Raw genomic sequence first — 105,926 nt, 5'->3', positions numbered from 1 at the left:
GCAAAGGTTAATTTAGTCAATTAAAAAAAAAAGGATCGACATTTGGGTCCACTCAAAGTTCAGAAATGAGATTTACTAAAGGGTAGTCATACTCGTATGATGGTCTTATTAGGGGGACTCTAAAGCAGAAGACATACCCCCACTATGATCGGTGTGGGAAAAGATATCCTAGGGACTACTCTGTCATACCTAGACGATGCTATATTTATCGAGGAAAGCACAGATGGAAGAACTGCCCTTATATAGGTCAGCGTTATTATTATTATGGAGGAGAAGGTCATTTTAGAAGAAATTGCCCTAGAAGAATCGAGTTTGCACAGAGCCAAAGACAGTAAATTAGAAGCCAATAACAATCTTTCATTGTTGATAAACCAGTGAGAAAGGCACAATCAAGGGTTAGTGGTACAAAAATCATCTTGGAGTGTCAGGTGACATGACTCAGGGTAGGGTATTCTATATAATATAAAAGGATGTTAGGGCTGATCCGGATGTTGTGATATGTACCCTACATTTAGATTCTTAGCAAGTTTTTGCTTTACTTGATCCTAATGCCACATTTTTTTTGTGGCAAAGATCTGAAAGTAAATTAAGTGTAAAACAGTTAAGGTAAAACCAATGTTTGTTATTAGTATGTCTCTAGGGAAAGCAGTAGGTGTTGAATATATGTATAAAAAGGTTAATGTTATGGTGGGGGGAGGGGGGGCTTTAGTTATGGAGGTAGATTTACTACCCTTAAAACTCTATGACTTAGATTTAATTTTAGGAATAGATTGGCTGGGTAGGTCTAAAGCCTAAATGAATTGCTTTGCGAAAATAATGACCCTCAAAAAGTATGAGGGTAAGATAATGGTGTTTAAAGAGGATAGAAATTTATACCAAATAGTATTATTTCGGTTATGACGACTAGAAGATGATGAAAAAGGGATGTAAAACTTATATTGCTTATGTCTTAAAGACAGAAAAGGGAAAAGCTCAATTGTTAAACCTCCTGATAGTGAGAGAATTTCTGAATGTATTTTTGAAAGATTATCAGGATTGTCCCCAAGAAGGGAAGTGGAGGTTTTCATTGACTTATTACCCGAAACTTCTCATATAGCTCAGTCACTTTATAGGATGACGCTAGTTGAATTAGTTGAGTTGAAGATTCAACTGCAATAATTATTGGACAAAGGGTTCACATGTTAAAGTAACTCATATTGGGGAGCTCTAGTGTTATTTGTAAAAAAGAATGATGGGACTCTGAGAATTTATATTGATTATAGGCAACTAACCAAAGTAACGATGAAAAATAAGTATCCGTTGCTACAGATAGAAGATTTATTTAACCAGTTAGAAGGGGTAAGGGTTTTCTCGAAGATAGACCTTAGGTCTGTATACTATCAATTACCAATCAAGGAACAAGATGTGCCAAAAATTACATTCAGAACCCGTTATTGACATTGCAAACTCTTAGTAATACCTTTTGAACTGACAAATGCTCTCACAGTGCTTATGGATTTGATGAAACAGGTGTTTTGATCTTATTTGGATAAATTTGTTGTAGTGTTTATAAATGATATTTTGGTTTATTCAAGATCATACCTAAAGCACGAACAACATTTAAGATAAGTATTAAAGATCTTGAGGGATCATCGATTGCATGCCAAGCTGAATAAATGTGAGTTTTAGCTAAATAAAATGATTTTTTAGTTTATGTCGTATCTGCTGAAGAGGTTTTGGTGGATCCCAAGAAGGTAAAGGCAATGCTAAAGTGGGAAAGACTCCCACATGTGATTGAAATTCAAAGTTTTCTTGGGTTAGCGTGATACTACAGAAGATTCATTAAGAGATTCTCTACTATAGTTGTTTCGATGACCCTATTAACTTGAATTAGGACAAAATGGGAATGGACTAAAGACTATGAAAAGAGCTTCCAAAAGTTAAAAAAGAGGCCTACCACCACTCTAGTGTTAATATTACCTTCAAGAACATAATAGTTTGTAGTTTACGGTAATGCTTTAAGGAAAGGTCTGGGTTGTGTAATAAGGCAACACGTAAAATGATTGTTTATGCCTCAAAACAGTTGAAGCCTCATGAGGTTACCTACTCTATACATGATTTAGAATTGGTTGTAGTGATATTTGCATTACGGGTTTTAAGGCACTATTTGTATAGGTCCCGTGTTCAGATTTCACGGACCATAAAAGTTTGAGAAATTTAATGTCCTAAAAAGACTTAAATATTCTACAAAGAAGATGGGTGAAGCTCATTAAAGACTGTGATTATGAAATTGAGTATCACTCGGGAAGGGTAAATGTAGTAGTTAATGCCCTTAGTTGCAAGTACAAAACAGTCAAATGATCGAAAGTTTGGGATAAGAAAGAGATACTTGAATTGAGAAAGATTGACACTAAGATAGAAGTCAGGCCTGAAGATTCCTTAATTGCTTAATTAAGAGTGCAATCCACATTCTGAGATAAAGTATTAGAAGCTCAACAAGAGGATGATGAGGCAACTAAAATAAGAAATACGGTGGAATTAAGAGTTGAGACTCATTTTCAAATACTAGATGATGGAATGATCATCACAGGTGAATATATTTTCCAAAAGACAAGATATTTAAGAATAAAGTGTTAAAAGAGGTATATGAGTCTAGATTTGCAGCACATTTAGGAAGTACTAAGATGTATAAGGACTTAAAAGATTACTATTGATGGCCAAGTATGAAGAAGAAAATGGCAAAATATGTGTCTAAGTGTTGTGTCTGTTAGGTAATAAAAATAAACCATCAGAAGTCAGTAGGGCTTTTGTAACCACTTTTAATACCAAAATGGAAGTGAGAGGATATCACAACAAACTTTGTATCTAATCTTCCAAAAGGAAAAAAAGAAGAATAATGCCATATAGGTTATTGTAGATCAACTAACAAAATCCATTATCTTCTTACCTATGAAAATGACAAACCTAGTTGACAAGTTAGTTAGGTTATATGTAAAAGAAGTGATGAGATTACATGAAGTGCCAAAGTTGATTGTCTTAAATTGAGATCCCATATTTACTTCCTGTTTATAGCCAAATATCCAACGTGCTCTAGGAACAAAGCTAAATCTCAGTACTACTTTTCACCTCCAAACTGATGGAGAATTTGAAAGAATAATCCAAACCTTAGAAGACCTATTTAGAGCATGTATACTAGAGCTTGAGGTAACTGGGAGGATCACTTGCCACTAGTCAAATTTACTTATAATAACAACTATCAATTTACAATTAGGATGACTCCTTATAAGGCCTTATACGATAAAAAAATATCGAGCCCTTGTGTGCTAGGAAGAGGTTGGAGATAGGAAATTAATTGGGTTTGAATTGTTGTAACTTACCTTAGAAAAAATAAGAATCATAAATGATAGAATAAAAACAATATAAGATAGGTAGAAAAGTTATGCATATCAAATGAAACGACCTCTTGAATTCGAAGTGGGGGATAAAGTGTATTTAAAGGTTGTTATGTGGAAACATATATTGCGAGTTGAGATAAAAGGGATGTTGACATCAAGATATATTAGACCCTATGAAAATAAGAGAGTTGGGCCCATAACATACAGTTGATTTTGCCCTCCCAGTTGGCCAAAATTCATGATGTGTTTCATATTTCATTACTATAAAAAAATAAGATAGATTCTTCCTGAGTATTACCACCAATTCCATTAGAAATCAAGGAAGATTTGACGTTGAAATTAAAGCAAAAAATGATATCAGATCGAAGTGAAAAGGTCCTCAGAAACAAGAAGATCCTCATGATAAAAGTATTGTGAAAGAACTCACAAGTCAAGGAACAGACCTGGGAAAAAGAGATAGAAATGAAAAGAAAATATCCTGAATAGTTTGTAAATTTTAGTAACAAATTTAAATTTTGAGGATGAAATTTTCTATAAGAAGGGGAGAATATAAGAACCCCGGTTAAATTTGTTTTTACATGATTTAGTAATAAAAAAATAAGGAATTTATATAGAAACTTATTTATGTAGAAACTTTACCCTGGGAATAAGAAAGGTTAAGAAAATTAATGTAGAAACTTTTAATGGATTAAAAGAATTAAATAAATGATAAGAGGATGTTAAGCATTTATAAGAGGGGTAAACTAGGAATAAAAAAGAAAGAAAAGAAAAACTCATTCTTCCTCTCCATTGGTGGTCGGCTACTGCTAGGGGGAGAAAGGGAGAGAATTTCAAAATTTCTTCATTTTTTTCTCTTGAAATTAATTGAGTTTCATCATAAATCAAAGGGGAAAGCTTGACAAGTTTATTAATCAAGTTGTCAACGTCACTAGACAAGAATTGAAAGGAGAAATTTGAGGTTTTAGAGAGGGAATCAACTGGTTAACATTTAAAGTTCACTTTCAAACTTGGTAAGAAGTTTTAAACCCAATGATGTGAGATTTATGGAATAAACTTTAGTTTTATACATGAAATTGAATTTCTCTGGTTAGGGTTCTTAAAGAGTAATTCGGGGAAAATATTATATTGTTATAAACTATTGCAATTGGGGTGAATTATGTTACAAATAATGCCTTCTACAAGATAATTGAAGAAAATATCATGGGTATTAGAGGGGATTAGTGCCAGCCATAAAAAAAAAAAAGGAAAAGCTTGGGGAAAATTGATTTATTGCTTGCGAGGTGTTATGAATGTGTTTGAAATGAATTATTGAATTGAATTAATTGATATGTGATTTATTTTACCGGTAAGGATTATCAAAATGAATTATTGAATTGAATTAATTGATCTGTTGATTTATTTTATCGGTAAATAATATTGGAGTAATAAATTATAAGTGTATGATTTCATAATAATATAATGTATATGTTGGTACAGGTGAGGCCACAGGCGCTCTTCAACAGCAGGGGATCGCTAGTTGAGTATAAAATCCAGGAAGGTTGTAGGGACCCTACATTGGTTTGATTGTTTTATTATTAGAATTCAAAACCATTTATTATTAATTCTTTTGAATTGTGAATTTTGTAATTTGATATCAAATGTGAGCTAATTGTCCTAGTTTAGGAACTAACACTCGGTTTTGGGCCATGTAAGCTAGATGTGATGGTGTAAGGACTAGTGCCCGGTTTTGGGAAATGTGAGTTAGTTGTCCTGGTGTAGGGACTAGCACCTAATTTGGGGCAATGTGAGCTAGTTATCCTGGTGTAGGAACTAACACCTTGTTTTTAGGCAGTGTGAATTAGTAGTCGTAGTTAAGGATCAATGTTGTTTTGGGTTATGTAATTTATTACCCTAGTTGAGGGTTCGGTCCTAGTTATGGGATAAATGTCTAGTTCGAGGCGGTAGACTAAATATGAAAATTAGAAATATAATTTTTGGTGTAAGGTGTAACCTTGAATTAAATAAAGTTATGTTTTGTTATAAAAAATAGGGGGACCAAAAAATTACATGAGATTATATTTTATTATGTTTTGTAGTAAACAAATTTTTAGGTTCGTCTCAACAGCAGCAAGAAGGATGTTAGTTAACTTTAGGACATCTTTTGTTTATGACATAATTTTTGTTGGTATGTGTAAATTTTTAGGAAATTACCTTTGGTTGTAATTAAAAACTTAGAAACTAAGGTATCGTGATTTAGCTTAGAAACGCTTATGTAGTCTATTATATGGTCTAACCTGTTTTATTCTTTAAATTGTAATGTAAGTATTTAATTAACTCATTGAATCTGTATGTATATGTGTACACACACACACACACACACACATACACACACACAAGCACGTAATTAATTGTTTGTGTGAATATGGAGAATATTGATGAGATCTTTGAAATGTGAAAATAAATTTGAAATCTTGAATTATTGAATAGAATAAGAGTTTGAAATGATTGTTTCCAGGATGATTGGACAATGATTTTGTGTTGGATGTCGATAACTTGGTACTAAAATATAAGGGGAAACTCTAACAAAATTTTGGTAGAAAATATAAAACAATCCACCCTAATCTTAAATTGAATTGTGATATCTTTATTTTTAAGTTTAAGTATAAATATTGGAGGTTGTTACATTTATGATTAAACCCAAACCTCTTTTTTACCATTTCTCATGAGTTAGATCTATCATTCGACGTTGTCACGTCACGACATGTATGATGTTAAAACTAGTAGAAATGAACATGATGTTAATGTTGATTCAATGGTGGTAGATGATATGTAGATGATTTGGGTTCTCAATTTAATAAACATTTAGAGGAAGATGATATGGAGAGAAAAAATAAGGTTAAGATGTATTTAGGTGATGGTTGTGAGGATCTTAATGATTTTAAATTAGATATTTTGGACTGGTGAAGGTGTAATGTTATAAAATACAAGATTCTTTCTGAGGTGACACAACATGTGTTAGATATTTTGGTATACATAGTTGTTTTTGAAGTAGCCTTTAGCATTAACATTCGTATATTAAATTTACTTCAAAACTTTTTATCTCCATCAATATTATAAACGCTTGTTTGTTAGCAAAATTGTTTTCGTGTTTAGCACCAATTTCAATCAACATTAGAGCCTTCATGGATTATATTGGAAATTCTAATATGATTGAGTTAGCTAATTTATCTTACAAATTTAAAATTACTTATTTTATATTATCATTTTTTTACATGTGTTTAATCTAACATGTTTAATATATGATTTTGTAGAATTTAGTGAAAGTTTAAAAGTCTTTACTAATTGTAAATAGTATTGGTGATCTTGGTGAGATGTTAGAATATAATTGTTTTGGGTAAATGTCTTACTTTAACTTGTTAATTTCCTTTTAATTTTGTATTGTTAATTCTCTTACTTGTTGAACTCTAATAAATTGCTAATTCGTTAATGTTTCTTTATAGCATTAATCTTGTAGGATCTTTTAGCTTTTGTTTTTGTTGTTGTTGACTTTTTTTTCTTGAAACTGTGTTGGATGTTTTGTTTATTTTTCTCTAATCTAGATTTGTTCGTATTAGATTTGCTAACTTGTTGCTAATGTATTCACTTACTTATAATGTGAACACCTCTTTTAATTTAAGGTATTTTTTTTAATGTGTTTCTAATGTGTTGTTTTGGTATGGTCTTTTTTATTGAACCAAAAATTTATTTTTGTGTACACCTATTAAGAAAAAATAGAATCATAGTAAAGCAAATTTAACCATGCATATTGCATAGTACAACGATCTTGTTAGGTAAGGATAAAAAAAGCAAATGTCTAAATGGGTTCCTGATAAATTTATTTTTCAATTTAGTAATGGAGTTGAGTTGGCTTTGTTAAAAAGCCTAATAAAAGAAGTTTGCTTAAATCTACAAGAACATAAATTCAAAAAGAAATTGTTAGATCTCAATTTAATATAGACTCATTTAAAAGACAAATAAAAAGCTCATTTAACAGGTATTAGGTTTTCTAGTTTTTAATGCCAAAAAACCAACCTTGATCGAACCAAACTGGTTTGGTTTGAATTGGTTTTTAGTTTGATCTGGGTTATATTCTCAAAAATAACATCTCTCGATTCAATTTGATTTTCATGTATATGCATATATAATTGGTTACAAGTAGTTTAAAGAAACTAAAATAGATAATGTTCATATACATCTCACAACAAAAATGATAATATTATAAATATAAAAAACCATGCATATAAATGGACGTGGAGGCTAAACGGGCCTTGCACTTGCCTCCACGAGTAAAAACCTTTTTCTATATTTTTTTTATTAATATAGGTGTTCAGGTCAGCTTGCGCGCACCTTGACTAATCATACGAACCATGAAGTTAACGACCATGTAAGCCTCCAATGACCCTGAGGTTTGTGGAACTCGAACTGGTGATTCTAGAAAACAAATTCAGGACTTGACCAATTAAGCTACACCCCTCAGGGTTTTCTATACTTGTCTCTATTGATGGTATATGTATAGAACTCTATTTTTTCCTCTAAAGTTAATAATCCGTCCATTTTTTAATAAATATAAATTATCCCAACATTTTTAATTTCAATGGGATTTTTCCTTGAAAGAATTGAGATATTTTTGTTAATTTAAAAGTGGATGAAATTAATATTATATCCACTTTTAAATTAATAAAAAATAGCATCCACCATTAATGTAACATCTACTAAAATTTAGTCATATGAATTAATTTATAGAATAAATTTTAATTGTTTAGTCAGAGAAAAAGTTTCCATAATTTTTTTTTTATTATAAAAAGGTTCAAGAGTTTATTAATATCATTTTATAATCCAACTTAGATAAGAGACTTCATAGTCATATTAGAGATAAAGGGTAAAAATTATAATAAATGAGAAATGAGGCTAACAATTTATGGAGTGGAAATAACATCACTTATAAAAACAAAAAATAAAGAACATGATATTTATTTGCTATACATTTGAGCTGCTTTTTTTCTTTTAAGTTTTTTTTTAACCTATCCAGTTGACAAGATTATAATTAGAACAACTCTCATATGATTTAATTTAAAATATAAGTTAAACTTAAACAAAAAGTCAGGTAATTTTTTTTAAAATTTAATATGTTATACCAAATTTAATAACAATCTTAAAATATTACATGTGGACTAGATATCATTCTTCTATGTTAAAAAAAAATTGGTCAGAGCCCCAGCATAATATGAGAAATAACCTAGTATTAAAAAAAAACTAAAATAGGAGTTTTTATTATACCCTTCCTCACAAAGCACTATTCATTAGAATAGTGGTTTTTTTTTCTTTTTTGATTTTTTTTCATTGATTTTTTTTAATTTCATCATTTAGTATTAGATTTGTTTTTTTTTTTATTGGGTTATCCCACTCTCATGACATGAATCAAGAGTTTGATAGGTTAAACCAATTGACTTGAGTTTTTTTTAATTATTTCTTTTTTTAATTTTATCCTTTAATATTAGGTTAATTAACAAAAAAAAAAAAAACTAAAGGATGACATGTTTTTACCTCCTAACATGACATTATTCACTAGAATAATGTTTTTTTCCTTTTTTTTAATTTTAATTTAATCCTTCAATATTAGATTTACTGAAAATTAAATTTTATAATTTATTTAATTTATCTTTTATAAGGTTATTTTAAAATCATGATCCAAACTGCAGGTTTAACTTATTAACTTTATTGACTTAAGGTTTTTCCCCTTTTCTTAGTTGGAATTTTTTTTTCAATTAAATCCTTCAACATTGAGTTGATTGGGAAATAGGCTTCATGATTTGTTTCGATATGCTTTTTATGAGGTTATCCATATCTTATGACATGAGTCTCGGGTTTGGCGGGTTAACCATGGTTGAGTCACGATGTTTTTTGTATCCATTTTATATTTCAACACTGAGTTGAGTGAGAATTAAGTTTCAAAATTTGTTTCGATTTGACTTTTAATGAATTACCATGGTGTCATGATTCGAAGCGCGGGTTTGACAGGTTTACCCGAGTTAAATCAGGTTTTTTTTAATTATTTTATTTTCAGTTTCATCATTCAACATCAGGTTTAATGGAAATTGAGCTTCTTAATTTATTTTGATTTAATTTTTATAGAGTTATCATGATCTCATGAATTGGTATGCAAATTGACAAGTTAACGTAAATTGACCCGAATCGATCCAGTATATTGTCATCTCAGTGTTTATTAAAAACACTTCATCTTAAATATTTATTTGACTCAAATTATATTTTATTAGTCATTCAAGTTATCTTTAAACTTGTAAAAACAATTGAGTTATATTAAATCAACTTCCATACAGTTTAAGTTTTTTTCTATTAGAAAAAACATGAGCAATGCTCAAATAATTTTTTATATTAAAAAATTAATTCTCAGTGTAACATGAGTCAATAATATGAAACAAATTCACGCGGCAGCTCCAAATTGATTTGACTCGATCTGAATGAACAAGAGTGGGTTGGGTTTTATTCATTTTTAGAGATCTTGATCCCACATCAAACCGCCGGAATCCATTGAGAATATTTATAAGCCGGACTGACAAGACCTTGTCACTTAAAAAAACCAACCATTCTGTTCTGGGAAACATCCTTGCATGCGCATAATGAGGGAGACTCAGAGTAGGAGGATCTTTTTACACACTCTATTTCTCCTTTTCTGCTTCTGCCAATGCAAAAGCCAATCGAGCGAGCGACATTCAGGCCCCCTCTCCTCCCCTTGTCAGTAACATTGTAAATGCTCGCGGATGAAGTTTACGAGTGAAAAGGACAAAGATGAACAGAGAGAATGAGACGCCCCATGTCAGTTTTTAAATCCTCATTGTTTGGACCACCATTAAAAAGGGGCTTAAGAAGCTGGTGAAGAATCAATAGACTTTATTATTCGCTTGTACGAGATAGGTACGGATTCACTATGACGTGCTAAGCACGAGGCTGAAACCTTATCCGCCCAGACCTGCCATGGGAGAATAAGCTGTTCGAATTTACAGAGTTTTAACTCAAAAATATCACTGCAACAATTAGTTGCTTTTCAGCCATTAAAGTACCAAAGCGCAATAACCTCTACCTTGACTGGACAAAATAAATAAAGACGAGGACTCCAATAAGGATTGAACGCATACTAAATGGAGCAGGACTCCATGTTGGAAATGCATTCTAGAATTGTGATGCATGCAAGGATGTTTCCCAGAACAGAGGGGGGGGCAAGCAGCTCATGTTCCAAATGCTTATCTTGATTACTATAACTAGGTTACATATTTTCTTTCATCCTATATGCCAATCACAAGAAGAGCACGATATTGGATCTTCTAATGGGAATGAGGTTTTCAAGTACTAAAAAATAAGGAAAAAGAAGAATGAAAAAGGAATTCCGATATGACCAGGAACAACCTGCAAAACCAAAACCAAGAATAAACGATATTCTCCTCAACATGACACCGAATACAGCATAAATGTGAAATAAAGAATCAGTACAAGCCAATAGGAACTGAAACGTGCTGTGAATCTAACAAAATTGACAGGAAAACCACCAAAATGAGATGCCTCAAATTGGTCAAAGATTAAAGGCCATACTGGATCTCTTGGGATCTTGAGAATGATTCTGACAGGCAGTGAGGACTACAATATCGACCAAACAAACAACACCAAGCCAATTCCCTTCACTCAAATCAAAAACGACTTCAAGACCACCATAAACAAAAACCTGCAATCCTTGGCATATTTCTCAGTGAAATATGAGATAAAAGATTATGAAACACCAATATCCATAATATAGAAACACGGTTCGCCATTCTAAGTCTCTAAAAACTTTAAGTACGATGCAAACATCTACCTCAGTCATTGTGAATAGTGCCACATGATGTGCAGCACAAATCTCAAAACCCAAAAATCGAGAAGGAAAAATATCATGATAATTTCCATAACAGATCCACAAGCTAAACACATTATGAAAGCATACAAAATCAATATCCAAATGCCATTCATGACCGTACAGAATATTGACAAATTTGAAATGAATGAATAGCAATTATCAAAAGGAGCCAATTCTCATAATCAAAACACAGTGTACATGGCATAAGGAAATGCTGATATTGAAAGATGATAGATAATACAAATGGTAAGCATAGGACCCCACGTGGGGAAGTGTCAGAAATACAAACCTAGATAATAAAATACCCTTGTGCAAAAATCTCCATCAGGTTATTAAAATGAAATAAATTGACAATGGAATACAACATTCAATCAGAGCAACTAAAACCATGTACCAAAACTTGAGAAGCTTGAGTACCAAAATTTACTAACCATTCTGCTTCTTTATATACGAGTGAAAGAAATTAAGACAAGATAACAGAAAAACACATAGAAAAGGCCTCTGATTGAAGCAGTTCATTAATCCAACCTCCATTCATTCTCAGAATGGTTGGAAAAGGTTGATTTTGTGTCCAACAGTATAAATTGTTGATGCACCAAACAACATTAGGGGCACCATTTTTGATTGTATGGGCAACAAGACAGTCACAAAGTGTCTGCTTTCCATCAGTTAAAATATCTACATGGGGAAAAGTGAACTGCAGCCACCCAGTACAAATTCAAGAGATGACTGCTTGAAGACCCTGGATGGATTCCTAAGTTGCAATTGGTACAGCGAAAGGGTGGGGGTCGGAGACTGAACAACATCAAATAAATCACTTACCACCCATTCTTGAGAGCACAAGTTGGATGATGTCTCTTGGAATTAGCTAGCACCCCATCCAAAAGATCTGAAATCAAAAAACATTTTAGAATGTATTTAAAGACCTCTGCTTAAGCAAAGCATTTAGTATATCTCTTGCTGTAAAGAATGTAATTGTAGTTTTTTTCCCAAAAAAAAAGGAAAACAGCAAAAGGACATGTAGACTCGTAAGCCTCAAGGTGGACAAAATGAGAGAAACATACAGATATTAAAAACATGATAGAAACTTACAGGTGGATCAGGATTATTCATCATTACTGCCATGAGGATTACTTGTAACCTTCCCAACCACCCTCCGGCTCTTTTCTCTTCAAGAGACTTCCAGTAGCCAAATGATACATCCTTGATTGCTCCTCTGTAAGGGCCTGTGAACTGGCAACAGAAAGTTGCCTTGATACAAGAGAAGATGTCTCATCTCTCCCTTCTGCATCTGGGCCTAGAGGCCCTGCATTGAGGTCTAGACCCTGCCTTCCCCATTTCCTACTGCTCTCAGCTCCACCATTACTGTTACCATCTGGGAAGTTAACAACATAGGAAGGTCTTGGATAATGCGAATGGATTGCGGTTGTAGGTCCTAATACTTGAGAGGGTGTTGCAGGAAAGCAAAGCCTCCCTCCAGAAGATGAATCCATGTATGCTGTTGAACCACCTGAAAATGTGGCTGGGGATAAAGGAAAATTTGTTCCAAAAGGAAAGACAGGATACTGAAAAGGCATAGATGGAAGCGACATTGCTGGGGAAGATGACAACACTGGCCCTCTATAGATATCAGAACTAAATGAGCTGCTGCCAGTAGGCGGAGCCAACATCCTCTGAGGCCCACCAGGTGCAACTATTGAAAAGGGCTGCTCTCCTCTATCAGGTAAGATTGACTGAATTGTGACAGCTGGATAAGGATTCCCTAGAGGAAACCAAGAGGGGAAGTTTCCCGTTTCTGTACTGTTTATCCGAATACCAGAAACAGATGGTTGGGATGGCACACTGCTCCTGGTGAGCTGGCTAAATGGTGATGGTTCAGCACACATCTCTTCAGCTACAGGCCCATCATTTAAATCGAAGTCTCTGCAAGCATTCACATCTCCATTAAGAACACCAGATGATGGTTTGACATGATGAAATTGAGCTTCCAGCCTACAGTCCATGCTTGTTAAGTGATTACCCATATCATTAGGCTCATCCACTCTATTCAAATCAAGGTCAAGTCCCCCAGAGCTACGAACTGATGCTGAAGCCATCGGTGCATCCTGCACTCGATCATGATTACTCACAAGATCAGCTACAGAAACAGCACCCTGAGAAGAACTTCGAGAAGCCAAATCCTCAAGAATTCTTTCATCAGCCACATTTAAGTCAATATCCAAAGGCAGGCGACTGGGCTTGGAAGTAGTTGCATCAGTGAGAAAAATACTAGCTGTACCTAATGAAATCTCCAAAGCTTTTCTAGGTTCAGCTGGCCGAAATGCACTTGTGGCTGCTGATCCCTTCCAACCAAGCTCCCCTCTATTCTTTAGTAAATCCTCTGGTGGAACAAAGGACCCTTTTGCGGCAGAAGCCACAGTAATTGAAGCAGGAAGACCATTGGACACAGAAGAAACTGCCAAAGGCAAGGGGTTAATTGGTTGAACAGGAGCAGAGCATCCAGGTGCTCTCAAGTTATTCAGCTCCTCATATTTCCCATCATCAGCATTGAAGCCTTCATTCAGATCAAATACAACTTTTGTTTCCTGATCCAACCCCCCAGTAGCAGATAAAGAAGAAGCATCAGCAGATGTACATTCCTCTGTTTCATCACCTTCAGTGCCAGTCAACTTGGATCCCCTTGATCTCACTTCTTGTTCTGGTTTTTGACTGATTGTGGGTGAGGACTCGTGAAGCGCTGAACCATCACCATGTTTCTCATTAACCTGCTTATCTTCTTGCCTGTCATCCACGCACTCACCTTTGTTATTGGTAGCATCTGAGCCTTTACATTCATGTTCACTATTTCTTTTTTCAGTAGCTTCACCAGCTCTTTCAGCCTTAACCTCATCCATGTTTTCAGAGACCATATCCTTGCTGGATCCATAAGGCTGGAGCACTTCCCCATCAGATCCTTTTGTCAACTCAGGATGCATTTTGGTAGGTGGTTTCTCCTCATCATTTTCATTCATATTTTTATTGTTCTCACCATTAAGCTTGATGGACGGGTATGATGAAGATCTGTTATTAACTTCAGTCCCAACTTCCATTCTGGAAATATTGACCTTATCTTCTGTTGTGATAGAGCTGTGCAACTTTTCTTTAGCTGCAGATACACCATCTGCATTCGATCTGCCAATCCCCTTATCCTCCTGTGGTTCTTTCCCTCCATCAAATGATGCTTTCTCTACAGTGCTTGGAGAGGGCACAGCCACTGAAACGGAGACTAACACTTCCTCTGATTTCAAATTGCTTTCTGGACATTCAGAAGTTTGCTGCACATCCATATTAGAAGAATTGAAGTGTCCATTGAGCTGCCCTTTGAGTTTTTCTTGTGAAATCAAAATGGTTTTACCATCGAAGTTCTTAGCAGCTAGTGAAGTACCAAGAACAATTGCCCGCTTCTCATGTTCATCATTAACAACATCAACAAACTGCCCTCTGTCTTGAGCAGGGTCCTCACCTGGTGACGACTTTGGTCTCGCATCACTGCCAGCACAAGAGCTCTCAACAGCAGGGGTATTTCTCCGTGGAGAATCAGTTGGCGAAACCGTATCAGACTTGGACATCTCCCCAGCAGCTACACTAGCAAGCAGGTTCATGCCAATATCATCCCCAACAGACATCGATGCATTAGCTTCAGAGTATTTTGCACAGCTTTCAATCAAAGCATTCATGGAGCTGAAAGATGCATCATGCAATTTCACCATTTTTTCTTCATTTGCAGATGATGAGGAAGTAGCTTTTGAGGCTTCAGCTAATTTTCTAGAATCATCACCAGTCCGACAGTGCTCTTCATCAGGAACAGTAGTAGGGGACCCATCTCCCTCATCAGAACCAGTCAACACCTCTTTGAAATCATTGCTTTGCCACGATTCAGTATTAACATCAGAAGTAATATTAGCTCGATAAGCATCATTCTTCTCCTTCAGGTTAGGATCAAAATGGTCATGCTTCTCTGAAAGCACGGGAGAAGAAGCTCTGCTATTCATGACAGAAGGGTCTTCCAGTGACCCTCCACTGGCACTCTGTGCAGGACTGCGACCTCTGTTGGGGATCTTAACAATAAATTTATGACCATTCCCCTCAGCAACGGGAACATCCAGTGCCTTCTCACATGTCAAACTGGACTGTGACAATTTTTCTGAACCTAAGTTTTTGTGCAAAGAAGAATTCCTGCTTGACCCAGTTTCTTTTTGGACACCAGACATAGCTGGTCCTGGAAAGCCATTGCCTGATTTACGATGCCGCAGAGAACCACCAACCATCTTATTCACCATCATTGAACCTGCAGTTGAGCTCCTTGCATCCTCCTTTCCAGAAACCCCCCCGTTTTTGGCATGGTCACTAGAACAGGATTGACTATTGTTGTGGGACTGGCTAGAACTGCTGCTTTTCTCATCCCTTGCTACCACTACAGATGGATCGGAGGCACCACTGGCACCAGTGTTTCGGGGATGTGCTTCTTTTGAATTATTACCTGCTGATCCAGGTGATGCTGTTGATCTTATAGGTCCTGGGGATGTTGATGCAGACCTGGCAACAGTTTCCCCCTGTACAACCTTGACTGAAACAGTTTTCGAAGCAGAGAGTTGCACAACTGTGCTCTTCATTGCAACCTCAGAGGATACACCAAATTGCCTGTTCCCACCATGTGAAATTTCAGGAAGACGTGATCTGGCAGTCCAGGAGACACCTTGGTTAGAGCCAGACTTTGCGTTAGCATCCATTTCAGCCTCAACACGTTTCTTCCATGTGTCAACCAAGCTCCTTGCTTTCTTCTGTATTTCCAAGTTCTTATGTGTGCGCAGATTATTCACAGATTTGCCAATATTACACATTTGCAGAGCATGGAGATTTACTGGGAGCTTATCAAGTGCCCGAAGCAAAACTAACAGAAATTCCTCAGCAGATTTATCGCCATCCCTGGGGCTACTGCCATCACCATTCTTCCCTTTATGGACCTCCTGCAGCCATTCATCAAACACGGGCAAGCCCCTAAGCTGCACAAACCGGTTTAGACAATCAAACTTATCTGTGGCTGCTACCACACCAGCAAGAATTGACCGGCCAACCAAGTCTATTTTTTTATCATTTCTCTCTGGCATCATTAGATGCACCAATTTCTCAACACCTTCAGAATCCACTAGTCCCCCTCTGTCTGTAAATTTAGAAATCTCAGATTTCCACATGCTTTCTGGTCTACTGTGACCAGAATCACCATCATCCATTTTTGTAAAACGCTCTCGTTTCACAGGCTCGGAGCCCTGATCTATTCTCTCTCTTTTCTTTCCTTTACCTTGAGAAGGAAAGGATGAAACACTATTCTGCACACTATCTGAACCAGGTTTTAACTGGGATGTCGATGTTGGGCCATTCACTGGCTTTGGAGAGCGTCCACCAGGCTGCACTGTTGCATGCATTTCTAAACGTGTTTTATTCAATAGGTGATCTACTTCTTCTTGACGTTCCTGTGAAAAAAAAAAGGAATTAACAATCAAACAGCACTAACAATTCAAAGCAAAGTTCAAGAAGTGCATCTATAACTCACATTAATATAATCCTGATCAGTTAGCCACCATAAACACTTGTTTGTAATGTCATAAACTCGCCGGCACACAAATGAGCAAATTCCTGATGGAAGTTCAACACCTTTGGGAAGGAAGGCAACTTTACACGGATGGAGTAGTGATGCAGCAGGAATTTCATCCTTATGAAAGGAATAGAATATTTCGTTTGGCGCAGCTTCCAATAGGATGGCTTTGCCAAGTTTTACTTCAGAACGTCGATAGAGCCAATTCACACCTAACTTTAACTTGTTCTCTTTACTGGTAGTCAGCCAACGAATTATTCCAATGAACGGTGGAGAGTCCTGGGGTGGTTTGAACAAAGCACAGTCTCCAACACTGATCTTGCGTCCATCCTGTTAAAGGGGGAATAAGTGAACAATTAGACAGTCTATATTGTAAAAAAGAAGTAATCAAAATTGCATCAACATTTCAATAAGAATAAAAAAAACATCCCACAAATACAGGGATGCCAAACAAGTTTTGAAAACAGACCTTCTGCAAAACAACAGAAAAGAATATCATGACTTTGGTTATGCTTAGCATGCCTGTCTTATTATTCTACCATCATGATCATCAATATTTAGAATTTTGTGGATTCAAGCCTAAATTAACAAACCATTCTCTCTCATTTTCAATAATTAAGCATAAGAAAATGAATCAATACGGCTAACTAAATCATCGTTCAGAGAAAATTCTTATACAAAAGCCTGAAAGAAACTATCAAGGTTGATAAACATTTAATTGAACACTAGTTTCAGCTAGTATAGATTTATGAATGAATGAATGAAGAAAAATGAAAAAATAAATAACATTTCAAATGAAGAAAACTGAAATTTTGTTCCAAGTAATGGTGGGCAGTTAAAATGAGCAAAAGTGTGTCTATCAACTTCAAGTAAAGATATATGGAAATTATTGCATAACATCACAATTTTGGGAAAAACTAATTATTTGTCCAGATATATTCCAAACAACCTTACACATCTCTAGCCCAATCAGATGTCATATACTATGATATTTGCTTCCAAGAAAGATGCTTCTACAAGAGCCACAACCCCTTCCTAAACTATTTAGTTAATAAACTGGCCCCAAGGAAGCAATAGCATGATAGCATCCTGTGATTAAAAACTTAACTATTAATAGACACACAAGTAAAGACCCCATATCAAGAACTCCAAGCCAAATCTTTCGTGATCAAACTTTTCTTTCAAGTACACACATAAACTTAATGCCAAACCAAACCTTTAGCTAACCCATAATAAAAATTGCATAGCACCTGCATACACTATGAACTCATGTGACCAGCTACATATCCATATTTAATTAAGCTATCATACATGAATTGAGGTAAAACTCGTTTCAGACATTGGTACATCTTTTCACAGTACATAAGAGCAGTGAGACCGAAATTAGAGCACAAAACGAGGGCATGCTCTCCTCTAATGGACATATTGGGGTATGGTTAAGCAATTTAATCAGTGAAAACATGAAATGTAAAAAATATTTGGCCCTTCAACCCCCAAAAAATCTACAAATGCTGTTTATAAATTGATGCATATTGGCCATATCATGAACTCATTAAAGAAATGTAACACCAATCCATGCTTATAGGAGCTATTCACTCTTTACACTCAGTACCAATACCATTTTGAAGATGAAGCTAAATAGTTCAACAAATGCCAGCACACGCATCACCTTTTTCACTATAAACCAAATAAAAACCTGACCCTTTTTATAATTCATAAATCCAGGTAAAAAATTTGCCACCAACCCAATTTTGCCCAGAGTTGAAGAGAAGTCCTAAAAACACATAACATCAGAAAAATCCTTCAATTTGTGCAGACCAATTTGTGCCCATACTTTCCAAAAACCCAACAATAACTCATCACCTCCCAAAATGCCACACAATCAGTGCCTAAGAATTGTAGCATCAGCAACAACAAACCCAATAAAAACCAGACGCATATCTCGCCAGAGCACGGTCATAAAAATCTCAATTCCAACACCAATAAAAAAACATCATCGAAGGAATCGAAATCAAGCCCCTCTCTCAAAAGCTCCTATATTAAACACACAACTTTCCTAATCCAGTCGCTTATCCTAAATATCTATCAATTCAATCCAGATAACACATAATTACAACAAAATTTGATAAAACAATCCTCTCAATAACCTAAATATACAAAAAGCGAATAAACCCTCTTATCCTGACCCACTAAACAAATCAAAACCCAAAATATTTACAAAAGAAAAAAAGACCCCGAAAATTAAAACATAAAAAAGAAAGAACTACCTTGAAAAAAGAATCAGAAACAACATCGTCACCAGCTACAACCGAATTACCACGCGAGGGACCTGTCCACATGTGCCGATGATCCCTTTTCCTCTCCTCACCTTCCCTTCCATGCAGCATAGCCTTGCATTTTCCCCTTCGAGTACCATCAATCCACCACTCTCCTTTCAAGAACACCCCAAAACTCAGACTTTTTTCTTCACCCAATCATCCGATTCTGTATAGATCCGATAAGCTAAACCCTAGCTTCTTCGATTCACCATTTGCCAATCGAAACCCTAATTATTTTCCACGATCGAAAATAACAGCTATTTCTTCTATTAATCGATCCAATTATATCTCCGGATCCGTTAAATTAAGAGAGAAACTCGAGATTCCGTTTCGATGTAGAGAGAGAAAAAATCGAGGATGTAGAGAGAGAATATCGAGGAGAAAAATACCCAAAAATAAAAATAAAGAGAGAAAGACGGCCAAAGGACTAGGTACTTGGTAGAGCAGGGACGGGCAGATTGGGCAGGGTTACGGGCAGATTAATAATGTGATAATGCTACCTAACCGGGAGAGAACTTGAATTTTAGATGGAGTGCCAGCGGTCTTATTTATTATTATTATTATTAATTAATTAAATAAAAACTGACTGTTATTGTTGACTGGATTTAAAGGATGTGATGGTGTTGGTTTGTAACTTTATTTTTCTTCTTATTGTTTTTAATTTTTTTTATTACTAAATCTGCCTGTACGGTCAGAGATTTGTATGGCATGGCAGGCTAATTGCTAATTTAATATTTAATTTCTGGGGCTTAGGTGGGGCGTGATAGGGTTACACGAGGGGTATGCAGGTGGTATAGACAACTGGATGAAGGGTAAAAGTGGAAGTTTGAATGGTAGGGAGGTGAGAGTCACATGTGGGGGTACGATGGAGCAGTTAAGGTTGTCTTGAGTTGTTCCAACACAAAATGGTAAGGAGGGGAAGGATGACGTAAATGTTCTGTTTCTGTCAAGAAAATGATTTTTCAGGTTTCCTTGCTTGCTTTTATAGTAAAGCCTGAACCGTTTTCCTTCCTCTTTTTCTTTTGTCAGTGAGTACAAGTCCAGACTGTTGGATTTTATAGTTTTTTGGAGTGCATTGGACTGTTCCCAATCTTTTCCTCCTTTTATTTTATTGGGTAATTATAAAAAAAAAAAAAAAACTTTAAAAAACTAATAGCGTTTTCAATTATTGTGTTTCAAGAAGTTAAATTTTAAATACTGAACTTTTTATATATACCCAGTCACTTATTCTAAAAAAAATTAAAAAAAAAATCTGACTATTTACAGAATTGTTATTGTTTGTTATTTAATGAGCATTTATAATATTAATATTATAACTTTGCTAAAAAAAATTAAAAAAAAACTAAAACTTAGTAGTTAGTATTCCATCTCATTTAGACTTCTTATCAAATACTTTATTTGTATATTCCAAAACATTTTCTATTGATGAGTGAAAGGGACAAACCACCACATTCTCTTGCTATGATTCTCGTAAGTTAAGAAATATTTAATGAATATAAAGACTATTATCTCCTATTTATCAAACAATCAATCTTTATAATTTTATTTTTTATTTTAGACCGTAAATTTCTTCAAAATGAGTTGTGAAAACTACCTTTAAAGCATTATTAAGTTAATATAACATGTTTTGAATTATAATTAGGAAACATTTTCCTAATCATCACCATAGTTTAGCTATTTTTTTTATTTTGCCTTTATTATTTTGAAAATCATTGTTTACATATCATAATTTACTAATAACATTTTATATCCTTACTCATATATGACAAAAAAAAAAAGAGTAAACAAAGATTATTGAGTTATTTACAACATTGCCATTGTATTTGAAATTTTCAATTAAAGCTCTTACAGTGTTAAAATTACAAAGTTCTATACGATTAAGAATTACCCTTTTGTTATTTCTCGTATTACAAAATCATCATAATTATAAGATTGCATTTTTATTTTGGGTTTCTATAAAACATGTGATAGATATATTAAAGAGCCAACTTATGTTATCGAGCACTATTATCTAGCCGACCACCACTATCCACCATATTCTTAAATCAAGTTAATAATGGCACAACAAAAACAAATGAGATCAAGAATACAAAAGAAAAGGGAAAGAGTGATAAACAAGATAATTGTTTCTCGTTTTCTTTTCTTGGACTTAGAGAGTGTTTGTTTGTGAAGTGCGCTGCGCGGCACAAAGAAACACACCTTTAATTATTTATCAAAAGAATTTGAAGTGCACCAATACTTGAAGGATTATTGTTGTTCATCGAAGATGCTAATGTAGTGTTCAAAGAAATATACCAAATGGTATTGTCATCCACTATATAACTTGGTAACCTACTTATTTACTTCCACTGCTTTTGTTTCAAATAGAACAAACACAATAATTTCTCTTTTGGCTGACAAATCATAATAAGCTTTTCACCTGCAAAGAAAATAGGATGATTCGTTGCTAATAACCCTTTAATTTTATTCTTAACAAACCCTCACTTATTGATTTCATAACCCACATCAACATTTATCTCTTGAAAACATATACCACGTAAATAATACCATTTACAGAATCATGTATAATGTTAATAGTTAAGCCATGCAAGTCACAATTCTAGTGGCATACCGATAAGTGTAACTTTTTCTTGTTTAGAAGGCAAGTGGCATGCAAATTGAGGAGACAGGGTGATAATACCATATAAAATATGATTTGTCTCACTAACTTGAAATAAAGATCCATCTCCAACTACACTCCATTCTTGTGTGTCTCTCTCCTCACCTTCCAACACCAAATAACTCCCACTTATACTCCATCTTTTCCATTTGAAACGTCCCCCTTTTCCATAATTCTTTCCCAATTGAAACTGTCATTTTTTCACCGATCTTTTTCAGCCAAAATAGCCTCAAACCAACATTCCTTTCACCCTTTTTTGTAATATAATTAACGTTAACTAGATCTAAACATGTATTCCATTCTAATCCATAATCAAGAAAAAATATTTGAAAAAAAAAACAACAAAATTTGGTATTGGTAGTCGATCATTAAGTGCAAGACGATATGGGTAGGACTAGTGTTTCAGTTTTTTCTAGATTTGTAATGGAGACAAAATTACTTTTCAACACCATATAATAGATTTATGTTGATCCAAGATGTAAATTGTAATTTTTTAAAGAATTGAGGCAAAGTAAAAAAAATGATTATACTATAAGATGGTCAGAGTAGTTTTTTTTCCTTATAATTACATACAATTACAAAAAATATTAAAGCATAATCCACTTTTACCATGGGTTTTATGTAATAACCCGGTTTTTTCAACGCTAAAATTGATGGTGATTTTTTTATATCCTTACATCCCCGATGCTTTTCACAATAGCATCTCGAGGTTAACAAAAGGTTTCATTCATTATCATATTACATACATATTTATAAGATTGTGTTCCTGTTCTAGCCTTGTTATCATCATGAGTTTATACAAAAGTGTTGAATGACAATACACAACTAGTACATTTAATATTTTTCATGATAACATTTCAGGAATTGATAGATGGATTCCTTTCATTAGTTTTGCACAATACGCATATAATAGTGAGAACCATATCTTCATAAACTTGATAGTTGTTATTGTAAATAAACTCTACAAAAGGTGGGTGGTCTTTCTAATTTCTTCTAAACTCCAATATACATGCTTTTAACAAATCTTTTGGAGTCTAAATTGTTTTTTTAAATTGTCCACCAGTTTGAGAGTGGAAAATAGTGCTCAAATTCAATCTCATTCCTAAAGTATGTTGAATACTTGACCATAAACGATAAGTGAACCTAAAGTTTCAATCCAAAATAATCAACATTGGCATCCCATGTAATCTCATTATCTCATCCATATACAACTTTGCTAATTTATCAACTAAATCTATCATCTTTATAGGCAAGAAAAGCACAAACTTAATCAAGCGGTCCACAATAACCTAAATGACATCATTGCCTCCTTTTACTTTAGGTAAGCCCGATACAAAGTCTATAGTGATATCTTTCAACTTCCATTTAGGTATCAAAAGTGGTTGTAAAGGCATCATCGACTTCTGATGCTCTGCCACATATTTAACCTTTTTTTTTTCATGTTTGGCTATCAATAAAATTCTTTTAAGTCTCTATACATTGTGGTACTTTTTGGAAGTATAACAAACCTAAATTCATGAACCTCTTTCAATGCTTCATCTTTAAGGGCCTTATCATTAGGCAAATACATCTGTCTACCCATTACTACCATTTTATTCTCCAAGATATAGAAAAAAGTCGCAACCACTAATTGCATCTTATTTCTCACTTTATCCACCTTAATATCCTTTTTTTAAGCTTCTAACACTTTATCTTGAAATATAGATCGTACCCTCAATTGAGCTAACAAGAATCCTTCAGGTCCCACCTTCAATCAAGCATATATCTTTTTCAACTCTACCAGTTTCCTCATATCCCAGTCCACCAATTCATCTAGCATTATCTTGTTTTGAGACTAAAAGCATCATCAACAATAACATTTGCTTTTCTCATGTAATAATATATTATGCAATCATAATATTTAAAAAACTTTACTTATCTTTTGTCTCACGTATTTAGTTCTTTTTATGACATCAAATATCTCAAATTCTTATGATCTATGAAAATCCACACCTAAGACCCGTATAAATAATGTCTTCATACCTATAAGGCAAACACTACGACATTCAACTTTAAATCATGGATTGAGTAATTAACCTCATAAGGCTTCATCTATCTTGATACATAAGCAATTACCTTCTCATATTGCATCAAAACACAACCGAGTCCCTTTTTAGATGCATCACTAAACTACAAACCTTTTAGATCCTGAAGGAAGTGTCAACACTAGGCGAGTGGTATGTCTCCTTTTTAACTTCAAAAAATCTTTTAACACTCCCTCGACCTTTGTCATTTCACTTCCTTCTAGGTTGATTGATGCAACCATATTATTCGATAGTTTCATCCACATTTAACTAGTGTTTTGCCTATGTTTTATATATAAAATGCCTTGATATTCTTTGTTTTATGTTTTGAAGGCACTTTTGGATGAAAGATGTAAATTGGAGGTAATTGACAGATTTGACCTTCAGTCGTTGTTTTGTGCAGAGTGTGAGCTCTAGAGGTCAAAATGAAGTGATTCCAGTGGAATTAAAAAGCTAACATCCATACCTTTCTAGACATCTAAGGCAAGAAAATAAAATAACAAAGAGCATGGAAATCGCAACTTTCAAATTCAAATCTCGCAATCTGCTAATGTTGACCTTCGGCCATTCCGACTTGAATATCTGGAGCTACAGAAGTCCAATGGATGCAAACTTAATTGTGTTGGATTCCTGACTTAAAGGCCTATAAACGCTCCATATTTCAGCAAAAAACGATGTCATATGAAGGAGATATGATTTTTCAAAGATGACAACTGAATTCTGCCAGCAAACTGGTTTCCTAAATAAACGAGTCCAAATTACATTCCAAAGCATCTAAATCGATATCCAAGTTTTTATTTCAGCAAGTTAGCTCCTTTAAGTCAAAGCTTGAAGATTTCATGCAAGATTATTTCTTTTTTTAGGAAAATAGTTATTGAAGTACTTAAATGTAAACTGTCTACTTAAGGGAGGACTATTTTGTAAAATAGAGACTAGAGTTTCCTAAGATATAAAAAGGACAAGAGAAGAGAAGAGGGGCAGCCAGCCAAGAGGAGAAAAATGCCCCCCCTCCTCTATGAAACTCAAAATTATGCTTTCTTCCTTCTTTTTGATTAGTTGTTCAACAAACATGCAAGGCTAAACTCTTTTTCTTGGTTGCTATGATGAATATGTTTGTTCTCCTATGCTTATTTTTCCTATGATTATTTATTTTAATTGCTAGATCAGACTCTAAGTTATTATTGTAGACAATCTATTGCTAAGTTTGATATCAAAACCGGAGTTGTGGTATATGAACTTGTGAAGCAACTGAGTTTAATAATTGTGGTGGATCTATGTTATTAATCTTAGGGAGAACATTCAATCAAATCAAACATAGACTGCGGGCAGTTATGTTTTCTTGATTAATCAACTTATCTAGTTCTTAAGGCTTCCATTGAATTAAATTACTAGTGCGAATATTGTGGTTGTTTGATGGTTATAGTTAGTTGTACAACGGATCCATGAATTAACCAATGTAAAGAAGAGATAAATATTCAGAATATAAATTGATGTTTCGTTTCCATGATTAGTTCTGATTTCTGTAGGTGGATGTGTTCTTGCAATCAAGGTTTGTTCTCTTGATAATATTTTGATTTTATTAAATTTTGTTTGATAGTTTTCTATTTTCTTTTGTTTTAGCCTAGATAACGTCCAACCCCCCCTAAATTGCATATCTCTAGCATAAAAATCTGACTTGAATCTTCCTCGTGGGATCGACCCCTTGCTTGCTCTATACTATCTTGTGTGTTGTGTTTGAAGCTAGGGTAATTAATTTGTGCGACCACGACATTGCAACAAATTTTGACACCGTTGCCGGGGAAGTAATTTTAGTTGATTCCTGTGCTATTATTTTTATTTTCTGTGATTGTTATTTATTTTTCTGAAGAAAAAAAACAGAGAAACAGAATTTTTGCTTGCTGCAGTACTATTCATTTACGGCAGTGGTATTGTTCAAAACAAAATTTTTGGTGGAATTAGGTATCGTCCTTTTGTTTCCTGAAGGGAAACGACGTTCTAAACAGGAATGGTGGTAACCTCCAGCCCCACCCTATCGAGGCCAAATTTCGCTATTTTCTAGGATTTTTAGGCAGTTTTAGTTTTCTAACGTAGGATTTTCGTACAATTTGCATTGTTTTCGATCTCTTGTGTGGTTGGTTTCTTTTGAGTTTTCTTGACGATTTATGTATGTAACCCATTCTACTAACTAGAGTCAAGTGTAGGTGGATCTTGAAATAGAAAACACTTTACGCAGGTTATGAAAGGAAGATCGCGTCAACACCATGGCTATTGAACGACAACAAACACTCAAGAAGCTTGCTGCTCCTACCGTGAAAAATCAACCATTATGCATCAAAATCGACAATAATGTAAACTTCGAACTCAAATATGGTTTTATACATTTGCTACCATCATTCAATGGTCTTGCAAGTGAAGATCCTCATACTCATCTCAAGGAGTTTCATATGGTTTGCATTGGCATGAAACCAAATGGAGTTGACGAAGAACATGTTAAATTGAAAGCTTTCCCTTTCTCTTTAAAAGGGGCATCAAAGACATGGTTTTTCTCTATTCTCCCAGATTCAATTGGAACTTGGAATGCCATGAAGAAGATTTTCCTTGAAAAGTATTTCCCAGCATCTCGAGTGGCCAACATAAGAAAAGAAATATGTGGGATTCGACAATCTCATGGAGAGACACTTTTCGAGTATTGGGAAAGATTTGAGCAACTATGCATTCAATGCCCTCACCATCAAATACCTGATCAACTACTCATTCAATATTTCTATGAAAGATTGATGCCTACTGACCGTAGTATCATTGATGCTGCAAGTGGAGGGGCATTTGTAGATAAGACACCGGAGGTTGCACGCCAATTGATCTCAAACATGGCAGCCAACTCGAAACAAATTGACACACGTGGAGACTTCACAAATGAATGAGTAAATGAGGTAAGTATTTCTAACCTTGAAAATAAAGTGAATGATCTTACTTATCTTGTGCGTTTTTTAGCTTGTGCAAATGTACGACAAGTGAAAGTTTGTAGCATATGTTCCTTACAAGGACATACCTCAGATATGTGCCTAACAATAGAAGAAGATTACATTAAACAGGTTCATGCAGTTGATGGAGGATTCCACAGACAGTCCCAGCATAAATATGATCCCTTTTCCAACACGTACAATCCCGGATGGAGAGATCATCCAAACTTATGTTATGGGAACCCACCTCAATAAGGCAATCAAGGCCGACAGTTCCATCCCCATAGATTTTAGCCCTAACAAAATTATCAAGCAAGACAACCCCCTCCATTCACAAACTCCAATGTTATGGGGTCGTCATCCAATGATGATCTTCGTGAGATGATGAAAACTTTGGCTTCTAACACTGTGACCTTGCAATAAAATATCATGTCTTTTCAATAGGAAACAAGGTCAAGTATTCACAACTTGGAGAAGCAAATGGGGCAAGTAGCTTCAAGTGTGGGGAAATTGGAAACACAAATGAATGGAAAATTGCCCTCCCAAGCATTGAATCTAATAGAGAATGTTAGTGTGATCATGTTGCGAAGTGGGAAAGAACTTGAAGAGAAAAGGTCGAAATAAATTGAGATGGAGGAAGAAGAAAAGATAGAAATCGAATTGAGTACAAAGAAGGAACATCCTTCTCCTCTACAAACTGAAACATCGACCAACACTCCAAAGGTAACTCCTCACTCAATGAATTCCAATTTTAAAACAATTCCACCCTTTCCTGTGAGTTCTTCTAGGTCAAAGAAAGAGAATAAAGAAAAAGAGATTTTAGAGGTTTTCAAGAAAGTAGAACTCAACATTCCTTTGCTTGATGCTATCAAGCAAATTCATAAGTATGCCAAATTCTTGAAGGATTTTTGTACTACCAAGAGTGCTTTCAAACTAAAAGGTCATGAAATGGTACGTATAGGTGAAGTTGTATATGCTATTGTTCAAAAGAACATGCCTTTGAAGTAAAAAGACCTAGGTGCATTTACTATCCCATGTGTTATTGGTAATGTTAATTTCAAACGGGCCTTGTGCAATTTAGGTACATCTATTAGTGTTATGCCTGAACATGTTTATGATTCTCTTAGTCTTGAGCCTTTGAATAAAACTAGCATTGTCTGTAATACAACTTGCAGATCGTAGTTTTGTTTACCCACTTGGTGTGATAGAAGATGTCCTAGTCAAGATTGATAGTTTGGTCATTCTAAGCGACTTTTATATTTTTAATATGGAACATGATTCTTATGATTCATCAAACAGCACTCCTATATTGTTTGGGAGACCATTCTTAAAAACTGCCAATATAAAAATTGATTATGGTAAGGATACTTTGTCTATGGAGGTAGGAGATGAAAAAATTGAATTTAATTTTCATGATGTAATGACATATCTTTATAACAATGTTTATTCTATCACATGTTATGACCAAGTTGATAAATGTGTGCAACAAGTTTCTGATTTTGATAATGAGGATGGATTAAGCATAGCTTGGAGCTATGGCTATGATTTTATCAAGATAAAAGAGATGGAGAGGTGTATATGTGTTCCTCAAAACGTGCATAAATCGGCATTGACTTTACAGGCTTTGCAAACTGTCCCTCATGATGCAGGAGTCATTTACCCCATCATAGACAGTAAATGGGTGGCGCATATCCTTTTGGTGCCCAAAAAGATAGGAATCATGTTAGAAAAGATTTGAAATGATGCTTATGAGAATGCAAGGATTTACAAAGAAAAAACTAAGAGTCTCCATGACCGAATGATTACAAGAAAAGAGTTTAATGTTGGAGACAAAGTCTTTCTTTATCATTCGCGTAAAAAACTAAGAGTCTCCATGACCGAATGATTACAAGAAAAGAGTTTAATGTTGAAGACAAAGTCTTTCTTTATCATTCACGTTTGAAACTTTTCCTAGAAAGTTGCACTCTCGTTGGATTGGACCCTTTGTTGTTTCTCATATTTTTCCTTATGGTGCAGTTCAAATTACAAGTTTAGAAACCAACAAAGTACACAAGATCAATGAGCATTGCTTGAAACCTTTCTATGAAGGTTGGACGGCAAAACTCACCACTTTTGCAAGGTTAGCTGAACCAATCTATGAAGAATGAGCATGCAATATGTCGAGCCAATAACATAAAACAAAAGCGCTTACTGGGAGGCAACCCAACACAAAAAGGAAAAAAAAAACAGATTTTCTTTCTTTTTCCCTTATCTTTTAAGTTGATCAAGTCAAAGGAGTAGCTATCATATAAAACCCCTTAATAAACCTCATATAATACCTTGTCAATCCAAGGAAACTATGAATTTTTTTTATATTTGTAAGTCTTTCCCACTTTAACATTACTTCTACTTTTCTTGGATCAATAAATATCTTATCTCTTGTTATGACATGCCTTAAAAAGACTATGGCCATGTTTGTTTCCTAGAAAATAGTTTCCGGAAAATCACTTTCCAAACTTTCCTGTGTTTGTTTGCCATTAGGAAAGTTGACCAACGGAAAACACTTTCTAGTCAAAGGAAAATTTGGCTTGGTTTCCAGGAAAGTGTTTTTCTGGAAAATTTGGGCGGAAAATACTTTCTAGAAGTTGTGAAAAATTTAGAAATGTCATATTATTTGCTGATTATATCAAATTTGGTTCTTAAACTTTTGATTGCTATATATATTTTGTTTTGAATATCTATTTTTCAATTTCATCTCTTAAAATTTAATTTTTATATTAACTTTGGTCCTCATTTTTATAATTGTTATTTGCTTTTTCTTTATCATTTTCTTATTGAAATTTTTTATCTATCAAATTTGATCCTTAGTCTTTTGATTGTTACTTATTTTATTTGAAATAATTTATGAAATGTTAATTATTATTATTTTAATTTCTTTATCTTTCATTTTTATTTTATTTTTTAGATTTGATTTCTATTATTTTGATTATTATTTATTTTATTTAAGATAATTTATGAAATTATATTTTTTTTTCAATTTCATCCTCATTCAACTTTTTAATTTGTAAGATTTGTTCTTCATTATTTTAATAAACTTGAGAAAATAAAACATTAATAAGTTATTTTCCAGCTCATTTTCCATAACATAACCAAACATTGAAAAGTGTTTTCTAACTTATTTTCCATTACACTACCAAACATCGGAAAATAATTCACTTTCCCGGAATTCACTTTTCAAAAGGAAACTATTTTCTAGCAAACAAATGGGGCCTATATTTTTTAGCTAATATTCACACTTATTTAACTTAGCATACAATTGATAGTCCTTCAACATATACAATACATACCTTAAATGTTGATCAATCTCCAAATATGAACTAGAATAAATTAAGACGTCATTAATAAACATCACTACAAATTTACCCAAGTAAAGTTGGAAAACATGATTCATCAAATCCATGAGCACTACTAGAGCATTTATCAACCTAAATGGCATTACCATGAACTCATAATATTCTTTAATGAAGTCTTTGAAATATCTTAGTCCTTAATTTTTAATTAATAGTACATTGATCTTAAATCTATCTTTGAAAACATCATGACTCATTTTAATTGATTAAAGAGATCGTCTATCCATGGAAATGGATATCTATTTTTCATTGTCACCCTATTCAATTATCTATAATCAATGCAGAGTCTAATAATGCCATTATTCGTTCTCACAAATAATATTCGCTAACTCTACTAGTGTCATCGTATAGGGTGACTAGACTACAGGAGATATGCCAAGTAGTTTATCAATAGAGACCTACACCTTTCTCTTTGAAGGCAGTCCCAGTAACTCATTTAGAAATACATTTGAAAACTCTCTTATTATAGGAAGATTGGACAATTCAATATTATCCTTCTTCGAATATATTATATAAGTAAGGTATGTGGCACACCTTTTTCTTATCATCTTTCTAATTGTCATAGCCAACATTATACAATCTGGTATAACATTTATTTCTCCTCTAAATATATAGCTCTCCTACCATATGGTCCTTAGAGAGTTGAGGTTTTTACAAAACAATTTATTTGAGCTCTATTCATACCCAACTAGTCTGTCGCACGTCTGAAAAAAATATGCGTGCTGTCGGCTTGGCGATTTTTCGTTTCTCATTCTGCTTTGATTGGTTCGTTGAAGTCGCCACCTAGTATTTAACTGAAGGCTACTAGGAAACCCGGGTACTGGTCTTATCAGAGATTTGCGGGGAAGGGACTGGTTGTGGTTAAGGAAGGTATTAGCACCCTTAACGCACCTTACCTGAGGTAAGCTGCTTCGTGGACTTGATGTGTTAAAGAAGCTTTAAAAATTCTGTTCTTTCATCGAATTTTAGAAATACGACTTACATGTAAGTTCATAATTCTTTATCCGTGAAGAAATCAAAATATCAAATTCTTCTTTATTCTTGCAATTTTATCATAGAAAAAAAAAACATTCATAAATAAAATTCAAATCACACATTCACTTTCACTATACTTTTCTTTTTTTTCTTTTCTTTTCCTTTTTTTTTTGTACATCCACATTACAAATTAAAAAAAATTCAACACTAAACAAAAATTACATTACATAATTTAAAAATTATAAAATGGTCCCTAAAACTCCAAAAATTGCAGGGAAGGACTTCTGCAAGCCGGAACAGTGCCGCAGGAACAGTGGTGGCGTGTGGGTTCACGCGCCGCCGCCGGAAACTCCAAAATACAGGGGATCTGGAATGTCTTCTTCCCCTCTGTCTTCCTACGCCGGCGGTGACATGCAAGAACAACCAAAACGCAACAAAGCAGTCGATTTTAGTTCTCTCTTCTCCTTCTCAGATCTGGTTCATTCGGTTTTTTGGATCTGCTTCACTGCAGATCGGTCTCCTTCAGTCATCTTCTTCTTCTCCTCTGTTCCATGTGTTGCGCGACAAGGAGGAACAGACGAGGGAGTGATGTCGTTACTGGAGGCGGTGAGCTAGGTCTGCTGGCCTGTGGGTTGCTGCTGCCGCTGGAGGCTGTTCGGCGGCTGAGGAAGGAAAGACCTGCTGGCTGAAGCGGGAGCCGTGGGTCTGAGGAGATGGGGAACGACTCTGCCCGTTCTCTGGTCGGGGAAGATGAGGTTGCTCTGTGGTGCGCAGAGGGGCAGTCTTGCGGGCTTGCTTTGTCAAGGCAAAGGGGGCTGTTTCAGGAGCCAAAATCACAGGCCAAAGGGGAGGGTTTGTGGCGGCTCCAGCAGGGCAAAAAAAAGGAAGGCTCCCTTTGGTTTGGGAGAGAACCAGGAGACCAGGGGAACGACGGCCAAGGAGATCGTGAGGGAGGTTTGTGCTCTCTGGTTTTTGGCTCGAAAGAGAAGGGGAGCTGCCTTGGGCTGAGAGTTTTTGCTTTTTTTCAAAGAAAAGGGGCAACTCCAGGGAAGATGAAAATGGCCCAGGGGAGAAGGTCTCAGCTGAGGGGGATCTGTTCTTTTTTCAAGGGAGGGGGCGCGATGGCCTCTGTCTAAGAAATGGGGAGAAGATGGGGCTCTGGTTTCCAAAGGAAAGGGGGCGGCTGCCAGGAAGAGCTGAAAATCCAAGGGGAGGGACTGGCTGTGAGAGTGGAAGAGGGACTGGGGACCGTGGGTGGGGAAGCAGAAAATCCCCTCTAATCCCCCTCCCTCCTCTGTGATGTAGCTGGGGATGAGAAGAAATAGGGGTTCTCCCTCGTGAGGAGGGGCCTCCATTGTCGGCTGGAAAAAAGGAAAAAAAGACACTGGGTGGGGGGCTGAGTCCCTGATTTTCAGCCAAAAGAGAGGGATCAAATGGTCTTGGGCCAGGGGGAGCGGCTGGTTTCGGGTGAAGAAAAAAGTTCTTAGGGTTTCCTCTTTTTTTGTGTTGCCTCTCCCTCTAATATTCAAAATATCCTATGCATAGGTAAAAATATTGTTTGGGCCTCAAAATTGTCCCTGAACTTTCTTTTTTTTGGATTTTCAATGTTTTTTCGTTATTTTTGGATTTTTCTGAAAATTTACCAAAAACATGGGTCAAAAATTGGGTAGCAACATAGTCTATACCTAATATCACATCAAAGTCATGTAACTTTAAGGGTATTAAATATACTTTCATCTCATACCCACCAATACTAACCTTTAACCCTTTGTATTTATGGTCAATATCTACAGTTTCTCCTAATCTATTTTTTTCCTTATTAGATTTTTTCTAAGTTTTCCTATGATCTTCCTTGTTACAAATGGATATGTTGCACTGGGATCAATCAAAGTATATATAGGGAAGGAATTTAATTGTAGCATACCTACCACCAAATCAGGAGCAATTATAACCTTCTTTTAAGTCATGTAGAACACTCTCATTTGTGTCTTGTCTCTATGAGGTCTCAGACATCCCCTATTATCTTTGGCCCCTAATTATGCCAGTCTGATAGCTCTATCCATTATGATAAATTACTACTGACTTTATGTTTGTTGTCCATGTCTCTATGTATAATTAGTAGCCCTTCTAGGGGACTCCATCTTAAGATATCTTTTCTCTCCACTAACGACATCTCTGGTTTAGGTACAAATAATTTTTCCAGTTATGCTCTTTTATTTATAAATATGGCATTGACGTAATGATGTCGAGCAATACCCGAGACGTCTCTACTTATATTAGGCATACTGAGGATAAGTGATGATTTTTTTGTTCTATAATCCCTTCAGCTGAACTGTCCTCGAGTTGAACCTCTACCCAGTACCCTAAAGGGGCCCAGCTTTCACTCTTCCCAATTAATTCCCTTTTTTTTTAAATTGACTGGATTGTCTTGTTTTTTTTTTTGGAACAGTTATCCTACTAAAAAAGTCAACATTCTTTCTCTTTCTAATTTTAGATTGACCTTGTTGGCCTTTAGTAATACATGCCTCTAAGGTTTGAGATGCATGTATTAACTCACTTGCGATCTTAAAGTATAATGTAATCAACCCCTATTTCAAGTCCTACATAAACCCATCAGTTGTTCAATAAGAATATGGTATGAGGAAAACAATGAGAGATTATAAAATCTCCTCTTGTACTTAATCATTATCATATCATCTTATTTCATGGATAAAAACTCTTAATCTACAACCTTACAGTGATAGCTGAAGTAAAACTTATTCTCAAACTCCGTCTTAAAGTCATCTCAAGATACCTCTTTAGTAGCTCTCTTGAGTTATACACTTTTCCACTAAATTGATGCCTTGTCTGAAAGTTATTGGATGGCACAATCCACTTGTAGCTCCTCTTGCACCCTTATTTGAATCATAGTCTGCTCTCATGTCCTGATCCACCTTCCTACAATCTTTATGTTTTGTTCCTCTAATAAAGGCTCATAACTCATCTCCCTTATATTATTCACTAGATGAACTAAAAAAAATACATTATCTGTAAGTGTTAGGGTTATTGAGGTTATTAGAGATGCTAGAGCTGCTACACTAGACATGCCAACAACCACTACCCTTACTATCTGCTCTAAGAAAGCAGAATCAAGACCCTAACACTTACAGATAATGTATTTATTTTAGTTCATCTAGTGAATAATATAAGGGAGATGAGTTATGAGCCTTTATTAAAGGAACAAGACATAAACATTGTAGGAAGGTGGATCATGACATGAGAGAAGACTATGATTCAATCCTTGTCCCACAGGTGCTATAGTTGGGTGTCTCAATCCTTGTCCCTTTCTATTTGATGTTACTGGCTATAAAATCCTAACTTGCAAAGAGGCCGGATCATCCTTGATTCATACTAACCCACATTGTCCTGACTATATCGATAGTGTCAACATATACGATGTGGTATCAGCTAAGGGGTCTTCCTCTTGCCTATCTACTATATCAACATTCTAATTCCTTCTCCATGCTGAAGATTGGTTGATCTTGGCTCCTTATCAGATACATACCATCTTGAAACAGTTTAACATGAGTCATTATTCATTTTAAGTCTACTAAACCAAAGCTAGGGCCCTAATACTAATTATAACGATCCCAACTTTTAAAACATAATTTAACTCATTCAGAGTCATGGATAAGTGTAATACCAAAGAAAATTTTATATGTGTTTGTGAGTGTCTAACACATCTAAAGAAATTATTGTTATTTAACATTAAGAGCTTTAAGCAAAATAAATGATGGAAGAGCAAAACACCTACCAATTTAAACAAATCAATTCATTTCTTTCAAAAATCTCCTAGACCGAACCTTCTATAAAAGAAAAATAGATTATTCTTTCACTTTTCATGTGATTTGACTTTTATTCATACTTCATTTATTTTAATTAAAACAATTAGATACAATTTCTATATCAATTAAATCAACCATTTCAATCCCTTTTTAAAATGGTAATGGGCGAATTATGCTTTTAAAGAGGAATCATGAATTTTCCTCAAATTTTCATAATTGATACATTACCCAAATGAACACAATTCTAAACAAATTTCATGAAAAGTTCATCAAACAAGTTCAAACCTCCCTCTTGCTCATACCCTATACCAAAACTTTCCAATAACAAAGAGGTATTTCTTTTTCTTAGATTTTGGAATTAGTTCATTACTCATTCATTAAATCCTTCATTTAACATAATTTATCATGAATCATGTGCCAATTGATCAAATAAATTCAAGTCCACCCTTATCTAATGTAGCTGAATTCCAATCTACATAAGAACATTTTTTTTTATTTTCTTCCAATTTACATATAAGTCATTCTTTATTCATGACTAAGAACATCATTTAAACATAAAAAAAATAATTCATATACATATCATATAAAATTCAAAACTTCTATAATGAAACTGAATGACTCACTTCTCAATTCATAACAAAATATTAATCAATCAAAGTAAAAGTATTTCTTACCTTCAAATAACACTAAAACAAGGGTGGTTTAACAAGGATTCCTTTTTTTCTTGCTCAGCCTCACTACTTCTTTCAAGCTCTAAAATCTTAGTTTTAGAAGTTTTTAATCCTTCCTAAAAGCTTGAAACCCCTCCCTAAATCCTTAAAAGTTTCTCTAGATACTTCATTCTTCCTCTTTTAATTGTTTTAGTATGAGAAGAATAAAAAAGAATCAAAGAGTTGTTGCCTTCCTTCGTTCTCTATGTTTTGGCAGCTCTTGGCTTCCATAAAAGCTAAGAAAGCTATTTATAAGTCCCATATTATTTATATTTACATTGCCATTGTAATTTAATTAAAGAAATTTTTCATTTACCCGGGTAACCAATTTTTAAAACTTACTTTACCTTAAAGTTTTAATCTATAAAACTTCATTTCTATATATATATATATATCTCATTTTATCATTGGATTAAATTTTCAATACTTTACTAACACCGTAATATTTTAACCAAGGGTTTACAAGTCATGTTCTTGGTAAAAAAAAATATAGTAAAATCACCTTTCCTATTCTTTCTTTAGATCCTACTACTAAGAAGAATGCTTACTTTTTAAAATATCTCATATATACAGGCAGGAACAAAGGAAGGGATCAAATTTATTTCACAGGAGCAAGAGTACGGTATATAATGTTATAACAATGGGTATAGTAAGCAAAATCATACAAAAAGAAAAAGGGAGGGTAAGAAATAACCATAACAAATGCGTTAGAGGAGCATTAAGTAATTGATAATGTACTGTAAGACCATAACTTATTGTTTTAAAAGGCAAATCCATCAAACTCGATAGACTATTAACAAGTAATCCTAATATGGGTGGATTTGATCAGGGAGACCCAAAAATAATTCTTCAAGGCTTATTACGTGTCCAATGCCTTTTGTTTTTATTGACATCTATTATTTTAGCATAAAATCTTTTTAGTTCTTAAAAAGAAATAGTTTGGGAAAGTTATTGTTTGTTTGGGTTTGTTTTGTTTGTAACCTATTTAAGTTTAAAGATGATTGATGATAATGATTGTAAAAGGATGGAGATAGTTTTATTAAAAAGAGAATGGAAAAGAATGATGAATAAATGAAAATAACTCTATTTACAAATGTTGCACTATAAAGTATAAACAAAAGGCTTATTTTCATCCAAGTACATATCTTTATCAAAGAAATTGAAGGACTTTTTAAGCGGGTTATGTAAAGTCTAATGTGGCGGTAATAATAACAAAGAGTGATCTTCAAATACATAATTTGTCATAAACATGAATGAAGAACTAAATTTATGAATATATCATATAAAGCAACTATTTTAAGGCTAGCCAAAAAACCGTTAAATTATACTTCAAAAAAAGGAAAAGGAAACTTTATTTTTTTAACCAAACCTTAAAAATGCCTTCAACATATAATTTTATCCCTCAAGTTTTAAAGATTATCAATTAAGTTTTTCTTTCCATATTTAATTATGAATTTCATCAAAATTATACATTTTTTTAAGAAATGACATTGTTATGTAAGGAACTAGCTTTTGTTAGGGAATTCTAACATAAGAATCCAATTGAAAAATCAAAACTATTTAGATATAAAATTGATACAAAAAAATTATTTGAGGAAAAAAATAATATTGCTCTGATAGTTCGAGAGTATATTTGAAATTGGCCTCTAAACCAAATGATTGTTTAATCCATAACTATATATAGAATTACTAACTCTTTAATACCATATTAATGTGCAATAATAATGTTACATAATATGTCCATGCTAACATGTAAATTCAAATCCATCTATAGTTAATAATAAAAAAAAATATATGAACTCCTGGAAAAATAGATTAACTCCTTTTCTTCATTATTTTTATATTTATATACTAAATATAAATATATTGAATGAGATGGAGTGAATGGATATAATATTTGAATAGGCTCATGTGTTTTTGGAAAGACACTCAAATTTTTAAGTCAATAAAGAGCATAAAAAAGGAGTGAAGAAAATATTTAGTTACAAATAATAAGTTATCTTGGATTTGAGGAACATTACTTACGAGTTAATGGATTCAAGGATTTTCATGATTATTTAGTATATTAATACCTTCTAACTTGTATGATTACTTGCATGATAACTCTTGGTTAATGTTTTTTAGTTGGTTAATGAATGATTTCTAGATATTTTTGGAACTTATTAAACCTAAGCCACCTATCTAGGTGGACATAATTAACTCTTTAATAAATCTTGTTTCATTAAATATTAAATAAGCCTTCTAAATCATTACTAGCTTATATAATCCATTATTGAAATTTTAAATATAAAAAGAAAACACTTAAAACAAAAAAAAATTAAAAAAATAATAGATTTGCACCATAACTCATCAAGTTATTAAGTTGAATCTTTATTTTGTTTATTGTAGGGGTTTTTGTTCTCGTTTTCTTACTCTACTTTTTACTCTCCCCTTTTCTTCTTTTTTTTTTGAACAAGACGAATTTTTTTAATGAAAAATTAAAACATCCTAAAATGATGAAAGCAAAAAAGAATAGTGAGCAAGTCCACCATTAAAAAAAATATTTAAATCATTTTGATAAAGAATACATAATATTTATGTCACTATTTTTCATTTGCAAATATTAAAAAAAAAAGTTAGCAAAAAAAATCAATGAAACATAGATAGCTTTTATTTGAATAAAAAAACTCTCAGATAAAAGAATTCTACTATAGTAATGATAATAATTATGGTTAAAAATATTTGATTTTCTGTATAATTAAAATGCATATAATAGTGTTGATGGTAATGAATTAATTTATGTACTGTATTCATCATATAACCAAACCAACTTAAATTTCAAAATTAAAATACCTAAATATTTTTTTCTAATAAAACACAAGATTCTTTTTCTCTTTTTATTTATTTTATTTTTAAAAGAGAAAGATATAACTTTCTTAAAACCACAAATATGATTTTACTTTCTAATTATATTTATAAATAACCGGTGCGGATATTTTAGTAATTATTATATTGAAAAATTATTGTAGCTTATATATCCCAACTTCAAACTATATAATATTAAAAGATAATTTAACTTTGTGTCACTAACTTTTATTTCAATTAAGCTACAATTAATTTTGGGCGTTTTAAAAACCAGAAAAATTACAATATAAAATTATTTAGATTGTAATAAATATTCAAATTTATTCATGTATAAATAGTTTTGGAAAATTTGTTAGAGCTTAGAAAAATATAATAAAAAATAGTTGAATAACTAGATCATTAGCATGCCCTACGTTATAAGACACGTTATTTTTTTATATAAAAAAATATCTAGGCATTGCTAATATATTTTTCTAGTAAAAAAGAAGAATTAAAACCATATGTGAATTGATTTAATGTGACTTAGTTATCTTGACAGATCCAATAACAACTCAAATGACCGATAAGATCATGGTTTAACTCAATGTAGATTAAATCTTTTTAATAAATATTAAGACAATAACATATTAGTTCTATTCAGGTCAATCAGAGTTAATCTATTAACATGCATACCAAGTCATGAGATTATGATAACCCCATAGAAAAAAAATAAAAAAAAATTATAAAGTTCAATTTCCAACAAACTCAGTATTGAATGATAAAAATAAAAAAAATCAATTGAAAAATCCAAAAAATAACCTAAGTTAATTCGGCTTAATTTGTCAAACTTGCAAATTAGATCATAAGATCGAGATAACATAATAGAAAGTAAATTAAATAAATTATGAAACTCAATTTTCAATCAACCTAATATTAATTGAGAAAAAAATCGAACAAAGAAAGGACATGAAGAAACGACTCGAGTCAATCAAGGTTAACTCGCCAAACTTGTGACATGAGTATTGAGATAAAAGATAACCTCATAAAAAGCAGACTGCAACAAATTACAAAGTCTAATTGTAATCAATTTTATGTTGAAGGATGAAATTGAATAAAAATAAAGTCAATTAAGAAAAAGAAAAAAACTTGAGTTAACTCGCTAAACTCATAATCCGAATCATGAGTTTGAGATAATCTTATAAAAAATAAATTTAAAAATTCAATTCTTAATTAAGCTAATATTAAAAGATTAAATTACAATTAAAAAAAAACATAAAAAAATCTATTAGAGTAAAAAGTGACCGAAAGACTGTGAGGAGGAGGTACATTAAAACCCCTCTTCTCCTTTTTTTTTTTTTGTTAATTAATAATAATATAGATGGAATCACATGTAAAAAAAATAATTTAAAAAAAAACGAAAGAAACTATCAAAGTTGAGAAGAAACATCCAGGGAAAGGAAGCTCTGGGGGCAGTCAAAGCAAGACCAAAGGTGTTCGGCTGGTTCGCTGTTTGGGCCTATGATCTCGTGTCCAAATTGAACCTTAGAGATTGGGCTAATCCGACAACTTTCTCCCGAGCCTTATTGGGCTCATGAGCTGGGCCACAGATGATGGACTTTTCTGAGATCGTGTTCGTAATTATTGGGCCCACTTCAAGCCCAATAATCACGAAGTGTTCCTTTTAGAAGAGAAAACGGTGAAATCTGCCAGAACTTAAAAACTCTTCAAAGCTCCAGGCTTTCCACTCAGCAGAATCGGAGACTCCTGTCAAAGTTTATGCACAATTCAATTCTAAAGCCCTACTAGCTAAATCGGCTGCGAATATTAATGGATTTGTTGAGTAATGATTTATAATTAGAGCTTCAAATTTAGTAATATTGCAACCAGAATATGTGCACATGATGCATGCCTTAATCTTAATAAAAACTCGTAAGATTCATCCCATATAGATAAGCAACCGATCGGCCCGGGATTCATTCCATCCAATAACTAACCACCATTCTTTGTTTTTTAAAGTATTTTTTATTTGAAAATTTATTAAAATATTAAAATAATATAAAAATATAAAAAATAATAATTCCAAACACAAAAACAAAACCACAGAAGGGACAGAATTTTGCGGAACGGTGGTCGGTCCCTGCAGGAGGAAGTTGGGTGTCAGGAGTCTCCCCCCCGCAGAGGGCTGAAAGCAACGCTCACGTTCTTTCTCTTGTTTTCTTCTTCGTGCACTTTTTTTCTTCACTCTCTGATCTTCAGACCCTTCTCGCAACTCTCGAGAATATTGCATGATAGTACCCATTTCTCTCTCTAACGTTGGCATCACATATTCTATTGACCGCTACTACATGGTCTCGGCAACATCACCTTGCCACCTTTCCTTGCTCCTAATCCCCGTAATTTAAGACGAGGTTTGATTTTTGATATTGGTCTTTAAGGCTCCTACCAATATGATGTTGACACGCCTCCAAGGAGATAAGTGACGGTATATTTATTTTTGCGTTTTAATTTTTTTTTTAATTTTTTTTATATTTTAAAAAAATATTATTTCGATATATTTTTAAATAAAAAAACTTTAAAAATTAACAGGAAAAAAATTTCTGAATATTGGTTGAAAAATCTGCAAAGATCACCTGTAAGATGACAAACATGTGCAAGCTCCAAGGTGATCCCTTCCTTGACTCTTTCGCGAAGAATCATTTCCCTTTACTTTCACCTTTCCAAGACTTTACAAAAGGCCAATCAATTGGTGTCTAACCACCGCAAAATGGCACAATTGAAATTATATAAAGCAATCAAACGCCTTATGGACCACCCAGCTGCCGCTCGCTTGCGGTTGCATCAGTCAAGATTGGTGTCCATGTGGTTGCAGGAAATCTTGACAAAGGACTAGCAGGGGATCGAGTTGGATAATTAAGGAATGTGCCAGCAATATCATGCCTTTCTACATCATTATCAAGCTCTAATTAACATACTAATCTTATAATTGGCCATTAAAATGCATCATTATTAAGCTCCACGGATCTATTTAATATTGAGTTTTGGAAGTGTTTTTAAAAAAAATTTAAAAAATATTTTTTTAAATTAATATATTTTTTGATATTTTCAGATCATTTTAATGTCCTGATATCAAAAATATTTTTTTTAAAATATTATTTTAATATATTTTGGAATGAAAAACAATTTTTATCACACCTTTTATTTCTTACATGTATGTTTCCTTTAATTGTGTCTTTAGTTTTTTTTTAAAAAAATATATTTTTTAGTAATTTTTATTTTTTTAATGTGATGCATGCGGATAAGTAGTATTAATTAAATTAGGATTCTGATTGTAAAAATTAAAATTTATGGTTTATTTGAGATTTAATCTGTGTGACTTGATAAGTAGATAATAAAATGATAGTCAGACCTATATACATATACAATTTATTTATGCAGTTTATTCACAATATTTATCGTTTTCTTTTACCTGTTAAAATTTACAGTTTTTCTTTATTACTTTATTTACAGCTGTCCTTTATCTTTATTTTTCTTTTGTTTTTTTCTTAGTTTTTTTTTTTTTGGCGTCATTCTAAATAGATTCATATTTTATTTAATTTACAGGGCTACTATTTGTCTTTAACAATGATCAAGTTTCTAGTTGTAATTTTTTTTAATTGCAAAAAAAATAATAAAAAATATTAATAAAAAAATCAATAACCAATTAAAAGATTCCCGATGATTGATGATCAACACTTTCTATCTAATCATAAAAGAAGAATTTGTAGATGAGACAACCATCTAACATCTATTCAAGAATCTTATACTGACAATCATTAATTTCCTTTTTAAAAATTAGTAGCATAAACTTAAATTTATCTGATTATTAATTTTAGGACCATGGAGAATTAATTAAAATACATGTAAAATTATATTTATCAATATATATTTTTATTTTTAATATTAATACATTAAAATTATAAAAAAAACATTTAAAAACTTATTAACTTGATATTTTTCAAGAAAAAACAACGTAAACAGCATTATCACATGGAGCCAAAGAAGAATGGATATTAAAGTGCTCTAATTTGAGCGTTATTAAAGTAAGCAAGAAAGTGTCGCAATCAATAAATGAACGACAACGGTTCAGCCTGTAAATATGTAGCTTAACTCGAAACAGAGATAAAACGTGGAAACGGAGGTTAGTATGGTCATAAAAAACAATCAAGTCGGTGGAGAGCGCCCATGAATTCAAACACGCATCTTTACGTATTTTGCGCAACAGACGTCAAGGCTTTCAGGATTTTGGTGGTGGTGATCGGGAGTGTAATAATTTTTTTTTAATAATTTTTTTATAAATATATTAAAATTATATTTTTTTAAATTATTTTTAATATTATACATTAAAATAATTTAAAAATATTAAAAAAACTAATTAAATTTTTTTTTTCAAAATCATTTTTAAAACACAAAAACCAACTACTCTCGCTCCTGTCAGCTCCCCTGGAATCATGCCTTCGCCTTCCACCTCACCTTCGTCTACTTTTCATGGCTGCACGTATATATTTAAGCTGTTCTTCTCTCTATTTTTTTTTTTGCCATTATTTTTATGTTTTAAAAATTTTAATTTTTTTAATTTTTAATTTTAATTTTTTTTAGTATTTTTAAATTATTTTGATACACGGATATCAAAAATAATTTTTTAAAAATAAAAAAAAATAATTTTAATATATTTTTAAATAAAAAATATTTTGAAAAGTAACCTCAATCATGACCATACTTCTAAATAATATTTTTAACCTTCATTCGAGATGGACTCGAATCAAACCCTTAACATTTATGTATTTAAATGAAGAAACTCGAATCAAACCCTAAACAATCGTTTATTAGATTGAATCATTAAAGAAACTTGACTTTTTTTTTAATTACTTAGAAAACAAGCCAACGGCAACGCAATAACCAACCTTTCTTGGGCATGTGCACTAATACGTAAGCTATCTTCATTTATTTAGTTTTCGCTAATCACTAGCTAGGGTTTTGCTTTGCCCAAAAAAAGAAAACCTCTCTCCCTCTCTAGAACAAGCCAAAGGGCTGCCAGTTGTCAGTGAAAAATACCGAGTCCTACAGACAGCAGGAACTGGGGCGGGGGTTACTACTGATAAGGGAGAGAGAAGGTGTCGGCTGTCACCGTTTGACCCTCCTCCCTCTTTTGGGTCCCCCCCCCCCTCTGGGGCACCCCCAATATTCTTCTGCTACACAACTCCACAAGTTATCATCACCACATTGTCCAATCTACCCCCAGGTTGCCAGCCTTCAATAACTAGGGAGGATGGTTTTAGTTAGGCTTGTTTTTTATAAAAAAATATTTAAACTAGTTTTTTTTAGAATTAAAACTGATTTAAATCAATTAGTTTCAGTTTAGTTTTTTTTAAAAATAAAAACTAGTTTAAACCGAGCAGTTCTGGTTCTGCTCGGTTTTTTTCCAGTTCTGCTCGGTTTTTTCAGCTTGAATTCGATTATATTTTTTCAGTTTCAGATTTACAAAATCAAAACCAAACCAAATCGATTGGTTTTTAAAAATTCTAATCAAATTTAATTTGTTTTCTAATTATTTTTTTCTAATTTTCTTATTTTAATCAGTTTTTTAATATTTTTTACCCCTATTAATAATTCCACGATAGGTGTCGATCGCCTGGACAAAAACCACATGGGCTCCAACTTTTAAAGGCCATTCTCGTCTTTTCATGCAAAGAACGTATGCTTTGAACATCAAAAACTAGGGGTAGGTTGCAATACTGCGAGGTGTTTGGCTTCGAGAAATTTAATTATTTTTGTTTTAAATTAATTAATTATGTTTTGGTAGTTCTAGATTGTTTAAAGGATTTAAAAATAAACCAAACATCCATGCATCCTTATCGGGAAGTTAATTACGGAAAGCTTGATTCCGCCTCAAGTGAAGGCAAATGCCCAAAACGCTGCCGTTAAATTAAACGACTTCGTTGATCCCTTCCCATGATTTTGATGACCGTAATTGCTTGTATAACAGAATAACATCAATGGCAAGTGATTACCGGTTGGCATAATAATATATCATTAAGAGGTGTTTGGGAGTAGGTTAAAATTTAAGTTTTTTTTTCTAAAATTAAAATTTTAAATTATTTTAATATATTAATATTAAAAATAAATTTTAAAAAATAATTTAAAAAGGAGCCACTATTATATATACACATCCCATTAAATAATATTCGGTGGAGTGTGCAGCTTAGCTTCACTTTATTAATAAAAATGGTGAGAGAGAGATTTCACCTCACACCTTCCACACTGTTTTTTTTTATAGACATCGCTTGCTTGTTTAAAAAATAAAAACATCTGGTATTTTCCTTCTCTCTTTCAAGTTTCAACCTTCAGAGAAGAAGAACCTGCATCTTTTTTTTTTTGTTCTATCTTCGGAAGAGGGGTGTGGGGTGCATGATTTGCATTTGACCTTAAATTCTTGCTTTCAAAAGATAGATAAAGGAGTAGCCGTTGTTCAAAAGGTACTTTTCTTTGCCTCTTATAATTTTTTCAACTATTTTACTCTCTCTTTTCCTCTGCTTTCCCCTCCTTATTATATGCTTTATGGGTAGCTGTAGCTGTAGTCGTAGGAGTAGTGAGAGAGAGGGAGGGAGTGAGTTGATTCACTCATTTCTGGGTCCTGCTCACATTGTTGAGCTGAGTTCAGTACCGTTTTTGCTTCCCTGTTTTTTTCTGTGAGATTTGGGATCTGGGTTCTGCTTCCTCTTACTACATCTTCGCTCACCTTTTGAATCTCTCTTTTGTTGCTGTTCTTTTTTAAAAAAAAAAAGAAGGAAAGAAAGATAAAAGACAGTTTCGTAAAGAAAGAAGGGGTTGATGGCTGGAGGAGGAGGAAAGGCCGAGGAGCCACAACCACATCCACCAAAGGAGCAGCTTCCCAACATTTATTATTGCATTACGAGTCCACCTCCATGGCGTGAGTATTTGTTATCTCGTTCTTTTTTCTTCTTTTTTTTCAAGTATAATTTTGTTATCTCTGAACTGAATCTTGTTTTTACTTCAAAGTAGCTTTTTGTGCTTTCTTTATGGTATATACTCTTTCAAAAACTCCAAATAAACCTGCTCTTTTCTTCTTTCAAGATTCCGCATACACTAACCGACCTTTCAAAAAAAAAAAAAGGAAGAAAAAAACCCAACTACTTTTTTGATTATATATATATATATATATATATATATATATATATATATATATATATATTATCTGTTCATTTTATTTTTTTGCAATTTCTATTTTAAGGAAATCTGTCTTTTTTTTTTCCAAAAAAATTAGATTTGGTATTTTTTTTCTGTTTTTTGTCAGTGATCTTTTTTTTTTGTAACAGTGTTTGAAAATGGACCAAGTATTTTTGTGTTTGCTTATTTTTATACATCGCTGAAATGGGTTTGCCTCCATTTGATTATTTCAAGATTGTGTGTTGCAGCGGAAGCTATCCTACTTGGTTTCCAACATTACCTTGTGATGCTTGGAACCACTGTTCTCATCCCTTCTGCTCTCGTTCCCCAGATGGGAGGAGGAAATGTAAGGCCAGGGGGGAAAATCATTATGCAGATATTTCGTGTTTATCTTTAACTGAGTACGGTGGTTGTATTGTTGTTTTTGTAGAAAGAGAAGGCGGAGGTGATCCAGACACTTCTCTTTGTTGCTGGTCTGAACACGTTGCTCCAGAGTTTGTTTGGCACTCGTTTGCCTGCTGTTATTGGAGGCTCTTACACCTTTGTCCCAACCACAATTTCAATTATCCTTGCTGGTCGATTTAGTGATGAACCAGATCCTGTTGAGGTTTTATTTCTTGCCATTTTCTGCTGTATAAAGTTGTCGTGGTTTGGAATGTCAAGTGGCACCTTTCTATTAATGATATAGAAGAGCTAGTATTAATTCCCAGTTAAAATTTTTGCTGCACTATTTCAATGGTTCACGTCCAGAAATTTAAGAGGATTATGCGTGCAACACAAGGTGCTCTCATTGTTGCTTCAACTCTCCAGATTGTTCTAGGCTTCAGTGGCCTTTGGCGTAATGTCACCAGGTTAGTTCAGAACCAGAATTGATGCTTAAATTTTAGCAGTGGTTGCACCCTGTGATCAATTGCATTTAATGCTAAGAAGATATAATGATTGGTTAACATATAGAATCATCATCTATGTATTGCGAATCAACAGAACTTCTGATCAATGGAAAGCTCTGGCTTATCCTGTAGCTCATTTGCATCTTTATGCCATATGTAATGTTCACTTTGGCAGAGTCTTCTGCATCATAGTGGACAAAGTTACAAGATTGCTCTTCTTTTTTCCTGCAGGTTTTTAAGTCCACTGTCAGCTGTTCCTTTGGTAGCCCTTGTTGGTTTTGGGCTGTATGAGCTTGGGTTTCCTGGGGTAAGCTTCCGTCTGCTACATATTCATGCACATGCATATGATGTATAAACTAGTTACCAGTGGGTATTAAGTTTTACTTTGAAATGTTTAGGTCGCCAAATGCGTGGAGATTGGCCTTCCAGAGCTTATCATTTTAGTATTTATTTCACAGGTATTTGTGCTGTGTTATGGATCCAGTTGTAGCTATTTTGATCACGCTGTGTTTTGTCATCTCTTGCTTTTGACTAATTATGACTTTATTACTAATATTTATTGTTAGGATGAATAGTTAATTGTCACTGTTTGTTTTGCAGTACATGCCCCATTTGATAAAGTCAGGAAGACATGTCTTTGATCGTTTTGCTGTCATATTCGCAGTGGTGATTGTATGGATTTATGCTCATCTGCTCACAGTGGGTGGTGCTTATAATGATGCACCACCAAAGACACAAGTAACTTGCCGTACTGACCGTGCTGGACTTATAGATGGTTCTCCATGGTTAGTCACTGCATCTTAAAACAGATGCATGATTTAGCATTTACATCTTGGCTTATCCTTTATATGGGGGATCTTTTTTTTTTTTTCCTGGTTTACAGGGGAATGATTCGAACTTGAGCCACCTAGGAAATCAACCATGTCTTGCACTGCTGGACCATATCCAGTGGTGCTATAGGTGGATCTTTACTTGTCATTATTTCTTCTTTCTACCTATAGGCATGGCTCATGATTACCTGGTAATCCCTTTACAATGGTCCTTTCTATTGATTGTAAATCCCTGCCGGTTTGTTAATTGAGGTACTCTGCTGCATAAAGAGTAAAACCAGTATAGGAAGAGGTTGAACACAGTGGACTTTACCAATTCATTTTATCCAAGAAGAAAATCAAAGTGTGAATTAAATGCTCTTTTTACTCATTTCCTCTGTTGATGAGCTTGGTTGCTATGTCTGAACATGGACAAGCTGATTTTGAAAGGCAAGAGTTAGATGGTCCATATTTGGAGACTGCTTAGATGAACTAGTAGTCATAGTCCAATTAGGAAGTGCTTGTGATGCAATTATCTGATTCGGATTTAAATAAATATGACAAATTTCGTCTTAACCGTATTCATTCCTTGCACATTTCATTGAATCAGCTGGGTAATTTGGGTTCTAATTGGTATTAGTGGATGAAGAGTTTGATTAAAGCTTAATTTTGCTTTAATGTAGTATAATGTACTTTTTCATGACTTGGCGTTGTGGGATGGCATCAAGTGTTTCTTATTGGAATTATGGGTTTGCAGGATAAGAGTTCCATATCCCTTTCAATGGGGAGCACCTTCATTTGATGCTGGTGAAGCTTTTGCCATGATGATGGCTTCCTTTGTTGCTCTTGTAGAGGTTTGCATTCTTCCATTCATATATTCACTTCTCCCTCATGCATATCCTATGCTATTGCCCTAAACTAAGAATCAAAGTGCATCACACAATAACATCACAACTGTTGTTAGTTTGCTGATATTATTTTTCCATTTATTGATATTCTATTTTAATGATAAGTCATTGTAAATGCCTATCCCATGCTAGCGGTATCAATACAATAATAAATCATTTGATTGTTGTAATGTGGATGAGCTGATAAATAATAGTTTCCAGAGATTGATAGAAGTTCTTTTTGGAAACTACAATTTTCATAATTTCAACGTTGTTTTTAATTGATTTTGTTCTTTTCTGGTTTTTCTTTTTTGCATATGTGATGCAGTTCAAACATTCATTCTGTGGATTATACGTGTTGACTATGTTATTTAATCTTGTAAGTTCACTGAATTACTTTTCATGAATAAACAGTCCACTGGCGCATTTATTGCTGTATCAAGGTATGCAAGTGCAACTCCTATGCCACCTTCTGTTCTTAGCCGTGGTGTTGGCTGGCAGGTAATAAAAAGAATTGGTTTCTTTGTAATTGAAACTGCATATTTAAGTTTTTTAGTTTTGAATGATTGTTTTTGTGTCTATGATAGTGTGAATGTCTTTTTCATGCTTTGCTGCAGCATGCATCAAATATGCACTCCAGTGTATAGACTTACTGTTGTGTAGCTAAACATTTTATTTGATCCGTAAAGTAGATAACTTTTCATTTTCAAGCTGTTGAATGATCAAAAGCCCCCCATGTCCCTCCCAACCTATGATTCCTTTCGTGACAGCAAGACAGACCTTTTCATTTCAAAGATTTGTTTGAAAAGTGTTATACCTAGCCACTGTTATGTGCAGTTGCGGGCACATGCACTAAAATTGTGTTGTGTGCAGGATGGAAAGAATGGAGGTGAAATATCAACACATCAAGTTTTAAGGGTGTAAAGAGTGTTAGGTTGTGTTGTTTTATGAGTGCTTGATAAGAGTCTTGTAAAATTATGAGTGTCAGCTGGCCCAATAAGAGTTAAATCAAAATTTGAAATATAAATAATTTCAAAGAAATATATATCGGGGGGTCTGTAATACAAAGTGTATGGAAAAGACAGGTAATGGGTGCTAGCTTCAAGAAGGATAAAATATAAGAGACGGCTTCCCCCCTTGAAAAGCTTTTAAGCTTTTACCTCTCCCTCTTGAAGATTAACAATTAAATCCCCAAAATGTATTAATTGGTAACCCCTTTAACAATTCTCTCTACTCTTCCAAACCCAAGAAAGTAAAAGCCCCTAGGGTAATTTTCACCCCCTTTACCCTCCCTAGCAAATCTATCCTAAATAAGAACAAGAAAAGGATATTTATATATGGAACTTTTAGCTGTATATTCTGGTGATTACTATATTTTTGAAGCATAAAGAACAACGATAGTTGTTCTGTCTGTGAAACCAGAATTTCATTGTCCTTCCTGGGAGTTGGACAAGCAAATTCCTGTAACTTTGATTTGCACACGAGCCAATTGTCATTCAAAAGCATAATGTCTTTTCTGCACACAATTGATCTTCACATTGGCAAGTTATAATTCTGATGGATATGAGTTTATCACATTTGTTATTAACATTTTATTTTTACATCAGGGAGTCGCCATTTTGCTTTCTGGGCTGTTTGGAACTGGAAATGGATCTTCTGTATCCGTGTAAGATTCACTAGGAAGGCCTTTGGAGTGCCTGAGCTTTTATCAATTTAGATAAAGTAACTTCAAAATTGACTTGAGCTTTACCTGTGCAGAGAGAATGCTGGTCTCTTGGCCTTAACACGAGTTGGCAGCCGAAGGGTTGTCCAGATATCTGCAGGATTCATGATTTTCTTCTCTGTTCTTGGTAAGTCAATATATGAGTTTGTTGAATGCCTTTTGTATTGATGTATGATTCATTATGATTCATTTTGGTTGGTATACCATTCCTAACTTACATCGTTCGACTTTGCATTAATGTGTAGGAAAATTTGGGGCAGTCTTTGCTTCAATTCCATCACCCATTATTGCCGGTTTATATTGCCTTTTCTTTGCTTACGTGGGTATGTATATGTTGATATTTTGATTCACAAGCAGATGTGAAGAATCTCTGATATATAGTCATTGGTTTTGTAAAATGATTTGTCCTTTTTACTATGGATTTCCAGGTGCTGGTGGTCTTAGTTTTCTTCAGTTCTGTAATCTCAACAGCTTCCGAACAAAGTTCATACTAGGCTTCTCTATTTTCATGGGGTTATCAGTGCCACAGTACTTTAATGAGTACACTGCAATTAAGGGCTTTGGTCCAGTCAACACAAGTGGAAGATGGGTATGAATGAAAATTTTCAACCCCTGATCTGTCTAGCTTTTGTGAAAACCTTGCCAGTGGCTGATAAGCATTTTGTGTTTTTCTTCTTCTTAATTGGCAGTTCAACGATATTATAAACGTTCCTTTCTCATCAGAAGCATTTGTGGCGGGCTGCGTGGCCTATTTCCTGGACAACACGATACATAAAAAAGATAGTTCAATAAGGAAAGACAGGGGTAAGCACTGGTGGGCCAAATTCAAATCATTCAAGGGTGATACAAGGAGTGAGGAATTCTATTCCCTGCCCTTTAATCTAAACAAATATTTTCCATCCGTGTAATTCAATCAGCATTAATAATGAGCTGGTCCTGCTCAAATGTGTTCTCGATAGCTCTTTGTGGGATAAAAAATTGCGTGCTCTCATTGTTCCTTTGTTGTGAATCTTATCACACGCTATATAGCAGTATAAGATAGTCTCATCTTTCATAGAATGACTTGAAATCATTCAATTGAATTTGTTTTCTTTGTAAAAATCCTACGGATGAAGTGGGACTTGGAAGTAGCAATGAATCAGTTTTTATTACCTCTAGTTTCTTCTTCTCTGTTCTGTAATTGCTTTTTTTGGACACTGGAGCACTGATTGCATGTACCTGGCTCATGGCCATTGAAATCAGCTGTTTCCTAGATTTTTCACATGTTTCATCGGAGGATTGATTGCCGATTTCATGTGATCAAGTTAAACTGGATTGAGTCGCCGGCGATCAACTGCAATGGTTCTTAAGGGTCTGAATAGAGGCTGTGTATCGTCGCCCTTCTCCGAATGCTGTGCATCCCAATCTGGGTTAGGTCATGCCTCTGGGTTCGGGTCTGGAGCCAAATTAAAGACAATAAAACGGAGCTAGAATTACCATGACACGCGTAAAATTTTCAGCTAGCTAAAACACTATTTATTCACTCTCTGCAAGTGCAAATGTGCAATATATGAAAATCCACGGTATTCAAAGTCTATCCTGTGCCATTCCCGTTTGCTCCGTGCCTGTGTTTTTTGACTGCTGACTCTTTCATATCCTATCATTTATGAAATGAAAGAAGGAAGGTCAAGGACGGTGATTTGAATCACACAAGTTTGAGTACGGTGACAGGGCAGCTACTCTGCTTTCTCTTTAAAGTCTATCGGACCCCATGATAACGACAGAGCCACTGCATGCAGGGCGTACGAAAGGCTCATAGTATGAAAGAAGGAAGTAAAGGGTAGGCGAATCCAATGAAAATAGACTTGGACAGAAGAGGATATTGCAGCAAAAACAGTAAGAAGAATGCTTTCTCTTGTCGATTCTGGGAGGCACTCTGCACATATTACTACTTTTTAACTTCCAAGACGATGCAAAAAGCGAGGAGAGAAAAGGCCAAGGTGAAGAAGCAAAGTTGCATTGAAGCTGGTGCTGATTCTTCAAAAAGCAGATGCTTTATTCGGTAGTAAAGGCCACACCAAGTAGATGATGATTACAAGATCATCTTGCTATCACTTTACAGGTCAACAGAGAATTCTTGGAAAAATCAATCTCCATCACCTTCATCCTAGTGGTCTAACTCTTGGATTTATCTTAGATCTGTGATCAACCCCCACTTGATTTACGGGACTTTAAATGCAAACACCCTTGTTTAACAAGATCTTGGCAACAAGATTATTGTCGTCCAAGGCATATGTGAATACTGTAGCTCAAGCTGGACGGTTCATTTAACTGAGAGAACTCTCTCATGGTTTTTACTTCCGTTTCATTTTCTTATTTACCTTACCCTCTTGGTTTCGTGTCATAGGTTCACTTGAAAGAAACAAAAACCATCCACTAACAAGAACCCTAAAAACAGCCTGTATGTTGCTTGGTGGGGGGAGGGAGTCAAATGAGGCCTAGTTTGAATATATCTCATAAATGCCATGGTATTGACAATAGGGCCCTACAGAACTGATATCCCTTATTTCCTACCCTTTTCATTTCTTGAAAAGGAGGAGGAGTTCGATGCCACCCACACAATCAAAGCATAAAAATATAGGAAGGTACAAAAGCATGACTTTTCCATATTATATATGAGGCTGTTCAGATTCTGTAAAAACCAAGTTAAGATATTTGATACCGATACCGATGGTGTGTTTGAAAATCCGGTTGAATTATATTTCAAAAAGTTTTATTTTTTTAAAAATTGATTTTTATAATATTTTTGAATAATTCTGATGCGTTGATGTAAAAAATTAATTTTAAAAGATAAAAAATATTATTTTGATGTATTTTCGAATGAAAAATACTTTGAAAAACAATCTTTACGGCACTACCAAACTAATTTCCAAGTGGCATGAGCACCAGACTTTTATATTCATCTAAGCATCTAAGATTGTAAACGACATTTTCTATAGCCAATAGAAAATGTTATCTGCTTCTTGATATTGCAATTATTATTATTTTTTAAAAAAATGGAAGAACACCTGGGTACATTCATGGACAGGCAAAAAAACAAAAAGGAATATAGCAGATGAGAAGATGTTGTCTGCCAATTAATGTATTAGTAATGAATAATTAGTTGAAAACCCGCATGGCATCTTACAAGCAATTAGTTTGGAAGTTCTATAACTCACCAACCCCAATAATGAACACTTGAAGAAACGAAAAGGAACACAGCAAGAACTGTGAAAGGGTACTGAAAAAGTGAGAAATGGTAAGAAAAAAACCAGATTTATTTGATTAGTCTTTGTGATATATAATTATGTATTCAACTTGGTTTAATCATTAAGTTCTTGGTGAAATGAGATTGAGAATGAGTGACCAGACGACCTTTTCAGTTTTCAGATTTATTTCAGGACACAAAATCTCACAGGCTAGCGAGATCAGTATGATCCATTGATTTGTTCCCAATTTCAGGAACCAAGCGTAGATCCTCATCATGCACCCTTGAGAAAATTGTGATATTGTTGGAGTAACCATAAGAAATGGGAAACCATTTGTCATTGTGTTTTGTTCCCAATATTATAGCTTCTTGATACTAAATTATTTGTTTTCAAGATAATAATATCTTTGTATTTAATGTTCATGTCAAAGTATTATTGTTGTAGAAATTATTCCATACGTCAAATTAAAACTTTGAACTTCTTGGATGCAAACCGAAATTGAAGATGTTTAAGATCTTTACTATGTAATCAAGTATTTATAAAATATAATTTCGCATCACAAAATAATTTTTATCATCCTAAAATATTTTTTTGTTGTGTTTCCATTAAAAAGTGTTTTTGGTGCACAAAATATTACATGGTAAAAAATATATCATAAAAAATTATTTCATTATATATTTTGATGTTTTCACTTAATGAAGAGCATGGTACTCATTAGTGCTCTCGCGCTACAAAAATATTTTGTTGTCTACTTGGAAGTAAAAATCTTATCACATTGGTTTTTTACATCACTTATTTATTATTAGTTAAGATAACAAACTTGTAATTTAAAAAAACAATGTGCTCAATATTCTTTTTGTTCTTGCAACAACTTTTTTTTTACTCAAAATCACCAATATAATCGTTTCTAACACCTTGAAAAACACTTTGGGAGAGCAAAATTTCTTCACTTATTTTTTGTTTGTGTATAACAACTAGTTTTGATATTTTTCAATAAATACCCTATTGATTTTCATGTAAAATCTCTCCCAACTCTATAACTCTCACTTCTACTCTTTTACAATCTTACATATTATACTTGATTCTTTGATATTTATCATTTTAAAAGCTTCAATTATTCTCTTATTCTTGATAAAGCTTTAAACATGTATTGCATCAAATCAATCTTTCACCTTTGTGAGTTAGATTGCATTCCTATAAAGACTTGGGTTTAATCGTGGTAATCTTCTCTCGGTTAAAGTGTGATTATTCTTTTGTGAGAGATGAACCAATATGAAAGTGTAAGTGACATTTGAAAGCACTCGGGTAACTTTGGTTGAGAGCCATTGAGTGATAGATTTGATCTTTTCTTTGAAAGAAAATGTGATATGTTTGATCCTTAGCTCATAAAAGAAAAGGGTTCAATCTTGATCCTGTAAAAACATTGTGATAGGTTTCATCCTTAACCCGCAAAATGACTGAGTTTAATCTTTAGTCCGAAAAAAGATTGTGTAATCGGTTTGGTCTCACCCGTTAAAAAAATCTTGTGTGATAGTGAATACTTGAACAAAGATTCAAAGAGAGGAGTAGGTGATTATCCAAACCACTATGAAAAACTAGAGTGTTTTACTTTCTCTTTATCTTTTTAATTTGTGTATCTTGTTATTAATTGTTGATTTTAGCATTGTTAAAGAGCTTAAGATTAATTTTGGCTATCTTGGTTTAATTGGAGATTAATCTTTAAAGTGCTAGAATTTTTTTATAAAGCTCTAATTCACCACCACGTAGGCTTTTTAAGTTTTTCAATTGGTATTAGAGCTTGAACTCCTTGTTTAAGGTTTAATCACCTATGAAAAAAAGATTATGACACAAGAGGATCAATGCTTAACTAGAGCACCATTTTTTAAAGGAAAGAATGGTGCCTATTGAAAAGTTAGGATGCAAACTTTTCTTGAGTCTATTGATATTGAATTGTGGGTTATTGTTGATAATGGATATACTCAAACGACAATGATAAATTTGAATGGATAAGTGGTTCCTAAATCTGTAAGTGAATGAGATGGCAAACAAAAAAAAATGCATAGTTATAACGCTAAGGCAATGAACGCATTTTTGTGTGCTCTTAATCATGTATAGTTTACTAGAGTGAAAAATTGTAAAATGACTTTTGAAATTTGGAGACTTTTAAAAGTTACCCACCCATCAGGGTACAAGTCAAAGACTCTAGATTGATAAGTCTTACTAGAGAATACAAACTCTTCAAAACGAAACTTAATGAGAGCATTCAAGAAATGCACACTAGATTTATTATATTTATTAGTGAACTAGTTAGACTAGAGAAAAATCACCAATTAAGAAATGGTTGGTAAAGTTTTGAGATTTTTACTTAAAGTTTGGAAACCCAAGGTCATGGCCATTGAGGAGGCTAATAATCCAAAGACATTTGATTTTGATGAGTTCATTAGATTCTTAATTGCTCATGAAGAAAACATTAAGGAGCTTGAAATTGATAATAATAATATCAAGAAGAAATCTTGGCTTTAATATCGATACTTGGTGCAATAAAAATGAATATAATGGTTAAGAAAATGATAATGAGATAGCCATGATGACATACAATTCATCAAATTTTTGAGGTATAGGAAATATGATGCAAATTGGAGTAATTTTAGAAGAGAAAAAGGTGATAAGCGAGTGTCAAACAATATAGATGCTATCATTTGCTATGAATGAAAAAAGTCAGGTTATGTGAAGTATGATTGCCTAAATGTCAAAAACAAATCAAAATTTAAGAAAAATAAAAAGGCATTAACTTGGAATGATGAAGATGATAATACAATCTTTTAGGATGATGATGATGATGGCTCGAAATTGAAGGAAATAGCCAACTTATGCTTGATGGCCAATAACACCTTCAACATTGATGAGATGGATGAACTTGAACCTTAAAGTACTTTTGATGAGTTACAAAATGCATTTGAAGAATTATTTCATGATTATTTAAAATCGTGTAAGAAAAAATCTTATTAAAAAATAAACTTGATGTTATTTCAAAAGTTTTTGATGTTGTGAAAAAAACAAAAGGATACCTTGTTAACAATGAATATTGTTTTAAAAGGCAATTGGATTCTTTGAAAAATGCATCTACTTCATTCATTTCCAATGAATAATTACTTATTGATTTAAATTATACTTTGACTAGATTTAAAAAAGAAAAGGAGAATCTAGATGGACTTCTGGGTAATCAAATATGTGTTTTTTTTTTAGAAAAATTGTATAGGTTATAAACAAAATAAAAATGAAAAAATTTACTCAAAACTTTTTTGTTAAAGCATAAACTTTTTCAAGCATATGTATTTCTGGTGGAAAAAATGATTTTCATGAAAAACATTGCATGTACAAGAATATTTCAACTAAAACTAAACATGTTTAGGTGCTAAAAGACACATTTACTAACTAAAGTGGACTTATGAGATTATGGATACCAAAACCACCATGTTGAGATTTTTCCTTGTAGAAAAATAAAGACAAGTAATGTTTGGATAGCGGAAGGTCAAGAAATATGATGAGTGATAAATTCAAATTCATTTTCTTCAAAGAAAAGAATGTTAGACATCTGGCATTTAGAGACAATACAAAGATAAAGGTAAAAGGTATCGGTAATATTGAAAATTACTCTATTATCGAGCATATTTTACTTATTGATGGGTTAAAGTATGACTTATTAAGCATTAGTCAATTATATGATAAGAACAATGAAGTTATTTTTAAATCTTTACATTTCTTGGTTACTCATATTATTGAAAATAAAATCATCCTTATAGGAAAAAAAACTTGAAAAAACTTATATAATTGATTCATGAGAAATTGATAATGATGTTAAATGTTTTAGTGCTTTGGTGGATTCATCTTGTATTTGGCATAGAAGACTTGGATACGCCAACATATAATTAATTCAAAAGTTATCTAAAAAAAAGCTTATAAGATGACTTCTACAACTTGAGTACAAAAAAAAAAGTGATTTGTGATGCTTGCCAATATGAAAATGAAGTCAAAAGCTCATTCAAAGCTAATAATAAAGTCTTTATAGATCGAGCACTACAATTAATTCATATAGATCTTTTTGGTCCTATACGTGTTTCAAATCTTGGTGGTAAGAGATACGTGTTTGTCATTATAGATGACTATACTAGGTCTACATGAGTTTTATTTATTGCTCATAAAAATAAAACACTTAAAGCTTTTTTAAAATCTTATAAAAGAACTCAAAATAAAAAAAAAAGTTGTTTGATTTCTAAAATTAGAAGTGATCATGGTTGAGATTTTGATAAATTTTCTTTTAAGAATCTTTATGATGAAAATGGTTTTAAGTATGTATTATCAACTTTTGGAACACCATAACAAAACGGTATTGTTTAAAGGAAAAACTACCATTTTTAAGAAATAGAAAGAACCGTGCTTAATGAGTATAGTTTGCCTCAATATTTTTGGGTGGAAACTATAAATACTTTTTGTTGGGTGGAAACTATAAATACTTTTTGTTATATTTTAAACTGGGTTTTTCTTAGATCAATTCTACATAAAACTCTATATGAACTTTAATTTGAAACAAAACCCAACATTTTATATTTTTAGGTGTTTGGATTAAAATATTTTTTTTAAAATATCAAAGATAATTTGGGAAAATTTAATTCCAAATCCGATGACAATATCTTTCTTGGTTACTCTTCTACTAGTAAAACATATAAATTATATAATCGTAAAACTATAGCAGTTGAAGAATCTATATATGTTGTATTTGATGAGTTTAACCCTTTTGATCTTAAAAAGACAAAAAAAATAAATTTGGTGTAGATGTTGTTTTTGATATGATAAACCTCGATGAAAATCAATAAGACACCATGGTTAAGGATAATCAAATAAACGATCCTACAATCACAACTCAACAAAATGATCAACACCAGCAAGGGGAACCTTTATAGAGTTTTTCAAAGAAATTCAACGACCAAGAGGACTTTCACAAGATGCTATAATTGATGATCCAACAAGTGGAGTAAGAACAAGATCCTTTATGATAAATCAAATTAGTAATATTGCTTTTATCTTTAAACTTAAACCTAAGAATGATGATGAAACCTTGCCCTGATCTAGTTTTTTTTTTTACAAGTTAAAGGGGAAAAAAGACTTAAATAGAAATCTTATCGTCAAATAAAACTCGTTAACACAAAAAATGACTTGTCTCATTTCCAAAAATTTAGCATTCATCAACTTTCTCTCTTCTTTGTTGTTTTTTGATGACTCTCTTTTTCTTATCTCCCTAACCGTAAGCAAAATAAAGTTTTAAACTAATCTATTTAATTGCCAAACTAAAAGGATCAAAAAGAAAAAGGGAAAGTTGAAAATATCTTAAGGCAAAACTAACAAAAAAGTGGTAACAATGTAATGTCTTATATGAAAAAAAGTTCCTGTTTTTTTTTTATATATATATAACTTTGATCCCCTCATTTTTAATATTTTTCAAACATTAAAATTAAATCTTTTTTCGTGAAATCGAGCACCAACCTAATTTTGAATTTTTTTATATCACAATAAAAACATAGATAAAAATATAAACAAATTATTAACTCTAAATATCAATAAACACAATATCAAATGATAAAATTGCAAATTAAAAAAAAATTAGATGAGTAAAGCCAAAACATATACGACTGGAGTTCAGACCAAATTGTTATTTTTTAAATAAAAGGGTTGCCATTTTTTACTTATTTTAATTGTGGTCTACTCATTGTCAATCTCCAGCGAACAATAAAATCAAATAACTTTTTAACGAAATTGAGTACCAATATAATTTCAGGATGTTTTTTGAGACTGTAATAAGCACATCAAAAGCAAATCAGAACAAATCATTAACCTCAAATCCCAATCAACACAACTTTGAAGGATTTAATTGTAAAAAAAATGATGAAAAATTTTTTTTGTACGAATCATCGTGTTTTGCCTCAATTCAAGACACTTTTTTTATTTATTCAATTATATAATGTACATGAATTATTATATTAGAATTTCATTTAATAATTGGTGTGTGTGTATGTGTGTAAATTTAGATTATAAACTATAAAACTATTTCACTTATTGTATATACATGTATATGACTATACAAAAACATTTACAAACAAATATGACTTGGCCATCTTAGACTAAACACCTGTGATTTATAATATTAAAAAGTTATAAATCATTAAATATAAATGAAATATATTTTTTATAATATGTTATTATCATTATTGGTCATTCTATATAATCAAATACTATTTAGTTGTTTTAAATATTTATATATATATCACTCTATGTTTTAATACTATTATTTTTGGCTTATAATAAAATTGAAAATGTTATGCCAAACTCTTGCCTTTTTTCCATCTTACAACAATGATAATAGATATATAATATAATCGTTTCATGTGGAAAAGCTCAAAGAATTTCTCTATTAAGCTTTGACTTTAAGTCAATGTTAATATAAATATGTTTGTTATTCATACACGTGTGCGTAGATGTTGATTTATAACAACAATTGAATTCTTTTTTAGAAAATAGATTCTCATGTACATACATGGGTTGACTCCAACTTAATGAGTTATTATTAGCTATCGTGTTTGATAATTTTATTTTTTAATTTAATTATATTGAAAAATAATTTAGTTAACCAAATAGCTTCTGTTTTTTATATTAGACTCCACACTAATTTTGTTTAAACTTTAATTTTATCGAAGCTGAAATAGTATAGTATATTTTTTTAATTTATAAAAATCTGTTTTTCATTTATTTTATACGTAAAATCTATTTCATAACAGTTTAATTAAATATATATATATATTTAAATTTACTTTTCTAAAACTGCAAAAACACACTTAGAGTTGAGTATAAACTGACCCCGATCAAAGACAACCCATTCCAAACCCAATTGCTTAATAAATTTTCTAAATTCTGTTGGTTCACTTCAAATTCTATCCAATTCATTCATCATGCTAATATAATGAAGGCGATGCTGGTTTTGGTTCCTTTTTGCAGGCAATGCTGGTTGTTCTTTGTTAGTTGAAAGAGACTGACACTTATTGGTAGTTTTGGATAATTGAAGTCTTCTCTCTATATAATACAATATAGTAGTTTATGAGCAAAAAAATTAAAAAACTGATTCAACCGAGAAAACCAGAAAAAAAATAACTGAAGAAACCGAACCATGAAAAAAAACCGATTAGAATTTTGAAAAAACCGACCAGTTTAGTTTTGATTTTATAAGCATGAAACCGAAAAAACCGAGTCAAACCGAAAAACCGAGCCAAACCGGTTTGAACCGGTTTTTGTTCTAAAAAACCGAACCGAAACCGGTCGGTTTGAACCAGTTTCGGTTTTTTATTTTTTTAAATTTCAGTTTGGTTATTTTTTTTTATAAAAACTTAATCGAACCGAAAATGATCACCCCTAATAGTTCATCTCATTTTTTCTTTGGTCTATGATGGTGTTAAACTCAAATGTGCATAAAAATTACTATTCTGACATAATTTTCAATAAACTTTTGATAAACTTCATGTTAATGCAGATTATGACAACTTATAACTCATAAAACCAAAAGGGATATAAAATAATTAAAGCTTTTGAATAAATAAATCCCTTGATAGTAAACTTCACTTCAAAACTAACACATTGCTACCACACAACTCCTTCAAAGCTTCAAATAGCGGACTCCCTTGATTTTTTTTTTATATATATATTTTTATATATATACCTCATGCGTTACTTTTATGATCATTCATGGAAGTCAAATAAAGGAATTGATACATTTTCTATTCTATCAAGTTTTCCTTGTAAAGGCATGACATTAAACAATAAACTGTTTAAATGTGTTTAAAAGTATCGTAATAATTATTTTTTAAAATATTTTTTATTTTAAAATACATCAAAATAATATATTTTTTATTTTTTAAATATTATTTTTGATATGAATACGTCAAAATAATTTGAAAATACAAAAAATATTATTTTAAAATAAAAAAAATAAATTTTTTTTAAATTTTTTCAAAAACATTTCCGAAACACAATACCAAACACACCTAATATAGGAAGGTCCATTATGACTCCATGCACCATCAATCCAAATTAAGCCACATCAACAAACAAATAATCCATATTTTATATAAGCTTAATCAACCTAAAAAGCAATACAAAGATTGAATAAAATACCATAACAATATCCAAAGAAATATAAAATTATTAATTTGGCATGATGATTTATAGTTCGTGAAATCGAAAGGGAAATAAAATGCTTAAAACTCTCAAGTAAACAAACATCTTAATTAAAAAGTCGCACTCTAAACGGCTGCCAACCTTACCCTCATTCCTTTTATAATTGCTTACAAGTAGGACTCGATATGTTTCTTATTTTGGAAAGTTTTTCTCGTAAAGCTAAGGAAATTATTTTGTGAAGCACGTTCCATTAAAACTCCGTTCACCACTAGTCCAAATTAAGCCATATCATCGAATAATATAACTAAAAAATCCAACAATTCATGAAGAAATTATAAATAAAACTAAATGATTTGGGTCGGCTTAAATATTTATATAAACAATAAACCAGGTTAGTACATGGGACGAGCTTAAATTTATGAATTTAATTCGGAGTGGGAGCAAAATTGTTTTCTTTTCATAGTAGACAAATAACTTGTTATCTATTTTATTTTTTAAAACAAATAAAATATCGTTTGTCTTTTATAAAATAAAATAAAAATAAAAAAATTGGCCCAGATATGTGAGCCTCCCTGGGTTTTTTTTAACAAGTTCATGGATATTTTTATTGGCCATCAGTCTTTTTTTTTAAATTTATTATTTAATATTGAGTTTTTATTGAATTTTATTATTTAATATTGAATTTATTATAAATTTATTTTTTGTGTTTTTTTATTATATAATAAGATAAAGAAATTAATTTCACCAGTAAAGTTTATAACTTGAATTGTGGGTTTAATGTATTAACAAGGATGAATGTGACTTGTTTTTTTTCCAATTGATTATTTTTCTTAAAACCTACCCAGATAATAATGCCACGTTACATTAATTGTTACATAATTTAATTTAAAACTCTAAAGAGTCAATTTAATATTTTTAAGTTTGAATTGGTATTCTGAATTTTATAACAATGCTAAAAAAAAAACTTTATTCTAAATATTATGTTTTTATATTTCAATTTTTTTATATATATAATCCACAACGAGAGTGTGGTAAATAAAATAATCATTCCTACTTAAAAACTATCGTTCACTATTATTGTAATGGGTTTTGTCAAATTCTTTAATATAAATATTGCAAATAAGTCATAGTTCTTGGCATCATTATTCTAGGTATGACAATGCAATGGGGCTATACCTCTCCTATCTACACTCCATGGTGGACTGGGTTCGAGGCAGGGGAGGAATTGTTTTCCTTCGGGTTTGGGAATTCCCGATAATATATATATATATATATATATATATATATATATATATATATATATATATATATATATATATATATATAGACATGTGTGTGTGGGGGGTTTCTGTGTTCTCATGGGTGGGATGTAACTCTCTCCCATCCCTATTTTATTACAAGAGAGAAAATATCTTTCAAATTCGTCTCTATCCTATCATGTTTTGTCGGTATCCTTTGAGGCATGTAATTTTTTTTTAAAAAAAAAATCTCATAAAAACGATTATATATTTGTTTGATTTATCTCATTAATAAGATAACTATATAAACAGAATTTTTTGGGGGGATTATAAGATCGATCATGCAAAATCCTACACATCTAAAGGATTGGTTTCTTCATGGATTCATTGTTTATATGACCGTTGAAGATTTATAATTTTTTTTTTCAATACAATCCCTTTCCCCCCTTCTTATTCCCACATTTTTTTTCTTTTGATTTTTTTTATTTTATCCTTAAATTTTCTAACCGTCATCCGAGTTATCTTTGAACCGATTAAGTCAACTGGATCATATCGATATAACTTCTATACAATTTAATTTTAAACCAAAGTTAGATAAAGAATTGGATTGAAATGTTTTATTTTTTAAGTGTCATGCTTTGTTTTTTTTTTTTTTACAATTTCATTCTTAAATTTTTTTATTGATAGGCCAGATTGTCTTTAAACTAGTCAGGTCAAGCTGGACAACTTTTATATGATTTAATTTTAAACTTGAATTAGATTAGAGGTTTTTTTCCTATTAATTTTATCTTGTTTTTATAACTTTATTTTCAGATTTTTTTTATTAATCAGTTAAATTATTTTAAATTGATTAAATTAATTAAATCATGGCAGAATAACTCACTATCTAAATAAAAAGTTGCATTAAAAGATTTAAGGTTAACCAATTTTTTTTTTTATGTTAAAAAAATTCTCACCCGACCCATATAAAAAAAAATACTATGAATGTGGCCGAAGCTAGGCACAGGCGACACGCAGTCATTACGTGTCGAATGCTCGGAGGTGATTGGAAGATAAATGGACTCTTTACGTGGCACGTCGGACCCACAGAGCGCACACGAGTGAAGCAGCTTCACGTTTCTTTCACTCACAAACTTTCACGCCGCTTGCCCTTGGGTTCGGTGGCCAGCGCACATCTTTCCTCTGCTCAGCTCATCTAAAGGCTAAAGCTGACTGGGCCCTTTCTTCCTTTACCACGCTCTCACAAAGCGCGTGTTTAAAATGAGATGAAATTACTCTTTCCCTCCCTTCCAAATCGCGTCGACTATCGCCGTATCAAATTAAACTAAATTAAGCTCGTCACTTAGAGATTTTCGCTTAAAATTTCCGGAAAAAAGAGAGAGAGGAAATAAGAGCATGATCATTCCTTTTAGATAAACTTTTCTTGCTTAATGGTAGGGTGTTCTACTGTACTCTCTCTTTTTAATTATTAAATTCAAATTAGATCATGTACAATAACATATAAGAAGTAAATTATAAAATATAAATTAACCCTTTTCTAAATAAAGAACTTTTTCTAAAGTAAAAAAGTGTAAATCTAGATAACTGAAAATGACATTGAAAAAATAAAAATTTAAATATTTAATCTCATAATATAGATCATTTATTTTTTTGTATTTAATAATTTTATTTGTTTAAATTAGTTTTTTTGTTAAATCAAATAATAATAGAAACTAACACATATAAAATTAATTGAATAAAATAAATAAATAAAAAATATTATAAAAAGTTGCACATATTTGTCTAGATTTCGGCCATTATAGTAGTAAAAAATCAGGGTTTATGGTTTTTTTAACATAGAAACCTTCCATTTATGACCTAAAAACACCTATAAAACACCTTAGACATCTTGTTAAACTCATTGATGGCTTTAAAGAACATAAAAAAACCCGCATAAAAACTTGAAATCAATTCGAAATAAAAAAATTCCTAGCTCACATCTGTTTTTTCCTTGATGGGAAATTTTAAGGTGAAAAAACAAAATCTAAGTGGAACCACTCTCGCTAAATGGAAACTATTAACACTAAGATTGACCATTTTGAAGGTCAGAATCAGTATAAATGATGATTGTTTCTCTCTACTATCAAAATCCAGCTACTCTCTCTCCCCTCTCAAACCATGAAATTATAAGTAATAAAAATAAAGTTTTGGATTAAAATTTACTTTGTTCTTAATTTTAAAAGAATTAAGATACTCGATATTTTTATAATTTATAAATTGTGGACCACAATAAACATTTCACCTAAACTTTGATAAAGGCCACTCATTCCCTGTGCTTTTTTTTAAAAAAAACTTTTGTTCCATGTCTTTTAATCTCACATTTCCCTAAAGTTTAACCTAAATTGGCCTCCAATTTGACCCTACAAGGGTGAAATAAAAAAAAAAGTTATGAGATAAAATCTACAATAAATTGTGAGAGGTGTTAGAGGGCATGAGGAATAGTATTTTCTCCATGCATTTTAGGTTGTAACTATATCAACTAGTTAAACTAGTAACTAAGTAGCAACTCAAATGTCGTTGCAAAGTTCTTAATACCTTATAAGACTCGTAAAACAAAGAGCAATTTTTTGGAGGGGCAACATTCTAGCAACACAATAGCTAAGAACAACAAAATAAACCTTTCTTCCAATCCATTTGATCTTTTTTCTCATGGAAGGTTAGGAAATAACTCGTTTTTGAGGTTTCCCGTAAGCTGTGTATTTCACACGGCAATGAAAGGTGTGTAGGGTTGGATTTTTTCTTTTTCTTTTTGTTGACAAAACACAATAGCATTTATACATTGTAACGGTCAAATAACAGCAGCTCAGGCGATCTTGAATTTCTGGGCTGAAACGTCTTCGATAATCAAGTGAGGTTGGTATGACAGTGCCCACATATCACAGTGACACGCGGTTTGTTGAAGAGGATGACAAGACTGATCTTCCTGGCATGGCATGGCAGATCCGCAAGCTTCTCTCCTTTTTCAAACCAGCCATAACTCCTCCCTCAACCACACCACAGCAGCTGATCTCCCCATCGTGGTGAGTGAGTGACCTTTTTCTTACGAGTACTTATTTGGTTTTTGCCCTTTTGTTTTCTTTGTTTCAGGAATCTATGATCTGTGAGTCACTGAACAGTAGTGGTGGTTTGGAAGGGGGACCAAAGTATGTGATGTATTTGTCTTTAGGGATTGAAAATCACCCCCTGGGCCAATTTCCCTCTGTCTTCTTAACTGTTAAAGGTTGAGAGTGTAGTAATAATTATTTTTAAAAATATTTTTTATTTAAAAATAAATTAAAATAATATTTTTTAAAATATTTTTTTGATATTGACATATCAATATGATTTAAAATCCAAAAAAAATATTATAAAAATTCTTTTTAAAAAAATATTTTTAAAACACAAAAATAAAACTACACCATGCCACGTCATTTCATGAGAGAACGATCTCACCATGTCTGGTTTAACTACAAAACACCCCCTTCAAATTTAGGGCCTATATCAACTTATCCCTTGACTATCTTTTCATAATTCCCGAGAGCTTTCAATTTTTTTATTCGAATTATCTCTTTCTATTTATCTCCATAAACTTTACTGCATGCTTTCAATGTTCTTCTCCATATGATATAATGAACTAAACTTTTTGTGGGTATTAGGAGAACCTTTTATATAACTTTTGCAATATTCCCTTAAATATTTTTGTTTTTTGTGTTTGATATTATTACGTAAATTTTTTTTTTAAGTATTTTTCGTTTAAAATTATATCAAAATGGTTTTGTTTTCAGATTTCTTTTTATTTTTAACATTAATATATCAAAACTATAAAAAAATACATCAATTTAATATATTTTTTTAAAAAAAACATTTTTTAAAAACATTTAAAAACAAAACCGAAACCTCAAGGCCTCAAGGGGGTAGTTAGAAAATAATTTTTAGTTTAGGGGTTAATTGACAGAACCTTCAAATTGCTAGGGGAGGTTTGTAGTTTAGCTCCTACTACTAAAGACTTAAAACTATTGACTGTGCAATTCATTAGCGGCGATTAGGTGCAATCCCCCGAACCATTTTGGATCATAGAATAGGAAAAAGCCAAGGCCGAGTAGATAAAACACAACTTCAAAATTGGTGAGTGGGTGTTATAAAAGCAACCGCTTGAAACCACAGCACTCCTCGTTTCCTCATCAATTTATCCCCTCCTTTTCTTCTTCAGGGCTCACACTTTTAGAGAGAGAGAGAGAGAGAGAGAGATGGGGAATTGTCAAGCCATAGATGCAGCAACACTAGTGATTCAATACCCAAGTGGAAAAGCAGAGAACTTTTATTGGCCTGTGAGTGCTAGTGAGGTTATGAAGATGAACCCTGGTCACTATGTTGCTCTTCTCCTCTCCACCAACTTGTATCCAACCAATAACAATGGAGAATGCCCCGCCAACACCACCGCTAACAATACTCCTTTGAGGGTCACACGAATTAAGCTTCTTAGACCTACTGATACTCTTGTTCTTGGCCATGTTTATAGACTCATTACCAGTCAAGGTTTGTCATATTTATTAGTCTATACTAGTTAATTTCCTTCCATAGTTTTTGAATTTAGTCTTATTTTCTTACTGGGGTCTTGGTTTTTTCAGAGGTTATGAAAGTTTTATGTGCAAAAAAACAAGCTAAGCTGAAGAAAAATGAGCCGGGATCCGAAGAGAAACCTGAGAGGGTGAAAGAAAAGCAGGGATCAGGACTGGATACAAAAGCTAGACGATCTGAACAACAGAAGGAAAATCAGGTGACTCATTACATATTTCTTCAGATTAGCATGAATAATTGAAAGCTAAACCAATTTTAATTTGTTGAGAATACTTCACACAAGTCCTCGCTACCTTCTAGTTCTGCTTAGTATTGTAAAGCCACATGTCTTAATTAATTACTTTCCAAAACATTTCAGGTGACCAAAAATGAAAGAAGCAGACCGAAGACGACAACATCAACCAACTCTGCTGCCATAGCCAGATCAAGAGCATGGCAACCCTCATTACGAAGCATTTCAGAGGCTGGCAGTGGCAGCTAATCATATGTTCCTTCCATGAGATACATGAGGATCAAACACATGGGCTTGCCAGCAAAATCCAGGCTTGCTTCAACCTGCAACATCTAAGACAGATAATCCATGGAGGCAGGTAGCTACAGGGACAGATTAAAGTATATCTTCCTTCAAGTACAGATTTGGCTAATGCGGGCATACTTTGTATAGCAAAAGGTGGTATCTTAATCATGGTTGTAACTTAAAGAACTGCTCTTTTGAAATGAAATCAAACTTTGTCTCAAGTTTTTTTAGTACAATAATGTTGGTGGGATTATTGCTATGTAGTGCTACTGCTAATCAATCAATCAACCACTCAAATATACAACACCAAAAGACAGGAGATTATGTTAAAGTAGAGAATCAAAGAAGACTAAAGAAATCATAAGATTTCATGGTTCGGAATTCAGATTCTAATGGTGGCATATGCTCTCCCTCCCTCCCTCCGAGGGATCCTTTTAAGCCAACGCAGGGACACTGTACATGCGAAATTTTTTATATTTGAAGGTTAAAACATGTGGAAACCATGTTTGTGTTTAAAAATTCAGTCAACTTGAGCATGGTCCTTGACCATCAAGGATTTAAAGTCATCCTGCAAGATTCAGGCATATTTATTTAACACTAATTTCATTAATATTAACCACTCATGGATTTGAAGGGGTTAATACACAAGTGTGCAATTAATAATCCAAGTAATTAATTATGGAAAAAAGGAGGACAAATTAAGGAATTGAAATAACAGAGTAAGCCAGATGTGAAGTTGAAACAGGATTCAGGACCAAGTATTTTTGTAATCAAATATGAAATAATTCCAGCGTCTGGCCGCCAGCTATTTAACGAGTAAAAAACACCAGGGAAAGAAGCTTAAAAAAGACAATGTTTAATGCCCCAGATGCTGCATTGAGGCCAATGACAAATGGGCTCTTATAGAATCTGTAAATGGACTTTAGAAATTTTAATCATCCATAGTCCAAACTCATTTTTTTAAGGTTGATGATGGACCGACAGCAATAACCAACTGATTAGCATGGACATTATTTCAGAGATATGAGATGACAATGTCCCTCAGCGGCTTCACCTACTATCTTAATTGCTTAGAAATAAATCTTCACTTTATTGGTTATGGAAATTTCATCGTGGTCCAAACAAAAACTAGCTCATCTTACAGGACAAGGCATTGACAAGTGCACATCAGTCTTCAAGATTCTGAAGGCACGCAAGAAAGACAAATTTGAAAAGGTGGGATGGATACATGTGTAGAATAATGATTCCATAGCTTACTTGGTCTTTCAGTTTAGTATGGCATCTAAGCTTGTCCTCCAGCATGGTCCAGAAAAGCAAATGTAGATGCGTTGCTGTTCTTGACGTGTAAAAACTGGTGCAAAAATAAAAAGAAAATGTTCTTGTACAAAATAATATCGATAGGAAGTAGAGATGGCATTAATTTGTTTGGAGGACTTGTTGATATGTTGCTAAAAACCTCTGGCTTCACTACCGTTTGTAAGAGGCATGGCTAGTTTCACCATCTTTTTTACTCAGAGAAAACAACGCAGAAAGTTCTTGCTATAAACTATCACAGATACGTGATTATATGCAGGAAACAGTGTGATTTTCCCAGAAAAAGAGCAGAGCAGAGCAGAGATAAATATTCTGTGCTGAGACATGCCTAAGCGTCATTAAACTACCTGTGATCATTAGGCCCGTATATTTGACTTTGAAAAAAAACATCATTCGGTAGGTTGCAAGTGCATCAAAAGAAGTGGAATGATTCTCTCGCATCATTCTTTCCAATCTCCTTTTCATGGTCAAGAAGCAAGACAGACCAGTGCTAGCAAAGCAAAAGATGGCCCTTTTCTTTCCTTTAATAAACTGAAATCATGGAGCACAACTGCAACCAACTCACCCTTAGAACATTCACTCACTCCTAACTCCTAAGCATGGAAAGGCAGGGCATTATAGGTGGTCCAAATTCATGCAGGTGCCTAACGCGTGGTCCATCATAGACTGTTTGCCACTATTTACCAAATTTATAGCACTCTCCCTCTCCCTCTCCCTCTCCCTCTCTATATATATAGATTTTGTCTCTAGTTTGAACAATCATTGAAATATACAATCGAATTAATGAGTGGTGGAGCAGTGTATGTGGAATGTAGGCCATTCCCTATGCCTGGCTGAAGTTGCTATGTCATGATATCTTTTCACTACTTGGCCTCTCAATTAATTCATTGGAATAACTCCTTTTCATTTCGTTTCAATGGGCATGGAGGGCTTTCACGCATCTTGCAGTGAAAAAGAATTACAACTAAGGTTTTGTAAAGTTATATTTTATATTTCTAAAGAAAACTTGTTCTCAAGAATCTATAATTCATAAAATTGAAACGACAAAAATTAATATATTGTGGTAAAAACCAACATAAAGAAATCTACAAAAAAATTGAAATGAGGATGTTTCAGATCTTTTACCTAAACGGATTCCCTGAATAATTGAATACATGCAGTGGGTAAATTTGCACTCGGAAGTGATTGAATGAACTTGAAATATGCACCTAATCCTTGCAATTTGATCAAACAGTCAATCATCAGCAAATTTGTTTTCTTCTCCGAGAACATTACAGGTTTCACAGCATTCCAAGAGATGGAGATTGCTTGCATGGAAGTATGAGAGGATTGATAATAGATTCCTCCCTTTAAAAGCAAAGAAAGAGACAATCTCCAACTCTTATTTCTCAACCATATCTTGTAGTAAACGCCATTCGTTTCCGTCCATTAGCTTCCTGAGCCCATCAACCATCCTAATCACTGATAAAGAAGCATCCAAATCTGAAAGAAACATGTAGCTTTGACTCCATTGTTTATCCATTTAGTGCCGTTTATTCATTTATTCCTCTGTAAATTCTCAACATCGCAGTGAGCTTTACAAGCAGTATCACAGCGGTTGCAAAAGAGCTGTTTCTATCCTCGTTTTGACACAAAAATGTGGGCCTGGAAGCGTGGGCTTGTGATTTGTAGCCCAAGTCTAGAGCTTCAGGTGTTTTGATTGTTGTGGGCTTATGGGCTATTAGCCCAACGCCTAAGTTTTGCATGTTGCCTTGGCTGCCACAGAGCAATGGAGGCTCTCATCTTGTCATGCAAATTTAGTCGTACACTATAATTCATTGCCCATGTGTTGCCGCGGCACGTGTGTCCTTATACTATCTATTTCACGGGTATTAAATGTTTTTTTTATATAAAAAAATAATGGTTATGTAGATTATTTTCTAAAAAAAGTCTAAAATTTAAATAAAAAATTTCGTATTCTATCAAATAAACTAATAATTATTTATATTAATAAAAAAAATTGATAACAACAAACCAAAAGAAAAATTAAAAAAATTAAAAAAAAAGATATAAATCAATATTTTTTTGTTTTTATTTTTCTTCTCATGATTTTTTTTTAATTTAGTTTGTTAATGTTATTTTTTTATTTAGTTATCAAATTTTCATAACACGGATCCCAAGTTTGATGGGTTCGTTTAGTTTAGTTTGTTAATGTTAAATTTCTTTCTATTTAATTATTAGATTTTCATGACACGTATCCCGAGCTTGACGGATTAACTTTATTTGATGGGTTAACCCAGTTAATTCTGGGTCAACCCGTCAAATTTTTTTTATATTTAGTTATCAAACTTTCATGACGTGGATCTTAGGTTTGACGGGTTAACCTAGTTTGAAAAGTTAACCCAGTTAATTTAGATATTTTTCTTTTTCTTCAATAGTTCTTTTTTTTCTATTGGTTTTTTTTATTTGATTTTTTTTAATTAATTTATTTAATTATCACACTTTTATGACATGACGTTATAGTCAGACCCACATCCAATGTTCTTGGATCCGATGTTGCAGTCAGACTCACTTAAACTTAAATCATGTAAGTTTAATATTATTATTAATGTTATAAATATTACTCTTGGGTCAGGCGTTTCAGCCAAACCCAAGACTTTTGGGTATAGTTTTACAAAAAGACCCAACACTTTTAAATTTTATTTTATTTTTATATTTTTTATACAAAAAAAATAAACCCGCAGCATCACGCATATCATGGAACTAATATATATATATATATATATATATATATATATATATATATATATATATATATATATATATCATGAACTCCATAAAAGTATAACATCGAGGCAAGACACTGCATTCATAGAAATAGAAATAAGCTTCAACATGAATATAAGTAGTTTGTAAATAAAAGAGCTATAATACATCTCAACTTATTAAACACTTCAAAAATCTCACTCAAAACGGTACAGCGACAAGCTGGAACTCCGCAACTAAACACTGCTTTCTTCATATCACGCTACAAGTTCATAATAGCTCTTCGCTCACTTTATAATAGCTTTTCTTGGAAATAAGACTTTTTCAGTTGTCACACACTTATAGATTTTATACAAAATTATGCAGTGTCATTCAGCAGCTGCAGTCTCCTTCACTGGTGTAACATGTTCATGCTTGTCTAGTTGGCTGAAGTTTCCCTTCTGCTTGAAGAGCTGATTATGATGGTGCCTGCAATACAGACGATGCTCATGGGCTACGAAGTTTGATGGGCTGATGACACAGCCTCCATGAGCGCATCTGAAACAAGCCTTATGATACGATGTTCCATCAACTGCCACCTGAAAGATGTAAGTTGGAGACAAGAAACTATAAGATATTTTTCTTTATCCATGACATCAAAAGTTCATCTATGAGAGTATTACAAAACAGACAAACAGGGGTGAAGATTAACATGGAGTTGAATTTCTTGAATTGGAGCTTTAAGTTCTAAAGAGTACTGATGGAGTATAAAAATGGATAACCATGTGATGCAAAGATGTCGATTTGTCAAAACATTTTGATATAAAACAGAAAAAACTCTGAAGTTCTTAGACATCCTTGGTGCATTTGCTTTCTAGCTGCTGTCATTAGTTTTAAACATGCTCATAAAACAAGCAAAACCACCTGCTGCAACCATTTGAACAGATTTATTTGCTTAATTTTTTTTAAAATGAATTATTCTGTCAAATCATGCATTATTACTATTATGAAAGCACACCATTTACCCTTTCGATTGGGTAAACAGTTTTCTTGCAAGCAACACATTTCTCCTGAGTTCCGGCAAACATACTTGAAACTTTGCTGTTGCTCTGGACCTGTGCAATTCCATTCACAAAAAGAAGCATCTTAATAGTCATTTCAAACAATAATAAATCAAATATGAAATAGCTGCAACTTGCAATGAAGTGTTAATACAGCTGTTAAGCTTTGCACTGGGGGTACCTGATCGGCAGACCGGTCAACTCTAACAGTTTTTGAAGTCCCTGGGGAAGGGAGAAGAATATAATAGCGCGTGAATAAACTTGAACAAGCAGATATCACAGCAGGGCAATGCGCTTAAAGAAAATTAATAGCCGGTATTCACCTTTGAAGCTTTTATCCAAGCTGCCTGTCATCTTTAAAAGTTGATCGAAGTGAGGCTTGCAATATAAAACGCCTTCAAAGGATGAGTAGTTGCTCAACTGCAACGGTGAAAAGGAAAGCGTTTAGATTAATTAAAAAGGAAAACATCGTGGAAAACACAACAGTTCATGTTTTTGTGATACAAGGAAAAAGGACAGAAGTTTTCTTCGGAACCTGAACCCCGAGCTTCTTGAAATCTTTATAGTATGCACAAAAGTATTTTGCATCTCTGGTTTTTCATAGTAGGTTTCTGAACATGGCTACCATGCATTAGTTTGAACAGAAAATCCTAAGTGTAGATGTCAGTATTCCTCTTCTGATATTCGTTAGTTCTTCAATATCTGACCACCTTTCTGTGATCACTAGCTCAATTACTTCCTATACGGGTTTGCTATGTCTTTTAATTGCTGGAACAAGCTCCAGGGTTCACCCTGAGAAGCATGAGCAGAGATGAAACTCTAAGTGTCATGAGATTAGAGAACGAATAGGCAACTCAATAACCGATCCATATACGTTTCCAATAGAAGAGAAGTTTCAATACATCTTGACAGATGAGTGAAATCCTTTGACAGTAAGTTTCCTTTCCAATGTGTTCACATTCAATGCAATTGCCATGAAATTTGCCAATTGCACGCTGGTTCAGTTAAAACACATTTCTAGTGGTACCTAGCGGTCAGTTTATGGCAGAGAAGAAAACGAAAAAAAACTCACTATAAGTTATCTTATCTGTACGTTCATGCTGCAGGTCGCACATCAGCTTAATATCATTCAGTTAAACCAGGAAACAAAGTTCAATAGGGATAAAATCTGATTCACACGCCCCAAAGACTAACGAAACAGTCAGTTTGCATTTGATATCTGCAGGAAGACTGTTCAATCAGCTTTACGGTTTGGAAATGAATAAAATTCCATTGTTCTGTTCCCAACTACCCAATAGGCCGACAAAAACAAAAGCAACCGAGAATTGCTTTTTAACCACACACAAGTCATTGTTTGTTTGGCAACGATTTGAAAATGAGATCTCTCTCTCAGCCCCACCTCTCCTTCCCCTTGGCAGCCTGTGGGGCGCAGAACTCCTTGATCACCACTCAAAAATCGAGGATCCACAAGCAAATTTCATGGCCGAAAGAAAGTGACCTATCATCAACCAACTAGGACAAACAACATCTAACATCAAAGGATCTAAACAACCCCATCTGTAGACCATCCAGTTGAAATGGTCATGTGAAAAAAGAAGCGGATGAATACAAGTGCAAAATCATAATTTCAATCTGGACTCCAGAGCGAAAAAAAAAAACATTTTATATTGTCTGAGAAATATATGCTGGATAATTGTGTTGGAAAAACAAATCAGCTTAAGAAATAAAAATGAGAAAAAAAACACCTTTTAGTTGACCATCTAATCTGGACACACCAAGCAAGCACAGAGTCATCCACCTAAAACAACTCTCCTCCCAATCAAAATATCTATAACCATCTACTACAAAAGTGATAATATTGAACCAGAGGGTGGCTATAAATATGTATGATCAAGTAAAAGAGGATATATATATCAATGATAAAGCTCAGCTCTTGGAGTTTCTGCAGACTCCTTCATGTGCTTATGAAATAAGGGACTATGTAACTTACCTTTAGGGTACCCTTGCAGTGGTGGCATCTAAAACAAGCCTTGTGATAGACTTTGTCATCAGCAGTGAGTTGATCCACAAAGTATACAGTCTTCTCACATGACTTACACTTCTGGGTTGTCCCTGCAAATGGTGCCATAGGTAAATTCTTTACTTTGTTAAGCACGCTGATGGATAATAGTAGATAATGATTGATGATATCTAGCTAGCTAGCAAGTGCTATCTCCCTGTCTCCTCTCTTTCTGATGGATCTTCTTCTCCTTCTTCAAATATCAATAAGCTTTCTGGTAGCAGAGAAATGATTGGAGGGGGATGATGATGAAAAAGAGAAGGCTACCAAAATTCGTGTGGGTGCGTTAGAGATTTACAGCTCAGCCTCAGACAGACAGAGAGAAACCTAACGATACAAAAACAATTTCCCAGCAGTCGACTTTAGATCCATTAGAAAACATGCAAGCAGTCTTTGTTGGCGGCAATTTGGTAATTTTATCAACAAAAGTAGTTTGACTATACTACATGATTGCCTTATTTTTCACAGATGTCCAGCTACTAGACTTGAATCATGGAAGGTAACGTGAACCTAGTACTGTGCTTTTATTCAGACAGGAATAGTAAATTAATCACGTGTATTTGTTTTGGTGTAAAAAAAACATTTTGATTTTTTTAAATTAATTCTTTAATAATTTTATACTTTTTTAATATGATGATGTTAAAAATAAATTTTAAAAAATAAAAATTTTATTTTTATATATTTTTAAATAAAAATACTATAAAAAATAATTAATATGACAATTCAAACATGATTAAAAATGCATCATTACTACTAATATATATCCTCTGATTCTAGTCCTCTTAAGTCACATCAAGTGATTATAATTGTAGTAATTTATTAGGATTTGTTTTGATCTTATCACAGTTAAAAAATTTAGAGAAATTAACATACTTTATAAATATTTTAAAAATTAATATTATTTAATAAGTTATAATTTTTATTTGTGACTCATGAGTTGCATTCCATGTTTACAGCTCGTGAGTTCCAATTGAGAATTTGAGAATTGTGACTCATAATAAAAAAAAAAAAATATTTTCAGTTTAGTTTTTCTAACCTAGCTTAACTCTTTATCAAAAAAAAAAAAAAAAAACCAGCATTACAATTTTCACAACCCAACTACATCCCAACACCACAATTAAGAAAATTTATTATTAATCTCTCTAACACAATTAAAAGATCAACACACCAATTAAAAGATCAACACACCTCATGATTCATCCAAATTAAAAATTAACAATTCATAATTAAACACAATGATTCACATAAAATTTTATTAAATTTAAAATAAAATCATAATTCTTATAAAATTAAATCATATAATTTAACTACATCTAAAAATTATCTTTAACTTATAGATGAGCCTGGAGTGCTTGTGAATAGGCCTACACCACCACCCTACAACTCGAGGACAGACCTATAATGCCCATATAGAGGTCAACACCAAAATCATCTCAGCTCATACACAAGTCTGGGATGCTCGTGGATGAACCGACATCCCCAACTACATGTCCCATTTCATGATAAATAATTTCATCTTTTGTTAATACCACTTTGAGATGTTGAGCCTCTCCAACCTCCTGAAGTCCATCACGATACAAATTTAGCGTAATGTTGGGCAACGACATGTCCTATTTCATCAATATCTTCATGGATGGTAATTGTTGCTTTTCGAGCCTCCTATAATAAATGATAAATCTATATACATACATTAAAAATAATTAGCATTTATCATCTATAATAACATTAATAATATTAAATATATATTGCATACTAATCAATTATATATTGGATATTGAGACTTATAATGCATCATATTGTGGACGCCTTGGGAAACACAACCATGTAGGTGTATTAATCTGACATATAATGGAAAAAAAAATATCATTTCATATAGGTATCTAAATCAATCTTTGAAGGCCACTCCTCAAATATCTAATTTATCCTAGCATCCTAAATATCTAAAGTTGCATAAATCACCAACTAATTCCCTTCCCGCTTACCTTTATGTCTGATACTATGCAGCTCGTAACCGGTATCAACATAATCCGGGATGTGCTAAAACAGACCAAAATGATGTATTACTTTATCAGGGTAATGCATCTCAATTACATCGAAGCAATGCAGCAGGATTGATGTGGATAAGCCCGTGAATACTAAGGACCCATTACATGTTCCAAGTGGACCCATCACAAAGTCCAAAGCGAAAGCCTTAAAAGAAGCATTGAATGAACTGGTTATGCAAGTTTCGGCTAAGGCTGAACTTAGAGATCCTTTAAAGCATCAAAAGGAGACCTTAGTGCATTTAATCCATGTGCAAGAAGGGACCAACCATCCTTATTTGAGCCATCAAGTTTTGACAATAAAGCTATCAATTTTGTTTCAATTTCGGTCAGCCTTGTTATGTGATGTTTCCATGTGTTTTGTGGAATTCTAACTAATATTGGATTTCTTATTATATGTGGGAACATTGATTATTCCTTTAAATATTAGGATTTATTATTTTATTTTATTTCATTCTCAGGTGAAGAGAAAACACAACAAAGAAAACAAAGGAATTCAAGCTGACTTAGAAACACATGACACAATCTCCTTTTTACTCAAGGAGAATAATTCAGCAACTTAATTGTATTTCCTAATATTAGCAGGATACCAAGAGGTGGCAAAGAGAAGCATTAAAGACAACATCCTTTTCTTTTTTAAAAAAATAATAAATACAAGACTGAGATTAGAATCCTATTCTAACATGGAAACCAAAACGGTGGCAACTTCTCCTTCAGTTCCTAGGATTATTGGGCACTTTTATAAGCTATAAATAAGTCTTGTATCAGACCTGCAATGTTTTCTTTTCTTCTTCTCGTTTCACGATAGATAAATGTCTGTTGATATTTTGCTATTACTATTTATGGTTCTTTTGTTTTCCCCTTTTTCAATTGACATTTGTTTGATTCTTGTATGGTCTCTAATAAAAAAATTTATTTTTCCAAACAAAAAAATTCATGCTTTCAATCAATTGTGTGAAGGATGAAATTGGAAAAAAAATTCAATCTAAAAAAAAAGATACAATAAAATGACTGGAGTCAACTCAGGTTAATGAACAAAACTCATAACTTAGGTCATGAGAACATGATAACATTATAAAAAATAAATCGAAACAAATTATGAAGTCTAATTCTTAATTAACCTAATATTGAATGATGAACTTGAAAAGAAATATTAATTAAGAAAAGAAAAAAAAAACCTGAGTCAACTGGGTTAACCCACCAAGCTTGCAACACGGGTTAAGAGACTGAGATAATCAAATAGAAAGCAAATAATAACAAATCATGAAACATAATCTTTTATAAACTAAATGTTGAAGGATGAAATAAAAAATTATTTAAAAAGAAGAAGAAAATATTATTGCAATGAATGGTGTTTTCTTGAGGTTGAATGATGAAATAAAAAAATATTTTTTTAAAAAAATATTATTGCAATAAATTGTGTTTTTTTGAGGTAGTGCACAGTAAAAAGACTATCTCTTTTAGCTTTTTATCCATACCCACAACACAAGTAAGGAGACTAGGATAACTACATAAAAAGAACCATAACAAATTATGAAATCCAATCTCAAATAAAAGAAATTTCAAGGAAGAATTAAAAAAAAAAGCAAAAGAAAAAACTATTGTAATGAATAGTGTTTTGTGAGGCAATACACGGTATAAACAATATCTCTTTTAGTTTCTTTTTAATATGCTTCCCACAATCAACGTCCCTTGCATCATTGAGAGAAAAAACTAGCTTGATTCCTATGTTATGCTGTGGGATGAAGTATTCTCAATGTATAATAGTTTTTTTAACATCAAGAAAAATTGTAACTACAAACTGAAACATCTATACGTGTGTTCAATAAAATAAAATGAGAATTATATGTGCCAATAAATAATAACAAATCTGATAATTTCAATCAAAGATTGAGTTGAGAAGTTGAGATAAGAATGCTATTTTTTAGAAAAAGATATTGAATATTTGTTTGAGTTTAAAACTAGATCTCTAAAGTTTTAATTGGTTTGATCAATAAAATTAAGTTTTATTTTGCCAAGTCAAGCATTAACATCACAAGAGCTCCATATAAAACCAACCAAAACAAAATATCAAATCTAATCCCAAGTCAACCTAACATGAAATGATGAAATTGAAAATAAAAAAAATCAAGTAACAAAGAAAAATTAAAGAAAACATTGTGTGTAATAATTACAACTCATAATAGACTATATTTTTTTTATATTGCATTTCTATCTTTTTTTAATAGTTTTTTATTTTACATTGTCTCGCATGTCCATGATTCTAAACATCATTTCATGGTCTCCAGAGTATAAATTTTGCAAAATCAAATTACAATCAAATGAAAAGGCAAAATAACTCAATTAAAAAAATGATATAAACAAAAAAAAGGACTCAATTAAAAAAAAGGATGTGAATGAAAAAAATAAGTTTAAGGTGGTTTATTATTCATCATCTAAACATCATTTTATAGTTCACTTAGCATCAATTTTATGAAATCGAAATGCAATTGTTTAATAAAAAGTAAAAAGACTCAATTAAGGGAATGGAGCAAATGAAAAAATGAAAAGAACAAATGAAAAGAAAATTATAAATACTATTTCCACCTCACATCCTTCAATGATTTTAATATTGAGGCGGGAAGTTTGCCAGTATCAAACATGTTTCTTTTTGTAATTTTACTCATAGTTTTTAGATCTGGTCTAGTTCAAGACTTGGGTTTCAGGTTTTGACTGGGTTACCTGAGTTAATTTTTTTTAAAATCAAAACGATATCGTTTTAATAAAAAAAATAAAAGTCAACGGATTGCAATGAGGTTTTTGACCGGGTCAACCGGGTCGCCGAGTTACCGGGTCACACCAGGTTTTTTCTTTCTCTATTTTTTTTTAAACCAGCCCAATTCCAGTTCTGAGTCAACTGAATCCCAAATTAACCCGCCAGACCAAACCGGGTTTTAAAACTATGATTTTACCATCCCAACTTGGATACTAAAATAAACAAAGAAACCGGATTAATAGAGGTTGCATAGATATAATTGAAACGTGTCACTAAGTAACGTGATGGAAATAATTGTATTTCTTTTATGCAATCACATTTATTAAACATTTTATTATCAATTAAAGAGTTTATCTTCTTTATTTCTTATTATTACCATTCAAATATACTACCTGTTTTCAATCTTTAGACAAGTTTATTTCCTTAGAATGCTTTTTTTTTTTTTTCTCAAAGCCTCTAACGCACAAGGATATATATATATATATATATCCTTGTGCGTTAGAGGCTTTGAGAAAAAAAAAAAAAAGCATTCTAAAGAAATAAACTTGTCTAAAGATTGAAAACAGGTTATGAGAGAGCAATTCCCTTAAATTAGGTTATATAATAATTCTCTCACGCCTAATTAATAGCATATTTCATCCTTCTGCTCCTCGAATTATTATTTTTCTCGAGTTTTTCCGTCGATACATGAGATTGCTATTATTGATTTTTTTTTTATTAACATGGATGTTCGGGTCAGTTTGCGCACATCTTAACTAATTCCACGGGCCTTGAAGTTAACGATCATGTAAGCCTCCAGTGACCATTATATTAGCAATTATAAAACTCAAATCCGAAATTACAAGAAAAACAAATTTTTTAGTCCTAAACTCTTATCACTGAACCATCTATTAGATGATTGCTATTATTGATTTTTGAACTATGAAATTGGACATATGATGATGAAATTGAAAAAGGTGAAAATAGATTGAAAAAGGTGAAAATAGATTGAGAAAGAAAAATGAAGAGGACAAAAGGGTTGATCAAGAAAAATAAATGTGAATTTGATTTTGAAATTAAATTAATTTTCATCTCTTCTTCATAGTATAAACTTAGTATAGAGTTTTTGTTTTCCTTTTTCTGAAATAAATCTAGATGAAACATATTTGCAATATATTCAATGAATTTTAAGTGAATTTAGCTTTTTAATGCTCATTATTTTATATTTTCATTGATTATTTTTTTTAATTATTAAATTTTGTTTTATGCTTTTCTTTGTTTATTTAATTTCACATTTATTATATTTTTCATAATTTTTAATGATTTTTTTTCTCAAATAAAACTTTCTACATATATTCTTAAAAGAATAAATATCAATGTCACCATTAAAATAATTATTCATTATCATAAATATATCAAGCACGAAAGGCATTTTCTATTAGTTTTAATTATGAAAGGAGACAAAATATCTTATTGATAAATGGATGAAATGTTAGATGAATAATTGATAAAACACAAACTTTTAAGAAAATATTTATATAATTAAATCTATAATGAGACGACAACTACCTCTTACAAAATAAAGTGAGGATCTCAAGTCCCGTACCATTAATATAGACACTCCATTCTAAAAATATCACAATGTATGAAAATACAAGAGTTTTAAAAGATAAGAAAATTATATTAATTAAAATGCAAGAAATTATATTAAAAAAAACAACAAAAAAAAGACTCATCTTCAACCTTTCATCTCTTGACCAATCTTCTCTGGCCACACGCCACTATTTTCTTCAACCAAGATCGACCTGTCATCTTCAATGATAGCCCTCTTAATAAGCCTTTGACCTAAAATTATCGTGAACATCTTCCTTTCTAAGCAATTTTTTTTTTCTAGTCTAATTGTGGATCAATATTTAAGTGAAAAGTATTTTGAAAAGCAATATCTACTACTTTCCAGCAGGTTATACAAAGAACATTTAACTAAAGCAATAATGCTTATATATATATATATATATATATATATATATATATATATATATATTCAAAAATCATAATTTTTTAAATCTGCAATTTCTTTTTGCATGCCTGGCTTCTGATTCTTGTTTCTGGCTTCTTATTGTCAACTCTGTCTTCAGGCCGATGCTCAAAACTTCAGTGATCAGTACATTCGGGCTCTGAAAGCAAGTGATGTCTTGATCATGAAACCTCTCTGGGAGGCTATTCATAATTTTCTAACATACACCTTGATCTCACCTCAGACAGAAAATTGTAGTGGAAGAAAATTTTTGGTCTAGCAGAAGATAGGTGGACTTGATCATGCACAACCAAGAGCATCTTCAGATGTAAGATTGTCTATAATTATTGTAAAATTGCAGGAGGTTACCACTTTCTTGATGGTAGTCCAAATAGTTGAAACTCGTTTGCGAGTTGTAAAACTGGAATGCTTGAAGTTCTGTAGCTTTGTTGAGGATTTGCCATTTTAAGTTTTTTGCATTTGTTTGACAGAATCAACAACGAATCTTTATGAAATCTCTGAATTTGACTTGCTGTTCAAGGTTTGCGTGGTTAGAATAATTATTGTAAAATATTTTTTATTTATTAATAATATTATTTAGATGGAACTGAAAAAAAAAGCTATATAACTGGATTTTTTAACCAAAATAAAATAAATCCATTAATTTATGTGCTTCGATCTTTCAATAGGTGAAGGATGGAACGAAACAGATGCCAATTCAAATGACTACGGGGTCCCAAAAAAACAGGACGCAACTGGGGTAATTTTCCCATATGCTTATTTTATAAATATGGCATGACAAAAGACGAACTTTATTACACGACCGAAAAACAGAAGCTTTTGAGGGCAAGCATTTGATCACATCATGATAGTTACTACTTATTGGACACTGACAAAATTGAAGAGGATCTGATGTTCTTGGCAGAAACAGAAATTTCAGACACTAAACTCCCAATCATGCACTTTCCTTTGCCTGTTTCCGAGCTTCTTCCCGCATTACTGTTTTGACATAAATTTCATAGCAACAGCCTGAAACAAAAACACAGTACAAAGCGTATGAGAATACTACCAGTTGTAACAGAGACGGCTTTGGTAGAAGACTGCAATTCCAGGGAAGATAAACTATACTGTGCAGAGGATCTCTGGTTCAATTTAAGCAATCACATTATTATTCAAAAATAAAGTAGAGCATACAACCAAGTATAGTAAAAAATAACAAACATAGAGCATGACAAGACACCAAAGTCTCCAGCGCATCAGATTGCATTGCCAGTCATCGTGATATGAAATACTGAGGCATAGTAGAGCATACGACCAAGTTGAAGCTTCCATATTGCTGCTTAAAGTTGTTCTAATCAGTTTTACAGGTAAAAGTACATGCATGCTATCACTGACACTAATAAATGCTCAATTCATCTTTTAGTTTAAATGTGCTCTTTGGAAAGTCAATAATCATTTCAATTAACAATGACATTTACACGCAAAAAGTTTGACACCCACATGTTTTTTCAATTCTATACCATCCAAATATTTTAAATTCCTCTAGTCTAATTCTTGTAGCACACCAAAGAACCCCCACCAATGAGGTTTAACCAATTACCAATATTTTTATATAGTTTTGTACCAAAAACAATTTTTCAGAACTACACGCAATTTTCTTCCAGTTACACCAGCAACATCAGATTACCTGCTACAACAACAAGTGTCAGAACATCTCCAAATCTTTTGAGTCTCCACACACTCTTCTTATGTGATTTGAATCGCTTAAGAGATGGATCTTCGGCCAGGAGCTGTAAGGTAAACAAATTAGCACGTTACTCATATATGAACCTCAGCAATCACATATTCAGTTATTTTTAGCAATTGATTATTTAAAAGTAGAATTGCCTGTTAAGAGGTAACTTAGGAATTTTCATGTTTATACTTTTCTGGTTTTTGGCTCTGCATATTTCCTAGACTATGAAATTGGGTTTCAAACAGTTGATAAAGCGCAGCAGTTGTACATATCCAGCAGTTTATCACCGACTCCATAAGGACATAACTTTGTTATTTCCTATACTATGAAAATTTCACGTCTCTACAACTGCAGGAGGTAGTTTCCTGGTTTTAATGACTCTGTATTCCCTAGACTGTGAAATTGGTTTTTAAAACAGATTGTAAAGTATCAACAGTGATGAGTTTGTCAAAAATTAACAAAAACTGCCCCATCTTGAGTAGAAGGATTTTGGGACAACTCATTTAGCTCTTGTACAGTTGCTGTTGTATTAGTAAGATCAATTATCCATCTTTGTTTCCACCTGCTACATTCAAATTTAGTATGAAAGCCTTTCTATGCCTGCACAAAGTGCAAGACCTTTTTTTTTTTTTTTAACTGTATTCCTCATATCAGATTCCTAATTCTGAAAATCACCATGAATACTGGAATTCTACAGAAATTGGTGGAGGAGAGATACAAAGAACAGCCATCATGGGCAATAGCATGGAAGAAAGGATTAAAAGGAAAATTGAGAAGGGAAAAGCTGGAGGATTAGGGGTAATCCAGAAAATGGCAGGCAAATACATCCAAGAACGAGTGGAGTTAAAAGGCAATACATAGGTAGGAAACTTTTGAGTTTTAAGGATTAGAAAAGAAATCACTGTAAAGATGCAGACATTGCAAAGAGAATTTGAAAGCAGTGGAGGACAATTAACTTGTTGGTAATTCTTCATGAATGGCTGTTGAAATTATAAACCACATAGAGAGCTGTTGGTGAAATTGAAATGGAGAAGAAGTTGGTGAAGAAGCCCTTGAAAATTTAACTTGAACATATAGGTGCAGTTGAGAAGATGACAGACGTTGACTTACAACATATGAACTAATGGATTATATCAAGGCACACGAACAGAAAAGTGCCATGCACTACAGATTGGAGCAGGCATTTTAAACCAAAATCACAAGACTCAGCTGGTGGCAAGAAGTTATTTGAAACAGCCAGGCAACGAAATGATTGTACCTGTTCCACAGACTGAATCTGCAAGAACAAATCTTACTCTTCGCAACCCATTTTGAATGTCATGTATTTTAACAAGACATTAACTCAGCTTCAGTGGACTAGAAGAAGTTCAAGCAATTAAACCTTAAGGCTATGTTGTGAATGTAAAAGTAGAGAATGCTTATAGACTACAACTCGCTCTTTACTGCTTAAGACAAGCCCCAAGAGCATGGAACAATAAATTGATTTCTAGTTTCACCATAAAGGACCCGTGACCTCATGTGAAGGAAAGAAGGGTAGAGTCTTACTAGTTTGCTGTAAACACAATTTAATATATACTGGCATTAACTTCTAAGGTGAATGAAAGTTAAAAAATGTAAGCGATAATAAGAGAATTAGATGACAGATTTATTATAAATGGGGTATCTTTCTGCAACTCAGGGAATTAAATAGAAGGGTAGGCTTTTATTCCTGATAAAAAGCACTTCAGAAGTTTTCCCAACAAAATCATACAGAAAAGTGCAAAGCAAAGGCGATGTCTATGGAGAAATTAGTTGCAAAATGATCGGAAAAACAAGATTAATCCAAAAGTTTATTGAATCCTTGTTGGGATTTATTTATTTACCTCAAGAATTACACAGCTCAAATCGACCTAGATTTATGAATAAAACCAACGAAGCCTCATCATTTTGCAACCAAAGAAAAAAAGGGGACAACAAAGGTGGGCTGATTTTGCTAATAAAAATGCTTCAATGCTTGCATACTACTACAAGTAACTAATGGGGAAAAAATGATTTGGGATATGAATAATTAAGAAGAAAGAGAGGGAGAGACTAACAGCTTGCTCGCGAGGACCAGGTTCAACATGGAATCCGCGACGCAAAAGAGAGAAGGCGCCCTGTGTCTGAAAGAACAACGAACAAATAAATTCAAAGGACAAGAAAATAACACAGCTCAAACTCTAAATACTAAACCCTAAAAACCCAAATACCTGAGATTGAGATCGGTAATGAGAAGTGATTGTCGAGTAATTCTTCAGTAACAAGCCCATACTTTCTTTCCTTTCTCCTATTTCTTTTTCTTTTGCCAACTGCGATTCGTCTTTCTACACGAGCTTCCAAAGTACATAGAGCAGTATACTACTCTTACTTTTACGCATTTAACCCTACATTTCTTTTATTTTCTTTTTTGCTCCATATTTTCACCATTTTTCAATATGTGCCCCTATCTTTCTTTTGTTTTTCGTTTTATGCGGTGCACCCCAACTTCGTGTAATTGACGTGTCAGAAATGGCATTGGATATCACAATTTTACTAGAACACAATGGATAAGAATTTTTTTAGACTTGATGAGGTTAAAATAAGATCTCAAAGTAAAAGGTTAGTTTGGAGTTGCATATAAATATTAATTTATCCAACTTGAGATTAATAAATAATATTAAAATTTTAAGAAATTATATGTATACAAAGTTAATTATTTACTAGAAATTTTAAGAAATTTAAGAGTTTTTAAGAATTTTAATAAATAACCTTGCTTCATTTTAAGAAATTTCAATCATGGTTTTTTTTTTTAATTAACATAGATGTTCGGGCCAGCTTGCGCGTATCTCGACTAATCCCACAGATTCTAAAGTTAACAACCATGTAAGTCTCCAATGGTCATTATATTAGCAACCACATGGCTCGAATCTGAAACTATAGGAGAAACAAACCTCTTAATCTCGAGCTTTTATCACTGGACCACCTACTATATGATTATTTCAATTATATTTTAAGTGGACTAGTACTGACTCTAAGTGGAGTTATGACTTTTTTTTGAAGGAGTTCGTTATCTATTCTCGTGTATATTCAAGGAGAGCATAGATAAATGAAAAATGTAATTCCAGCAAATTATTTTCTCTCCCTTCATTTTTCTTAGTTTGCTGTCATTCTGCACACATAAAAGGCCAAATAACACAAAGCCTTGACACTTGAAAGATACAATGTTTCCTTCATTAAAAAAATGCAGAAATACAAAATAGTTAGTATAATATTTCGTAATCAATTGGTTAGTTATACATGGTATTATTATATTTATATAAATATATATTTATTATTAATAAAAAAAACTTATATAATATTAGATTAATGAGTTTAATATTTGATTTATGAATTTAGAGTAAAGATAAAATTCATGGGACAAAAATGCTTTGCAAAAAAAATTATAAAAGTTGTTATAATTATGGATTTCTATTGCATCAAAACATTGTTCCTAAAATATTCATGATCGATACTCTCTTAAATATTGGACATTTATTAGAGCTGTAGATACTGATATATATTATATTCTTTTCTTTATAAACTGAAGCAGTTGTTCTTATAAGTTAAGGTATAAGAAATATCTAGAACTAATATGTAGGTGTTTTTTATAAGACATGTACACTAAACTGACACGCATGAGAATTTCATGTAGAGAGATCACTTATGTCTATGAAAAAGCTAACGTGATAGTTGTGTAAATGATCTTTAAACTTGAAGATCACTAAATTATCTTATATAGAGAATTTTATAATTTGATTATGTTACATGTTATCTTAATCGAGGTAACAAACAGGCAAATATTAGGCATAAAATGAACTATATGAAGGTACTTGAATGATTAAGAGAGGATTCATCACCCTAGGTGAATTAGGGAAAGTGTTTCATATGTTCTCAAATAGTATTGACTGAAAAATCATTGGCAAAGATGGAATCATATTTAAAAAGAGTTCAAATCTTATTCAAACGATCAATGGCTATTATGTAAAGAATAAACATGATTTAACATGACAGACATACTTCATGTTTTAATGTTAAATTAAAATATTATTGATGAAAGAATGTTAGTTACACTGAGAAACCAGTCACTAAAAAATTAAGTCAAACCACCAATGACTTTTCTAATATTTTGGAGATCATGACATGTTGCCTAACGATGCACCTGATCTTCAAATATAAATTAATTATTTATAGAATTGATAATAAATTAAATTATTTAATTTATTTAATTGGAATTATAATTTATATTTGAATCAACATATTAAGAACTTAATGGGTCACACACATTAAAAACCATTAGTCATAAATTAAATTATAATGATTTAAATAAGTATAACTTGATTAAAATATATTTTAGAAATTAAGGACTAAAATATAATTAATACATAGATTATATTTCTAGACCTAGAAAAATCAAATAAGGACTTGATTGAGTTAATTTATAAAATTATCTTAAATTAATATAGGGATATTAGTCAGAGAAAAATTGATATTTTGCCAATTTATAGAGTTTTTAAGATTTTTCTATAAATAGTAAGTAAGTTATACCTCTTATTTTTCTAAGAGTGGTTGTATGTTAGACCAAAAAAAAAAACCTACGCAGGTTAGAGAATAAAGAGTTAACACTTTAGGCATACACAATCCTTTTCTTCTAAATAGGGATTTAGGAGATTTTTCACTGGTAGTTTGTGTGGATTATCATCGGAGGCCAGAAAATTAGACAACTTGTAGTTTGCAACAATCCATTAAAGAATTATTTAAAGCCGAAGAAGATCATATCTTTAGGTAATAAATCTCTAAACAACTAGATCTATATCCTAGAGACTTCCGAATAATTTTGTTTTATAGTTTTCACTTCATGTATGATATTTGGGAACCTAACAGTGGTATTCTAGAGACTCCTGAATAATTTTGTTTTATAGTTTTCACATCATGTATGATATTCGGGAACATAACAGTGGTATTAGAACCATCGTTGGACGATTATGGTTGTTTTTTGCATGTTTTAATTATTATTGGTGTTAATTTCAAATTAATTTTATGTGCAAAATTATTTTTCCCAAAAACTATTTTTTCTCTCTTTTTTTTTAAAAGGATATTCTATACTGTTTTGGCAGATCTAGCAGGAATCTGGCGAGATCTTAAAAAAAAACCATGGCCTCTATTGCTTGCAGCACCAGGTGCAAGAGGTAGCAACCATGGGCTACTGTTGGAAGCCTAGTGCGAGGGGTGGTCCCTCGTACTGATGGCTAGCAGCGGCAACGTTGGCTATTGCTGCTCCAGCCGTAAACAGTGGGCAGAAAGCCCACTGCTAGCAAAAGCATGAAGAAGAAATGTTTAGGGGTAGAATTATGATTATGCCTTTTCAGGGTTTTAAGGAGTATAATTACTATTATACCCATGTCATTTATAATTATTTACAATAGGGTTTTGGGGTTTAATTTACGAATTTATTCCTTATTACATTTTGGCTTTTGGTATAGAATTATGATCTTGCCCCTCCTTATATTAAATGTTGATTTTTTATTTTAAAATTGAAACCTAAATTAAATTAATTGTAGAATTAATCTTTCTAATAGGATTAGGAATGAATTAAATTGCTTAATTCAATTTTTACTTTTTGCGATATCCTAATTATTGGATTAAGATTTAATTAAATTGTTTAATGAAATGGTGTTTAGAAAAAAAAAATTCTAAAACAAAGGGAGTTTTTATACCGGAAAATTTTATTTAATTAATCCTAAAATAGTTCAGGATATTAATAAAAATTTTAATTTGATTAATTTTCTTGTTAAATTTTGAAAAATGTTTTTCATGGTATTTATATTAAATAAAATTCGTTTTGTTTGGGAAATTATGAAATTAGATTTGATTGAATATTTCTAAGTGTTAAAAATATTATTTTATAGTAGCACATAAAGCCAATAATTAGAATTGAAGCATGCAATATAATTTATCATGATACTAAAATTTGTTTTTGCATGATGGATGATTATGGACATTAAAGATCAACATGATTTTATTTTTATGATTGAATGATTGTAATATTAAATAGGGCTTGCATGTCCTATTTTTTTATCTATTTTGCTTTTAGGTTGTAAAATTATGTACTCATCTAATTCCCCTCAAATGTAACTTGAGGTTTCATAATTAATTATGTAAATGTTATGTAATTTAGAAATTTAGGAATTTAGATAGAAATATTATTTTGTAATCCAAGATGAAAAAAGAATAGCGGTGAATGATACAATCATGGTGCTTGCAAAGAACATATGAAGACTTATAGTAACTACCTAGGTTTTGACCACCTCTTCAATGGCTCGAGGGAATTAGTTTAGATATGTCTGTAATCATCCAACTAAAATGGCATGCTAAGAGTGTATGTTTATATATAAATTGTTATGTATGAAATGTATAATATTTGTTATGTCATGTTATGTATGAAGCCTAATTAATTAATAATAAATCTCTCATTAATATATTAAGTACATAACTATTTGCCTTTCAATTTTATATGCATGAAATCATAGTTCTATTTATGGATAATTTATTGAGTCACTCAAGGTTACAGTTAATCGAATATATTTAATGCTATAAAATTGGGTCATACTTAAGTAACTTGTATAATCTGAATGAGTCACTTATGATAATATGAATTTAGAGGCATGGGTTAGGTGAAACATATAAGATATGTTTAGATAAAAAGTTGTCACCTAATTGATCTAGGAGTCATATAGAGATGTGATTGATAAAATATGTTATCTATCTAATTTAATTTATTTTGATTTATTAAGTCACTCAAAGTTGGATAAATTAAATGGGATCCTAACCTGCTAGAAAAATCTAAGCGAGATTTCCCAAGTTAATAGAAATGACTATTAATTTGTAAGAAAATAGTGGGAGACCAAATTAGAACTAAAAACTTTATCTAAATTTAGAATTTAAATATGTATGCATAAAACTAATACTCTCTATCTTTATATAAACAAGTTGGTAGATTAAAATGAGTAGTAACATATCCCTATGAAACATATTTGATGCTAATAAATTGACTAGACCAAATTTCTTGGATTGACCTCGAAATGTGAGAATTGTTCTCAAGTAAGCAAAGAGGTTGTGTGTTCTAGATAATTCAATTCCAAATTCCCATGGTGATGATGCTGAAGAAAAAGTTAGGAATGAAGATCAATATTATGTTAATGATGATGAACAAGCTGCATGTGTGATGTTAACTAGTATGTCACATAAACTTCTAAATGCAACATGAGAATATATGCGCCCATACTATGGTTATGCATTTCAAATAATGTTTTGATAAGGCTAATATGACTAAGAGGTATGAGACCTTTAAGGAATTGTTCCACTACAAGATGACAAGGGGTTCTTCAATGAACACCATGTTTTGCAAATGATTGTCTATATTAAGAAATCATGTCAATTAGGTTTTGTCATGGACCATGAGTTAAGTGTTAATTTGGTCTTGCAGCTACTACCCTAAATCTTTTCACAATTCATTATGAACTATCACATAAACAAGTTGGATAGTACATTGCTAAAATTGTTTAAGACTGTTGAAAAGGCCCTCAAGAAGGAAAATGGCTCAATTCTTCTAATTCAGTCTTCTAGAATGTCTAAGAAGGAAAATAAAAAGAATAAAGGTGATGTCTCTAAAGCAAACAAACCTACTGGGGACATCAAGAAATACAAGAGCATTTGTCATCATTGTGATGAGGAAGGACATTGGAAGAGGAATTGCAAGGAATACCTTGCAACTGTGAAGACAAAAAAGCTTAATGAAGCTTCTACTTCAGGCATGTATATAATTGAAAACTATCTTACTACTTTGCATTGTAGTTCTTAGGTATTGGATATCGAATATGATTTTTATATTTACAATTGCATGTAAGAACTAAAGAAAAGTAAAAGATTAGTTGAAGGCAAAGTGAACCTATAACTGAATAATGAAGTAAGGGTTACTGCATTAGCTAGAGGAACTAGTTATGCATTAGCTGTAAGAACTAGTTATTTTGTTTTGCTTAATAGGCTGATACTAGAACTTTAAAATTGTTATTTTGTTCCAGTATTTTAAGAAAATGTTTTCATTTTATTTAGTATTAAATGAATTAAATTTATTATTAAAGACTAATGTTGTTTTTTATATATAATAATGATGTTTTTATAAATCTGATAATTATATGAATGATTTGTATATACCTGAATTTAAAATGTTCAAGTTCAATATAAATTTCAATAAAATTAAAATACATATTGAAATAAGTATTAAGAAACTTTAATTGGATTAAAGTGGATAATATTTGAACAAATATTTCAAGGATTATCTAAAAGAGTGTGAGATTCTCTATGCCTCTTATAACACTACATCTAGAGGAAATATATATTCTCAATGCTAAAACATTGGATGTTTAACTCAAACCTTAAAAAACACAAAATTTCTATAAATTTGATAGGACATATCATGCATTAATGAGATAAGGACCTCTCATGAAAGTTGTGAATGACATATTACTCATAAACTAAGCCTTTATTAATATATGATATTTATTTTAAGAAATGACTTGAAGTTATAGACTTCATGTAATAACCAAGTTCGAAACTTGGTTGATCCACTTGAAGGGATAAAATTCAATAGATCTAAATGGGTCTTTAAGAGAAAGACTAACATGAAAGGCAATGTACAAATGTACAATGCAAGCTTTAAGGAGTAGGAATATCAAATTTTGATGGTATAATCAGCAGATTTGAATTCATAAAAAATATGGACAAACCTTGTGTTTATAAAATGTTAGTGAAAATGATGTTTTTATCATAATATTATATATAGATTACTTATTATTATTAAGAAACAACATTTCTTTACTTTAATCAGTAAAGGTTTAGAAATCCAAGAATTTCTCCATAAAGAAATTAGGATAAGCAACCTATATATTGGATCTAGAAATTTATAGAGATAGATCTAGAAGGTTTCTTAGATTGTCTCAGTCCATTCATATATATTAGATGTTAAAATAGCTTAGCATAGAAGAATCTAAAATTAGATTATTATCTATTTTGCATACAACACCACCTTCCAAAAACATATGTTTTAAGACATAAATTGAGAGAGATATGATAAAAATGGTATCCTATATTTAGCTATAGGATCCATCAATGTAAAAGATAAACTAGAAGTTCAAAATTGTTTGAATTAAGATCTTTTCAATGAAATGTTAGAAAAATAGTGAATATCAATTAATACATATATGTTTTATTCTAAATGGCAGTGCTCTAAGTTGGAAAAGTTTCAAACAAAAAAGCACAATTGATTATACAACTGAATAAAAGTACACCTCCATATTTGAGTAAACAAAGAGGTTGTTTGGATGAAGAAGTTTATTAATGAACTAGGTTGGTTCCTAACATTATTGATCTAGTTGCCCTGTACTGTAATAACAATGGAGCTATTACATAAGCAAATGAACCATGGTCTCATCAATGATCCAAACAAATACTTGAAAAATTCCATTTGATTTGATAAATCAATGAAATAAAGATGTAAAGATATAACAAGTACCCACCAAAGATAATTTAGAAGATCATTTACCAACTTACTATCAATGCAGAAGCATTAATGCTACATAGAGCAATATGATATTAGATATATGGGCATTTGACTTTAATACAAATGGGAGATTGTTAGTTTAATATACCTTGTAGCTAATCGTTTGGTTACACGTGACATTATTAAATACATATCTATTATTAATAAAGGCTTAGTTTATCTTTAATATTCATATAATATTAGATTAATGAATCTAATACTTGATTTTGATTTATGAATCTAGAGTAAAGATAAAATCCATATGACAAAAATGTTTTACAAAGAAAATTATAAAGTTGTTATAATTATGAGATTCATATTGCATCAAAGAATTGTTCCTAAAATGTTCATGGTCGATCATCTCTTAAATACTGGACATTTATTAGAGTCGTAGAAACTGGTACATATTATGTTTATTTCTTTATAAAAGGAAGTAATTGTTCTCATAAGATGAGGTATAAGGGATACCTAAAACTAATACGTAGGTGCTTGTCATAAGATATGTACACTGAACTGACCCATATAAAAATTCTATTTGTAGAGATCATCTATGTCTATGAAAAAATTCACATCATGATTTTGTAAGTGATCCTTAGATTTAAGATTACTAAGTTATCTTATATAAAGAATGTTATGTTTCGATCTTGTTACATGTTATATTAATCGAGATAACGAAGGGGCAAGCATTGAGTATGAACTATATGAAGGTACTTAAATAATTAAGATATGATTCATTACCTTATATGAATTAGAGAAAATGTTTCATCTGTTCTCAAATAGTATTGACTGAGAAATTCTTGGTAAAAATGAAATGATATTTGAAAAGTGTTTCAAATCTTATTCAAACAATCAATGACTATTATGTAGAGAACAATTATGATTTAACATAATAGACATACTTCATGTTTTAATATTAAATCGGAACATTATTGATGAAATGATATTAATGACACTGAGAAATCAGTCACTAAAAGATTAAGTCAAACCAACAATGACTTTTTAATATTTAGATGATTATGACACGTTGTTAAACGGTACACCTGATCTTCAAATATAAATTAATCAATCATTGAATTCATAATAAATTAAATTGTTAATTTATTTAATTGGAATTATAATTTATATTTAGGTCAATATATTAGGAACTTAATAGGTCATACACATTAAGAATCATTAGTCAGAAATTAAATTATAATGATTTAATTAAGTATGACTTGATTAAAATATATTTTAGAAATTAAAGACTAAAATATAATTAATACATAGATTATATTTCTAAATCTAGAAAAATTAAGTAAGAACTTGATTTAGTTAATTTTTAAAATTGTCTTGAATTAATATATCGATATTATTCAGAAGACAAATTAATATTTTATCAATTTATAGGGTTTTCCAGATTTCCCTACAAATAGTAAATTATGCTTTTTATTTTTTAAAAAAAATGGTTGTTTGCTAGAAAGAAAAAACTATATAAGTCACATAATAAAAAGCTAGCACTCTAAGTATATTAATCTCTTTTTTTAAATAGTAATTTCTCCTAAATAGAAATTTAGAAGATTTTTCACTAGTGATTTATTTAAATTACTGTTGAAGATCAGACAATTAAACGGTTTATGGTTTGCGATAATCCAACTTTTAAGAAATTGTTAAAAACAAAAAAAAAATTAAATAATAAATTTTTAATTAATTCTAAATTTTTCTATCATAGAGACTTCTAGATATTATTTTTTTATTGGTTACGCTGTGTTAATGATACTTGATAACTCAACAAAAACAATTATCCACGTAAAGCTACAGAATTCCAAGCAAACCAGTTTCATTGCTTGCATTCGAGCTTCAACTCAAGGTGCTAAAACCAGAGACCTCATAGTCTTGAGCACATATACAAATTTACCATCTAATTTAAGGATAAACATTTACTCATTCTACAGTACTTAGAGTCAAGGTTTAAGAACCAGCTGTATCTACAACTACCAAACTTCATCTTGCCTCCACATCTACTGCAGGTGAGAAACTTTGCTCGCTGAAGCACTGACTAAGACTACATTTGCCACTGTGACCTGGTAACTTTTTTTATGGCCCATCACTCTAATATCTATAAATTCCTCGAACACCATTTTTTCTTTTAGCCACAAGCTTCCTGATGGAGAACCATTTCAACACGTTAGAGATCTTTGCCCATCTCCTCTTAGCCTTATCAACAGCAACGGCTGTAGAGCGTGCCAACAGGAAGCTATCAACAGCACTTTGTAAATCAGCTTGTGTTTCTAAACCAAGGTTCTGAGTCTGAAGATCTGTATCAAAAAACCGCAGATGCTCCTCGTCACAGAAAGCATGAACCAAGGAATCAGTGTCACAGATGAGGGAGTTGGAGACTTGGCTAGGGAAGTTCAAAGTCTGGTCGTATCTAAGACCCAAACTTTCAATACCCTGCAAGGCATAATCATCCAAGCCACTCCCACCCCCAACAGTATATATTGATGACATGATGTCTGGAGAAGATGCACTTGGCTGTGCATAATCAAACCCTTCTATTTTTTGTGAAGCCAAAAACTTGCTTCCACAAGAATTCTCTGTCCGGGGCGAGCTTGAGGTGTAAGGAACATCAGATAATTGTGAGGAGCCACCCACCAGAGAGGCTTCATCATCAAAAGATATGACTTGCTCCCAGTGCTCAAATGCAGTGATTACCAAGTTCTGAGCATCAGCCTGAAGGCAGGGTTGAGTATAAGAAGCCAGAAATGACTGGTGGAAACAAGGAATGAAAAAAAAGTAATGAAAAATAAATCAAGGTTGTGAGAGAACTGTACCTTTTCCGTTTCAGAAAGCTTATCAAGAGGAACATACTGGCATTCTGAAAGCAATCCTATAACTTGTCCCACGACATTAAAGACGACACCAGTTTTCTGTTGAGAAACAGGAGGGCAATACAAGAATATTCTCTTATCAATCACACAGGTTCGAGCATGCTCCACAGTAACTTCCCACATCTTAGCGGACATGCCTGTGCCAAGAATCTGCATATACCCATCAAAATGTTATTTTCATGTTATTTTAAGACTATGGAAACATCATTTAAAGCAGTCATAGTTGTTGAAATTCTTGTAAGGTCATAAAACTTAAATGCGACATAGACAAAACTAGAAGCATGCAGTACGTATGGTCCTTTAAAGTAAATAGTTTTTTATTCTCCTTTCTGATAATCAACAAGACGTCCATGGAGCAGTGCCTAGGGCAATGAAGACAGGTGTTTAACTCAGACGGACATAAAGTGTCCACCATGGTGCTAGGAAAAAATTACATGAAGCAGAAAAGGTGGACACAGGTCTGATGGGGTTACTTGATATGTCACAGAAAAAGAGGGCTTCTGTATCTATCAAACAGACTGGTCTCAACTTGGACATTTGCAAAGCCTCAAGTCTTTCCCTAAAACATAAAATTAAGAGCTATTCTAGTTATCAATATGGGGGGAAGTTGTTGTTTTTCAGAAGTTTCTCTCTATTTTCTAATTTTGAAGATAAAAAATGTAATGAATGGACCCTCTTAAAAAAGGCAAACAGATAAAATGATGAGGATTGTACCGGGTACCCAAAAGCACAAGTATATGTCAAGGAGGTATATGTTATACAATGTTTATGATAAAAACAATAGATTCTTACATAGCGAAGCCGTGAAGGGTCTATAAAAAGAAGGGTCAGGAAATCCTTCACACTATTGATATTCTCCCGACTCAATCGCTTATGGAAAGCTCCATCTTTGCCAATCTTCTCTAATCTCCAAACTTCATCAAACAGAGATGGGGGATGGTGCTTCTTGTACACTGAAACCACAAACTAATGGTTAAGAGCACAAATTTTTTTTCTCTGTTTTACATTTTTGCCAAGAAAACATCTCTTTCCCCTGATAACTTGTATAAGCTTTCAATCATATGTTCAAACCAGAGCCAATTTTATTCTTATTCACTTCCATCATATCATTTTCTGCCTCACGTAATCAAATAACTTCTTTATATATATATATATATATATATATATATATATACATATTCAATAGCATGAATATGTGCAACACAGAATTTCTAAGAACTCACAATTTTGAAGTAATAAAGATTCTATAATATGGGAAAAGATTCAACCTTTATCCTTGGTCCCAAAGATATGTGCTCAGTTCAAAAAATAATAAATTTAAACTTATTTGTTTATAAAAGAAAAAAGAAATTAGAATTTTTCATTCAGCATGCAAATTTTAATCTCGTACAGGTTGAATAGAAGTTTTTATTTTGGTTCAATTTAAATAAATGAAATTTCAATCATTTTCCAAATTAACCATATATTTGGGACCTAGGAGTGTCAATTTCCTCTGTTCATCTGCTGTAGTATAGTTTTCACAGGGTATAATCATTGCATATCCTCCATAAGAAAGAGTTCATGCTTTCAAAATGAAAGCATCTTAAACGACTCTACACAGAGAATCTTAATCGGAAATTTGTCTGACACCATTTCAATTTCATAGTTTGAGCCTCTGAGGAAAACAGTAAAGGAATGCCAAAAACAAATGCACACGCAAACTCACATTCTCCTCGGTGATCCCTGACAATGAAGGATTCTGTCTTCGATTCCCTTATGCTAGTACCATCAAAGTTGTCCACAGCTCTTACACCAAGCCTGAACTTGCGGCTTCTTGTCCAGCTTGAATTATCTGTAAATGAAATCTCACCAACCAAACAAATCCCCTCTTTAAGATTGAGGAGTACATCTCCTGTAAGAAGGGGTTTCTTTCCTTCTCTCTCCCTCACAATGTTAGTCTTGAATTCTTCAGGTGTCCAATTCTCACCCTCATCACCATCAAAATCACCCTCAAGAACGACAATTTCCACTCTGGAAGAAGACTCGGGACCAGAGTTGACAATTTTCCCAGTAAGAGTATCCATCAAAACCACTTTTAATACTGGACCTTCTTCTCCTTCAATACGAGCTCCAGTGAAAACTGGAAGTGAGAGGTTGTTTGCAAACAGCAGTTTTAAGCTTTTTGATTCAGAAGAACCTATCTCTTTCCCGATGTTCCTGAAAAAGGATGCATAAGAAACATGAGCCATACAGAATCCATTACAAGGGTAGTAAGGATCACAATCTTCTAAGCGCACACATTTCTCACTTCTTCCTATTACCTTTGAAGGATATATAAACCATTCAACACCTTCAGACCATTGATTCTTACCTTTTCATATTGGCCAAATGTTTCCTTAGAGCTAATTCGACTTCCTCTTTTACCTGTAAAAGCATAATAGAAAAAAGTTCATTACCACTCTATATGATCAATTAAATCTCTTATATATAAACTACCACTACAAGATGCGAGAGTTCACAAGTAATATGAACTAACACATTATGTTCCATTTGAAAAACCATTTGTTTATTTTTTAAAGCATCCAAATCCGTTAACAATGAGATAACACATCATGTACACAATGTTGGAAGACCTATAGATGCAAACCAGAAAAAAGAAACAAAGGTTTTTACAGAAGAAGAAGCAAGGAAACATCTTAATTTGTTAGCACTCATCATTTGTTACACACCATAGGTTTTTAATGGATATATTTCATTCTCAATAGACCATGCTTCGTCAAGAGACTTTGGGCAGTCACTGAAGTAAAGCCACTGTATATAACATTGAAAAATTATTGATGATAGTAAGATGAACTCGGAGGGTTATAATGGAAGGTAGAAGAGAAGGCCTGGAGTAGCCAACAGCCTGTTATACCATTAACAGAGGCTACAATGTCCATTCTAGTTTGGACCCCAGTTTCTTTTTCTTGTTCACAGCACTTCCCAACCAACTTGAAACAGAAGCTAAAAATTCCAGCTTATTAGACACAGACACTCTGTTCCAGAATGATCGACAGTTTATCCCGTCTAAGAAAGAGACAAGGGCGAGGTGATAAACAATGTTTGCAATTTGCAGTTGCAACTTGTTAAGAAGTTTAGGCAAGGGGTTCCTGATGTTCAAATCTAACAGACTGAAAGCCACACCATTCTGGTGCTAAGTAGACCTCTTCTCATCAAGCAAAAAAGGAACATGTTAACAGAAGGCTCAATAGCTAGAGAAGGCAACAGCAGCACGAGCTGGGATAATTTGATCAGAACATATCATTATGGAGGAAGTTGCAACCAACAGAGGGAGGGGGAAGGGTAGCTTAAATATGCTACTCCTCTAAAGGTTCCATTGATAACAACCGCAAGTATGCAAGCTCCAAATTATGTTAATTTGAGAATGTTATGTTTGAACTTTGAAAGGGCTATTTTGATGCCTTTATTTCTACGTCACATTTATTCAAGCTTGTAAATTTAACAAACTATAAACCATCTTAGCACGCCGCTCTGCATACTGAATGGAAGTTGCAGGAGCAAAACAGGAAGATGCTGATTTCAACATCAAAGCTCAATCAACTGTATGTAATATAAAACATTCTGCAATACAATTGATCATGAAAAAACACACATACCACACTACGTATCAACGGCTCCAAAACTGGCTCTAGCAAATGCTGAACTGATTGCATTTTAACCACCTCCTGAACCACACTAGACATCATTAACAAATAGATTAGTGACCGAAACAAGAAAGGTGAAAGAAAACTTCAACGAGCACTAGAATCACACCCGATAACTCCACCCTTGGTTCCCTCACCACAATAAAGAGCAATTCAGGCTTCACTCATTTCACAATTTCCCTCATAATTTTTATATGATATTTACTCATTAACAGAGCACAGTCAACAAGAATCTCAAGTGAGAATCAACACAAACCCAACAAAGTTTTCAAACTCTACAAAAGCATTCATTGTTCACCAAAGACGAGCAAGCAAACTTCATTTTTAATCCATATTTCCACATTGCTTCCACAATCTCAATCATAATTTACAACCCAACAACAAAATTCATCAAAGCGAATGAAAACCACTTCACTTCGAATATAGTAGTAATTAAAAAAAAAGTCACCTTTTCAAATCGAACCTCCTCCTCTTTTCGTCAGGGCTATTATTCCCATCAGAACGAGGCTTGCCCTCCTCCGGTTGCCTCTTTTGAGCCATAATCACACCCTAGCAACAGCAAAGAGAAGAAGAGCAAAGCAACTACCTTTGTAGATGGTTTTATGTAGGAAAGATAGGAAACATTCATGAAAGGCAAAGAGACCAACATGCAGCCCAGCACAATAAGTAATTTATTTATATACACAAAAACACACGGCTAGGATTAAAAAATGACTACGAGTGTGAGTCGAATCCAAAAACACTTTTCTTCTGTCCTTTTTATCTTCTTATGTTCTTTCTCGTGGGCTATGTATGTGCATGTGCATGTACATGTATATCCATTGAGCTTGGCTGCATGCGTGACACATGCTTGCTCCTTGGAGTTAATTTTTTTTTGTTTTTGTTTTTTTAATTAATATGAATATTCGGGTCAGTTTGTATATACTTTGACTAATTTTACGAGCTTTAAATTTAACGACTATATAAATCTCTAATGGCTTTGAGATTTATAAAACTTAAACTGATGACCTCTAAAAAACAAATATAAAATCTGATTAATCAAATTATATCTCCTTATTATTATCCTTTCTTTGTTTGGGTAAAAGTAATTTTGTTAAAATGCTGTTATAAAATTTTAATGTTTTATTAAATTAATATTTTTAATATTAAAAATAAAATTTTAATAAATTTTAAAAATATTTTAAAAAACAAGAGAAAACAATTTTATGAAGAAAAATAAGCAGAAGGAATGTTCGGGGTCCGTAGAAAGCGCGTTTTAGATAATGAGGAGTGGGGTCGTACAAAGCGCGTGTGACAAGACAAAAATAAAATCTTATCTTATTACCGTTTGTTTTGCTTTAAGAATCTACTAATTTTGTATATGTTCGAGAGATTTGGTAATTAACCTTTTCATCCCTAACTAATCACTTCATTTGGATCGTACACTTCATCATTTATCACTTGACTAGTCATTTAATACTTTATCTTTTGTGAAAGATTTGGACAAAGACAGAGTGCATAATTGCAATACCATATTATATAATAAGATATTAATATTTTATTTATAGATATTAATCTTTTTTTATATAAAGAATAAACTTCTATTGAATTGAGAAAAAGATAGAGAAATGAGTGTTCTTTGTTGAAGCTTCTTTCTTAATCTATGGGAGCTCACAGTAGCTGGTAGAATAAGTAAATATTATTTTTTTATTACATATAGAAGTTTGATTGTGGATAATCTGCTTAAAATCTAATTAAAAAAAATGATATGCAAACACAGTCCGAAGCCAGAGAATGCGTTACATTAGAATAAAAGAAAAATCTTCTTAAAATGCCGTTGTTTTTGAAATTCTGAATAGCCTATAGTTTATTCAACTCTCCATTTTGATTACTACCAAGTTATTATCCATGATTTTTAAACTCAGCTCGGTTCAAGACCCGGATTCTGAATTTTGACCAGGTCACCAGGTTTTGCCTAGGTTAATTCCTATTTAAAAAAATAATCAAAATGACATCGTTTTAGTATAAAAAAGTCAATTGATTGCAACCGGGTTTTACCAGGTCAATCGGGTCAACCTGTCGGGTTAGTCAGGTCACACCGGGTCATGATTTTTTCTATTTTTTCTTTAACCCGGTCCAATTTCAGCCTCAGATCAGCTAGGTCTCGGGTTAATCCATCGGGACAGGCCGAGTTTTAAAACTATGTTATTTTCCAACTAAAAGCCGCTCACATCACAAGCTTAGATCATAAGAGTGGTTTGATTGCTCAAGTTATTAATTCAAATCTTTCCAAATCATGATTTATTATTATTAATCTTCTGATCATCATGTAAATTTAATGATTATAAATTTATAACATAGCACGTAGGAGCAAAAGAGATTGTTCGAGAAAACTATTAAAATCCCACCCGGGCCGGCTCTATCTTGTAAGCTGGACAACCCGACAAATATATATATATATATATATATATATATATATATATATAGAGAGAGAGAGAGAGAGAGAGAGAGAGAGAGAGAGAGAGAGAGAGAGAGAGAGAGAGATACTTTGTGAAGGAATGTCTCCCTAGATTAAATTAAAAATAATATCTATCGTTCGTTTTCATCTATTTACTAGAATTCAATTGAATATTTAAATTTTTAGGATATGTTTGGGCCGATTATAACGATAATAATTTAAAGTGTTTTTTTTAAATACATCAAAATATTTTTTTTATTTTAAAAAATTATTTTTTACATCAGTACATTAAAACGATTTAAAAATATATTAAAAAATTATTTTAAATAAAAAAATTAAAATTTTAAAAAATACAATTTACATCGTGTTTCCTTACTAAAAGCTGGTATTTGCCGGGCAAAAATACTTAGATTGTGATAATTAAATGAATATTTTTTTTGGCAAGAAATCTTCAATTCACATGGTTGAGTAGTAGAACTTTCTCATTTTCCTCATGTCGCTTGTGTATAGCCACTTTAACAAACTTTTTGGTGTTGACTGTAATTTCACAATATTTTAGGAAGCTCATTGTAATGTATCTTATTTTGTTATTTTTCTTTATTAAGGATATATCTTTTTCTTTCATACTAGAATAAAGAAAGGTTCCTCCTACTCTAAATAAAGCCAATCTTGATTTAAAAAAAATTAAAGTCAATTTAAATTACTTCAATAGTGAAAAAAAGAGTTTAGGTAACAGTTTATGGATGCCTAAAAGTATGAGTGTTTAAAAAATTAATCAATTGAGAAAACTGAAAAAACAAAAAAAAAATTAGAATAAATCGAACCGATTAAAAAAACTAAAAAAATCATTTAGTTCAATTGAGTTTTGGTTTGATAAAGTTTATACCGAGTGAATCGGTCTAACCAAAAGTGAACAAAAATGTTAAAAAAAGGTAAAAATAGAAATTTTTACCCTAGTACTTTCCCCATTAGCACATCTTCCTTCTACCCTCTGTGTTTCACCTGTAGAAAATCTTTGAAGCTACTCCAGTCCTCAACTTTTCCATTAAATATTCCTTCATTGGGTCATATTTTCTTCAATGTTGGCGCTAGCCTACACAAAAAAAAAAAAAATAGAAATATTTTTTTGTTCCTTCGGGGTTAATTATCTTTCCTTCCAGTTGGAGATTCAATGGAACAATTAATTCAGGCATATAGAGGAAGTGTTGGGAAATATGAAGGCTATGATGGTATTGGGTTTTCTGGTTTTCAAAGTAAAAGACCGAATTAATTTGGCTAGAACCGGTTTTCAATTTGATTTTGATCAAATTTCTTTAAAAATTTAAAAACCTAGTTTAATTGTATTTTTTTGATCTAAACCAAATCAAACTGAGTCTTAAAACCCATATCTATAAGCATGTTGAGGAGATTTTTATACAACAACAAATGAAAATAATCATACATACATACATATACATATTATATATATATATATATATATATATATATATATAAAGAATAAACTAAAAGGGAAGAGCATGCATTAAAAAAAAAAACTTTTCGTCTTTAATTGCAACTATGTCAATTTGGTGAGCGCGCATGCCAAGTAATCAAACAAACAACAATCAATAATCAGTCGATATTTGGCGGGTTCGAAATCAATTGGTAAGCAATTCTCCTACGGCCCCACTAGCGGTGGATGGTATCCACCTATCTTTCGGACACCACACAACTCGAGTGGCTACCGAACATTATGGACCCCACCCCATGTTGTCAATCCTCGTGGTGTGGAAGCGAAGGTGTAATAGTGATGGAATGATAGTCATTTTTTAAAGTATATTTTATTTAAAATATTTTTTAAAAAATAATTAATATATTAAAATGATTTAAAAAAATTAAAAAAAAAAGATAAGTACATATTTTTCCATAAGTACAACCGTACGAGAATCAAGTGCACGAGAGTGTGAATTAGAGATGTAAATTAAATCAGAGAGGAAAACAAAATCATCATCATTTTTCCATATTTTTAAAATAAAAATAAACAAACATCAGTCTTTCTCAAAAAGATAAGTCCTGAAAGATTATTATAGTCACGGGTCACCAGTACCATACTAGATTGATGAGCGGCGTGCATTATTGGAGCTGTGCCAATCAATATCAATAATTATTGAAGAAGGAAATATTCCTCCTCATATAAACTGATCAGAGGCTTGTCTGTTGGGTTCAAAGATTTTCAATCGAAGAACGTTCCTGGAAAGAGTCGAGTAGATACAATGGTGGATTCCTGTTGTTTTTTTATGGATTTGATAGGAGTGGATCTTTATCATCTTTTCTTCTTCTTTTCTGCACAATCATCATTGAGTTCTGCAAATCTGTTGTTTCTATTATCAACGTGAAACACACCAGTTGTTTGTGCTGCCATCGTTTTCCCTTCCATGCTCGCTGTGCGTGCGTCTTGTATGAAAAACAAGAGGATGATTTTGAAAAAGAATATGGCTGTTTACTGTGTTTTAGGCAGACAAAACGAAGATTCCTGGAAGTTGGATGATGCATCGGTACCAGTATCCTATGATTTGGACGTTGATTTACTTCTTTTCATCTGAATTTGTTGAATATGCTGTTGTGATATGGATCCTCTCCGATAAGTTAGGATAGGTATTGTGTTAAGCAACGCGGTGAAGTCGTGTTTATTAAAATTTTAAATTTTAATTTAGTTTGAATTTATTTTTTATATATTTATATTGTTTTGATGTGTTGATATTAAAAATAATTTTAAAAAATAAAAAAAATATTATTTAAACATATTTTCAAACAAAAAATATTTTATACCATAATCACTATTATATTCTCAAACACACTTATAATAAGATTGAGTGGAAATTAGGTTTTGCTCCGCTCAACTCCTCCCGGATTATCCGCACTCATCAATAAACTTCAGACCCTAATCCGATCAAATTGGTTCCAATGAAAGAAATTTATCATGGGTTGGATACTCAACTTAAATAGTTATGTTTTTTAAAATTATGTTTTAAGGATAAAGTATATAAATCATACAATATAGTTTAAATGTCAATATAAATCATAAAATGTAGTTTAAATGTCAAATTCATATATAAAATCATTAAAATTATTTGTAAAAATAAAATTATTGTTTTATGCATTTCATTTAATATATATATATATATATATATTAAAAAAAAAGAGTAAACAAGCCAGTTCAGGGTCTTCATTGGGTAAAGCCCTCACCCGCTTAACTCCGACTGTAGTCAAATTGAATTGAAATCTTACTTTATTTTAATATTGGTTAAGCATGATTAAATATGACACCGAATATCTAAGTAAAATTACCATTTTTATAATTCACTTTTTTTAAAAAAAATCCTATGTTTGAAAGATGTGATTGGGAAAAGTTGCTGTGTAATTTTTAAAACAATTTAAAATTTTGAAACTTCTTATTAAAAGTTAAATTTATTGATATAAATCCTTGTATTATATTTCCTAAAAAATGTACTCTATTCCACAATTAATCCAGTGGTTCATACGCTTTAGTTAATTAATCTATGTATTTTTAAACTTTAATGGTAACAGAACCCATTAATTTCTCATGAGTTGTTTTATCAGCAAAATTCAATTTATTTATCCTCATATGGATGCTTTAGGGTGGGTT

General features: G+C 32.3%; 6 protein-coding genes across 6 annotated transcripts; 2 read left to right on the top strand and 4 right to left on the bottom strand.

Annotated features, from left to right (window-relative positions):
• Positions 1 to 11,717: 11,717 nt before the first annotated feature.
• LOC133678137 (uncharacterized) lies at positions 11,718 to 19,696 on the bottom strand. Its single transcript, XM_062100349.1, has 4 exons — positions 19,195 to 19,696; positions 16,886 to 17,257; positions 12,388 to 16,805; positions 11,718 to 12,184 (listed from the first exon to the last, which is right to left on the bottom strand). The coding sequence occupies exons 1-3, from the start codon at positions 19,312 to 19,314 to the stop codon at positions 12,426 to 12,428; spliced, it is 4,872 nt and encodes a 1,623-aa protein (XP_061956333.1). The 5' UTR covers positions 19,315 to 19,696; the 3' UTR covers positions 11,718 to 12,184; positions 12,388 to 12,425.
• Positions 19,697 to 44,876: 25,180 nt separating this feature from the next.
• Positions 44,877 to 51,338, top strand: LOC133678564 (nucleobase-ascorbate transporter 6-like). Its single transcript, XM_062100915.1, has 15 exons — positions 44,877 to 45,160; positions 45,470 to 45,615; positions 46,121 to 46,218; positions 46,303 to 46,479; positions 46,623 to 46,723; positions 46,994 to 47,069; positions 47,161 to 47,220; positions 47,363 to 47,547; positions 48,329 to 48,425; positions 48,873 to 48,959; positions 50,066 to 50,124; positions 50,217 to 50,308; positions 50,427 to 50,504; positions 50,610 to 50,770; positions 50,871 to 51,338. The coding sequence occupies exons 2-15, from the start codon at positions 45,516 to 45,518 to the stop codon at positions 51,087 to 51,089; spliced, it is 1,590 nt and encodes a 529-aa protein (XP_061956899.1). The 5' UTR covers positions 44,877 to 45,160; positions 45,470 to 45,515; the 3' UTR covers positions 51,090 to 51,338.
• Positions 51,339 to 67,031: 15,693 nt separating this feature from the next.
• Positions 67,032 to 68,196, top strand: LOC133678968 (uncharacterized). Its single transcript, XM_062101504.1, has 3 exons — positions 67,032 to 67,420; positions 67,513 to 67,661; positions 67,821 to 68,196. Exons 1-3 carry the CDS (start codon positions 67,132 to 67,134, stop codon positions 67,941 to 67,943), a joined length of 561 nt encoding a protein of 186 aa, XP_061957488.1. The 5' UTR covers positions 67,032 to 67,131; the 3' UTR covers positions 67,944 to 68,196.
• Positions 68,197 to 72,122: 3,926 nt separating this feature from the next.
• Positions 72,123 to 75,612, bottom strand: LOC133677977 (LIM domain-containing protein WLIM1-like). The gene is made up of 5 exons (XM_062100117.1): positions 75,069 to 75,612; positions 73,402 to 73,498; positions 73,260 to 73,300; positions 73,043 to 73,132; positions 72,123 to 72,616 (listed from the first exon to the last, which is right to left on the bottom strand). Exons 1-5 carry the CDS (start codon positions 75,204 to 75,206, stop codon positions 72,407 to 72,409), a joined length of 576 nt encoding a protein of 191 aa, XP_061956101.1. The 5' UTR covers positions 75,207 to 75,612; the 3' UTR covers positions 72,123 to 72,406.
• Positions 75,613 to 82,674: 7,062 nt separating this feature from the next.
• Positions 82,675 to 86,037, bottom strand: LOC133678165 (succinate dehydrogenase subunit 7B, mitochondrial-like). Its single transcript, XM_062100393.1, has 4 exons — positions 85,891 to 86,037; positions 85,738 to 85,803; positions 83,615 to 83,717; positions 82,675 to 82,956 (listed from the first exon to the last, which is right to left on the bottom strand). The coding sequence occupies exons 1-4, from the start codon at positions 85,948 to 85,950 to the stop codon at positions 82,883 to 82,885; spliced, it is 303 nt and encodes a 100-aa protein (XP_061956377.1). The 5' UTR covers positions 85,951 to 86,037; the 3' UTR covers positions 82,675 to 82,882.
• Positions 86,038 to 95,092: 9,055 nt separating this feature from the next.
• LOC133678107 (calmodulin-binding protein 60 A-like) lies at positions 95,093 to 100,550 on the bottom strand. The gene is made up of 7 exons (XM_062100305.1): positions 100,292 to 100,550; positions 99,796 to 99,874; positions 98,511 to 98,563; positions 97,866 to 98,356; positions 96,953 to 97,113; positions 96,104 to 96,310; positions 95,093 to 96,002 (listed from the first exon to the last, which is right to left on the bottom strand). The coding sequence occupies exons 1-7, from the start codon at positions 100,381 to 100,383 to the stop codon at positions 95,382 to 95,384; spliced, it is 1,704 nt and encodes a 567-aa protein (XP_061956289.1). The 5' UTR covers positions 100,384 to 100,550; the 3' UTR covers positions 95,093 to 95,381.
• Between the last annotated feature and the right edge of the window lie 5,376 nt (positions 100,551 to 105,926).

Source organism: Populus nigra, chromosome 18 (genome assembly GCF_951802175.1).
Source record: "Populus nigra chromosome 18, ddPopNigr1.1, whole genome shotgun sequence".
In the NCBI taxonomy this organism is placed as follows: Eukaryota; Viridiplantae; Streptophyta; class Magnoliopsida; order Malpighiales; family Salicaceae; genus Populus; species Populus nigra.
Note: the sequence above shows the minus strand (reverse complement) of the source record. Positions and strands in the feature narration are given on the sequence as shown.

What these genes read in the sequence shown, in the direction of transcription:
- LOC133678137 (XM_062100349.1), bottom strand. Translation starts at nt 19,314, where the DNA reads ATGCTGCATGGAAGGGAAGGTGAGGAGAGGAAAAGGGATCATCGGCAC. An exon ending in TTTCTGATTCTTTTTTCAAG is followed by an intron (nt 17,258 to 19,194) that starts GTAGTTCTTTCT and finishes CCCCTTTAACAG; the next exon opens with GATGGACGCAAGATCAGTGT. An exon ending in CTGATCAGGATTATATTAAT is followed by an intron (nt 16,806 to 16,885) that starts GTGAGTTATAGA and finishes TTTTTTTCACAG; the next exon opens with GAACGTCAAGAAGAAGTAGA.
- LOC133678564 (XM_062100915.1), top strand. Translation starts at nt 45,516, where the DNA reads ATGGCTGGAGGAGGAGGAAAGGCCGAGGAGCCACAACCACATCCACCA. An exon ending in ATGAGCTTGGGTTTCCTGGG is followed by an intron (nt 47,070 to 47,160) that starts GTAAGCTTCCGT and finishes TGAAATGTTTAG; the next exon opens with GTCGCCAAATGCGTGGAGAT. An exon ending in AATGGATCTTCTGTATCCGT is followed by an intron (nt 50,125 to 50,216) that starts GTAAGATTCACT and finishes TTACCTGTGCAG; the next exon opens with AGAGAATGCTGGTCTCTTGG.
- LOC133678968 (XM_062101504.1), top strand. Translation starts at nt 67,132, where the DNA reads ATGGGGAATTGTCAAGCCATAGATGCAGCAACACTAGTGATTCAATAC. An exon ending in TAGACTCATTACCAGTCAAG is followed by an intron (nt 67,421 to 67,512) that starts GTTTGTCATATT and finishes TGGTTTTTTCAG; the next exon opens with AGGTTATGAAAGTTTTATGT. An exon ending in AACAACAGAAGGAAAATCAG is followed by an intron (nt 67,662 to 67,820) that starts GTGACTCATTAC and finishes AAAACATTTCAG; the next exon opens with GTGACCAAAAATGAAAGAAG.
- LOC133677977 (XM_062100117.1), bottom strand. Translation starts at nt 75,206, where the DNA reads ATGGCACCATTTGCAGGGACAACCCAGAAGTGTAAGTCATGTGAGAAG. An exon ending in CTTGGATAAAAGCTTCAAAG is followed by an intron (nt 73,301 to 73,401) that starts GTGAATACCGGC and finishes TCCCTTCCCCAG; the next exon opens with GGACTTCAAAAACTGTTAGA. An exon ending in CTGTTTACCCAATCGAAAGG is followed by an intron (nt 72,617 to 73,042) that starts GTAAATGGTGTG and finishes TACATCTTTCAG; the next exon opens with GTGGCAGTTGATGGAACATC.
- LOC133678165 (XM_062100393.1), bottom strand. Translation starts at nt 85,950, where the DNA reads ATGGGCTTGTTACTGAAGAATTACTCGACAATCACTTCTCATTACCGA. An exon ending in ATTACCGATCTCAATCTCAG is followed by an intron (nt 85,804 to 85,890) that starts GTATTTGGGTTT and finishes TTGTTCTTTCAG; the next exon opens with ACACAGGGCGCCTTCTCTCT. An exon ending in CTGGTCCTCGCGAGCAAGCT is followed by an intron (nt 83,718 to 85,737) that starts GTTAGTCTCTCC and finishes TTTACCTTACAG; the next exon opens with CTCCTGGCCGAAGATCCATC.
- LOC133678107 (XM_062100305.1), bottom strand. Translation starts at nt 100,383, where the DNA reads ATGGCTCAAAAGAGGCAACCGGAGGAGGGCAAGCCTCGTTCTGATGGG. An exon ending in CATTTGGCCAATATGAAAAG is followed by an intron (nt 98,357 to 98,510) that starts GTAAGAATCAAT and finishes ATCCTTTTTCAG; the next exon opens with GAACATCGGGAAAGAGATAG. An exon ending in CAGGGATCACCGAGGAGAAT is followed by an intron (nt 97,114 to 97,865) that starts GTGAGTTTGCGT and finishes TTGTGGTTTCAG; the next exon opens with TGTACAAGAAGCACCATCCC.